Raw genomic sequence first — 144,179 nt, forward strand, 5'->3', positions numbered from 1 at the left:
TAATTGTAGAACAAAATTACTTTTGTCAAAGAGAAAACAAAGACAAAGAGAGTCACAGAGTGAGAGAGACAGATATTAAGGAAAGAGAGGCAAAGAGAAGGCAAAAGAGAGGACATACTGCGGTAATGCTTCAATAGTGGATCGACGGTGGTGCTCGATGGCAGTGATTGCAAAATTATTTTAGTCGCCAAAACTATATATACAGCGACCTAAATATTTTTTAGTTGCTGAAATTATATTTTTGCCGACCAAACTTTTGGTCGCCAAAGAAAAAAAAAATTTATTTTTCAGTCAGCGACTAAATTATTTTAGTTGCCAAAACTATCTATACAGCGACCAAAATATTTTTTAGTCCCTGAAATTATATTTTTGCCGACCAAACTTTTGGTCGCCAAAGATAAAAAATAAATTTTTATTTTTCATTCAGCGACTAAATTATTTTAGTTGCCAAAACTATCTATACAGCGACAAAAATATTTTTTAGTCGCTGAAATTATATTTTTGCCGACCAAACTTTTGGTCGCCAAAGATAAAAAATAAATTTTGATTTTTCATTCAGCGACTAAATTATTTTAGTTGTCAAAACTATCTATACAACGACAAAAATATTTTTTAGTCGCTGAAATTGAATTTTTGCCGACCAAAAGTTTGGTCGCCAAAGATAAAAAGTGAATTTTGATTTTTCATTCAGGGACTAAATTATTTTAGTTGCCAAAACTATATATAGCGACCAAAATATTTTTTAGTCGCTAAAATTATATTTTTGCCGACCAAAATTTTGGTCGCCAAAGATAAAAAGTAAATTTTTATTTTTCATTCAGCAACTAAATTATTTTTGTCGCCAAAACTATATATACAGAGACCAAAATATTTTTTCGTCGTTGAAATTATATTTTTGCCGACCAAACTTTTGGTCGCCAAAAGATAAAAAATAAATTTTTATTTTTCATTCAGCGACTAAATTATTTTAGTTGCCAAAACTATCTATACAACGACCAAAATATTTTTTAGTCCCTGAAATTATATTTTTGCTGACCAAACTTTTGGTCGCCAAAGATAAAAAATAAATTTTTATTTTTCATTCAGCGACTAAATTATTTTAGTTGCCAAAACTATCTATACAGCGACAAAAATATTTTTTAGTCGCTGAAATTATATTTTTGCTGACCAAACTTTTGGTCACCAAAGATAAAAAATAAAATTTGATTTTTCATTCAGTGACTAAATTATTTTAGTTGCCAAAACTATCTATACAACGACAAAAATATTTTTTACTCGCTGAAATTGAATTTTTGCCGACCAAAAGTTTGGTCGCCAAAGATAAAAAGTGAATTTTGATTTTTCATTCAACGACTAAATTATTTTAGTTTCCAAAACTATATATAGCGACCAAAATATTTTTTAGTCGCTGAAATTATATTTTTGCCAACCAAAATTTTGGTCGCCAAAGATAAAAAATAATTTTTTATTTTTTATTCAGCGACTAAATGATTTTAGTCGCCAAAACTATATATACAACAACCAAAATATTTTTTAGTCGCTGAAATTATATTTTTGCCGACCAAACTTTTGGTTGCCAAAGATAAAATATAAATTTTTATTTTTCATTCAGCGACTAAATTATTTTAGTTGCCAAAACTATCTATACCGCGACTAAAATATTTTTTAGTCGCTGAAATTAAATTTTTGCCGACCAAACTTTTGGTCGCCAAAGATAAAAAATGAATTTTTCTTTTTCTTTCAGCGACTAAATTATTTTAGTTGCCAAAACTATATATACAGCGACCAAAATATTTTTTAGTCGTTGAAATTAAATTTTTGCCGACCAAAATTTTGGTCACCAAAGATAAAAAATAAAATTTTCTTTTTCTTTTAGCGGCTAAATTATTTTAGTTGCCAAAAGTGTCTATACAACGACTAAAATATTTTTTTAGTCGCCAATTGTGGCTAATTTAGCGACTAATTTTTTTTTAGTCGCCAATTGTGAGATTTTTAGCAACTAAATTTTTTTTTAGTCGCCAAAAATTAATATACCCCGACTAAAAAAATTTAGTAGCTAAATATTGTACTTTTACCGACTAACATAATTTTTGGTCGCCAATTCCACAGCTTTTGGCAACCAAAATATTTTTAGTCGGCAAAAGTGGTCGCCAAAACTGTATTTTCTTGTAGTGAGGTCAGATGCTTGGCTTTGGATAAATACTGTGCTTTGGCTATTGAAATAAAAATCCAAGAGATACAGGAGGAGGATGCCTTGTGGACAGACTTTGTCTATGAGGAGGAGGGTAAGGATGTCGAACTAAAAAATTTGGGAGCAGAACAAAGCAAGGAGATTACTTCGAAGTCAAAAGAAATCAAAGAAAAAGTATTAGTGAGTTCTCAGGTACAAGACCTCTTGGAAGAAGTGGACTTAGGAGAAGGTTCCATACAGCAGCCCACCTATATAAGTGCTTGTTTGAATGCTCCTGACAGGGACCAGTTGTTGGTGGTTTTAAAGAGATACAAAGATTGTTTTGCATGATCTTATAATGAACTACCAGGATTGGATAGATCATTAGTGGAACATAGGCTTCCTATGAGGCCTAATTTCAAGCCATACAAGCAAAAACCAAGAAGAATGAGTCCAGAAGTGATTCAGAAAGTCAATGAGGAAATTCTTAGACTCCTCAAGGCAGGCTTTATTAGGAAAGCCAGGTACGTTGAATGGCTATCCAATATTGTGCCTATAGTTAAGAAGAATGGTAAAATGAGGGTATGCATCGATTTCAGAAATTTGAACCTAGCAACTCCTAAAGATGAATATCCAATGCCTATAGTAGATTTGTTGGTAGATAGTTCAGCAGGGTATCAAATTTTATCAATGATGGATGGGCACTCTGGTTATAACCAAATCTGCATTGCAGAGGAAGATGTCCATAAGACAGTATTCAGATGTCCTAGGAATATTGGCACCTTCAAATAGGTTAAAATGCCATTTGGCCTGAAGAATGCTGGGACTACATATCAGAGGGTTATGAGCACTATCTTTCATGACCTCATTGGAGGGTGTTTAGAGTGTTATATTGATGACATTGTAGTGAAATCCTAATCCATGGAGGAACATTTGTTTCACTTAGAAGCAGCTTTTGAAAGAATGAGAAAGTTTAAGTTGAAACTCAATCCTCTTAAGTGTGCTTTTGACGTATCATCTGGAAATTTCTTGGGCTATGTAGTACACAAGAAAGGAATACATATTGACCAGAATAAAGCCAAAGCCATCATTGAAGCCAGACCTCCATCAAGTAAGAAAGAATTACAAAAGTTCCTTAGATAGATTAATTTCCTTCGAAGATTCATTTCTAATACTGTAGGGAAAACTAAAGTATTTTCTTCCTTGTTAAGGCTAAAAGATGAAGAGTTTGTGTGGATAGCAGAGCATCAAACTGCTTTCGAAGGAATCAAAGCCTACTTGGCCAACCCTCCAGTGCTAATGCCACCAAAGGGTGATAAGCTCTTGAAATTGTACATAGCTGCAGCAGAGGATTCATTGGGAGCTTTCTTAGCCTAAGACAATGACGAAGGCAAGAAGCAAGCTGTTTATTACCTTAGTAGGTTTCTAAATTCTTGTGAATGTAAATACTCAGCTATAGAAAAGCTGTGCCTTGCATTGTATTTTGCTGCAATAAAATTAAGATACTATCTTTTGCCTACAACTGTCTTGGTAATTGCAACCACAGATTTGGTTAAATATATGTCTTCTAGACCCATGTTGAGGGGAAGAATTGGCAAATGGATACTACCTTTATCAGAATTTCATCTAGAATATGTCCTCCAAAAGGCAGTAAAATGACAAGTTTTAGCTAATTTTTTGGCAGACCATGTCAAATAGAAAGCCAAAAGATAATGGAACTTGGTATGACTAGTGTTGAACCATGTCAAATGTGGTTCGATGGATCAAAAGCCAATGGTCTAATTGGAATTGGTGTAGTAATTAAGTCATCACAAGGAGTAGAAACCACACATGGTTTCAAAGTGGATGAAATTACTTGTTCCAATAATCAAGCTGAATATGAAGCCTTAATAATGAGACTGGAAATACTTATTAGATTACAAGCTCATGCAGTTGACATATTTGGAGATTCTCAATTGGTAGTTAACCAAGTGAAAGGGATTTTCAAATGTCAAAGTATAAGCATGTTGCCATACTATGTTGTTGCATTACATCTGCTGTCTCAATTTCATATAACAAATGTAACTCATGTCCCAAGATTCTTGAATAATAAAGCTAATGATATGGCTAAAAAAGTTTCGAATTTCAAGAGAAGGGATAATATCCAAAGGGACATAAGCCAAACAACATATTAGAAATTAATACCACCCTTAAATAAAAGAAATGTGATCTTGAAAGTCAATCATAATGACTTACAAGAACAAGATTGAAGGCATCCAATAATGCAGTGTCTGGCTGGCCTATCTTCGAAGGCCAACAGAAAAATTAAATTGTAGTCTATGCAATACATAATGTATGGTAATGCTCTCTACAAAAAGGGGGGAGATGGGTTATTGTTGGAATGTTTAGGCCCAAAGGAAGCATTGACAACTATGGCTGAGGTTCATGAAGGCATTTGTGGTGCTCATCAGCCCGGTGTGAAGATGAGATGGCTGCTTCGAAGGCATTCCTACTATTGGCTTACTATCCTTAAAGACTGCATAGAATATGCAAGAGGTTGCCAGGCATGTCAAAGCATGGCACAATAAGGCACATGCCCATAACTGACCTGCATGCAGTTGTGAAGCCTTGGCCATTTAGAGGATGGGCTATGGATATGATAGGAAAAATACACCCACCCTCTTCGAAGCATCATTGTTTCATCTTAGTGGCCACTGATAACTTCACTAAATGGGTCGAAGCTAAGCCATACAAAGCTATAGACCAGACTGAAGTCATTGGATTCATTAAGGATTTAATCCATAGATTTGGCATCCCACAGACTATAACTATTGATAACGGGACTGTATTTGATGGGAAAATGGTAAAATCTTTTGTGGCAGAGTTTGGAATTAGCTTTATTAATTCCACTCCCTATTATGCACAAGCCAATGGTCAAGCTGAATCATCCAATAAAGCTTTAAAAAAAGGAATACAAAAAGTTGTGGAAGACAATCCTAGGGATTGACATAACTTATTGTTGGGTGTATTGCGGGCTTATAGGACTTCTCCAAGGTCAAGCGCATGAATCACTTCTTATGCCTTAGTATATGGGCATGATACAGTGCTACCTGTGGAAATTAATATTAAGTCCTTGAGGGTGAGATGCCAAGACCAGTTACATCTTGAGCAATAACATCTGAGTATGTGCTTGGAATTAGAAAGTATAGATGAAGCTAGAATTCTGGCATTAAATAACATTCTTTTTCAAAAGAAGAAAGCAACCAAAAACTATAATAAGAAAGTCAAACACATTGGTTTTGATGAAGGTGATTTGGTATGGAAGACAATACTCCAATAGAGATTAAAAGCCATAAGTTTGGCAAATGGTCACCTAACTGGGAAGGACCATATCAAATTCATAGAGTCCTATCTTTTGGAGCATACCATTTGAGAAATTTGAATGGATATGTACATCCCAAAAAGATTAATGGCAGATACTTGAAGGCTTATTTTCCAACCATATGGGAAACACAAGGAATATAATAAATGTTAAGTAAAAGAACATAAGATTATTCAAATAATGAATAAGAATTTGCTTTTCATAAAGAGTTGAATACATTCTATCATAAATTGGCCCAAAAGTCAGTACAATGTCTCAGTTGTTCTTTTACAATGGATGTTCTATTCTTAAATGATGAAAACAACTGGATAGCTGTGGTCATTTCCTGCTTTCGGTCGGCCAGTCCTTGATTGGTAATCTGCAATTTTGTGACAGTTCAATCTAAGGCCTGGTTAACCGCGGATAGCTCATCTTCAAGTTGAGCTTTCTTTTCCAATAGTTGAGTTCGAAATTGGGAGACAGAGGAATGTTGTTCTTTTAACTCTGATACTTCAGTACGTATTTTGGAAACAAAGCTCTGGTCTTTCACCAATTTCTCCTCTGTAGCCTTGGCAGCATGGCAAATGTTGATGTAAAAATCAATGGTGGCTGCTGCCTAAGACAAATGACCTGAGACAGTCATGCCGAATTGTTCAACAATCTTGCAGCACTGGAGGAAACCATTTCTCATTATAGGCCTCTATAAGGCTTCGCAAGGGATCCTCGAAAAGGATGTCAGCAGCTCCAGACAACTGTCCAAGTCTATTGGAGGTAAGGAAGTCTTACTATTGGTGGAAGAGCTCTCAAAAATTTCTAGTAGAGAATCAGCCAGAACTAATGGCTCATTCTCATCGCTAGCCATTGGAGATGTGGAAGGTATGTCGAAGAGACTAGCTAGTCTGGCTTCGAAGATGTCTACCTCATCTGTGGACATGAAAGGTGCAAAAAGAGCTTTGGTGGAAGGAAGAAAGAACTGCATAGGAATAGGAGAAGTGGATGGAGCATCTTCAGCATTCTCTATAGTTCTAGCCACCAATAGGTCGAGGGAAGAGGGGCTGGAACTAGGCAGAGATAATAGAACATGAGTTGGAGAACTGCCAGTACCCTCTATAGAGGAATCAGCTACCATCAAAGATGGAGTAGCAGTTGGAATTTCCTTAGGAGGAGGAGGAGAAACAGAGCTCAAAAGAGAACCAAATTGAGTAGAATCAAAAGACAAATAAGGGAGGTATGGAGTTAAGCCAAAAGAAAGAGATATAGGGATACTTGGCCGCAAGGAGGGTATGGAGAATATAGGCCTAGAAAGTGGGAGTATTATCTGAATAGATTTCTCATTTTGCGATTGATCAACTTCAACCGAAACTGAGAGAGTCCTTATTGGAAGAATAGGCTCAGTAGTTGTTGCTGCAAAAGAAGAAGTACAAAGTAATGTCAAGTCTCAATACCAAGAATTTGACAAGAAAAAAGAATAGAGGCATGAAAGAAGTTACTTGTTTCAGAAGTGGTAGCAATAATGGAAGAGCTACGAAGGGAATAATGCTCAGCAATTGTAGACACCGCATTTTTGACCGTCCTCAAGATTTGGACGTCACCGTTTGAACACTCGATGATCATCCATGTTCGTGATTCGTCTTGAGTTCTCGGAGGTCTCGGTCGCGCGCCTTGCCTCGAGGTCTCTTGACTTATTTATTTTGTGCTTGGTTGGACCAAGGACTTGTGGTCTTTGCACCCGAGGGCGGGAAATGGCTTGTTGGCTATCCCCACACCTCACCAGCCTTGGCTTGAGGCCACCGGCCCTGTTTTGTTGCTACCGGCTATTGGTGAGGGCTGGTCGGCATTGTTTTTGGTCGGCCGACTGTTTGTTTGGTCAATCGGCCATATTTTCTGGCCGGGACTTCTTTTTTTCCTTTTTCAGGCATTGTGCATGCCAGCTGTGCTAGCTGGAGCACACATACCTGTCTTCCATACACGTGTATGGAGGATTTGCACCTTTTGCACCCTTTTGCTCTAGCTTCTTGAGGAAGCTCGAACCCTTTGCTCTAGCTTCCTCAAGAAGCTTGAACCTTTGACTTAGCTTCCCCAAGAAGCTTGAACCTTTGTTCTAGCTTCCTGAGGAAGTTTGACCCCTTTGTCTTAGCTTCTCCAAGAAGCGTAGGCCCTTTTTGTTCTATAAAAGAGGGCCTCCCTTCTCCTTTAGAGGGGTTGAGCAAATCAAAGGCATATATCAGAGATATATATCACATATATATCACTCCCTCTCTATATCTTTCTCTCTCTCTCTCCATTTGTGTGTGGAATAGTGTTTAAAAGGTGCTTTTGTTCTTAGTTTTGCACTAAAACACCTAGTGTTGCACTATACTTCGGTTACTAAGGTGTTGAGGGACTGGTTTCAGAGCTTTTAGGTTGGTTTTGATCAGAGGAAGGGGCTGGGGTTGGTGTTCTTGAAGTGTTCTTCAAGGGTGAGCACTATTTGCTTTATATTTTCCATTTTTGTACAAGCTTTTAACCTATCTTGCATGCTATTTTAAGCTTAGTGTATAACTAATAAAATTTCTGTATTTTCATGCTTAAGATGTTTGTTTAAGGTTGCTTTTGGGTTGGGGGTTGTCTACCCCCTCTTAGGCCTTGTTTGGCCTCTTTTTGTACCTTTCTTGTTGAGCTTTGGTACCTTCGTGTATTGGCCTTCTCACCACTAAAATCCAGAGGATTTTCAGTGGTGAAGAAGTAGTTTTGAGGTCTTGTATAGGGGAGGGACACCCCTCTCCCTTTGAGTCTCCTCTGCTTACATTTAGGGCTCACCATAGTAGCATGTTGGCATAGCTTTGTTTGGCTTTATTTCAGAGGGCTTTTGTTGTTATTTGATCATATTATACCTTTGTTTTTGGTTGGATTGTTAGTCCATTGTATGCATAATACACTTGCCTTGCATTCCTCTATTTTGCCTAGAAATTCATCATGCATTTAGATCACCATGCTTGCATGTTTTGACTTAGTTTTGTGAAGTTTTTAGTCATGTTTTACCATGTTTAAGCTCTGATTGATGTCGATTTGGTCATGCATGCCATGCTTTGTATAGCCACCTTGCATTTTGGCTTGGTAGCCTTGGGTGTGCGAGTCTTGAGCATGCTTCATTTGGGTTATTTTAGTGATTTGGAATAACTTCTCATGCCATTTCAGTCTATGTTCCATGCTCGTATGCTTGCATTTAACACCCTTTCAATGCTTTGAAGAGTTGTTGTCTTATACTCCATGCTGAGGCCATTATGCATGCCTCTTTGTTTAAGTCTTCGGGTTGCCATATCAGTGGGTTTTGGGGCTTATTTTGACTTGTTTTAACTCTGAATTCATTAGTCTAAGTCATGCCATGTTCAGTTATAAGAGGTGTAGTGCATTTTCCCTTTTAGGCCTTGTATGCGTTTTGTTTTGTGCTTTTCTTCATAGCATGTTTTGGCTTTGTTCCATATGAGTTTTAGCTTCATTTTGGTCTGCCTCGGGACTGTTTTGGGTCGCCTCGACCATTTGGGGCTTGGTTGACATAGTCATGGTTTAAGTCCCGTAGCTAGCTTTGAGCTTTAACTCCATTAACATGCCATATTTGTATTGTGTAGTCGATTTGGCCTCATTCTTCATGTGATTTCAGAGTTTATTTGCAATGATATATCCTCATATTTATCACATCTTGCTCATGTTTGAAGGTTGTGCATCGTGGCCTAAATTGATGGACCAACATGTGTGCATGTCTATCTTGCTTTTTGGTGCCTTAATTTTGGTATTTTGGCCACTGTTTTGGAATTGGCTGAGGTCTTCCCATTTTGGTTTAAGCCCATCTTTGCATATAGTTGCATGTTTGACATGTTGGATTTGTGTGTTGTTGCATGCTTGCATTATACCATGTTTGCGTGTTTATTATATTGCATGTCATTTAGCTAGTTGCATCACATAACCTTGTTGCATACTTGGTGTGCTTGTGTTACATTAGCTTAGCTTGCATGTTAGGTCACATTGCATTGCATCTTGCATGCTTAGCACATTGTACATTTGCATGTTTAGGTTGCATTGCATTTGGCATGCTTTGCTAACTTAGCCTCATATTGCATACATGAGCCATTTTGCATATTTGAGCCATATTGCATACATGCATTGCATTGTGTTCGGTTTGGGGTGTCAAACCAAACATGAGGTATAAGGTGTGTTCGTACTTAAAGTGACGAAACACGTCTCAATCCTCGGTCGCCGACACTCTTGATCCCAACATGATAGAGTGTGTAGCATTCATTTGTTTTCGTTGCATTCATTTTACATTAATATGCACACTTGGCTCCTTTGGCCATCATGCGTTGAAATGCGTGATTGGTGGCCAGAGGGTCGAGAGCCATACTCCCTTAAGTTCATAGCATGATAGGGAGGGTGGTCGTGCATATATTTGGCTTGCAAATTCCACGCCATGCACTGTCTGTCCTCTGTTGCAGCAAAACCAGTATTCTGCAGGAAGAAATGGCCGGTCGGCAACTTTCAGTGCTAGCTAACCACAAAAGTCCAGCCGATGGACCAACTTCTGGTTGATAACTGTATTCCAGTGGCCGGTGGACTTGCATTATGGCCGGTGACATCCCAATGCTCAGGGATTAATTCAGAAGCATCTCAAGGATTTTCACAATTCTCAGAGATGCAGAACAGTACAAATAGAGGCAACATGTGGCATGGCAACGGGTTTTCGAGCGAGGCGAATCGAGCGTGCATGCATTTGACCCTCTTCCTGAGGCAGCTTTACTGCTTTAATAGCTTAATTAATTCGTTAATTAATTAAGGTTTTGTAATATTTAATTAGCTAGAGTAGTTAATTATTTATTTTGTTTGTATTATTTTTTTGGCCCCTCCGAGAGAGGGCGAATTTTGTAATAAGCGTGCATGTGTGTGATGCATGTCTTCCAACCCCACGTCTTTCTCCCTTTTACTTATCTGCTTTCAATGGTTAGTCTTAGGGCACGTTTCAATTAGCATACTTATGATAGCATGTTTGCATACATTCATTCGTATTGCACGCACCGGGCTCGGCGCATCATACTAATTGCATAGTATTTCAATTCCAACTTGAATACGTGTATCGAGTTGTCGCATTTCACATGCCATTCTTAGGGTAGCCGAGCCTATCTTAGTTGTATTTTGCATGCGTTGTATTAACCATTACTAGCATGAACTAGGATCATGCATGATTACTAACTAGTTTCTTGTTTTGGCTCGGAGTACACTGTGAGTGTTTATGCTTTAGCATCTTGCATGCATGTGAATGTTAACATGACAGCATGCTTGCTATGAGGCTAATTGCTTATGTGATATAACTGCCTGAATGCCTGTGGGTGAAGGTTGTATTGCTTGAATTGGAACAATTCATTGGAATCCGTGTTTTAGCCTACTTGCGAGTAGCACCTTCAAACCGTTTTTCAAAACGAACATGAGATGTTTTGTTCCAATTCAGGCGACCCAGTCTACACTTGTATGCTGTGCGCATTACATAGTAATTCTAGGCTAATAACCGGAATAAGAGCACATATGTTTTCAAAACTCGATATCATGCTTAGTAGTGGCTGATCTTTGATCCGGCGAGCGAGGGTGCTCATAGCTGACCTTCCCCAATCGTACCCAAGTTCCCGAGCCGAGGCAACTTTGGTGATGACGAACACGTGGCCTTAGGCATGAGTCAAGGTTTCCTAAATTCCCCCAAAATAAAATATTTAGGTGGCGACTCAGTATCTGGCAAAGTAGTCCATGTTTGGCACTTCTTTCTAAAAATCAATTTTCCAAAACGATTTGCCGGATTTGGACTCTTTGGTGATTTATCAACTCACATCGCACATTGTGAGATCAGATTAAGAACCGTGACATTTGAGTCCGAACTGTAGTGAGCCCAAATGAACAAAACGGGATTTCTCCCGGGGCGTTCGGGGACGTCTACAACTATATGTTGCCTTCTCGCAGTTTCTCTTTGGATTGCATCAGCAGCAGGAGCTTCATCTCTTAATAGTTGCTGCTGTCGCATTTTTTCAGCTCTTTGGAAAACAATTATGGCCTTAGAATGTTCTTGCTCTACTGCTTTGGCAGCTGCCTCATGAGTGGGGTCTTCGACCAAATCAGAAGGAGAGATAGTCATCTTATTTCTCTTTTTTCTCTGTATTGGTATTTCCTGCTCTTTCTCAACCTCTCTCTCTTCAATCTGGGATTCAGATTCCTCAGGAGTGAGTTCCTCTTCTACTACTTTGGCAGTTGCCTCACGAGTGGGATCTTCGACCAAATCAGAAAGAGAGACAGTCATCTTCTTTTTTCTTTTTAAAGGTGTCTCTTACTCTTGATTTGCTTCTTCTTCTTCTGCTTCCTGAACCTCAGGTGCTTTCTTTTCAGGATCAAGTAAAAGTTTCATTTTCTTTTGTTGCTGTTTGCTCCTGAGAAGATTTAAAGCTTGGATTTTCTGGGGAGAATCTCCCTGTGAGGCACCCGCACCACTTTCACAAAAAGAAGAACTAGAGATAAGGCTAAAAGCATTATAAAGAAGGAGAAAAGAGAAGAAACAAGGGTATATACCTTTCTTCGAGGCAGCTCGAGTAACTCTAGGAGGAGTTAAGGCAATATGAGTAGATTGTGTGGTGGCAGTCACAGGAACTGAAATGGTAGGAGTAGTAGAAGAAGTGACAACTCCAGTTCCTTTGGGTTTGGCTTGGGGCACATCCAACACCATTAATAGGTCTTGAGGAGGAATGGCCAAGTATACCTCCATATTAGTCACCCACAAGTTTTGGCACCTTTTCAATAGGTTACCTTGAGGAATGAAAGGGATATACTCAAACTCAATCAAGTCTTGTATAAATTTAGAAGCTGCTTCTTCTAGTCTGGATCTTCGAACCTTTAAATCTCTGCTGGTAAGACTTAAATTGGTGTTGCTGCAGAGAGGTATTGGACCCCTTGTGAGAGGCCAAATTGCCTAGCAAATTGAACAGGACAATAGGGCTCAGCAATGCATTTGTAAGCTTTGGGGTTCATAGTCCCAATGAATAACTCTCTGGGGATCAGAATAGAGGCCCATATGTTCTTGTGATGAGGTGAAGCACAGAACCTATCACTTAGAAAGTTTTTCAACCAAGATGGGCCAATGGTAGTAGGTTCAAAGGGACGAAAGTTGTAAGAAGGAAGGGAAGCTGGAAGTTGGCGGAAGAAAGAGAAGTAAAAAGCAAAGGTAGAAGGATAGAGTGAAGCGTTGGCTAGCCTTATGCCACGAGTAGTAGGGTTTGGCTCAAAAAATTTAAGGCATTTAGATTGTAGCTCAGTAATATAAGCAAAAAGCCAAAGTTGAAGTATCCAAAATGGACCCCCTCGATTGGCATCCAAGGGTTTCTCACAAAAAAGAGAATAGACTCTATATACGTGACTTAGAACGTATGGAGCTAAGGCCACATTTTTCTGTAAAACAAGGGCTTTGGCAAGAGGGGCGAATTCAGGCATGATTCTTTGAGAAGAGGTGCAGAAAAGGATTCCCTATCAATCACAGGGCCCTTCCTTCTATTCTCAGCCTTGACGAAGTCACTATTGGATGAGTTAAGAGAGGGGAGGGAAAAAAAGGGTTGGTAGGTCAGGATAATCTAGTCCAATGGGGGTTCCAATGGGGGACAATCCTAATAGATGGCAGATATCAAGAATAGTAGGGGCCATCATCCCACATCTGAATTGAAAGAAATTAAAGGCAGAATTCCAAAAGCAAAGGGCAGTAGGTATTAAGAAAGGGTCCTCTGAGATAGTGAACCTGGATAGTTGGAGGGCGTTGAAAAGGCAGAGCTCTTAAAGGTCCAGATTCCTATCAGGGACAACCTGATCATACCATTTTTGCCACTCTGGTCTCATCGTAGGCTAGCAGCGGTGGGGGCTGTTCATCCTCCAGTTTCCCCAGTCAAGACCACCTTCGTAAAGGAGACAATGGTCATCTAGACGTGGATATAAAGCTGGAAGCTCAGTAAGAATCTCCTTGAAGATGGGCCCAAACACATAGTCTTGCTGCTCATGACGACGAGGAATGAAGATGCGTCCGTCAATGGCGTTTTTCTCACCAGCCTTGTACTTCTCACATTCTACGTCAATGATCCTTTTCAGGGTTATAGACGGGCTCGCACGCTCTACGACTGGTATTTTCAACGAAGAAGAAGCCATTGATAGAAAACTTTTTCAGAGGACGAAGTTGGGAAAGAGAGTAAAGAGAAGTGGAAGGCCGGTAGAGATAAAGGGTTTGTGCGATAGATAAATAGGTGAATTCCGAGCACAAAATAAAAGGGTTTTAAAACTTTTGTGTCTGAAAATATACTTGGTCATGTGACACGGACGGAATTCACAAAAAGTACTAAAAATACGGATGCGAAAGGTTTCCCTCAATATTGATAGTTTTGGCGGGAAACATGTCTCAAATATTGATATCAGCGTCGAAATACAGCATTTGGCTTTGAAGCCAAATTTTGGTGTCGAGATCCGATAACAAATAACTTCAAAGGCAAGGAGCCGACTTCGAAGCACATCCCACACCTAAGGATGCAAGGAAGTTCAAGTATTTGTATACCTCAACAGGATTGAAAGCCTGTTTTAAGGTTTCTTAGTGAGAACAAATCCTTCGAAGCAAAACTTGAGATCCCTTAAGGATGGAAATTGTTGTTCGAAGTATCAAAACCAATAGTTGGTTTGAAGATTGCTTTTCGGATTAAAACAGTGCAACCCTCGAGGGGGACTTCCATATTTTTGAAAGTATGAACTGTTGTTCGAAGCAAATATGGTCAATTTAAAACTGATTGATCGTACTAACCATAACCGCATGTTGGATATGATTAAGACAAGCTTTAAGGGGCAAGGTTGTTAAATTCGAAGTACTGATTCTAAATGGAAACCAGCAAAATTTGTCAATTGTATTCCATGAATTGGAAAAGGTCATGTTGGTTTTTTAGTGTTTCATGTGAGATGATTGAATCTAGATTCGAAGGATGAGATTGTTTAGTTCGAAGCCCTGAATTTGCTTGTAAAGGCAAACGGAGATAAAGTCAAACCATGCCAAACAAAGAGAAAAGTTTTAGCTGTACTGAAACAAAAGCAATTACATCAAAGGGCCCTCTTTGGGTACAAATTCGAGTTCATAAAAGTAAGGAATAGAATAAATAACAAGATCATGGAATTTAGTCTAGCTACGGTCAATAAATTTCTGTTCCTTTTTTATTCTATTCTCTATTTTCTCCAGGCTTGGTTGTTGAAGTTGATGTGCTCTTACTTGATAAAAGAGTTCTTCAGCCTCTATTTCGAACGCTGTTTCTTTTAACCCTTGTTCCAGCTCGTCCATATCCAAGTCATCCCAGTACGTAGAGTCTTTATTCTTGAAGTCATCATATTCTTCGATGAAGTTCTCTGCTTCGTACTGGGTATGAACTCGAAGGGATGAAAGTTGGTTCAAAGATTGAGTGGTGGCCACAGAAGTCCAGTGCCAATGGAAAAGCAACGGGAGTTGGTCCAAAAACATTTGGAGTTCTGCTTGGGCGATGGGGTTGAGGATGTGACCTCGAGTCATAATATCACAAGCCCATCGAAGGTTTTTGAGAGGAACATCGTCTTCAAGAACATTGAAAGACAAGTGAGAAAAAGCCGCAAGCAGTAGTTGGGCTTGCTTTCGCTGAGCTGGAGTAGGGGAAGGTGGAGGCTTATAAGGAAGAAAAACCTTGTCCGCAGAGAGGGTAAGCCCCAGTCTCTTTGTCCAGCAAGGATTTTGCGGAGGAGGAGGTATAGAGGCTTCCATTTGGAAAGGAGGAGGAAACTGAGGGGCATTTAACACAATCAAGCCAGTCAGAAGAGCAAAGCCTCGCCTTCTGGGCTAAGAATAATGGGTTATACCTTTGTACCTCTTCTGGGCGTCGGGTAGCTTGTACTATCTTTGTAAGCATAGAGGATGTGTACCATACTACAAACAGATTGTCCTCTAAACTGCGTCGGAGGTTGATGGGCATGTAAGGATAAACGACCGAACTTCGAGCATCAGAAGGGAATTCTAGAGGATCAGTGAACTCAACGAAGTGGTGATTAACTCGCTCTTTTAACTCATATGCCTCAGGTTCCGACTAGCTTCTCCAACCAGAAGCCCCAGAGAAAGAAGAAGCCACAGCCTCGTCCCATGCAGAAGATTGTGGATTAGAAGAAGAACTTCCCATATCCATATTTACAAATTTCTGAATCAAAGGATTGTGGACGGTGTGTTCGTAGTCCAAGGGTTGATAATTTGTAAAAGCTTCCATGACTTGAATATAAAAAGGTGGGTAAAGGTGGTTAATTAATGCATGAAGGTTCTTTCGAGGAAGAACAACATCATCAGATGACTCCTCGTATACTCGATCAATAAAAGAGAGAATTGGTTTGGCTATAAAAGATGTACTAGTCTGTTCGAATACTAAGGTGGTGGGGATGTTCAAAAGATTAAAAGAGAATTTAATGCAAATGATGAATGATGGTTGCATTTCTAGAAGAATGCAAAGCCCATGCACGTTCTAAGACGTGGATAAAAGACCTTGATCCACTAATATCACCAAGTATTGGGTGTATTAGTTCGGAGGGTAATGTTGGCTACATATTTTGTATAAGTCAATTATAATTCAACGCGCGGTAGAATAAGGGTAATATGGGAAGACTATCCAAGTCTTCGATCGTGATCGTACACGTGGCAGTTAGTATTGGTTCTTACAAGATCTGCGTAGCACTGGATCAGCAAAGAGATGCAAAGTGATGTGGCTTCAACGGTTACTCACATTTAAATTCAAATTCGGGAGGGAAGCCTAACTGCAAGTAATGGCATAGTGAAGCTAACTATAAGGCAACATGATTAGCGATCATGGAGGAGCGATTCGACGGTTAGAGGTGCAGTTCGATGGTCATCCTTGAGAAGTATAAATAGCATAGAAAGCCCCAGAAAAAGCCCCAGACTCAGATCCAAAAAATCAGTTTTATCTAATTTATTTCATTTCCAGTTTTACATTTCCTATTCTTTGTATTTCTGTACTTTAAAATTCCTGCACTGCACTTCGTTCGTAGGAGTAGTTTCAAGTAAATTGTTGCTGTAAACCTCTGTGAGACTGAATTGGATCATTGTAAGTCTTTCGTTTTACTTAATGAAACACTGCAATTGTTCTTCATATTAATCATTGTCAGTTTATTCTTCCTAAGTAAAGTCACCAGTAAAAGTCCTCTTTGTTGAGACTGAAAGAACTAAAACACAATCGTCTGATAATTGGTTGACAATTAAATTTCTGTAAGGATTGATTGATCCTTGCTGGCACGCTCACAATTACAAAAATAACTTTCGAAAGCTAAAAAAGCCAACAGTAATTTAACATTTTAATATACTATGTGGATTGATTGATCTGTCTTCGATTTTTTTCATTCTAAAATTTTGAATATTTTGTTTTCCAATGCGTTATCTTTTTTAAATTTTTATTAAATTTAAATTTAATAAAAAAAATTATTCATCCTTGACTTAATGGATATTGATGAAAGAATTGAAAATAATTTATGAATAATTTTTTTTATCAAATTTAAATTTGAGAGAAACAAAAAAGAGGAATTAAGAATGCTCTAATAAAAACAAAATATAAAATGTATTTAATGCAAGGGGAATCACATGCAGTTAAGGGAAGCAGAAGAAAATTATGAATACATGGGATGTATGTATATTTGTGGAATCACATGCTCTAATAAAAAAGAGGAATTAAGGAGTTGTTTTAGATGACCTAAATAAGTGTATTTTTTATCTTTTTACGAAAAGATGTATAGAAAAGTAGAGAGGTGATCTGATAAAAAAAAATAAAAAGATAAAAAGATAAATTATTTTTGAATTGTCAAATTTGATCTAAGAATGCTCTAATAAAAAAAAAAATATAAAATGTATTTAATGAAAGGGGAATCACATGCAGTTAAGAGAAGCAGAAGAAAATTATGAATACATGGGATGTATGTATATTTGTGGAATCACATGATCTAATAAAAAAGAGGAATTAAGAATGCTCTAATAAAAACAAAATATAAAATGTATTTAATGAAAGGGGAATCACATGCAGTTAAGGGAAGCAGAAGAAAATTATGAATACATGGGATGTATTTATATTTGTGGAATCACATGCTCTATTAAAAAAAAGGAATTAAGAATGCTCTAATAAAAAAAAAATATAAAATGTATTTAATGGAAGGGGAATCACATACAATTAAGAGAAGCAGAAGAAAATTTTGAATACATGGGATGTATGTATATTTGTGGTGGGATACAAATTTACACCCTTTTTTATTTGATAACTCAGAATGTTCGGGTCAGGTTTTGCGCACTTCGATTAATTTTTAGGAGATTAATTTCATCGTTTACTAGCGGGGGCCCATTTAAAGTCAGAATAAAACTCCGTATAGACTGACCTAATACAAGAGTTGATAACACCTAAGAGGTTTTGAACTTGAGACTTAGAAATGAGCAAATTCCTAAGTCCCAAGCCTCCACCACTAGGCCAACCTTTGGGGGTTAAATTTACACCCTCTTATATATCGATAAGGGTGAATTATACTAATTGTTTCTATAGTTTAGAACTTATGTTACTTTAATCTTTGACTTTTTAATTGTGATACATTTGATATTAAATTTTAAATTTTGTTTCAAATAAGGACAATTGAAGATATTATTGCTCAATTTTAAGGGCAAAATTATCAATTTGATAAAGACATAAACGAATTTGACAAAAATAAATATTAAAAAAATATTTTTAAATTTTTAAAAATTATTTCTACCAACCAAAGATAAAATTATGTAAAATGATAAATCTTTTACACATTTATTTATTTATTTTATCAAATTAATTTTTGTTATGTGTTTGGATGATGGTCATGTAATGGGTGGATGTTAGACTTTTAATGTGTAATCAATATATTTAATATACGAAATGTTTTTAGTTTTGAATTTTTTGATTTAATAGATTGATTTAATAATGATATTAAAATTGTCGCCATATTTGACTTTTAGAAAAATAAAAACTAATTTAATGAAAATAAAAATAACCACCCATTATATAATCATAATCCAAACACATAATAACAATAAATTTAGTCAAATAAATAAATAAATAAATGTGTAAAAGATTTATCAATTTTACGTAATTTTATCTTTGATGAGTAGAAATAATTTTTAAAAAATTCAAAATATAATTTTGACATTTATTATTGTCAAATTAATTTTTATTTTATTAAATTAACAACTTTATTTTTAAAATTCATCAATGGCATTTTCAATTATTCATATTTAAAATAAAATTTAAAATTTAGGATAATGTCACATTTGAAAAGGCTCCAAAATTATAGAAACGACTAATGTAATTCGCCTTATTAATAATTTTTTTTTTTTCATTCTCCCAACTTAATATAAATCCTCGCGAAAGAGGAGCGGGAACAAAGGGTGTTCGGTCTCTGTCCCATCTGTTTTCACATCATTCATTCTTCCGCAAATCTTTGTTCTCAATTGACTTTATGCCATAAAAGATGCACAGGACTCTTGCTAAACTGTGCCACAAATCAATCAGATACTCTTGCGTTTACCACAATCGTCTGTTCTCTCTGTGCCAACGTCTTAGTACCATCTCCACCTTAACCAACACTATTGACAGAAACCCATTTGAATCACCAGGTCTTAGCTACTCCACTCCTGTAGAATTGCACCATTTGAGCCGTGTCTTGCAAGAATGCGCTGATTCGAGAGATTTCCAGACTGGTTTATCTGTCCATACCCTACTCCTAAAGCTTGATTTTGATCAGTTTATCTCCTTATGGAACAAGCTTCTAAGTATGTACTGTAAATGTGATCAGTTTTTTATTGCTCGTCGTGTGTTTGATAAAATGTCTAAAAGAGATGTTGTTTCTTTTAATACGATGATTTCGAATTGTGTTCGTTGTAATTATTGTCTCGAAGCTGTCTCTTTCTATCACAAGATGATAGAAGAGGATGCCAAGCCCAATCATATCACTTTAGCTGGGTTGATTGGAGCTTGTGATGGTTTAGGAGCTGAACGACTGAGAGGCGTCTTTCACGCACAAGCAATTCGGTATGCGTTGAGTTCCAATGAATATGTGGGCTGTTCCTTGGTTGATGGGTATGCAAAGCAAATGAGATTAGAAGATGCTATTAGAGCATTTGGTGAGATTACAGAACTGGATTTGGTTTCGTGGAACATTATGATTGATGCGTGCGTGCGAAACTATAATAAAGAACATGCTTTAAGAATTTTCACTCAGATGCAACAAAAGAATGTGGAATATGATGGATTTAGCTTGACTAGTATCACAAAGACATGTTTGGAACCCAGAGATGTCTATCTTGGGAAGCTGCTCCATTGTTGCGCTATAAAAAATGGTTTGACTTGTGAAACACCTATAAGCAATGCCCTTATTACAATGTACTCAAGATGTGAAGGAGGAATGGAGTCTGCCGTGAAAATTTTTGGGGGAACTTTAGCTCCTAACATTATCTCTTGGACTGCAATGGTTACAGGGTTCATGCAAAATAAACAAAATGAGCAAGCAATTGGGTTGTATCAGAATATGCTTAGATTGGGTGTGAGAGATAATGATTTCAGCTTTGCTAGTATCCTTTCAGTGTATAGTAATTTGGCAAACCTCGAGCATGGGAGGCAAATTCATGCTAGGATTGTCAAGTCATGCTTTGGATTGGATCTTTCTGTTAACAATGCTCTAATAGATATGTATTCCAAGTGTGGCAACTTAGAAGAAGCTCACTTGGTGTTTAGGACAATGGGAAAACATGACAAGATTTCTTGTACGACAATGATTACAGCTTTTGGCCACCATGGCAAGGGAAGAGCGGCTCTTTCTATTCTCGATGAAATGACTAGGGAAGGATTAAATCCTGACGATGTTACGTTTCTTGGGTGTCTTTCTGCATGTAGCCATGGCGGTCATGTGGATGAAGGGGTTTGGGTTTTCAGGATGATGGTTGATATTTATAATCTTAAGCCTAGAAGGGAACATTTTTCTTGTGTTGTTGACATGTTGGGTCGTGCTGGTAGGTTAATTGAAGCAGAGAGTTTTATTGAAGAGATGGGGATTGGATCAGATTTTTTTGTATGGGAAACATTGCTCGGGGCTTGTAGGCTTCATGGAGAAATGGGTTTAGGAGAAAAGTCGGTGAAAAAGATTATTGGGTTACAACCAAATAAGCATGGGTCTTATGTGTTGTTAGCCAATATGTATGCTGACCGGGGATTGTGGGATGACAAGGGACTTGTGTTGGAGAATTTGGCTACAAATGGATTGAAAAAAGGGGCTGGATGTAGCTGGGTTGCATGAGTTCTTAGTTATGACAGCAACAGTTTCAGGGAAGGCTGAATAATTTGAAAATCATCATGTTTTCATAGTTGCAGCTCAGCACATCATAGAACAATGAAATATCAGTTGAAATTGCTCTTGGATTGAAAGAAATCTCAGCCTTGAGTATTTAAGTCTCTTGTGAAGTATAGTTTTAGGGCAACTCGTAAAATTTAGCTTGGTGGTGTTGGAAGACATCATTAGTGTGATTGCAAAGAAGATGAAATTTTTCTGTACATTATTTATTAAATGGAAATGAGGTAGCCAATCTGTCGGCTCAAAAGCTCCATACAAGAGGTCATACGCAGATAACTCTTTCATCAATTTGTAAGTTTTGATTCTCCTAGTTATTTGGGAGCATCTCATTTTTAAGGCATAATGACATTCCTCTTTCTGCAGGTAAAAATTCCATCTATGTTCTCAATGAGACATCTAACATGCATAAATCTTCTGTTATTTGTTGCCAACCTCAGCTTTGTCACACATTTGCCACTCTTCGGAATGAAAGGTAATCTTCTTTCCTGCTCAGGTTCAGAATCTCATTTGTTTAAGTGTTGATTCCTCCTTTCATTTAAATTATTTAGCATCATTATCTGAAGATATTCATTTAACTTGTTTGATTTAGAGGGTGCAACGAAAATTGGTTACTTACTCACAGAACCCCATAATTTCACAAAACATATACAGAATGAATAATTGGCCCACTTCATTTTTTTTATTGTCATTAATAAATTCAAGATCTAAACGTTAACACTACAATATTATGCACATGATAAGTTTCTTTGTATTTTCTTCCTCTTGCACATCAGAGGAGGAATAGAAAAACAAGATAAAATTGTTAAGTTGTGAACCACTAATTCATTAAAAATCTTAACGGTTAGAGAAATTATAACTTAAAATCTTTTTGCTAGATTATTGTTTTGATCGGCAAAGGAAAAAAATTATTGATGTAAAAAGAGTAAGAATAATAGAAGTTCTCGAATAATACAATCAATAAAAAAAGACTGAGTAATTTATCAAAAAAAAAAAAAAAAAAAAAAAAAAGACTGAGTAAATTGTATCATTGTTAAAGAACACATTCCAACTAAGTTGGTACATGTTCTAAACCAATCATCTAAAACACCATAGCTTCAAGAGACAACTGAAAGGCTTGGCAAAGACACCAAACCAACTAAAAACACCAAAAACAAAAGATTAATAACAAGAAACACACTAAAATACACAACAATTAATTGCATTATCACATTACATTCACCAAAACAGTAATGACTTCCCTTCCAAGAGACCCTTGTTCTGCAATAGATCCTTGCACCTTATCATCAAACAGCAAGAGAAAGGAACATGAGTAACAAACACCATGTGTGGCTAGGCTCTACATTCCAAGCGGGCCAAAGACGTGAAAATATTTTATGTATAGACTTCGAGGCTCGAACATAGAACGTTGTCTGCTATGATATCATATTATAAACCACCAACTTATTTTATCAACAAAATCAGATACACAACCAAAGACGTGTAAGTTTTTTTTTCTTTCTCTTCTACTCTCTCCCCCCTTTTCTTTTCTTTATTATTTTCTCTTCTCTCTCTCTCTCTCTCTCTCTCTCTCTCTCTCTCTCTCTTCCCCTAATAGGGCTTAATTCAGTTACCTCTCCATGGCCAATAACATGGCTAAAGATTTATTTGCTTGGAAAGAATTCTCTACACTGAATTTGAAGGAAAACATTCAGATCACTGCTTGTTAATCATCTAAAAGATTCCAAAGGTCCACATTATTGATAAAAATGTCACTCCAATTCCTCTGGTTTTCTTGAATTGAAGTGTCATCAGTTGTCTTCAACCCTGGCTGCTCAGTATAGCCACCTATCGACCAAGTGATTTCCACGTCAACCATCATGTTATCCAACCACCATGCTCCTCCTCCATCTCCTGGTTGTGCTGATGTTGGAAATGGCTTGGTGAGGTTGTCTCTTGTTTGAGTATTATCTATAATGGTGGTTTTGCTCCTCATCTGAGGTTGTTTTTTTTGACAAGGTCCGAGGTTTAGGCTGTATAATTCTGGATTCCATGGCCTTCTGAACGTTGGCTTTCACTTTTTCTCTTTCGGATATCAACTTCTTTTGCATTTGGGTGTTCCAATAGTTCTTAATATCTTTCACTGTTCTTCCCGGTAGTCTACCTGCAATTAGCAACCATCTGCTTGAAGAGAAAAACTTGTAAAGTTAAAAAATGTTGAAGGAGACCAAATCGAAAATCGACAAAGCATGAAAGGGCATCAAATGCTAACTAAAATAGAGACATATATACATTAAAACAAACTTTAACATTGTATGGCGAAGAGACTGCCTGGCCTGTGTTTCGGACTAAGATTAGGAAGAAAATGGTGATATCTAATCCCTCTCCACAATCAAGTGCTGAGATAACTGACAATAATGTAGAATATTGTACCAGCAAAGTTATATGTTACAATAATTTTACACTTGCCTGTTGCCTAACAACTTATGAAGCTTGATCATCAGATCACATCAGAAAATTATTAGTCTACATGCTACTCTTGGCCAATAAGTAATGGGTTATTCTTCATTTTCAAATTACCTAACAAAGATGAGTTGGCAAATAAAAAATGTCACATGGTGCTCTGAACTACTGAATAATTACCCAAACACATAACAAGAATTTAACACTTGAAATGGATAATTACCCCGCTCTCATACCTGCTCTATGAGGAACTTGGTGCCACTTTGATTCACCATAGAATGCATGCATAAGGGAGTGTGTGTGATGTGTATATCTATCTACCTATGAGACTTCAATAAACTAACCCATGTGCATTGTTAGAGCACCTCTTCCTCTGCCCAATTCTATTACTTGCAATCTCTCAGTTTTAAATGCAATTTTTATACCTCCTCTAACTTTGAAGCCTCTGACGTGGATTTTTTTCTACCACAAGACCATATCCTCATATTTTAAAATTTATGAACCAAATTTATACTGTTGATTCAGATGCAGACTATATAATATTTTTGCTACGTCTAACTTTGAAACTCCTAAGATATGAATATGAATTTATTAACAAAACACAACATTCGATTGGTTAAGGAGTGACCTAACACTTTTTAGGTCCTTAGGCAAAATTTAAACTAGGCATTTTATTTCTAAATATTAACTTTTTACATTGAAAATGTTATTATATAATATTCATGTTTCTTGCATATCTATTACAGTAATTAAAACGGGTTTTACTGCATTTATTCATGGGAGGTAATTAAACTGTTCCAGTCTTTGGGTTCTAACATTTGAACCTAATAGTTAATTTAATTATGTAGTCCAAAACTAAACTAACTCCAAAAAATATAAAGCCCAAACTAATCTAGATAAATTTTTTAAATGATATTAATACAATGCATGAGTTTTGTATTTCCTTGAAGTCAAGTCCATTGGAAAGGTGAAAGCTTGTAGTTGAAGTCTCCATGATAAATCTTCATCACGGAACATGTTCAAGATTCAACTCAGCAAAAAATTTAAAGGGCAAAAAAAAAATCATGAACACATATTAGAAATGAAATTGCCAACCAAAAAATCACTAAAGAACAACTACACAGTCAACATTTTTCCTACTGGTCTCACTTTGACACACAAAAAAAAAAAAAAAAAAAAAAATTAAGCGAAAAAATAAGCTGACTTATAATATGTAGAGCTGTAAATAGAAGGAGCTGCTCATGGGCTCATTTCGTTACATATATATCAATAGTGAGCCAAATTTTTAGGCTTGTTTAATAAACAAGCTGAGTTTGAGCTTGAAACTTGACTCGTTTGTTGTTTAATATTTAAATAATAAGATAAATATGTTATATAATATAGAATAAAATTTTATGAGTTGACCAAGTTTGATTATTGAGTTTTGAGCCAAGCAGTGCTCTTCTTACTTTTCAATCCGAGCTGAAGCTTGATTTTCTAGTTCAATAAATAAACAAGTCAAGCTCAAGCATTCTAAAAATTTGGCTCGGTTCTACTCGTTTGCAATTCTAATAATATGTGCCAAAAGAGGTAGGTGGAGTAGCCAAATCAACTTAAATTTGTATAGAATTGTGTTGAGGACCCAAACGCATGAAGACACACATGGGGGCATTGGCTACCACAAACACCAAAACTGGTTAGGATCTACAAAACTTTACACACAGACTTGAATGAGAAATAAGACTAAAAGTGTATGAGAGTGAATATAGAAGTCCACATCTGAATGGTGAAACATGGAGGAGGAGATTTGTAGGCCACCACATTCACATAACTTGCTCACTACTTTCCTAAACCCACCATTCAATTAAAACTTTTCAATGAGAGTTGAAGATGGCCTAACAAACCATTTAAACTAAAAACAAACTGTGTGAGTTTAATGGATTCTTAACCATGGTAGCTTTTCCGACCTGTTCTTGGTGACACAGAGCTTGAGAAAAGAAAATGGCGACGAAATAGAAAACAGAGATATAGGTATGAATGGAATAGAATAGAGAGACCAAAGTCATTAAGGATTCAAGTTCTCTATGAATGGAACAGACAGAGATAGCTGTTTCATTATCAATGATGGTGAAAGGTTCTCCTTGAGTTTATTTTAAATTTAAAAATAATTAAGAAAAGTATTAAAAACATAGCTCATTTACATTAAAAAAATTGACTATTTTTTTGGGAAAATTACAAATAAATGGGAAGACCAGAAACTAAACAAGTACAGGTAGAATGATGCAAAACGTGTACAAAATGACAGATACACTTTGTGAAATTATAAAGATGCCTTTTTATTTCTCTCTTTGCCCTTTACCATAACAGCAAAAGATGAAATTAAATATGAATATATTCGTGAATTAATAGTAACAACATCAATTGAAAATAAATTGGGAGAAAACATACTAATATAATTTAATCATGTGTCATGAAAACCTATATATGCAACCATAAAAAAAAATATCATCATAAATAAAAATATTGAAGTACAAAAAAAAAAAAAAAAAAAAAAAAAAATTTTGTCAAAAAAGTGACAAACCGTATTATCTATAACATTCTATAAAAGAATGAAAGCAAGCAGGTGTTGTGAATCTAACGCAACAAATTCTCCAATTTGCCCTGCTGACTATCTATAACCTATATTAAAAGCATAGAAACGCGTTATAATGCTCCTGCCTGCTTGCTTCCTTCCTAACGCTCTACAAGTGACAAATCGAACGCTTGGTTTTTCCAATTTCCCTTGAAGCTGCGTGTCCATCAGTCGAAATCCGAAGCTACTTGTCCAAGCGGTGCTCCATGTGCTCAAAAGAAAGCCTGCAATTGCAGCCGTCGAATTCTATGTTTTCTCAACTTCCTACACTACATATTTTCCATGATGACGTCCTTCGCGTTGATGGGTGAAGACGAGTGTTTCGGTGGGTATCAAATGGACAACCAACCCAAATGATCCAAGTCTTGCTTCCGATTGATGGGTCTTTCTGTGGTCTCTCCTAGAACCTTCTTTGTTCGGTGCACCACTTGTCGACAAATAATTGGAAGCTTTCAATGAGAAGAGAAACAAACACAAGTTTCTTCTCAATTATCTTCACCTGAGGTTTGGGTTTCATGGTCCCCCTTCTTGGAACATGTTTTCTTTGTAGTGTTTGAGTTGTGATTTATACATTGATTATAGGTTTGTAGCCATTGAATATGCCTACGATGTGTTTGTGAATATGTTCATAAGAGAACCTACATGCTTACTTCTTTGGAAATTAGCCATCTATGTTGGGCATACAAAAACAAAATTGGTGGATTTGTAGATTTGAAGACACTACAATAAATTCAAAAACGAAGCATTGAAAAATTAAACCTTAAACCCAAAACCACCATCGACGGCCCCATATGTCTCTTTTGGGCGATTACTAGATTTTACATATCCAAAAGTTCATAGTATGTTGCCCATGACAGAACTTCCTTGAAAATTTATGTAGAATGATATTGTTTGTACTTTAGCTTTTGTCCTCATTGTGAGGTATACAACTTTCCATTTTTCCTCACATGTTTTATGTTTTGGTTTAGTGGACTTTTCATCCTTCCATTTTCAAGAACAAAAAAAATCCACACAGCTCTAATTTGGTGTAGGGTTCTGGCATTTTTATTTGTAAGTGCTTTTTATATTTCATATATTTTTTAAATTTCATTTTCTATATTAAAAATATTCTTTTGTGACCCATAAATTAATTGGTGATTGAAATGTTTGGGGATTAGGACTTATAGTTCAAAGTATATGAACATAGCAGTGGCAAGAATTCTTAGGACTAACTCAAGAATGCATCACAAGTTAGGAATGTTGTTTCTTCATTACATATCTTTTTAACTCAAGTACAAATTCTTCTTCATGTATTGCTGGTGCTACTATGATATTTGAATTCTTATAGATGTCCTATAAATGTCGACTGTGTCCATTTGTCTTCAGAACATCATTGATCACTTGAATGAATATGCTAACTTGAACGTAGCACTATAATCGGCGAAAATAATATTGAGGTCATTGATTAATTGCTAGAACACCTTTGTGTCAAATATGGCTTTGATGGATTGGATGGGGTTTCAGTTAGACTATAGTTTTTGACACAAGGTTTCAAGTTTTTTTTCCTTCTCTTTGGGAAAATAAATAAATGTTCATATGGGATTCTGAGATTCAAATTCTTCTTCTTCTTTTTTATTTTTATTTTTAATTTTTGAGTTTCATTTTTTGTGTCTTGGTGGTAGAGTAAGTTTTCTCATGTTTCACATAGTGTTTAAAAGTAAGACTTTCAGCTAGGCATGGAGACTCAAACAGAATTGCTTTAAGAGTGGCATGGAGACTCAAAGGTGTAATATTTAGAATGACGTCAAGCCTCTGAAATTTCTGTCATAATCTTAAACAAAGTTAACAACGATTATACAAATATTCAAATGCTTTCAAAGGACACAGTGGACTCATCTCATCTAAAGAGGGAATAGGAGAGCTGGGAAGATTCACAAAAGCCCATAATTTTAACACCTAAAAGTTACAAACAACAAACCAATCAAAAGGAGAAAAAAAAAAAAAAACCTCTGTTGTCTTCACTAAAAGTTCCACTAACGTTAAAATGAATTTGCCGAATTAGGCAAAATAGTTGGGATTGTTTGACTGCTGGGGTGGCATGAATAGCACTGTACAACCTTTTCTCCTTAGCCTAGTTTCTAGATGTTTTTGTACGGCTGTAAAACACATCGTTCTTAATTCACTGAACTGGTTTTGGATTAGGAATAATGTATGATATTTTAGACAACACAAATGATGGGTGTGCTATTCTGAACTGCTTGCAACTTGTAGAGAATGTAATTTAGATGCTTGTGTATGATTGTCAAACACATTGTTCAATTATTCACTGAATTGGTCTCGGAGTAGGAATGACAGATATAATTATATCAGAACTCCATGAAATGAAATCGAATAATATTGACAACACAAGTGACGCTTGCCGACAATAATACTAAAGTTGTGGAACTTAAGGGGAATCTAATCTAATTTAAATATTTACGTGTCTTACTTGAAATCTTAAAATCAAATTCAAATTAAAATTTGAAAATTTTCAACTGCTCAAACCAATCTTAAAAAATTCAACTATTCAAATCAAATTCATATCAATCTTAAAATCACATGTAAACTAAATCTAAATTTTAACTATTCTGATTTCTGAAGTTCACTATGGTTTGGCTCGAAGGTTCAACGACAAATGAATTGAAAAATGATACGAAGGGGATGATGTACACAATTTTTGTTCTTTTTTTTTTTCTTCTTTTCCTGGAAACATAAAAACTTCATCTAGGTAAACTAAGGGCTCGTTTGGGAACAGGCTAATTTAGTAACTTTTTGGCTATTTGGCTAAAAAGGTAGGTAAAAAAAACTTGTATGTTTGGGATGACTTTTTGGCTAATTACGAAAAGATGTGCAAAAAGGAGAGAGAAAAGAGAATCTTTGACTTTTTAGTATGGGTTGTTGGCTTTTTGGCTAATTTAGTAACTTTTTGGCTAATTGGCTAAAATAGCCTATTGCCAAACGAGGCCTAAATCAGGTTTTTAAAATGTATTTGTTTGCTAAATGCAGATTATGAAACTTTAAGAGCACTTGATTTTGATAATGCTCCCACAGTTCCTTCAATGAGTGAGGAAGAGATAAATGTTCTTCCTGTTTACAAAGTTGCTAGCTGCCAAAGGTTAGTTATCAAGTACCAAAAGTTTGGGTTTCTGTCTAAGCAAAATAAGTGGAAAATTTTAGTTGGTGGATCTCAATTGATATTGTTTACAATAAGGTTATGTCTTGGATGGAAAACAAATACTGTGGAGTGTAGAGCAATGTAGGTGAAGGCAATATGTGCAACCACATCGTTTCAAAATTTGTACATATTTTGTCATAATTCAATGGGAAAACAGTGGCAGTAGGATACCCGTGGCTGCTGCAATAGAAATATGACTCGGGTTTGTTGTCTTGTGTTAAAAGGCTATTCTTTGTGCCTGCATCTCTTAGGTTGTGAGATGCTTTCCTATCTTGGTTAAGTTCTAAGGACGTCAGCTTGTTCTGTTTCTATATTCCCTACCTTGTTTTGTGTGAGTTTTCTATTCCATTCATATGTTATTGACAAATTAGTAAGTTAATTTCATTTACATTCATTAAGCCCTACATCATGATATGGTTTTATGCTCAATTTTCTATGCTTAAATATTTATTTGCCACTTAGAAATTGGGATAAGTTGTTTTGATTGTAAAGTTGGGTTGATGAATTAAGGAAGTTTATGAAAGTTAAAGTGTATGTGTGAGAAATCAATTTTAACCATTAAACATGAGATGCTCTAGTGGACAATGTTCCATGTAGATTACATTTTTTTATCTCTTCTTTTCACTTCAAGACAGAAGTGAGCCTGTTTTACATACGTTTATGAATGTGAATCTCATTGCTTTGTGTTTAGGAGTGAAAAATAAGATAAAAATAAAATTATATATAGAATTATTTTTAAATTACATAACACTGTCATACAAGAATGTGCTAAAATGACACAATCAACAATGCCACGTGTGACAATCAATGATGCTGCGACCCCCAAGCGCGAAGCGCGTGGGGGGCCAACTAGTAAAGTTGAAGAATGGCCAACATATGTACCACAACATAAAACTCAATGGTTTTCCATTAAGAAAATGTAGAGTTATTACCTTGAACACAAATACAACGTTTGAGTCATCAATCCAACATGCATTTGGGTTTGAATCTGTTGAGAATCTAATTCAAACATGTCCAGATTTATTTTAGTGAGTCCATTTCATGTTTGAGTTCAAGTTAGTGGTCTTTGACTTATTCAAAGTAGTGGTATGTAGTTTCAGCTTATGTAGGGATTGTGTCAAGTGGTGTCATAGTTTTTAGGATAGTTGGTTTAGTGGATAGTGTTAATTATTGTTCATAGGTCTGTTGCTATTTTTCAGGTAGTGGAGTTAGTCGATAGTTCTCTATTTAAAGAGCATTGTAGAGTCCAAGTTTGTGTGGACAAAGAATTAAAAAAATTGTTTTCTTCTTCAATCTCTGTGTCTAGCATATATTATTTTTGTTTAAGAAATCTACAGTGTGGTATCAGAGCCAGGTGGAGGGCTGGAAGAAAGCAACAAGAGTTTACAGCAGTGACATTGACTGCAATGTGTTTTTAGAAAAGTGTGAGTATTTTGGAACTCATGGCAGGTAATACAAATACAACTTCAATTTCTCTACAAAGTGTTCCCATATTTAATGGAAACAATTATCATTTTCTAGTCTATTAAAATGAAGACATTATTTGCATCCAATGATTTGTGGGACTTAGTAAAGAATGGGTATGAAGATTTTGCTGAACAAGAAAGGGTGTCAGCAGCACAGAGGAATGAATTGAAGGAGAAACAGAAGAATGATGCAAAAGCCTTATTTATGATCCAGCAGGGCTTGGAGGACACCATATTTCCAAGAATCATGGCTGCCACTACATCAAAAGAAGCATGGGACTTGCTCCAAGAAGAATACCAAGATACGTTGAAGATAATCACAGTTAAGCTCCAAACTCTTCGTCGTGAATTTGAGAACTTGTATATGAAAAATTCTGAGAGTATTCAGGATCTTTTCATAAGATTCACTTCTATTGTGAATCAAATTCGATCATATGGAGAAGAGTTGTCCGATCAGAAAATTATTGAAAAGGTGTTAAGGAGTCTTACTCCTAAATATGATCACATAGTTGCTGCTATAGAAGAATCTAGGATCTAACCACTTATTCTGTGAATGAACCAATGGGTTCACTTCAAGCTCATGAACAAAGGCTGCAGAGGACAGCAGAGAACACAATGGAGCAAGCATTTCAGTCAAAGGTAGATTTAAATAAGTGCTCAGAAGATCTTGGAAGAGGACACAGTGGTATAGGTAGGGGACGTGAAAATGCATCTCGTTGAAGAGGAAGAGGCAAATTTAATGCCCAACAGAGATACTTTATTGGAGGTGACAATGCTTACTCTACTCCATGTTCACATTGTGGAAAAACAAATCATGAAGACAAGGATTGTTGGTTTAAAACCAAAACAGCTCAAAATAAAAATGTTCCACAGTGGTATAATTGCAAGGAGTTTGGCCATGTTAAGAGAAATTGTTTTAAAAAGGCTAGGGAGCAAGCCGATTTTCATGAAGAAAAAAAAAAAAAAAAAACTAATGAAGAACATGAAAACCTGTTTGTAGCATGTCATTGCTCATGTTGAAATGAATGAAGAAATTTGGTATTTAGATAGTGGGTGTAGTAATCACATGACTGGAAACAAAAGTTATTTTGAGGAAATTGATGAATCTGTGAAACCATTAGTGAAAATGGGTAGTAATAGTGAAGTTCAGGTACAAGGAGTTGGAACTATCAGAGTAGCAACCATGATTGGAAGAAATTTTATTAATGATGTCATGTATGTGCTTGGTTTGGTCCAGAATTTATTGGGCTTGTTTGGTTTGTTTTTGGGAGAGTTGTTTTTGAAAAAATTTTGGGGAGAGAGTTTAAATTTTTTTTTGGTTTGTTTGGTTGTATATTTTGGGAGAGTTATTTTTTTGGGAGTTTGGGATGATTTGATATTTTGGGAGAATTTGAGTAGATGTGTGTGAGAGAAAAAGTGATTGAGAAGGAGAGAGGAGAGAGGAGAGAGAAAAAGTGATTGATTGATGTGTAAGAGAGAGAAAGTGATTTTGGAAATTTTTTGAAAAAAACTCAAACCAAACAATTTTTTAGAAATTTTTTTCTAAAACTCATCTCCCAAATGCAAACCAAACATACCCATTGAGTTTGGGTCAACTATTAGAGAAGGGTTACTATGCTGTTTTTGACGATGAGGAATGCGTGCTTTATGATAAGAAAAGCAAGAATTTGGTTGTGAGTATCAAAATGACAGCAAATAAGATGTTTCTTGTTGTGTTCTCAAACCTTTCATACAATGCATTCTGTGCATCTCGTGAAGAGTCCATATTGTGGCATAGGCGGTATGGTCATTTGCATTTTGGTGCGTTGCATTTGTTGCATAAATTGGATATGGCAACTGGTTTTTCATCAGTGAAAAATGATGCCTATGTGTGTGAAGCTTGTGTTCTCGGCAAACACCATAGGGAAAAATTCCCGAAGGAAAAATCTTGGCGAGCAGATAAGCCGTTGTTGCTTGTGCATGCTATATGTGGTCCTATGCAAACATTGTCCTCGAGTGAAAACATATACTTTATTTTGTTTGTTGATGATTGCACTAGAATGACTTGGCTTTACCCCGTGAAAGAAAAGTCAGAGGCTCTCTCAATTTTCGAACAATTTAAATTAATTGTTGAAAATCAATCTAGTTGCACTATTGTCACATTACGTACTGGCTGTGGTGGTGAGTTTACTTCCTATGAGTTCAGGATGTTTTGCAATAGCATGGGCATTCATAGACAACTGATAGCAAGTTACACCCCACAACAAAATGGCGTTGCGGAGTGTAAGTGTTAAAACCTATCACCTACTTCACCCACTTAAACCTACTCCACTAAACCTAACCCACTTCATCACTACCACCTCACCTACTCCACTAAACCTAACCCACTACACCACTACCACCTCCACTTCACCTACTCCTTACCTACTACACACTCACCCTCTTCTATATATAGGAATCATGAATCATTGTAATAAATACAACACAATACATCAATCAATAATACATCAATTTTAACATGGTATCAGAGCAAGGTTGAGAACCTAGTATTTTCGCTTCACTGGCGGGCGACAGTCTCGCCTTGGCCGCCCGCCGGACCTCTCATCACCCTCAGTATTTCACTCCAATCCAGCATCAATTTCTCAAAGCTCCGAACTCACCAGATCTTAATCTTGCTTCCACAGTCGCCTGTTGCAGCAGCCCCCGGTACCGTGACAGTCGCCACGACCTGCACTATTGACCTTCAACGCGCTTTTGTTCGCTGGTTACATTTGCTCCGGACACGCCAGCACCGCGGCCCGAGCTGTTGTTGGCTCGTGCCGTCGCCCATACAGCTTGCCAACTTCACCATTTTGCTCTCTCCAACGCTGCTTCTTGACGATTTCGAACTGGTGGGAAGGTGACTTCCAATGCTTTAACTAGAAGCATGGATCTCACTGATAAGACAGCTCAATTTCCAACAGTACCGAAAGTGGGAATATGGACCTTGAGTTCCCACATGGATGGTTTTTCAGCTCCTGTTATCTGCAGATCCAGTTCCTTGCTGAGGTCTTCCGGCATCTTCTTGTCCATCGGTTTTTGACCCTTCTTCTTGTTTGTCATCCCTCCACTGTGTTCAAGTTCCAGTGCAAACACATAATCATCATGCTGCCCATCCACCATCCTCTAAAATAATAATTCTCCACACTCACAAGTTGTCCCATTTTTTTTTTTTATTATTATTATTATTATTATATTTTTTTTTGAGAGAGAGCATTACACCACACCAGCTTTTCTCTCCACCAGACCCAACTTCTTCATATCATATCACCCACTCACTTCTTTTTCTTATGAGGCAAAACATTTTTAATATTTTTCCTCCACCCACTCTCTCTCTCTCATCCTTTTTTGGAAAACACACTTTATTCCTCTCCATGTGCTGTTGCCTCAGACATTTCGATATATAATATATATATATATACTAGCTATATAATATAGTATTAGATATATATACTAGATATATAATATATCTACCAGCTACTCTTTCGGGTTTTGCGAAACCAATTCAAAAAAAAAAAAAAAAAAAAAGCGCAAAAGAAGCAGACGAACTGCACACCAACCTCATTTTATTCATATCAGGGGCTCAACCCTGATCACAATTTTACACAAAAAAAAAAAAAACCACAACAACCACAAAACAACCACATCCACAGGCAGGATTTTCTTCTCTACTCTGCCGCCGGTCTTTTCTTCTTGTCTCCGTCCTGGGCGGCCCTTGCCGGTGTTGCCTCCGTGTTTCCCACTCCACTGGGCATGATCACTACTCCCTGTTCCTCCACTGCAGCATATGGCGGCCCTCCAAATCGGAACAAAACGGTGGCCTTCCGCTTCAGCTCCTTGTTTTCCGCCTTTAGCACACTTATCTCTGCTCGCGCATCCTTATACATGCGTTGGAGCAGAGCCAGTTGGGCGTTTAACTGCTGCACCTCATTTGTCCTACTCTGCAGCCGGTTCGACAAATTTGTGACCGCCGTCATGGTCTCCACACATGACTTCAAAGTATACTGATTGGCCTCAATATCAGTTTGCACCGCCATTTTTTGCTCCACAGACCGCATCGGAAAGTTCAACGGAGCAAAACCAGAGGTGTTTGGTTGAGGTTCACTGGCCACCGCACCAGTTATTTCTCTTGTGGACTCGTTCAGGTCTGGAAAGAGCGTGAGCAGACCACGGGAAGAGGAGGCCATGTTCTGGGTAGCTGGACGGGAAGAAGAGGCCATGTTTTTTGGGTTGCTGAGTGTTTCAGCGAAGCAGCGATTTCCGACTGGTACTTTCAGAGAAGGATTGGTTACAGAGTGTTTACAGAGTATTTCAGAATGCAAATGTTCGGCGGTTTCAGACTGGTTTGCACAGCCTCCGCCTCAACCTTGGTTAAATAGCCAAGGCAGACACGCGCATCGCGCGCCACTTGACGCCAGACGACCAAACGGGCGCGCAAGCCAATGTGGTCACGCGTCTCGCCATCTTGTCCGGCACACCTTTTTATGGAATGGGCACGCCTTTTGATGGCACGCCTTTTGATGGATTGGGCACGCCTTTTGATGGCACGCCTTTTTATGGATTGGGCACACCTTTTGAGGGTGCGACTTTTTAAGGGTCCGACAAGACTCTGTAAACTGTCCCGACATTGATTCTGGTTAGCTCCTTCATGGGTCCGACAAGACTCTGTAAACTGTCCCGACATTGATTCCGGTTAGCTCCTTTATGGGTCCGACAAGACTCTGTAAACTGTCCCGACATTGATTCCGGTTAGTTTCTACAAGGGTCCGACAAGACTCTGTAAACTGTCCCGACATTGATTCCGGTTAGTTTCTACAAGGGTCCAGCAAGACTCTATAAACTGTCACAACAACTGTCACAACATTGTCTGCTACAACGGTCCGACATGATCCCATAAACTGTCTTCTACATCGGTCCAACACGAGCCAGTGTCTTCTACATCGGTCTGCCATAACCATACAGTCTTCTACAACGGTCTGACACGACCATACAGTGTCTCCTATCCTCTTTTCTTTTATGTATTCGTCTATTTTCTTGTTTTGTTACTCTCTCCAAACTCAAGTTGGCTAGTTCCTATCCCCCTTGAGTTTGCGGGGGGCTGTTAAAACCTATCACCTACTTCACCCACTTAAACCTACTCCACTAAACCTAACCCATTTCATCACTACCACCTCACCTACTCCACTAAACCTAACCCACTACACCACTACCACCTCCACTTCACCTACTCCTTACCTACTACACACTCACCCTCTTCTATATATAGGAATCATGAATCATTGTAATAAATACAACACAATACATCAATCAATAATATATCAATTTTAACAGTAAGAATCGGACTAAGCAGCAAGGAGCATGTTGAAGGATAAAGGGATGCCAAATTGCTATTGGGCTGAAGCAGTTTTGACAGCTGTATATTTGATTAATCACTTTCCAACAATAGCTGTTAGAGGCAAGGCTCCGTATGAAGCTTAGAGCGGGAGAAAACCCAATGTAAGTCATTTGAAGATTGGGTGTATAGCACATGCATTTGTACCATCTGAACAAAGACAAAAGTTAGATGATAAAAGTACAAAATGCATTTTCTTAGGCTATAGTGAGGAGACAAAAGTATATAGACTTTATGATCTTATTGCCAAAAAATTGATCATAAGTTGAGATGTAATATTTAATGAGAATGAAGCTTGGAGATGGGATGAAGATGAAGTTATCCCACTTGAACAACCTGCCCCTGTGAGGAGGAAGTATATGTTGAACAACCCAAAGGCTTCATGATTGAAAGGATGGAACATAAAGTATACAAACTAAAGAAGGCAGTTTATGGGCTCAAGCAAGCACCAAGAGCATGGTATAGTAAGATTGACAGGTATTTTTTGGAAAATGGTTTTCATAGAAGTGTTAGTGAACCTACTCTTTATGTGAAAACTCAAGGGAATGATGATATCTTGATTGTATGCATATATGTTGATGATATGATATGTACTGGGAATTCTTTTGACTTGATGAAATGGTTTAAGGAGAGCATGATGCAGAACTTTGAAATGTCTGACTTGGGTCTTTTGCACTATTTTCTCGGCATTGAAGTAATTCAAAACTCAAGTGGCATTTTCATATGTCAAAAGAAATATGCCATGGACTTGTCGAAAAAGTTTGCCATAGCAAATTGTACTCCCACAAGGACACCTATGAATGTAAATGAGAAGTTGCTTTTGGCGGATGAAGATGAGTTGGCAAATGGGAGGACTTTCAAAAGCATGGTTGGAGCTTTGATATATCTTACTTATTCAAGACCTGATATTATGTTTGTTGTGAGTATTGTTTCCAGGTTCATGCATCATCCAAGCAAGCATCATTTTGGAGCAGCAAAGAGGATTTTAAGATACATTCAAGGCACTCTCAATTTTGGAATAAAATATTCCAAAGTCACTAACTTTAAACTGATTTAATTCACTGACGGTGATTGGGCAGGCTGTATAGATGACAGGAAAAGCACTACAGGCTACGTCTTTAGCCTTTGCTCTGGAGTTATATCATGGGCATCAAAGAAGCAGACTACTACGGTTCTTTCCAGCACTAAAGCAGAGTATATTGCTGCCACTGCTACAGCTTGCCATGCAATTTGGCTGTGAAGGATCTTCTGTGATTTCAAGGAGAAACAAAGTAGTCCAACATGTTTGTTTTTGACTACAAGTCTACTATCGCTATGGCAAAGAATCTTGCGCATTAAGGAAGGACTAAGCATATTGAAATATGCCATCGCTTCATTAGAGAAAATGTGGCCAAAGAAGAAGTGGAGATAGAACATTGCAACACCGAAGATCAAATGACAGATGTATTCACAAAAGCTTTGTCAGAGGAAAAATTCAAGAAGTTTCATAGCATGATGGGTGTACAACCATGTTTGAATTAAGGGGGGCATGTTGAGAATCTAATTCAAATATGTCCAGATTTATTTTTGTGAGTCTGTTTCATGTTTGTGTTAAAGTTAGTGGTCTTTGACTTATTCAAAGTAGTGGTATGTAGTTTCAGCTTATGTAGGAATTGTGTTAAGTGGTCTCATAGTTTTTAGGATAGTTGGTGTAGTAGATAGTGTTAGTTATTGTTCATGGGTCTGTTGCTATTTTTCAGGTAGTGGAGTTAGTGGCTAGTTCTTTATTTAAAGCGCATTGTAGAGTCCAAGTTTGTGTGGAAAAAGAATTAAAAAAATTCACTATTTTCTTCTTTAATCTTTGTGTCTAGCATGTATTATTTTTGTTTAAGAAACCTACATAATCAAAATGCGTTCACTGTAGGTCCCTAAAACAATATGGGTCGAAATTGAATTAGATTGAAAACACAAACCCATCGGACACCTATGGGATTGGGCACCACCATTTATTGGAAAACATACACAACCTTAAAAAGAGTAAGGGTTAATTACACTAACACTCCTAACTATTAGTAAATATCACTTTGATCTCCTTATTTATGAACCTATACATTTTAACTCTCTCAATTATAAAAATATATCACTTTCATCCCTTCCAGACCACCTTCACCTTCAAAAGGGATGTATTTATACGATTTTCATAATTAAGAGAGTTAATACGTATGAGTTCATAAATGAAGGAGTCAAACTGGTATTTGTTAATAGTTAGGAGTTTTGGTGCAATTAACTCAAGAGTAATGATGACAAAATGTGTACTGTGTTTCCTTATTGGTGAAACTACCTTGATGAGGCATTTGAAAAATATCATTAATTATCACGAGACTCATTGGATAATAAATCTACTTATTATGATCTACACATAAGTCTTTTTTTTTAATTGGGTGTCCAGATCAGTTTGTGCGCAATTCGACTAATTTTAAAGTTATGAAATTAACGATTGTACAAATTTTCAATGATCTTTTAAAATGACTCAAACTCAAGATATTAAATTTTATTTTTTAAGTTTTTACTGTTTGGCTAACCCTTTAAGATTATGGACGAGGAGATATTTAAGCTATCCAATCCTCTTGATTATCATCTAATTTCCCAACACCCACCATTCAATATCAAACAACAACCCACACACCATTCAATATCAAACAACAACTAAATCAAGCCCATCTTTAGTGTTGTTGATCCTAGTGTGCTTTACTCAGTTTTGCTGGGTATGCCTATTGATGTCAGGCCGGTAGATATTCGGACCCAAGTGAAAATTTAAAATTGGGATCTTTCATATATAATATAAAAAAATTATTTATTTAAAATTTTACCTTGAAGGTTTATAATGTAAATTCAAAGTTATGAGCCATACTTATAATGAGTGAGGCATATAGATATGTTTTTTGAGTTAATTTTTAAGAGTATATAAGGTTAATGTATACATTGAAAAATCCAAATAATCTCCGAGATATTAATTTGTGATTATATTTCAATTTTAAGTAATGAATAACTCTCCTAATCAAACAAGTAAAGACAAATCAATACAACGATTTAACGTGAAAAAATAACAATTGGAGCGCCTTTAATTGTGATAAAAAAAAATCACAGACCAAAGTCACAAAACAATCTACTAAGAAGACAAAAAAGAATTACACGTGTACTCTCAATTACCTAGTGAATCCACGTCTGAATTGAGCCGACCCTGATGTACTTCTTCCACCATCGTCTTTGTCTCGGAATTGTCTTGTCCAACGTTGAATCCACAACGCCGATGTCGAATCCACGACGATGAGCCACTTCGGAATCTATTAAAGCTTCAGACCCAAATTTTTCAAAATTTACCGCAGAACACCACTCTCTTTTGTGAATAAAAAAAAACAAACAAACAAACCCCTTAATGATGTTAATATGAAGTTCATAGATCTATTGATAACTCTCAAATCATCAAGGAAATACTCAGAAAAATACCCTTCAATATAGAAAACCTTGGTAGCTTTGCTCTTTCAAAATTTGGACGGCCTAGACCCTAAAAACAGTGAACGGTGCATTTTATAGAAAACAGAACCCGTGAAGACCGCTCGAGTGACCACTTTATCGCTTGAGCTAATTCACTAAAACGTGTGCCCATTACTCGAGCCAAGACTCCACTCGAGCGCATAAAGGTTTCTTTTAGAAGTTCAGTTTGCTCTGCAAAAATATTGGATGATGCCATTCACCGCTTAAGCGCACAAATGACCGCTTGAACGATCAAACAACTTTGGCTTCGGGCTTGTTGCCCCTCGACCCTGCGTAGGTGTTGCCTTCGACCTATCACAGGGCGCTGCCCACTAGATCTCGTACATAGTTAGCGAAGTGGCAAACATGAAAGGATCAAGATCACAAACTCCCCTACATGAGCACAATTTGAGTTGGATTCGCATCTAAACACTCATATCTTTACTGAAACAAAAGAGTGAATAAAATTACAATTGAAAGGAGTTTTGTCAAATAAGATTGCCAATTACAAAAATCTAACAATAATCATTAAAAAAAATGTAGATAGAATGGTAATTAAGTACTTATAATTTTTTTTTACTAATACCCATACCCTTTCATAAATGTTGATTAAATCAACAGAAATATATATATATATATATATATCAAATTGAGAATTATCAAATTTGAATTTGACGCAAATTTAAAAAGGTAAAGTATTGAAGATATTTTTTTAACCAAATTTGATGAAAACTGAAATTTATGGTAATGGAAGAATTTTTAAAAAGATTTTGAATTTTTTTTTAATGAAATGGTTAGAGTAGTTATATCAAATCAAGTTTTTTATTCAAATTCAGAATCAAATTAGATGAAAAAAAAGTAATGAAGAGTTGGAGATGCTCTAATTTAGATTGTAAAATTAAATTAGTTAATTTGGACCTTTATTTTTAAATCTACTAACGTTGTAAAAGTAAAAACTATTGACACCTTTAAATTTTGATGAAAATTGGAAGCTCATGGTGGCTGCCTTACTTATCTTAGGTCAAGGTCGCACTGATTAAGTGGATGCAATCAAATCAAGTGGATGCAATTATGAGAAATGCTAAATGAAACATGATGTTCTAAACTACGCATTATAAGCAAGTAAATAAAAGGGAGAAAGACGTAGAGTTGAAAGACATACACATTATTACATGTTTGACCCTCGCACAAGAGGGTCCGAATGAATGTCCTAGCTAATTACTACGAATTAACTAACTATTACAAACCAAATGAAATAAATTAACTACACTAGCTAATTAACTAATTATTACAACAACAAATGAATTAAATTAACTATTTTAGCTAATTAAATAAGTACAACACAAAACTAATTAGCTATTATAACTAATTAGTTACAAATCCGCTACTTTAATTACAACTTACTACTATTACAACGTCATTTCACGGATCTCGAGAATCGAGGAATCGCTCATGCATGGATGCAGATTTCCACCCGAAAAAGCCCCCGTTTTGCTACCAAAACGCCTCTGTTGCACAGTTAGAAAATTGCACTGTTTTTTCACTTCAGCCTTTGTCGGAAAAAATCCACTGCCTGGCTGGAAAAAGTGGCCGGCAACCCAGAAGTAGTGGCCGGCCGGCCGATAAAAGTGGGTTGCCGTCTAGTAAAAGCGGCCTACTAGTGTTGGTTCTTTCTTGCAACAACAGAGGATAAACAGAGCACCAACCAGAGTATTCTCAGGGGATATTTGTCCACCCTGCCTCTCCTTATCAGCAAACAGGTCAAAGGAGGGGTGGGCTTGATTCGCAAACCATCAATTGACGCAATTTCATTGCGTGATGACTTATGAACCAAGGGACACAATTCATTAAATGCATAATAAAAGACTCTAAAAAACCTCTTCCCTATCATGATTTGATAAAGGGAAGTGGTTGACCTTGGAAATTTGAACCGTTTCATCACTAACAAGTATGAAATGACTCAAGGCTCCATGTGTTCAATTAACTTCCGATTGAACACCAAATCTTTTTATTATCTTATTCTATTTTAGTCCAAGTTTTATTATTCCATTTTAATTACCTTTCCATTTCTTAGTTCAATTGAGTCCAATAATGAGCTTTAAGTCCTTTAATAGAGAGAAGTACCAAACCAAATATTGTTTTAGGCATGAGAGAGATGTCATGCCATTGGTAATGAACCTCCGAAGAGATTAAACCATTAAGCACAACGATCTCACTCTCAAGCTTAAACAATCAATCGGTTGAAATAACTCTCAAAACAAATAAAATGCCAAGAAAAGAGGGAGATTGCAGAGATGATTAGAGATAATCACAAGTATGGAAAGCTTAAAATAAATGCTATCAACTCAAATAGGTTAGTGTCTAATCCCTAAAGCACCAAACCTACAAGGACCATTACACTACAATTATGCAATAAAAAACATAAATGAAATTAACACATAAAACAGTTCTAAATTAGCTCAAAACAGTACTATAATTAAAGTAAAAACAGCTAAAAAGTAAGTTAAAATAATGGAGCAATTAAGCTAGCAAACAAGCATAAGGAGGGGTGGCTAACCCCTCCATTTTTGAGATTTCAAAATAACATTTTTAGCCTATGAAAATTTTGAAATTTAGTGGTAAAAGCTCAAAAAAAGTTGAGAAAAAAAATAGGAAACACAAGGGCAAAAGCTTAAGAAGCAAGGTTCAAAGAAAGATAGTTAACCCCTCCACTTTTGGTAGCTTTAAACCACAAGTTTCAGCCCATAAAAACAGTGTAAAAACAGTTCAAAATCAACAAGAAAAGATAGAAAACAAGTAGTGTAAAATTATACCTCTTAAAGTAAGGCAACTCTTTTGTGATAAGGAATTTGTGAGAAAACAGTTAGAGAGAGAGCAAGGAGTAGAAGAACAGAGGCTTGAGAGAGGAACGAAGTTGGGAATTAAACTTACTGCCTTTATTCAATAGTTACCAGGCTATTTATAAGCCAAGTCAGAACACTAACTACAAAAGATAATGCAAAAAGATGTGGTAGATCGTGGAAGAAGTGGTTACAATCATGTGCTGAAAATAATGAAAACAAACTACCATTAATGAAACCTGTGCTGACAGTAATGAAAACAAACTATTACTAAGCCTATTTCTAAGGCAGTATATTCTCTAAGTCCACTTCCACCTATGCATGAGATCATGGGTGTAAGCATGGGATAATGGGTGATGTTTGTGGATAATGGGTGTGCACGTATCATTCCCCGCCGCTAGAATTATCCTTGGCCGCAAGGATGAAATTGGGCCACGGCTTGGTAGTATGCATGTGGGTCGTCCTCTGTAGTAAGGGCGGTTATAGGTGGCTCGGTTTAATCTTCGGTGGCCAAGACATCTTCGATCATGAAGAGTTGGGGTGTGGTACAACGGTGGCCGGGCTCATATTTCTCATCACAATAGTAGCATAGGCCCTTTTCTCTACGGATTCGAGCCTCGGGGGCTGTAATTTTCTTGAACGTGTGGGTTTGAGGAAGGGATGGATGTGGGTTCGATTTTTGGGTAGGGGTGGACCAAGGAGGCTAGCTGTTGTGGCGTTGGCGGGGTTATGGTTTGGAGGAGTGTTGGTGGCGACAATTGGTCGGGGGAAGATGTTGGTTTTCTTTTATAAGGTATTGCGTTCCTCGACAAGTCGGGCCACGCCAATGGTTTCGGATAGGGTTTGGGGCTTCTTGAGCTTAACTTCCAAGCGAACGTCATCTTTGAGTCCGGTGATAAAACATCCAATCAAATGACTGTCTGGTAGAGCATCAATGCGTTGGGAGAGTCTTTCGAACTCTTCTTGGTACGCAGCCACAGTGGTGGTATGTTTCAACCGAGTGAGAGCTTCGGAAGGGTCATTGAAGTCGGTGGGTCCGAAACGGCGAAGCAAAGCTGTAGTGAGTTTGCCCTAATCTACGGGCCCTTTAAACTTGGTGAACCATCAGTGCCATTGTAAGGCAATTCCTTCGAGATGAAAAGAGGCAAGTTGGACTTGTTGGCCCGGCGCAATACTTTGAAATTCAAAGTATTGTTCAGTTCGATATATCCACCCGGTGGGATCATCCCCTGTGAACTTTGGGAAACTGAGCTTCAGGTTGGTAGCTAGTTTGCTTGGTCCCGGGTTAAGGCGGGGGTTTGAGCTGGAGCCGAATGGGTTGATATTGGTAATATCGGAGTTGGGCTCGGGTGGCGGGGAAAGTTGCGAGGTTTGTAACTTGGCAAGGATTAATTGAAGGGTGTTATGAATTTGATCGAAATTTGACTCATGACGGGCCAAAATTTCACTTACCTCATTGCGGAATTCGGTGTTGGTCTTGCCACGGGTATCCATGGAACGTGGCTTTGATACCACTGATAAGGAATTTGTGAGAAAATAGCTAGAGAGAGAGCAAGAAGTAGAAGAACAGAAGCTTGAGAGAGGAACGAAGTTGGGAATTAAACTTACTGCCTTTATTCAATAGTTACCAGGCTATTTATAAGCCAAGTCAGAACACTAACTACAAAAGATAATGCAAAAAGATGTGGTAGATCGTGGAAGAAGTGGTTATAATCATGTGCTGAAAATAATGAAAACAAACTACCACTAATGAAACCTGTGCTGATAGTAATGAAAACAAACTATTACTAAGCTTATTTCTAAGGCAGTATATTCTCTAAGTCCATTTCCACCTATGCATGAGATCATGGGTGTAATCATGGGATAATGGGTGATGTTTGTGGATAATGGGTGTGCACGTATCATTTTGTTGACAAACCCACAAGTTCTCAGTCTTAATGGTTGAAATTTGGACTCAATAATCTCAGTAAAAAGAACTCCAATATTGGTTTAGGAAGTGTTTGGGTAAGGTGTGTGTGTGTTGCAAGATAGAGATAAAGAGAGAATTTCAAGTTTTGGTCCTTAAGGAATTTTTTGTAACCTAAAAACATGAGGGTTGGCCTTGTATACATAGAAAAACAGCCTCTCAGGTCGAAAATATCTATATAGGAATAGCTGGATCTTTTGGGGGACAGCTGGCAACAAATATCTGCATTTTACATAAGTGGGTGGCCAGCCACAAAAATCTGCTTCCAGGTTCGACTTCAAACGGGCATATCTCTCTCATCTGGACTCTATTTTAGGTTATTCTTGAGTCTAAATTGAAGCTTCAGAAGTCTACTTTCCAATGGAGGTAGCCTCACATCTAAATTCTAAGTGTGCAAAGAGATATGCCTATTTTAGTGAAGGCTGCTCATTTCTATCTCAACCAGATTGATGCCTAACTTCAAACGGCCATATCTCCCTCATCTGGACTCGGTTTTAGAAGATTCTTCAGTCTAAATTGAAGTCCCGGAAGTACACTTTCCAATGGTGGTGGCTTCACAACTAAAGTCTAAGTGTACAAAGATATAGGCTTGATTTAGTAAAAGCTGCTTAGTTCTATCTTAACGGTTTCATGTTCAACCATTTCCCTAACTAATTTTCTTTCATCCCCTCCTATTTGCTTCAACTCCAAACCTCTAAATAAGATGTTTTAAATTTTTTCAAAGAGTTCACATCCCTTCCATTTATTTCCACTTTGTCCTTACTCGGTTTACCAAAAAGTGCAATATTTTAAATGAAATGCGAGTTTCGAAACATCGTAGAAATATTTAAAAAAATATTTTGGAAAAGAGGGTTTTAAGGTTTAAAATAGTTTTGGTCCAAAATGAGATGTAAGGTTGTGACTTAGAATCTATTCTTGCTGAAGAAATCGAACGTTCGTACAACGTATCTTTGATCATCGAGTGATCAACTTGAGACGCCCAAGTCTTACGAGTGGTAAAAAATGGGGTGTCTACAGTATTCAAGTCACAAAATTTTAAAACATCAACTATAAAATTTTAGACATTTTGTTACGCTAATTTGTAGAGAGATTACGAATTTTATGGTTGATATTACAAAATTTTATGATAAAAGTTATACCAATTTATGGTAAGATGCATATAATGTACACGCCTCTGGCTTTCCCAAAATTCTATTTATATATTATTAATTCGTAAACAATAACAAAAAATCCAATCTGCCCATTCTCTAATTATAACACACATGGCAAGCTACACACAGCATTCTCATTCCTGTGCAGTTACATGCTTCACAGCTTGTCTTCATTCCCAATTATGTCTTAATCTCTTCTTCAATTATTTATTATCAAGCTCTCCATTATTTACTAGTAAATCATCATTAAATGGCACTCTTATTCTTTCCTTTTTAAGTCAATGTTCATAATAAAGTTAATTAATGAGATACAACAAGTTTTTAAGGGAAAGGATAAGTCTAGTTTGGAATTCGACTTAATTTTCTTTAATTGATATTTTATGTTAAATATTAAAATAAAATCTTATTTTATGGTGTATCTAAAATATTAGGGGCCTCTGTTTGGTTTTGAATTTTTAAAAATAGTTTTTGACCTTGTTACTTTTTGTGTTTCGTTGTCTTTAATGAACGTTTTTAATATTTTAGTTTATTTTTTATTTTTTATTTTTTAGTAATCTAAATATATTTAAAAATTAAAATATTTATGAAGAAATTTAAAAATAATTCACTAAATATAAAAAAATACAAAAATGTACTAAATTTTTGTATATTTTTTGTATTTAGTGAATTTTTTGAAAGATTTTTTCACAAATTTTGTACTTTTTAAATGTTTCTAGGTAAGGTGAATTTAAAATTTTATAAGAAATGATTAAAATATTAAAAAAATACTAAATATAAAAAAATACGTATTGAAAATTATTTTTAAAAACTCCAAAACTAAACAGATGTTAACATCATGTTTGAAAATCAGATAATTAAGATTGTGAAAGGAGAGAAAAATGATTTAAAAATAAAAATAAAATCAAAGCATTGTAATCACTAGATGTACTCTCATTTAATTCAAATGAATGTATACACATTTGAATCTGGACTAGCTTTTGGTATAGACATCGAGCTCTAGACTTAAAAATTAAAAGATAAAATCATTAAAAAAATTAAATTAATATATTACAATTTGCAAAATTTTCAATAAAATTTGGAATTTTAAGGGAAATTCTATTTCCATCCACCTGATAAATTCAGGGCACACACTTAATGAAAAATTAACTTAATGACAATTATATCCTAATTAAAAATTACTATAACAGACATCTATCAACACTCCTAATATTATATGCATAAATTCTCTATACACATCTTTTAGGAACAAAAATATCTCAATATACACATTTTGTATGAAAACAATTAAATCCTAATTTTTCTATTGTGGTCACTTTGTTTATTACACACTTTGTACTCCTTTGTTACTTGCAAAGAGCAATTCGCTCAAAACATCTCTCATATTGCTTTAATCTCTAGGTTTATACTCAATTATTTACATCGTTTAATTATTAGTTCAAGAATTTTTACTTGATTTTGATATGGAAGAGTTGCAAACCTATGGAAGTTAGCAAAATCAGTGGTGAAAAGGTAAAATCGTGTAGTAATTTTTTTTTTTTTTTTTTGCGTTTTTTAGTCAGAGACACAATGCCGAATTTTATCAATTAATTCGGAAATCAACTGCCGAACTAACATTAATATTTCGATATAAAAGTTTCGAATTTTTTTAGATATTTCGATACTTTAATTCTAATTTTTAAATTTATTTCGATTATTAAGTGCCGAATATAATTAATTTTTTCGGTTATATAGTGCCAAATTTTTTTATTATTTTCGTTTTTTTAGTGCCGAATTTTTTAATTATTTCAGCCCTGTAAAACCGAATAAAATTTTTTCGCTCTCCTTTTTAGATGGCATGAACTGAAGAACCTGAGGTTCGATCGGATATTATGGTGGATTGTATTAGTCATTTTACAGCTAAACAGGTAACTTTTAACATAAAATTCGTAAGTTCATAATTTGTATTACTTTGTTTAGTTTGTTCTTATGAAAGTTGTGTGACATTATATACAGGTTTTTGACAATAAAGATGAATTGTTCACTTGGGTACGTGACATTAGAAGGATAAATGGTTTTGTTATTATTATAAGGACGTCGGACTATGGTGGCGGTTGTAAGAGACCAAGAATTTATCTTGCTTGTGAGCGGAGTGGGAAGTATAGATTGTGTAAAAAGTTGAAAGATGGCTCAAAAGACTTATTGAGACAAATTGGTACGAAGAAGTGCGAATGTCCATTTGGTTTGAGGGCATTCAAGTTGAAAACAAATGATGAATGGACATTGAATGTAGTTTACGGGCTGCATAATTATCTAGCTGCAAAGCATCTCCAAGGACATTCATATGCAAGGAGATTGTCAACTAATGAAAAGTTGTTGTTAGTAGATATGTCAAAGAGCCTAGTAAGACCAAAAGAGATACTCATTATACTCAAACAGAGGGATATCCATAATATGAGCACAATGAAGACAGTTTACAATGTACGACATCATTGTAGGGTTCTACAGAAAGTTGGTAGATCCCAGATGCAACAACTACTAGGTGAATTAGCGAAACATAAGTACATTGAGTGTCATCGATGTGAGGAAGGCTCTATGACTGTCATAGACTTGTTTTGGGCACATCCAGTGAGTTTGGATTTGCTTCGTACATTTCCTTGTGTGTTGATTATGGATTGCATATATAAGACGAATAGATATCGGCTTCATCTTCTTGAAATTGTGGGAGTGACATCAACTTATATGACATTCTCCGTGGCTATTGCATACTTGCAAACTGAGCGGGTTGATAATTATGCATGGGCGTTACAAACATTGTGTGATCTTATGGACGACAGTGTTTTACCTGAAGTCATTGTCACAGACAAAGAGCTTGCTTTGATGAATGCCATTGACAATACCTTTCTGAATGCTCAACATTTGTTATGTCGTTGGCATATTAATAAGAACGTATTGACAAAATACAAGAAAATGTTTGAGACAAAAGAAAAATGGGACAAGTTTAACACTGCATGGAACTATTTGATATTGTCATCGACTGAAAAGGAATGCAATGATCACCTTGCAACACTACATAAGGATTTCAGTAACTATTCAGAGACAATCAAGTATGTTACTGTAAGTTGGTTGAATCCGTATCAAGAAAAATTCATTGCAGTACATACAGACATGTGTATGCATTTTGGCAATGTTACAACTAATCGGTGAGATTTGTTTTTTTTTATTTTAATTTATTATAAATCATATTGTTATTTTTAATTATAATGCTTGACTATAGCGATCCCGGGTTTACCCTTGTTGTACAGTGATCCGGACATGTGTCCGTGGATGTTGGTAGTTGTTTATTATCTTGTTTGCATCCTTTTTACTTCGTATTTGAGTTATAGGATGTGTTGGGCAGGTTTGTTATAGGTTGGTTGTGTTTGGGAGCCTAGTGCTGCTGCCCAGATTTTTGGACCTTCGCTCGAGCGAGGAGTTGGTCGCTCGAGCGAGAGTTGAGTTCGTGCCTCGTGGATCGAGCCAGAGTGGCTTCGCTCGAGCGAGCGATTGCATTTGGTTATGGACCTGAGAACTGCATTTCTTGGCTCGAGCGAGCTTTCTTCGCTCGAGCGGTCTGGTTTGTTCTTCGCTCGAGCGAGAAGTCTATCGCTCGAGCGTGCTTCTGGTTGCAGACCTGAGGGTTTGAGTTGTTAGCTCGAGCGAGCATTCTTTCGCTCGAGCGCACTTCTGAGTTTTTGGCTCGAGCGAGAACTTCTTGGCTCGAGCGAGAGTTTTCTGTGTCTGGTCGCTCGAGCGACAAAGGATTCGCTCGAGCGAGCGTGTTTTATATCAGCGGACAGTAGCGTTTTTGAACATCAGTTTTTCACTTCCTTTTCTTTCAAACCCTAGATCCGAGACACTCTCTCTCTACACTTACACTCTCTCTAAGATTTGATCTCCCTAGAGTGTGAATCTAGCCTAGGGCCTTTGTTAAAAAGATAGAGGGCGTTAAGAGCTTCGACTTAATCTGAAAAAGTTTGGATTTGGAGCACGTTGATCTTCGAGTCTTCATCTCCTTTTTGGCTCAAACTTCGAGGTAGGGATATCCTACTCCTCTCTATGGATTTTGTCTTTAAATTTTAGTATTTTGAGATGTTGGGGTTGGTTTGGTAATTTGGTGAAAGTTTGGGGCTTTTGTGTTATTTTACAAAAGTTGGGGTTTTATTCATAATAAACCTAGATGTATGTTTGGCATAGAGAAATGGAATAAATGTTGAATCATTGATGAAAATGGGACCTAAGGGTTGAAATGTTAATTATGGAAAATGACCTAATTACATTGTTTGATTAATTGGGATAATTAATTGTGAGAAATGAGGAAATGAAATGTTGATTGAATATCCATTTGTGCATTTATTTTCTGTTTAGAAATAATTGCTTTGGGCTATCGGTGGAGGATAGTCGTGATTGTTGTAGACAATGCATGATGATTAGGCAAACGGAAACTAATCAATGGAATGTGTCATGGAATTTGACGGTTGATAGAATACATTAACTGTATGTATTGAGTGATTGTATATAAAACCAATGTGTTTGTATACGTTATGTGTAGAGGAGGAGATGGGGGATGTACTCCGCGGTTTAGGGAAAGATGGGGGATGTACCTCTAAACCGGATAGCGTTGGGAGGAGATAGGGGATGAACTTCGTAGATACAGCTCATATGCTTGTCTAGAGAAGTGAAGATAGAGCTCATATGCTTATCTTTGTGAAATGTGGATACAGCTTATATGCTTATCTGTGAATGTGGGATATAGTTTTTATACATATCTGTTGAGGTGATGATAGAGCCAATATGCTTATCTGTTGAAAAAGGGAAAATGAAAAGTAACTTGGACTCATAAGTCGTATGACATAAAATGTGATTTATGTGGATGTATCAGTGTTGGCCATCTATCAATTGCTAATCTTTTAGTCATTGTTCATGGTTGGTTTAGTGTATTTCTACTGGGCTGTGGCTCACCCTATATGGGAATATCATTTTCAGGTACAGGTAGCATGCCACCTCCAAGGACCTAGCTTGGGAGGCTAGTGGCGGACATACTTTTGTCGTTTTATTTTTGATGTATTACATGTAAATTCAAGCCAAGGGCTTAACGTGTAAATGAGTTAGTACTCTTTTGTTGTAACCAAGTGTTAACTTGGAAAGCTATAAGCCCATAGGGCATTTGCTTTTGTTGTTAACATGTAATACTTTTTGTAATGAAACTCTGATAAATGGAAGAATGTGGAACTTTTACATATCAATGCATATCTTTATTGATGGGTTTAATGTTGTTTTTTTTGAGGGCGTTACATTGACTATTTTGGTTTACATCCATGTGAACAGGTTGAGAGTGCTCATGCTAGATTGAAGAGGTAGTTAGGTTCAAGTCAAACGACATTTGAGATTTCATTTGAAAAAATACATTTTCTACTTGAGTTGCAGTACATTCAAGTTAAAGCATCATTCGAGAAGAGTTTGACAACTGTGCAATATCAATTCAAACCTTCTCAATTCAAAGAGCTTCGGGGTAATGTGTCTATTTGTGCATTGGAGTATGTGTTGGCAGAGAGTAAGAGAGTAAATTCAGTTGGAATTGATGTTGCAGCATGCGGGTGTGTCCTTAGGCGCACAAATGGTTTACCTTGTGCTCACGAGATTGTAGATTACATAAGATAAGGCTATCCTATTCCACTCAGTAGCATACATGTACATTGGACGCGACTTACTATATGTGTGCATAATCTGAAGGTTGAGAAGTTGGAATTGACTGGTATCCCAGAACTTGAGACGATTTTGAAGCGGTTCAAAGAGTTTGATATTGCCATGCAATTGGATATGTTGAAGAAGTTGAGGGAAATTGCAAATCCAGCGAGCACTTTTCTTATTGAGCCTGATGTGAAACCTAATCCACATCGAGGACATAAGAAAATTGATATATCTTGTCGTTGTGACCTGTGTGCATCTGAGTTGGTTGAGAATGGCCATGATAGCCAGAGCACATTAGCTTCCAGTCAGTCAAAGAAAAAGAGAGCTTTAAACGTTCATGAGAAGAAGCGGAATGTGAAAACAAAGACATATCGCACAAGAACAAGTTTACTACGTACATATGCTGGTGACTTCCCGCCTATGTTAATACCATCCATAAAGTTGATGAAGGATGTAGATGATGATGGAAATTGTGGTTTTAGAGCTATTACGGGTTTACTTGGTCTTGGAGAGAATGCCTGGGTGCAAGTTAGGTGTGATCTGCTACTTGACTTGAATAATCACACAGATGAATACGTCGTACTATACGGGTCACATGAGAGGGTTGAGGAGCTGACACACATCCTTTCAAGGTATTAATTACTAATGCAATGACACTCCTTTCGAACAACTTACGCACACTAATAGATTTGCCTACAATAAGAAGCCCCAGGATAGTGGCGACATCATCCAATGTGATAGTTATCTCTCCAACAGTGAAATGGAAGGTGTTTGTCTCAGGTTGCCATCTCTCAACAAAACTAGACGCTACAATTTTGTTAACAAAGCGGTACGTGCAACGAGCTAAGTGTGCAAGTCCTGACATCTCCACAATGTTTACAAATGTAGCGTTGTTTCCTTGTTCCCACCACGACCACGAACGAATCTTAGACGAGTGATTATGACACTTTAACGGCCCCCTTTCATCAGCACCATTCCAAATAGCTGCAGCAATATGACTTTTAAAAATTTTAAGGATTGATGGATCAGTTGGCCTTTCTGGAAATGGCTGAGTAAGGATATCTTCATCAACAATGTCAGCATCATCAGGGTCATCATCCATAGCAATATCATCCATAATTGGTGCATCATGTACAGGATCATCATCCATAACAATGTGTGTGTCATCATCATGCACTCGAGCACGTCCACGTCCACGTTCAACATTCTCTAATTCACGAATTCTTCTATTCGAAGTTGTTACTGACCGATGTTGACTGGGACTGGCATCCATCTGCATATGGAAAATTGTTCACATCAATTCAATATAGCATTTATAGTGCAAACACTAACAAATATACAATCAAATAGTTGAATTGTAGCCATTAACCAAAATAAATTCAAACAAAGAAGAAGATTTCCTTGTAATCGAGGATAAGTGACATGACAATAGCAAAAGGAAGAAGAAGAAGAAGAAAAGAACTATATATTACTTAGTACCAGAGTTCATGAATTTAATATGCAGCCAAACTAAGCCTAGTTGAAGTTCAGTTAACAATTTTTTTTATCTTGTTTTTTTATCTTACCAACTTGGTTTAAAGCAATTTGACTCTGAGCAATCTATGCTCTAGTCTGACTACTTCATTGATATATATATATATATATAAATTATCTCACATCTATAATTGTTAATCAGAATTGGGATTACTAGAAAAAGTAAGAAAAATTTAGAAGCTAGCATGAAGAAAGTTCATTGTCACAAAGGCTGCTTCTAGAGAAAATAAAATTGTATTAAAAACATAAATTTCAAATTCAAAACTATTTCTGATTCCTCTTATGAGAGCAGAAAAACATAATAGTAACATTTGCGACAATACAATGAGTAGACGACATATAATAAAACCCATTTTCAAAATTAAAAGATTTCACTACAATACATGAGACAATTAGCTCAAAAATTCATAGGCTACATGTATTTCCTTGCCCTACTCCAGACGGTTTCACAATTACAAGCTTTGTAAATTAAATGGTAACAATATTCTGTTCTGTTAAAGTCATTGAAAACTCTACCTATAGAAATCTCTGAGCACATAAATAGACTCATTAGGATAGAAAAGATAAATGTTTAGTTAGTCATGCTAGAGGGTCACAAGTTACATTGACACTCGTGTAAAAACAAATAGTTAGCAGCAACTTATTGTAACAAACCTCTTGATCGATGCTGATAGGCATAACATAACTATTCCATGAGATTAGTATTTCTATTCTAACATGTCTAATTAGAATAGATAATATAAAGAAGACGAGGAAAATTTGAAGTCATTAGATTGAGTAATGCATGCATGTTTATCATCTTTGGAGTATGGGTTCCAAAACGAAGATCTTTAAAGAATTAAACATTATCTGGTAACTTTATATCACAGTGAAAATTAATTCATGCTAATTCTTAGGGTAAAGCTGTCCAATAACTGAAACCAGGTACTAGTTCTCACTAAGGTCCTTCACTAAGAACTACTAGTAACTCCATAGTTATGTTATGCCTATAAGCTGTCCAATAGCCCTGAGTCTGCACCTGTTATGAGTAGAGCACAGATTGAATTATGTACAAAAATTTTACAAGTATATCTTGGTGGCCTAACTGTGGTCTAACAAAAAAAGGAAAAGGAAAAAAAAAGAAAAGCATTCGAAACTTCAGTGCCGAAAGAACTGAAAAATTTCGAAACTAGAAAACCGAAAATTTCTATTAAATTCAGAAGATAATTGTCGAACACATTCAAAATCTTCGAAACTATATAACCGAAATTTATTTCTAAATTCGGAATATAAAAGTCGAATAGGTTATCTATTTTCGGCTGTATTTAGTTGAAATATAAAATTTTATTCGATTTTTGAGTTCTGAATTTTGTGCACTAATTCGACAAACCAGTGCTGACATCGCCAAACCGTAGCCAACATGGAAAAATTCGACGATTTCAGGGCAATGGAGTGTAAAAAAATTTGAAAATGGTAAAATGCAATAACAAAATGATAAATGTAAAAACAAAATGGGAAGATTCTTTACTTTTAACACTGTTTTGGAGGTCTTCAATATAGGTTCAACGCGGTTTTCCTTCCATGGATGTCTTTAATGGAGGTTTTCACTTGAGCAAAGTCTGGTCTGTTCACGGGGATGGGTCAAAAATATGAAAATTTTCAGACTCCGTTCTTTAAGGCTTCACTTGTGGGTGGAAGTTCAGAATTTGGCCTTCAAGTGTTCAAACAGTGTGTGGAAAGGAAAGGAAGGGTATTTGGTGTGTGTATAATAATATTGAGTGAAGGTTGTAATTGTAATTTTTAGTGTGTACATTGAGAAAATTAATCAATATATAAATTAATAGGAATGTGTGTTGAGAAAAGATGTACTCTGAGTTATTCAAGTGGGTGGAAGTAGAATTTTTCCTTTTGTTGTCAAGTAAGAAAAAATACAAATTAATCATATTACCCAAATTGTCCTTAAAAAATGCATTATTTTTGTCTGTGATATTTTAAATGTGCGGGTGTAACAAGCCCGCGGGGGACCTCGCTACAGCTCGGACTCGACTTTTGTAGTCACGGTTCTAAGTCTGAACCAAAGAGTCCAAATCCGGCAAATTGTTTTGAGAAACAGATTTTTTGAAAAAGTAGTGCCAAACATGGACTGCTTTGCCAGATACAGAGTCGCCACCTAAATATTTTATTTTGGGAAATTTAGGAAACCTTGACTCGGTGCCGAAAGGCCACGTGTCCGTCATCACCAAAGTTGCCTCGGCTCGGGAACTTGGGTACAATTGGGGAAGGTCACTTCGTGAGCACCCCCGCTCGCCCGGTCATAGACCGGCCTCTACTAACCATGATATCAATTTTTGAAAACATTGTGAGTTCTTATTCCGGTTATTAGCCTAGGTTACTATGTGATGCTCACAGCATACAAGTATAGACTGGATCGCCTGAATTGGAACAAAACATTTCATGCTTGTTTTTGAAAATAGTTTGCTACCCGCAGGTAGGCTTGAAACATTTGATGATTTATTCCAATTTAAGTAACCCAACCTTCACCCACAGGCATTCAGGCAGTTATATCAGATAAGCATATAGCCTCATGGTAAACATGTTATTCATGGCAGCACTCACACGCATGCAAGGATGCTAAAGCATAAAGCTTACCGAGTACTCCAAGCCAAAACAGAAACTCATTAGGAATCATGCATGATCCTAAGTATACAGAAATGCCTAATGCAGCACACGCAGAATGCAACTATAGTAGGCTCGGCTATTCTAAACATGGCATGTGAAATGCTACAACTATCATGTATTCAATTTGGAATTGAAAGTACAAATGCAGTTAGTATGATGCGCCAAGCCCGGTGCATGCAATACAGATGAATGATGCAAACATGCTGTCATACTGTATGCTAATTTAAACATGCCCTAATCTAACCATCAAAAGCAGATAAATAAAAGGGAGAAAGACGTGGGGTTGGAAGACATACAACACACTCACGAACACTTATTACAGTTGTGCCCACACTTATTACAGTTGTGCCATCACTCGGAGGGTCCGAATAAATAATACAGTCCCAATATTACAGTCCAAATGAAAGAATATTACAGTCCAAAATATTACAAAATTCTAATTAATTAATGAATTAACTAAGAAAGCAAATAAAACTGGCATGCAAGCCAGGGACTGCCTTACTTCTGGTGGATGATGCATGTCCGGATTGTCTTGCGCGGAAATCCACCGGAATGCCCCGATTAGCCTCTATTTACACCTGTTCTTGAAAGGCGTGCCAGGCCCCGAAAAAGTTGCTGATTCCTGATTTTGCTGCAACAGAGAGCAGGAAAGGGGCATAGCAATGTATTTGCACAGATATATGCATGTCTCGATCCTCGTGCCACCAATCACGCATACCGAGGCATGATGGCAGAGGAGTCGAAATGCACAACTCAATATAGGATGAATGCACATGAAACTACAGCTAAAACCTAACTCCATCATGGATAATCCGGAGTGTCGGCGACTGGGGAATTGAGACACATTCCGTCACTCGGAGTACGAAATGTACCTCGTTTCCCGTGCCCGGGCTAACTCTTATTCCGGACACGATGCAATATGCATGGTATGCATGAAATGCAACTGAGATATAATCTTAACATATTCGATGCTATGAAAAAAGAGATGCCTCGAAATGCGTGCACACGGGCACGTAAACTAAGAAAATAACATGTCTCGAAATGCGTGCACGCGGGCACGCAAACCGAGGCGATGATATGAGTCTCGAAACGCATGCACGCAAACCGAGAAAATGATATGAGTCTCGAAATGCGTGCACGCGGGCACGCAAACCAAGAAAATGATATGAGTCTCGAAATGCGTGCACTCAGGCACGCAAACCGAGGCGATGATATGTGTCTCGAAATGCGTGCACGCGGGCACGCATACCGAGGCGATGATATGTGTCTCGAAATGCGTGCACGCGGGCACGCAAACCGAGGCGATGATATATGTCTCGAAATGCGTGCACGCGGGCACGCAAACCAAGAAAATGATAAAATGTGATGAAATGACATGGAAAAATGACAAATGGGCTTATACCAACATAAGTGAGCCTCAGCCACACTCACATAGGATGCCGATGGCAGAAAATGAAGTGCTTTGAAATGCATGCACACGGGCACGCAAACCGAGGCGATGCAAAAACGATGCGAATGACATGGAAAATGACAAATGGACTTATACTAACATGAGTGAGCCTCAGCCGCACTCACATAAGATGCCGATGGCAGAAAATGAAGTGCCTCGAAATGCGTGCACACTGGCACGCAAACCGAGGCAATGCATACGCAATGCGAATGACATGGAAAATGAAGTATGGACTTATACTAACATGAGTGAGCCTCAGCCGCACTCACATAAGATGCCGATGGCAGAAAATGAAGTGCCTCAAAATGCGTGCACACTGGCACGCAAACTGAGGCAATGCATACGCAATGCAAATGACATGGAAAATGAAGTATGGACTTATACTAACATGAGAGAGCCTCAGCCGCACTCACATAAGATGCCGATGGCAGAAAATGAAGTGCCTCGAAATGCGCGCACACTGGCACGCAAACCGAGGCGATGCTAAAATGTGATGAAATATGGCAAAAATGATATGCAAGCATACTAATGGAATTTCAGCACTAAAATATGGGGGAAAACAGTCCCGAAATGAAGCGAAATGACATGAAATGCAAGGAAATGTCCCGAAATGCAACATTAGGCACCCGAAATGGCCTATAGCTATGCCAAACATGCACAATATGGACATGCAATGCAAAGACAGAAGCTAGACAGTCCCAAAAGATGTACTTTCACAGTTATAAACATGGCCAAACAGCAAGTATAAGTAGGGGAAAAATAGCATGCAAGGATAGGGGCCAAAAGAGGGGTAATGAAGCAAGTGGTATAAGCAAAACTCAAACTGAAAAATTTCCTTCTACAACACTGAAGATGGACCAAAAATATGAACATTTACAGTATATGGCAGACCTCAAATCAGTATACAAATATGCCAAAAATGTGATGCAAGACAAGGCTCAAAAGGTGCTAAAACATGAAGTATATAAAATAATCACCAAACAGAAAAAAATTGTGAATGAAACATGAATTATAGGCCAAAATAAGGCCACTTTTAGTTCGGACCAAGGGCCAAAAACCGAAGAAAAGAGGGCTATCAATTTATGCAAAAATGGGGCCAAATAGGGGATATAACTACAAGTGACACATGGAAACACCAAACAATGTTGAGCCCTTCTCCAATGTTGAAGAGGGACTCAAAATAAGCCTTATATCAGTTTATAACATGCTCAAAAACAGATTGCTCATGGGCCAAAGATAGCATGCAAAATCATGACATACAAGATGATCAATGAAGCAAGTATATTATGGAGGGCTCAAACAGGGTTGAGCCCTTAATGAGAAGTGAAGATGAGCTCAAAAGATGGCCCTTTTCAGTTAGGGCCGGAGCTTGAAACCAAAAATAAGTGGGGTTTAGAAATAGATCAAGAAAAAGGGTCAAAAGGGTAAAAGTGTTACTTACCCTTGAAGATTCAAACTTTTGTAGCTTCTTGGATGGATTTGCAGCTTCTTTAGCCTTCAAGAATCCTTCCTTGTTGCTGGAAATGAGATGGTGGTGGTAGAGCTTGGTGGTGTAGAAGGAATGATGATTAGGGAGTTAGGGTTTTTTGAAGAGTTGAGAAGGAAGAAGATGGAGTTGGCTATGGAAGCTTGAAGAGTAAATTTTCTAACCCTTGAAGAGAAGGCCACCAGCTGGTTATAAGGATCAAAAAGGGGGTGTAAAGGTGGGGGAGAAGGAGAGCAAAACTCCCCCACAAAATATCCCCCGGACACAGAAAATATCTGGGGGATATTGCCCCACAGTTGTAAAGTGCACAGTGGGAGGAACACGGCCGGCCTCTCACTTTTGCTGGAGGTGGCCGGCTGGCCACACCCCCTAGCCGGCCGGCTAGGGGTCAAAAGGGTCAATGTGATTTTCTGGCCGGCCAGCTATTGGAGAGGTACCCCTATATGTGTACAACACAACCATGTGGTTGAAATTCCAAGAAAGTGGGCCCAAGGGGTTCAACAATGGCTCGGAAAGAGGGGGTCAAAAGGGTCAAGTTGACTTACTGGCCGGCCATGAACTTTTAGGGGCCTCTCATGTGTGTACATCACAGATATGTGGTTCAAAGTTGAAGAAAAAGGGTCCAAGGGGTTCAACATTAGCCCGGAAGAAAGGGGTCAAAAGGGTCAGGTGACCTTAATGGCCGGCCACCAACTTTTAGTGGCCTCCCAAGTGTGTAGATCACAGATATGTGGTTGAAAGTTGGCAACACTAGCTCCAAGGTATTCAACATTAGCCCGGAAGTGCGAAAAACGGGCGCCGGGAGGCTCCGGAAGAGAGATAACTGGTTGTTGCAACAATTGCTAGCCTCCCACCCTTAAGTGACCTTCCCTGTGATAAAACAGAGGTACCTGCCAAAAATGAACGAAAACCGTTGTAAAACGAACGTTCCGGGGCCAAAACACGCAGTTCGGGGTCCCGAAAATGGGCTGTTAAGCACCGAAAATGGTATTCGACCTCGAAGTGGGTTTCTTAGCCCCCAGTGTCCCTCAAAAGGGATGAAATAAGATGTATGCCAAAAGTCAGAGCAATAGGAGATGGTTAAGCGGTCCCGAACCGAGGCACACGGCCTGACGGCTCCGAAAACCGGAAACCGGACTCCGAAATGAGAAAAATGGCCTACGGCCACCAAATGTAGCCTACGGACATTGAGAGATGGTCTACGGGACCTCTCCCTTCCCTCAGGAAAAGAAACAGAGAAAACCGAGTCTGGTTCGCAAACCGAGATAAGGCACAGAAGAGGGTTCGGAAGTCCGGAGGCAGGGCTCACGGCCGTGACTCTGAAACTTCTGAACAAGCACATTATGCAATATCACCAAGTGCTCAACTGGTGATGTCTGAGTCTCAAGGTCGGTCAAAAATGGGGTGTCTACAGTTGCCCCTTTTTGACAGAACTCGGAAGTCACAAGTGACGGGAGTGAATGTCAAAGCCCAGAGACGACCCATTTTTGACAAGGCCGAAGACTTAGACAAACATACAGGATAAACAGAGATGCGCCCGCAGGCATGCCCGCAGGCAGGGGGCGAAATGCAAATGATATGCAAGAAGCCTAAGGTAACCCAATGATCGTGCAAATGCAGCATGCTGTAATGAAGCAAGTATTCGCAAATAGATGCAACAGTTTTAAGCAAGAATGCAAATCAACAACTACATTTCATGCAGTTAAGAATGCGGAGGATTATTCAAACCCCGCCACGTCTCACACGGAGAAGATACGATACCTGCGCGATTCGTCTGGTCGCACCAGCTTCAATTGAACCGTACATACAATATCGTGCCTGCAAAAGAGAGAAACTCAACAAGCATAATATGCTAACAATATGTATTTAATGTGATTTCGAAAGTTCGACACACGCAGTGCCGGTGAGTGAATGCATCGCAATGCAAAAGTAGAACATGCGTGACAACGCATGCTTAAACACAGAAGTATGATTAACATCAAGAAACGTGCATGTTAATGCAGGTATGTTCATGAAAATGTAAGATAATGTAACACGAGCAGGAATCAGGGCGCTTGTTTGTCATGAAACAACGAGTATGGAAATGCGCGTTTCGGCGAGGACGACTCGACCACGGCCTCCGATCTGCTTCCTTGAAAGGTTATAACTCATTCAAAAAGGATACACTTTGATTTTGATGAGTGACGATGAGCTACATGTCAGAACTTGAAACCGAAGTCCCGACGGAGCAATTTCGCGACCGAAAGTGTACTTTTCTTGAACTTTTTCAGGTCCCGGGAACTCCGATCTTCCTCAAAATTTGCAGAGAGCTAGGTGAGCATGTGGGGAGCATGGCCGGCCGTTCATCTTCCCAAGGGGGGGTTTCCGACCGTTTTCCATTAAAGCTAATGGCTGGCCGGCCATTTCTGCAAAAAGCAGATGGCTGGCCAGCTAGAAAAAGGGGCCGGCCGGCCATGCCCTTTTTCCGGGGGCATTTCGGTCTTTTCCCCTCCTTTTTGATGCTCTTGCAATCCAAGGCCTTGAGGCTTATAAAAGGCAGCCGAACCCTCTTCATTTCTTGCCTCTTTCAACACTTTTCTCTCCAGATCTAAGTTTCACGCGCATTTTCCAACGCCCCGCGCAAATTGTTTTCGTAAAAACACTCAGTTTTAAGCATTTTGGAGCGATTAAATTCCGACTTCGAAGCTTCTTTTTGCATTTTCACCACTTGAGGTAAATTTGTCTCAATATTTGGAATATTTTCTCGGGGGTTGACTTTTGTTGACTTTTCATTTCCCCAGAGTTGACTTTTTGTTGACTTTTTCCAATTTTGGCCCATTTTGCTCATTTTTGCTCCCCTTTTGCAGATTCTTGAAAATGGCGGGTACTTCTTCCCATGGCGGAGGTTTTCCAGGTGCCGGAGATGATTTCGATCCCATGACTCTACCTCCGAGGACCCGACCTTTCATTCCCGGGAGGTACCGTCCGCCAGCACACGTCCTTCCGCGCGCTGTCTTCCGTCATTTTACCAGTTTTGACGAGCGAGCACCCGTGGATCTGCTTCTCAGAGAGCCGGAGCAGCATCTCTCTCACGAGGCCCGAGAGGTATTTATCTCGTCTTCTGTATTTTACATTTCGCACCCTTGCCATGCTTGAACATGCAGTTTAGCTTATGACATAGTACTTTGCTTACATCTTGAACATGTAATTTCAACATTGGATTTCTGAACACTCGGCTCACTAATTAATTGCGAACACACAGCCCACATTAGAACACACGGCTCAAACACTAATTTGTCGAACTCACAGCCCGAATTCGAAAGTGAACACACAGCCCACACTTTAAATTTTCTGAACACGCAGCCCAGGTAGATAGTGAACACGCAGCCCACAATTTAACTGAAAGTTGAACACGCAGCCCAAATTTCAAATTTTCTGAACACGCAGCCCAGGTAGATAGTGAACACGCAGCCCACAATTTTACTGAAAGTTGAACACGCAGCCCAAATTTCAAATTTTCTGAACACGCAGCCCAGGTAGATAGTGAACACGCAGCCCACAATTTTACTGAAAGTTGAACACGCAACCCAAATTTCAAATTTTCTGAACACGCAGCCCAGGTAGATAGTGAACACGCAGCCCACAATTTTAACTGAAAGTTGAACACGCAGCCCAAATTTCAAATTTTCTGAACACGCAGCCCAGGTAGATAGTGAACACGCAGCCCACAAATTAACTGAAAGTTGAACACGCAGCCCAAATCTCAAATTTTCTGAACACGCAGCCCAGGTAGATAGTGAACACGCAGCCCACAATTAACTGAAAGTTGAACACGCAGCCCAAATCTCAAATTTTCTGAACACGCAGCCCAGGTAGATAGTGAACACGCAGCCCACAAATTAACTGAAAGTTGAACACGCAGCCCAAATCTCAAATTTTCTGAACACGCAGCCCAGGTAGATAGTGAACACGCAGCCCACAAATTAACTGAAAGTTGAACACGCAGCCCAAATTTCAAATTTTCTGAACACGCAGCCCAGGTAGATAGTGAACACGCAGCCCACAATTAACTGAAAGTTGAACACGCAGCCCAAATTTCAAATTTTCTGAACACGCAGCCCAAATAGATTTTGCAAGTAGCTTATTTCACTTCATCGGTATACAGCCCACTTCATTCCATTGGCACACAGCCCTTTTTCATTTCATTATTGATACATGTATTCATTCTGAATGCAGGGTGGTTCCCGCAGTGTGCGGGGGTATGGTTCCACTGCCGCGAGGGATTGGTACGCTGAGCTCCCGGAGGGCGTCAGAGACTTGGTAGATTTGGCGGGGTTCGGCCCCTTCTGTGTCGGGTTGTCACGTTGTCCTGCCAGGAGGACGCTGATGGCAGCCTTGGTAGAGAGATGGTGGGACACCACCAATTCCTTTCATTTCTCTGCTACCGGGGACATGACCATGACCCCTTTTGACTTTGCTGTATTGACCGGTCTTGACGTCGGAGGTTGGTCCATCCCTTACGACGAGGACATGGGCGAGTGGGAGGCCGCCTGGACGTACCTGTTGGGGGCTCGCCCACCTGTTGATAGGGTTTCAGGGAGAGTCGGATACACTTGGTTCTCCTCCCATTTCCGACGGGCGGAGATGGTGCCTGAGACTCCCGAGGAGACAGAGCAGTATGCTCGTGGCTTCCTGATGTTCCTCTTCGGGACTACCCTGTTCGCCGACAGAGGGAACACCATTGGGCTATACCTGCTGAGCGCTCTGGTTGACCTATCACAGGTCAGTAGATATGATTGGGGTGGCGCCGGCCTGGCTACCCTTTACTTTTATATGAGCGCGACCTCCCACGGGCGGGGTGACTTACTTGGCGGCTACTGGAGAGCCTGGGAGGTACTTTTCTGTCCCCCTGATTTACATTTCTGCTTCTCATTACTTGTACATTGCACCCACAGCGCACTTTTACAGTCTGTATTTTGCTCTCAGCATTTCGTACTTACATTCTGCACTGCTTTTCTCAGCTATGGGTTTATGTATACTTCCCATCATTAGCCCCAGAGCTGGAGGTGGTAGGGATTCCCGTGACCCCATATTCATTGATATTCGAGGGCCCGCACCGGCCGAGGCCTCGAGAGACCCTCCTTCGTCTGCGACAGTATTTCGACACGGTGCGACATTCAGAGGTACTTCAGAACTTTCAGTTCTTTTCATTTTCATCTTTGATTTGCTCTGTATATTCTCGATTTCTGATTGGTTTATGCACTCATCATCCGCAGATTACATGGCAGCCCTGGGTGTCCCTGGGTGACGGCCTCCGACTTCAGTACCCCGGGGCATCGGACATCTCCCAGTACAGGGTCCTGCTCGAAGGGCCAGTTGGCAGGGTATGGTTCTTGGGGGAGCGCTTTCTGCGCCAGGTATGGGGGTATCTTTCTCAGGATATTCCCGCAGTACCCCCAGCCAGTATGCGGACTGCTGACAGGCTCTCTTACTCAGAGGTAGTCGGCGCCATGCTGGGCACTGATGCTTTACTATACATTGAGGAGGGGGACTACGCCACTTACCGTCATATATATTTGATGCCTCCATTGACGGAAGCTAGTATCCCGATGATGAGACCTGCCGGTACGTCATCCTCGGACCAAGCTCGGGCTCGAGCTACAGACGTCCATTCTTCTAGCAGGGCCGGTACATCTGGAGGTGGGAGTAGACCGGTTCCTCCGACTCCGTCGATTCATCCTCATGTCGGATGGCCAGATATGCCTACTGAGTTGATGGCGTGGAAGTACGGGGCTAGCTCTCCGACTCTGATTCCACTAGAGCCTCCGATGCCCAGTGATCGATACGCCATTGATCCGGACTCACCGCCGGTATGCTCCACTTCTTTTCATTCATCATTCAGATGTTTAGACACTCTTCTGTTCACTGATGATTATGAGCTCATTTTTGCAGCCATCGCGAGGATACATGGAGGAGGTGGTTGGGCTGGTGGCCACACTCGAGGGCATGGTCCTGCGTAGGGAGGCACAGTTGTCTGTCGCGGGCATCCAGGTACCCTTCAGTTTTCTGGCATTTATCATACTTCTGATGACATGCTGATTTCTATTGCATCGATAGACTATTTGTGTAGAGCACATCTGACACACACCCCTCTTGTACACTGCATTTACATGCACTCACTTCATGTAGCCTCTGCTTGTATCTGCATCTGATGTATATATTTGGACTGATGTATTTGAATTGAACTCTTTGTTTTCAGATGCCTTCATGGTCAGGTCAGCCGCAGGCTAGGCCATCCGGGCCTCATTGGGGAGCTGGGCCATCTGGGCCTTTTCAGGGGGCGGGGTCATCTCGGCCTTCCCGAGGAGCTGGGCCATCTAGGCCTTTTCGAGGAGCTCGAGGAGGGCCCGTCCGCAGACGCAGGGCTCACGTTGTGGAGGTGGAGCCTGATGAGGAGGAGGAGGATGTTGAGGAGGAGGAGGAGGAGGCTACCGACCGTCAGTCAGAGACATTTGCTGAGGAGGGAGGCTCCGACTCAGATGATGATGACGGTGCGGAGATTATCCCGCAGAAGAGGACAAGGCGTGCTTCCCGTTCCTGCTCCCGAGGACTTTGATGTTATTATTTCCTGCTTTATTTTTCTTTTTGCTAGTAGTTTGTAGCACTTTGCACATTGTTAGGCAGTTTTATTTTTTGTAAAACTTGTACCTTTGTTTGTTGTAAAACATGATGAAATGAAATAGCTTTTGAAAAGATGTTTGTATTTTTAGCATCGTATCGCATCAATTTATTTTGCACAAAAATGAAATTGAATGGTAATGCGCATTGTGTAATCACCAAGTCAGGTAGTGAACCGACGCAACAAACTAAGCAACTCAACTTACTAAGATATAACAGAATCTTTAGCAAGTTTACAACTCGATAAACAAAATGCAACGACGCAAATAAACAAGACTTTAACAAAGATTGCTTAAACAGAGAGCAATGACTCAAAAACACAAAACACGTCCGCTCGACAAAAAACTCGATAAGCAAAACAACAACTCGATAATCAAAACATAACAATAACAAAATGTACTTCTGACGATCTGGGCATCGGAACGCATCCGAAACGGAGGGAGATGAAGGCCTCTGACTTTCCCGTTGCATGGAAATACTTGGAACTTTCCCTCGAAGAGTAAAACAGGGCCAAGGAGATACACTGCAGCATTGCCAACCATCCTTGGGAGCTGGCCGGCCATTTTTGGTGGAGAGAGACAGCTGGCCGGCCATTTCTGAAAAAGTAAATGGCTGGCCAGCCAGAAAAAGTAGCTGGCCGGCCATTCAGTCCTGCAGCCACCAGATTTTTGACACGTGTCCCCGTGAATAGTGTTTTTCCTTCTATAAAAGCCTCAACTTCGGGAACATTCATTTCATCTTAGTTTTAGGCAAAGATGGAGGCATTTCTCGCGGAAAATATCATATCTTGGATCTCTTCTCTAGATGGCTCGGAAAAGCTGAATTTCCGGGGTTTCGGCTTGAATGCACTATTCACGCTGAGCCGTACTCCGTTACATCTCCCTTTTCTACATGCCGCGGCAAGGTTCTGGAATCCAGTGACGCATGTTTTTAGCTTTGGTGGTCAAGAGATGTGCCCCACTTTCGAAGATTTTCAAGTTTTGATGGAGTCTGAGTGTTCTGAAGTGATCTTGCCCCAGTTCCGTTTTGGTCACGCCCAGGCTTTAGGGCGGATGTGTGGGCTCACAGCGCATGACACTCGATCTCTGATCTGCAGTGGAGAGCTGGACATCCTCGGCTTGATCCATCGTTTTTCCGACGCTGGTGACCGCAGCAACCATTATTGGCAGGGTTTCCGGCAACACGCCCTCTGCTTATGTTTGTTGTCTCACTTTCTGCTTTCCTCGGGCTTTGGCGGGGCTAGCATTCGCCTGATTGAAGTCGCCCAAGGTTTGAGAGAAGGGAAGAGCTGTATTGCCATGACCTTGGCCGAGACATTGATGGGTTTAGATTCTGTCTATCGCCGGGAGGCGACTAGGTTCGCCGGGAGTCCACTGCTGCTGCAGGTAATGTTTCCCACCCGACCTTACATATATATCTGCTCACATCACTCGACCCTCAGGCTCGATTTTTCTCACAAAACCCTTGTCTTACTTTTCTCTCATCGTACATCTCTCTATTCTTTATTCTCTCATTTTTCATCCCTCCCCTAGGTATGGTTAATGGATAAGTTGCAGGTTGTGGACTCTTGCCCCGTTTATTCAGCTCGAGGTTACTTCTTTCGGCAGCGCCTAGTCAATGCTCTTGACGAAAGGTGGTGGTTCGATTGGATGTGCAATTTGTCTGCAGACGGCATTGCTTGGCGTTGTCCTTGGCTCAACCTCCCGGTAATGAGCTACAGTATGTCTCGGCTGATTGGGATCCAACTGATTGGTCTAACCCATTGCGTATTCTATTTTCCGTTCCGATTCTTGCGTCAGTTTGGTCATGATCAGACCTGTCCACCGGAGGGGATTGAGTACCCAGCCGCTTTCCCGATCCGGGGTGCACAGCTTGCCCGATATGCCATGGCATGGAGGACGAGAGAGCTCCTGGCTCTTGTTTCCACTTTCAGTTGTACTTTGTCCGATGAGTGCGTGGATTGGCTCAATGAGGAGGCACAGGTTGGGCCTAGTTTGGCATCAGACGCTCCGTCCAGCTCTGGGAGGGGACGCAGAGATACTTGATTCAACTATGCCTCAAATTTATTGCTTATTTAGCATTTTCAAGTTTTCTTTATGAATGTACTAAAAAGCAACCCCGATTGTATGCAAGAGCAGAAGAACTCAGTTTTGAAATCAATGAAATTGAAAGTTATGGTACTGAAAATTTTCCGTTTTTGGTCCAAAAATGGTCTTAGTCGTAAAAAGATTAATTTGAACAAAGTCAACTTTTATTAAAACTTTTCAAAACTATTTTCGATGTGGATCAGAATTGGACACGTCGGAGATCTGTCACTGAAATGCACAACCCCAGATCCCTGTAACTGGAAAGTTGCCCCTAGTCTGAAGAACAATGCGGCACTTCATAGCAACGGAAAGTTGCCCCTTGTCTGAGTAACTTTGTATCGTCGCGGCAACGGAAAGTTGCCCCTAGTCTGAACAGCACTGTACCGGAGATCGCGATAAATGCTGATGGATAGAGATGACTGAGATGATCAAGATGGACAGAGTTGATCGGGGAAAAGTTTATGGCTGAACTTCAAGGTGAAGCTGCCTACGTATCCCAAAGATGGGAATCAAGCCTTACGTAGTTCAGGCTAAGGTTCACTCGAGTATTTTCACTCTCCTTTTGCGCTCTAACTTTTGCCAAGGCCACCCTTTGCGGGTTTTCAACCTTGCGAGCTCAGTTTTTATATTTTCTATTTTTTTGTGCCCTGAATTTTGCCTAGGTCGCCCTTTTGGGTTTTCGGCCTAGCGAGCCTCTCAAGGATAGTATTTCTTCAACTTGTCCATATTGATCGGTTGTGAGAACTCCAAGCCATCTAGATCCATCAGAACCACAGCCCCACCTGACCAGATAGCTTTGATGATGTAAGGACCACTCCAATTGGGTTTGAACTTGCCCCTTGGGTCGTGGATGGGAGCTCGGTTGTCTTTGAGCACCAAATCTCCTTCTTTCAGATTCCTGGACTTAACTTTCTTGTTGAAAGCCCGGGCAATTCTGCGTTGATAGCCTTGGATGTGGTACAGTGCTTTCAGTCTTCTTTCATCAAAGAGCATGAGTTCTTCGAATCTGCTTTGCTGCCAATCTGCTTCGGCTATCTGGCATTCAGCCAATACTCGTAACGATGGGACCTCAATCTCAATGGGTAGAACAGCCTCCATTCCATAGACCAATGAATATGGAGTTGCTCCAGTAGAAGTTCTGATTGAAGTCCTGTAGCCCCACAGAGCAAATGGCAGCTTGTCTGGCCAATCTCGATAGGTTTCCACCATCTTCTGTAGTATATCCTTGATATTCTTGTTGGCGGCCTCAACCGCTCCGTTGGTCTGCGGCCTGTATGTAGATGACTTGTGAAAAGCCACATTGTATTTCTCCAACAAGTCTATCACTTCTTTCTTGAAGTGGGAACCATTATCTGAAATTATCTCGTTTGGCACCCCGTAGCGACAGATGATGTTGTTTCTGATGAATTTTGCGACATGCGATGCCTTCAACACTGCGTATGATTGGGCCTCGACCCACTTTGTGAAATAATCTATCGCTACCAGGATAAACTCATGCCCGTTTGACCCCTTCGGGGTAACAGCTCCGATCACATCAATTCCCCAGACTGAAAAAGGCCATGGTGAAGTCATGTTGTACAGTTTTGATGGCGGGATGTTCATGCGGTTTGCATGAATTTGACACTTGTGGCATCGCCGAACAAAGCTAATACAATCCTCCTCCATGGTTGACCAGTAGTAGCCCTGCCTGAGGATCTTTCTGGCCAGTATTACTCCATTCATGTGTGCACCGCACTCCCCCCCATGGATGGCTTCCATCAGGCGTTTTGACTCTTCAGCTTCTACACAGAGCTTATGCATTCCCAGATGGCCCCTTTTGTACAAATTTCCCCCGCAGATAACGAACTGAGCAGCCATTCTTCTGACAGCCCTCTTATCTTTGGCATTTGCCCCTAGTGGATATGTCTCCTTTTCCAAGAAGTTCCAGATGTCGTAATACCAGGGGTTGCCGTCTTGAACCTCATCTATGGTGGAAATTGACTCGTATGCTGGCACGAACTTCTGATCAATAATGAATGGACGCATCCGGACTCCGGACGGGATGTCTATCATAGAAGATAGAGTTGCTAATGAATCTGCAAACCTGTTGTTCTCTCTTACGAGGTGGGTGAATTTTAGCTTTTCAAAACGAGGAATTAGCAAATCTAAGGTTTGGTGGTAGATTATCATCCTTTCCTCCTTGACTTTCCAATCTCCTTTTGCTTGAGACACAACTAGGTTCGAGTCCCCAATGACGTCCAGCCGTTTTGCCCCTAGTTCTAGGGCTGCTTCCAGGCCAGCAATACATGCCTCATACTCTGCTTCATTATTGGAAACTTTGAACCGGAGCTTGAATGCTAAAGGAATACGGGAATCGTCAGGCGCTATCAGCAACACCCCTATCCCATACCCATACTGGTTTGACGCTCCATCAAAGTACATCGTCCAAGTTTCATCTTCGACGTGCAGAATGGCTTCATCTGGGAATAGATACTCAACGGCTTCATCCCCATCAACTGGGTGGTCGGCAAGGAACTCCGCTACCGCTCTGCCTTTTACTGACTTGCGCGTTACATACTTCAAATCAAATTCGGAGAGCAACAGCAACCATCGAGCTAGCCTACCCGTAAGTGCTGGTTTCTCGAAGAGATATTTGATGGGATCCAAACGCGAAACCAACATTACAGAGTGGGCTAACAGGTAGTGCCGCAGCTTCCTGGTTGCCCATACCAAGGCCAAACAAGCCTTCTCCAGCGGCGTATAGCGGGTCTCGTAATCCAGCATCTTTTTGCTCAGATAGTAGATGGCTCTTTCCACTTTGTCTTCTGACTCCTGCGCGAGCATGCAGCCCATGGTAGTCTCAGTTACCGAAAGGTACAATATCAACGGTCTCCCCGGCTCTGGCGGCGACAACACGGGTGGGTTCTGTAGATATTCTTTGATCTGCTCAAAAGCTGCTTGACATCGGCCGTCCCACTGGAATTTCTTTCCTTTCTTCAGGAGACCAAAAAGTGGTTCACAAGTCAAGGTTAATTTAGAAATAAACCGTCTTATGAATTGCACTTTACCCAGAAAGCCTCGCACCTCCTTTTCAGTCCTTGGTGGTGGCATTTCTAAGATGGCCTTGATTTTGGAAGGGTCGACCTCGATGCCCCTTTGTGTGATCAGAAACCCTAGCATCTTCCCTGCTGTAACACCAAACGTGCATTTCTGGGGATTCAGCCGCAGCCGAAACTCTTTGATCCTTTGAAAGAATTTTTGTAAGGCGGTGTAGTGGCCCTCTCTATCTTTGGACTTGACAATCATGTCGTCCACATACACCTCGACCTCTTTATGGATCATATCATGCAATATTGTAGTCCCTGCCCGTTGATACGTAGCTCCAGCATTTTTCAACCCAAATGGCATCACTCTATAACAATATGTACCCCACGGGGTAGTGAACGCAGTCTTCTCCCGGTCTTCGGGTGCCATCACTATCTGATTATAGCCTGAGAAACCATCCATAAACGAAAGCAGGGTGTGTCCTGCCGTGAAATCCACCAATTCATCGATGTGCGGCAAGGGAAAGTCGTCCTTCGGACTGGCCCTGTTCAAATCTCTGAAGTCTACACAGACCCGAATTCTGCCATCCTTCTTTGGCACCGGAACAATGTTGGCCAACCAAGTTGGATATTCAGATACCAGCAGGAACCCTGCGTCAATTTGCTTGGTGATCTCTTCCTTAATTTTGAGAGCCCAGTCCGGGCGAATCCTTCTGAGTTTCTGTTTGATAGGGCGGGCCTCGGGATCAAGAGGGATCCGGTGCTGTACAATCTCAGGATCGATTCCAGGCATGTCTTCATAGGACCACGCGAAAACATCTTTGAAATCTTTTAATAAAGCGACTAAGCGCTCGCGTTCCTCTGAAGACAACGTGGACCCGATCTGGACCAGCCGCGGGTCCTTCTCAGTACCAACATTCACAGTAGTGATTTCATCCATTAAAGGTTTAACAAATCTCTCCTGCTCTTGATCAATTAATCGTTGCAAAACTGGGGGAATTTCTCCCTCGCTGTTTTCATCAAAATTTTGAAAATCCTGATTTAAGCAATAAATCAAAGGCACAGAAAAATACTCGGAAACCACATCCACATCATTCTCATTAAATACTTCCAAGCCGTCAGATTCCTCTGTTACAACAGACTCAAAAGAAAATGAAAAATACGACCTAGACAGGACTGTGGCATCCGGGTTATCACTCCCAGGAATACCGGACTCAGACTCAGTCGAGCTGGAATCTGATTCTGACGCACAAGATTCGGTAGAATCAGATTCCGGCTCACTACCTGACTCGGAACTGCTAGATAAAAAGCCTTCTTCATACTGCCAGATGAGAGAAGGTGCGATAGATGCATCCAAGATCGGCGCTGGAAAGCTCGCAGCTATTTCATCTCCAATCACAGAAACCGAAGAGTTATCCCCCAAGCACTCTTGGCCGATCGGAGGATCTGATAGTAGACTCGCCAGTGCTACCCCCATTTCAAGCTCTGTGCTCTCAGGATCCACTGCATCACATTGCTCAACCTCAGTTGGTGGGTCTGTCTGCGCTTCGGCAACGTCATCCCCAGATAATTGTATGTCGAAGAATATTTCAAAACCAGGCACGCGCGTCCCCTCCACGTTTAGCCATGGCTCCGGGAAGCCGCAGAATGGAAAATCTTCCCCCTCCCGGACGAAACGTCCGTTTAGGGTACCCCAGATGGGCCTGTGCATTAAGTCAAATGGCTTCCTGGCCTTCTTTGCCCTGGCCCTTCCGGCCATTTCTTTTTCTTTCCTCACCCAATCTTCCTTGGTGGGCAGATAACCCAGTCCAAAAGCGTGAGGGTTGTGTGGCACTTCGGCCAACACTGAGACGCCCTTCCGGCCGCTTCTCCCTAATCCCATCCCAGGGGTATGTTTTAGCTTGTTCATGAGGTAGATGGATTGTGCACTGACATACATGCCCTCATTCACAGCCATGACATTCTGAACCACTTGAGCCTCGGCCAAAGTGAACCCCGATAAAAATACATCCTCCGTGCCGTGCTCAATCTCCAAGACAGGTGTGGACACCTCCGGCGGCGGATGGATTGATGAATTCCCAAAAACAATCGCTACCCCTTTCCCGTGGGGGTACTTTAGCATTTGGTGTAGAGTGGAAGAGACTGCTTTGACCTGGTGCAACCACGGTCGCCCCAAAAGTAGGTTAAAGGTTGCGGGAACGTCCAAGATATGAAATTCGATGCTGTGTTGTCCTGGACCAACCTTGGTTTGAATTTTAACAGTCCCCATCACTTCTCTGCTGGTATTATCGTATGCTCTGATCACTTGGGTAGTTGGGACGAAGTCCACGGGTTTCAACCCGATTGCATATGCCGTTCTGGTTGGGCAGACATTAATCGCAGACCCGGTATCAACAAGTACCACCGGTATCCACTTATCTCAACATTCCACAGAAATATAGAGAGGTTTGTTATGGTTTGTGCCCTCAGGCGGTAGCTCCTTGTCCGAAAAGGTTAACGCCGGGGAACCTCCTCCCGGAAAAACCAGCCCAACCAGCTGTTCAGGCATGGTATCTATGGAGAGTTTGGACTTGTCCATAGCAGATAGGACAACTTCTCTGTGTACTCGTGATGCCATTAGCAGTCCCCAGATGGAGATGTCCGCTTGTATTTTCTTTAATTGTTTCAGCACAGCTTCATCCTCAATCTGCTTCTCCTTCTGTCTCTCCGCTTCTCTGTCCTTCCCGGATGCCTCGGGTTGGTCCAGGTGTGGGGGCTTGAAATACTGCCCACTTCTTGTCATATGGTCAACCTCATCGAGGTACCAAGTATCATCCGGCTGGTTATTCCCCCAGTCTTCATCCGTGTGGGCAAGACACAAGTCGTCATCTTCCCACCACATTCCACTGGCAGCCAACAGACACCTGTCTGGCTCCGGTCCACTCGCACTCTCAGCGCTCTCTGTCCATATGCTCGCAGCGTTGTCTGTTTTCGTGCACGCGGCACTTTCAGTCCCCTCAGGGCCTTTTGCTTTTCTAATTCTCTCAGCCTCCTCAAATTTTCCTTGTTCCAACTGCGTCAGTACAATCGTTTGCTCAACAGTTCCCATATCCATAATGCCCATGTCCCGAGCGGAATTCTCAACACCGGCGCTCTCCGGCGGTACAACTTGATTTTCGGCCGTTCCGGCCACAACTGATATTTCTGCCCCTGCCGGGCTCTGTTCTGATTGGGCTTCCCCCACTGCATCCGGTTGATCTTCGAGCCATCCCGTGGCCTCCTCTGATTCCTCATAATCATACCAATTAATTGACGCCTCCCCCAGTTCCTGGTCATCAAGAAGTTGCAGGTTGGCAAAGTCCTCCCCTGCAGCTGTCAGCTCATCTGCCCATAGCCCAGATCTATCCCCCCGGATCATGCATAGCTCTCCTGTCTCTGGAAATTCTACACTTAGCCCAATTCGGCTCGTCGATAGGATGTGCTTGCTTGGATCATAGGCTCCCCCGACAAAATTCTGTCCAGTTTGAGATTCAACAATCTCATTTCCTCCCAAAATCTGCCCTGCCCCGTCTTCGACGGTCACCACCATCGGTTCTGGTTGGGTTTTGGAGATGTCCACCATGCACAAGAAATCAGTGCAATCGGGGAGGAGCACCTCCGGCTTGGGTAGGTGGGTGGGCGTAATAAAGATGCTAGGATCGTAAGATGCGACCCCAGTCTGGATAAAGTTGATTCTTTTGGGAGGAGGAGCTTGGTTATGTGATGGGAGAGGGTTGGTTGTGACATTGGGTTGATCAGGAGGCGCGATCACTTGTTTGTCAATAAGATCTTGGATCTCATGACGCAATCTGTAACAGCGGTCGGTGTCATGACCGTGTTGTTGGTGGTATGCACAGTATTTTGATGGGTCGTAAGAGGGGGGAGTGGATTCGGTAATGGCTTTGGTTCTAGGGGTTTCAAATGATTCTTTCTGATCAGTATTCCTAGAACTTTGGTCAGAGGCATATATAGTGGGGTAAAGGTTCTTTGGCCTCGTGGTTGGAATCGGTTGTTGGCTTGTGTGTTGCTTCCGGACGCGCCGGAGAAAGGTGTGGCAGTCATAGGTCTTGGAGGGGGAGGGGGAGTGGTGGTGACCATACCAACTTCCGAGGCTCTCGTATTCGCAGCGCCGCTCGGGCCTGCATTGTTATTGCGATTGAAGGTTCTCCTCGGTTGTTCTCTGTCCTGGTCAAACAGACCTTGCCTCATAGCATCTTCTATTTGCACCCCCATATCATGTAAATCTGCGAAAGTAGGGAAGGGGACTACAATCATTCTCTGCATTAATTTCGGGTGGAGATTGCGCACAATCATCCGAATTTGATCTTTGTCAGTAGGCCTTAAAGTCATCGTTGACGCCTTTGCCCTCCATCGGATCACAAAGTCCGAGAAAGATTCCTTGGGCTCTTGTCTCGTCGTTTCAAGATCACGGGTTGTGATCTCGATCTGAGTGTTGTATGAATATTGTGTGACAAAGGCCTCAACCATCTCATCCCAATTCTTTTTCACTTCATCTGGTAATCTTGCGTACCAATGGGAGGCCACACCCGACAGGGTTCGGCCGAATAGTGAGAGTTTCTGTGGTCGCGTAAGGCCCATTGGCCGTAAGACATCCGCAAACAGTCGGATATGGACCATGGGGTCGCCGGTCCCATCAAAACGGTCGATTTGTGGCATTTTGAACCTATCGGGGAGTGTTACGGCGTCCTCGGTATACCCATCTCCGATATCCGGCATAGCCTTGGCCCCTTGGGATTTTTTGAAGAGCTTCTCCAGTTTGCTCAATTTCAGAGCCATATGATCAACCTCGACCTCGGATGGAGAGTCCGGGTGATTGGATGTATGAACCTTGGACAGTTGTGGTGGAAGCGGGGGCGGAGCCGGCCCCGTTGGAAGACTCGTGTCCTCTTGTAAAATTTGGACAGTTGGTACGGTATTCTGGGTATTCGGAGGAATATTCTGAACAACAGGTGCCTGCTCAGGTATTGGGGCTCCTGCCGGAGGAGGGATTTGTTGTGAAGGAGACGCTGTATTCTGTTGTTGCAGTCTGGCAATCAACTCAGCCTGCTGGGCCATGACTGTGGCCTGCTGTTTGGAGAATTCCGCTTGACGGGCGGCATCATCGTGCATTTTCTTCATACTCTCCTGCATCTGGCGCATCAAAGCCTCCATCCCTGATGTATTCGGTTGATCCATCTGTCTAACCGGTATGTCTATCTCTGCAGCAGTAATTGAGACCTCAGTCCTATAGTCCTTTGATGAAGTAACCCACTGCTCTGACAATCTCTGTTCTGACGTACTGCGCCTTTTTGGCTTCCTTCTGGTAACAGGGGGTAGAGAACGGAACACTGGCTGTCCGTCGATTAGATCCTCAGATCGGTGGAGTCGACGACCTCGTGTCCAAGGTGCTTGGGGAATGCCTGCTGGGTTGGAAGCAATCGTGCTAAAACTGACCTAGCAAAAGATAAATAAAGCGAAAAGGAAATAAATAAACAGATAAACGGACAGCATAACAGCTTAAAATAAAATGCAAGACACACAGTCGGGCATAATCAACACACAGTCAATAAGCTTGAAATATACACTGTCCTTAAACACTGATTATTATCCCTGTATCACTGTTCCCTGAAGCAGAATCTGATATCCGCAGATAACTAATCCTCAAATACTGGCTGATGCCCGCAGGCTTGATACCCGTAATACAAAACTGATGCCCGCAGGCCTGATGTCGACAATACTGAACTGATGCCCGCAAGCCTGATACTGTCAATACTGAACCGTAGCCCGCAGGCTTGATACTCAAACTCATATACTGATCTGATGCCCGCAGGCCTGATACTGACAATTCTGAACTGAAGCCCGCAGGCTTGATGCCCAAACTCATATACTGATACATGCATTCCTGTAGAGACGCACTCTAAAGCACATAACAGATAAGTGAGAGCCAAAACACCCCTATGTTGGGGTAGGGTTTCCCTGTCCTATTGTGTCAGGAGCTAGGGTTTCATTACGCACACAGCGGTTTCAAACAACCTATAAACGGGTAAGCAACCTGTCCTAATTTGGAATGGTCACTATGGATCCGAATATGCACTAGGTCGAATGGTCAAAGAGGGTGCCCCGGTAAAACCGGGGTTTGTGTTCCCATACTGGCAGAGCCCACAACCGGTCAGCCTTATGGTCATGCCTTGACAAGACAAGCCTCCGGCAAACCGTTCAGGAATAGCAGACGGCAAACACGGTGTCCTAGGCGCACCAATGCAAATGCAATGCAAAGAAACACACAAGTGTAGTCAAAAATAGATATCATGAGTTCGAGTCAAGCTCTCTAAATCCCCAGCAGAGTCGCCAGAAACTGTAACAAGCCCGCGGGGGACCTCGCTACAGCTCGGACTCGACTTTTTGTAGTCACGGTTCTAAGTCTGAACCAAAGAGTCCAAATCCGGAAAATTGTTTTGAGAAACAGATTTTTTGAAAAAGTAGTGCCAAACATGGACTGCTTTGCCAGATACAGAGTCGCCACCTAAATATTTTATTTTGGGAAATTTAGGAAACCCTGACTCGGTGCCGAAAGGCCACGTGTCCGTCATCACCAAAGTTGCCTCGGCTCGGGAACTTGGGTACGATTGGGGAAGGTCACTTCGTGAGCACCCCCGCTCGCCCGGTCATAGACCGGCCTCTACTAACCATGATATTAATTTTTGAAAACATTGTGAGTTCTTATTCCGGTTATTAGCCTAGGTTACTATGTGATGCTCACAGCATACAAGTATAGACTGGATCGCCTGAATTGGAACAAAACATTTCATGCTTGTTTTTGAAAATAGTTTGCTACCCGCAGGTAGGCTTGAAACATTTGATGATTTATTCCAATTTAAGTAACCCAACCTTCACCCACAGGCATTCAGGCAGTTATATCAGATAAGCATATAGCCTCATGGTAAACATGTTATTCATGGCAGCACTCACACGCATGCAAGGATGCTAAAGCATAAAGCTTACCGAGTACTCCAAGCCAAAACAGAAACTCATTAGGAATCATGCATGATCCTAAGTATACAGAAATGCCTAATGCAGCACACGCAGAATGCAACTATAGTAGGCTCGGCTATTCTAAACATGGCATGTGAAATGCTACAACTATCATGTATTCAATTTGGAATTGAAAGTACAAATGCAGTTAGTATGATGCGCCAAGCCCGGTGCATGCAATACAGATGAATGATGCAAACATGCTGTCATACTGTATGCTAATTTAAACATGCCCTAATCTAACCATCAAAAGCAGATAAATAAAAGGGAGAAAGACGTGGGGTTGGAAGACATACAACACACTCACGAACACTTATTACAGTTGTGCCCACACTTATTACAGTTGTGCCCTCACTCGGAGGGTCCGAATAAATAATACAGTCCCAATATTACAGTCCAAATGAAAGAATATTACAGTCCAAAATATTACAAAATTCTAATTAATTAATGAATTAACTAAGAAAGCAAATAAAACTGGCATGCAAGCCAGGGACTGCCTTACTTCTGGTGGATGATGCATGTCCGGATTGTCTTGCGCGGAAATCCACCGGAATGCCCCGATTAGCCTCTATTTACACCTGTTCTTGAAAGGCGTGCCAGGCCCCGAAAAAGTTGCTGATTCCTGATTTTGCTGCAACAGAGAGCAGGAAAGGGGCATAGCAATGTATTTGCACAGATATATGCATGTCTCGATCCTCGTGCCACCAATCACGCATACCGAGGCATGATGGCAGAGGAGTCGAAATGCACAACTCAATATAGGATGAATGCACATGAAACTACAGCTAAAACCTAACTCCATCATGGATAATCCGGAGTGTCGGCGACTGGGGAATTGAGACACATTCCGTCACTCGGAGTACGAAATGTACCTCGTTTCCCGTGCCCGGGCTAACTCTTATTCCGGACACGATGCAATATGCATGGTATGCATGAAATGCAACTGAGATATAATCTTAACATATTCGATGCTATGAAAAAAGAGATGCCTCGAAATGCGTGCACACGGGCACGTAAACCGAGAAAATAACATGTCTCGAAATGCGTACACGCGGGCACGCAAACCGAGGCGATGATATGAGTCTCGAAACGCGTGCACGCGGGCACGCAAACCGAGAAAATGATATGAGTCTCGAAATGCGTGCACGCGGGCACGCAAACCAAGAAAATGATATGAGTCTCAAAATGCGTGCACTCAGGCACGCAAACCGAGGCGATGATATGTGTCTCGAAATGCGTGCACGCGGGCACACATACCGAGGCGATGATATGTGTCTCGAAATGCGTGCACGCGGGCACGCAAACCAAGAAAATGATAAAATGTGATGAAATGACATGGAAAAATGACAAATGGGCTTATACCAACATAAGTGAGCCTCAGCCACACTCACATAGGATGCCGATGGCAGAAAATGAAGTGCCTTGAAATGCGTGCACACGGGCACGCAAACCGAGGCGATGCAAAAACGATGCGAATGACATGGAAAATGAAAAATGGACTTATACTAACATGAGTGAGCCTCAGCCGCACTCACATAAGATGCCGATGGCAGAAATGAAGTGCCTCGAAATGCGTGCACACTGGCACGCAAACCGAGGCAATGCATACACAATGCAAATGACATGGAAAATGAAGTATGGACTTATACTAACATGAGAGAGCCTCAGCCGCACTCACATAAGATGCCGATGGCAGAAAATGAAGTGCCTCGAAATGCGTGCACACTGGCACGCAAACCGAGGCAATGCATACGCAATGCAAATGACATGGAAAATGAAGTATGGACTTATACTAACATGAGAGAGCCTCAGCCGCACTCACATAAGATGCCGATGGCAGAAAATGAAGTGCCTCGAAATGCGCGCACACTGGCACGCAAACCGAGGCGATGCTAAAATGTGATGAAATATGGCAAAAATGATATGCAATCATACTAATGGAATTTCAGCACTAAAATATGGGGGAAAACAGTCCCGAAATGAAGCGAAATGACATGAAATGCAAGGAAATGTCCCGAAATGCAACATTAGGCACCCGAAATGGCCTATAGCTATGCCAAACATGCACAATATGGACATGCAATGCAAAGACAGAAGCTAGACAGTCCCAAAAGATGTACTTTCACAGTTATAAACATGGCCAAACAGCAAGTATAAGTAGGGGAAAAATAGCATGCAAGGATAGGGGCCAAAAGAGGGGTAATGAAGCAAGTGGTATAAGAAAAACTCAAACTGAAAAATTTCCTTCTACAACACTGAAGATGGACCAAAAATATGAACATTTACAGTATATGGAAGACCTCAAATCAGTATACAAATATGCCAAAAATGTGATGCAAGACAAGGCTCAAAAGGTGCTAAAACATGAAGTATATAAAATAATCACCAAACAGAAAAAAAGTGTGAATGAAACATGAAGTATAGGCCAAAATAAGGCCACGTTTAGTTCGGACCAAGGGCCAAAAACAGAAGAAAAGAGGGCTATCAATTTATGCAAAAATGGGGCCAAATAGGGGATATAACTACAAGTGACACATGGAAACACCAAACAATGTTGAGCCCTTCTCCAATGTTGAAGAGGGGATCAAAATAAGCCTTATATCAGTTTATAACATGCTCAAAAACAGATTTCTCATGGGCCAAAGATAGCATGCAAAATCATGACATACAAGATGATCAATGAAGCAAGTATATTATGGAGGGCTCAAACAGGGTTGAGCCCTTAATGAGAAGTGAAGATGGGCTCAAAAGATGGCCCTTTTCAGTTAGGGCCGGAGCTTGAAACCAAAAAGAAGTGGGGTTTAGAAATAGATCAAGAAAAAGGGTCAAAAGGGTAAAAGTGTTACTTACCCTTGAAGATTCAAACTTTTGTAGCTTCTTGGATGGATTTGCAGCTTCTTTAGCCTTCAAGAATCCTTCCTTGTTGCTGGAAATGAGATGGTGGTGGTAGATCTTGGTGGTGTAGAAGGAATGATGATTAGGGAGTTAGGGTTTTTTGAAGAGTTGAGAAGGAAGAAGATGGAGTTGGCTATGGAAGCTTGAAGAGTAAATTTTCTAACCCTTGAAGAGAAGGCCACCAGCTGGTTATAAGGATCAAAAAGGGGGTGTAAAGGTGGGGGAGAAGGAGAGCAAAACTCCCCCACAAAATATCCCCCGGACACAGAAAATATCTGGGGGATATTGCCCCACAGCTGTAAAGTGCACAGTGGGAGGAACACGGCCGGCCTCTCACTTTTGCTGGAGGTGGCCGGCCGGCCACACCCCCTAGCCGGCCGGCTAGGGGTCAAAAGGGTCAATGTGATTTTCTGGCCGGCCAGCTATTGGAGAGGTACCCCTATATGTGTACAACACAACCATGTGGTTGAAATTCCAAGAAAGTGGGCCCAAGGGGTTCAACAATGGCTCGGAAAGAGGGGGTCAAAAGGGTCAAGTTGACTTACTGGCCGGCCATGAACTTTTAGGGGCCTCTCATGTGTGTACATCACAGATATGTGGTTCAAAGTTGAAGAAAAAGGGTCCAAGGGGTTCAACATTAGCCCGGAAGAAAGGGGTCAAAAGGGTCAGGTGACCTTAATGGCCGGCCACCAACTTTTAGTGGCCTCCCAAGTGTGTAGATCACAGATATGTGGTTGAAAGTTGGCAACACTAGCTCCAAGGTATTCAACATTAGCCCGGAAGTGCGAAAAACGGGCGCCGGGAGGCTCCGGAAGAGAGATAACTGGTTGTTGCAACAATTGCTGGCCTCCCACCCTTTAGTGACCTTCCCTGTGATAAAACAGAGGTACCTGCCAAAAATGAACGAAAACCGTTGTAAAACGAACGTTCCGGGGCCAAAACACGCAGTTCGGGGTCCCGAAAATGGGCTGTTAAGCACCGAAAATGGTATTCGACCTCGAAGTGGGTTTCTTAGCCCCCAGTGTCCCTCAAAAGGGATGAAATAAGATGTATGCCAAAAGTCAGAGCAATAGGAGATGGTTAAGAGGTCCCGAACCGAGGCACACGGCCTGACGGCTCCGAAAACCGGAAACCGGACTCCGAAATGGGAAAAATGGCCTACGGCCACCAAATGTAGCCTACGGACATTGAGAGATGGTCTACGGGACCTCTCCCTTCCCTCAGGAAAAGAAACAGAGAAAACCGAGTCTGGTTCGCAAACCGAGATAAGGCACAGAAGAGGGTTCGGAAGTCCGGAGGCAGGGCTCACGGCCGTGACTCTGAAACTTCTGAACAAGCACATTATGCAATATCACCAAGTGCTCAACTGGTGATGTCTGAGTCTCAAGGTCGGTCAAAAATGGGGTGTCTACAGCGGGTAATATAAATTAAATTTTTCTGTATATTTTTTTTTAATTTATACCCAAAAACATTAAAATATAATTGGTAAATATTACCAACCTCAACATCCGGATATTTTTGGCTCTTAGGGTTGTTTTTGGAGTAAACTATTTTAGTAATTTTTTTATTAAAATATGAAATCCAAAAATTTAATATGTTTAAAATAATTTTTTAGAAACGTGCAAAAAGTAAAAAAGAAAAATAAAATTTTAACTTTTTTATATTATTCTTTGACTTTTTATTTTTATTTTACTATTATTGCAACTTTTCAAACTTGCTCTTGACTATTACAAAAATTGGAGAAAGTTTTGTATGAAATTTAGGCATATAGTAATAATGAAGACTTCTCTAGGAAAAATTATTTGGTATTCCTGGGACGTCACGTGACAGTATTACTTACCAATCACAATATATCATGTCTCATGTTGTTTTCCAATCATCCAATACAAAATTGTGAGTTTTATTTAGGGGTGTAAAACTGGCCCATGAGCCTGCGGTCCACCCGAAGTTCGCTCGCAGCCCGGGTGGGCCTGACCCAATTATGCTTGGGCCCGAGCCTAGCTCAAGACCTTAGGCTTGGGTTGTGTGTTTTGCAGCTTGTCCCCCTAGCCCAGCCCGAAATTTTTTCCTCTCACCAGCCTGACCCGCCCCAACGGTGAAATTTTGAAATTTGAAACAAAAAATGGTCATATGACCGTTAAATCTCAAACACTCCTTCTTTGTTTTTTTTTTTTTAAATTTTATAATTTGACCCCTCCTCTACCAACTCCTATAAATACCACCCTCTTCCATTTTATTTCTCACAAATAAATCTCTCTCTTAAACTCTCATTCTCTCTCAATTCTTAACTTTCAAGTCTCATTTGTAAGTGGCAATTACAATTGTGTAAGAAGAAATTTTTATGAGAAGAAACTAATTTTTGTATTGCATTTGCCAGTCGATAACATTAATTATTTGAATTAATATTTATTAGCTACTTATTTTTTTACGTTAGTTATTTTTTAACATATATTACTTGTTATTGTTTATTCTTTATTTTAATTAATTGTTAGTTAATATATATTATTTTACTTAAATTACTATACAGATCCTAATTTTCCTAATATTTATATCAATGCTGATCAATATACACAATATGAATGGGTTGATTCTCCTTCTATTGTACCTAATATCCCTATTCCAACAATAGCATCATCATCTAGGTGCACGTCTAGTACAGTTTGGGAGCATTTTGAAAGAGTATCTGTAACTAATCTTAATGATACAATTGTAGTTAAAGCAAAATATAAATATTATGCACATTACTTAGTGCTGCATTGGCGGGAGTATTAATCATCTAAAAAGGCATGCTCAAAGACACTTACAAAGTCAACAACTTGATATTAGAATTCAAATGCAATTAGAGGTTAATCAACTGGTAATTTGCAAACATTTTCATTTGATCTTATACATGCACAGAATTTTGTAATTGATTATATTATTAAAAAAGAACAACATTTTACTACTAGTGAATGCCCCCATTTTTTAGAAATGATTCACGGAAGTTTTGCACCACAATATCAAGGTTTTTCAAAAATTACTTGTCACGATCTGCTCCCCGTACCCAAGGGTTAAGCATCGTGATGGCCAGTAACTGAAGTTATCTCTGACCAATTCTTAAACAAAAAAATAAACGCGAGTGTAAATAATATTTAAGGGAGGGTACCATATAATCATTGGAGCTTCTATTTAGGGGGATTTGGTGATAGCCCCCTCACTATCTAATTTGTCTTTCAAAAGGACAAGAATTATATAAGTACTTTCAAAACCCCCTGATATTTTAAAACTTGTTTCTTTTACTATATTACCCTCATATCTATCAGCTCTCCTATTAAGCCATATTCGCTATGTATTTCAGAGTAAAATTTTACTCTGAATAAGAGTAAAATGTTACACTCTGAAACTAAAGTAAAATTTTACTCTGTATAAAAGTAAAATTTTACTCTGAATAAGAGTAAAATTTTACACTCTGAAACTAAAAGTAAAATTTTACTCTGTATAAAAGTAAAATTTTACTCTGAAAAACAAGTAAACTGTGAGACTCTGAAGCTAAAAGTAAAATTTTACTTTTTTACTCTGTATAAAAGTAAAATTTTACTCTGAATAAGAGTAAAATTTTACACTCTGAAACTAAAAGTAAAATTTTACTCTGAATAAGAGTAAAATTTTACACTCTGAAACTAAAAGTAAAATTTTACTCTGTATAAAAGTAAAATTTTACTCTGAAAAACAAGTAAACTGTGAGACTCTGAAGCTAAAAGTAAAATTTTACTCTGCATAAAAGTAAAATTTTACTCTGGTTCTATCAAATGAAAAAAACAAAGCAATAGAACCAGAGTAAAATTTTACTCTGGTTCTATCAAATGAAATTAGATCATTCACAACCATTGTTCTTCTGTTTCTTCACAGTTACTTGCCTCTTTCGTATCACCTCTTTGTCTTCTCTGTTTTTTATTACATATACACAATCCATATTGTTCACTCACGACACAAAAATTTGTCAAAATCAAAAACAATTTTACAACAAAAAGTTGAGAGAACATAGTAACAACTCATCAATAGATCAATTTAAGAACTTAACAACACTATCCAAATGAAAAATCTCTCCCTTACACACACACACACACACACACACACAAACACACACACACACATATATATATATATATATATGAAAAATCTGAAGAACTGTGTTCAAATATGAAAATTTTGAACAGTCGCGCGATTCGTCTCTATACTCTTTCATAATTCGAATTTTTGATCGACGAGGCTATCATCACCGGCAAGAACATGAACTTCATGAGAATTGGAAGGCGATACGTCGACATTGTCGAAGCTTTCTCCGATCATCTCCGACGATCTCTTCCACTGCGAAACCTATGCGCCATTCAAAGAAAATTCTCTGCAACTGAGTGTGATTTAGGTATATTCACAGTTTTGGTTGAAATCACGAGAGCTTCGAACGAATCCAATCCAAACCCTAGGAATGGAAGCGAGAAGGAAAAGAGAGAATTTGTTTGTGCGTTTGCTTGGTTGAGGCTTCGATCATGTTCCACCGCCTTGAGGAAGACACCGGCGGCGGCGTATGAACCGCCGGAGAGTGATCGGAAAACTGAATCGGCGTAGGAGAAGATCGAAGAATGTTGAGAATCATAACAGAGAGCTCGTAAAAGAGCAGAGAAGGTGAGGAGAGAGTGGGTGGAGAAGGTGAGGAAATTTAGTTGAGGGTATAATAGTCTAATAAAATATTTAAATAATAAATTTTGTCTTTTATGCAAAATTTTATAATTATGAGGAGGTTTAGAAAATATAATTTTTTTCTTAGTCCTTTTAACAATGAAAGGAAGGTAAAGGGGGTTTATAGCTAAATTTCCCTTCTATTTAACTAAATTGTCAGAGCTGAGCTATGTCTACAAAGTGCTTTGCGTCTACCCTACGTGTTGGCCTTGACCTGTCACCTGAAAGTGGTAAACAACTATAAGCACATGGTAGAGTGAGAAATATTATACTAAGAGCATAAGGGCATAAAATTCACCATGGATAATTATGGGGCTAAACAGAGCTTCATATTAAAATAAAAAATATATAATACGGAAATCATTTGATATATAATACAGAAATCATATAAACCAAACAATGATAACCACGGTACAGAACGGAGCAAAACAGATGTATGGTGTACGAACTCTAGAGGTGGCTCCCACCATAGTATAATTCTTAGCTCCGTATAACACTTTGCTCCACACCAGAAATCACAACCACGGTACAGAACAGAACAGATGTATGCACTCAAGAGGTGGCTCGTATGAACTCTAGAGGTGACTCTCATAATAGTGTAGTACTTAGTTTCGTACAACATTTTGCTCCACACCAGAAATCAGAGTGTCAGTGGATCCATGACAGACAGAGGGTCACAAAGAGACTAATCAGAGGGCCAATGGTTATTTAAGTCCTCTAAGGCATAGGACTCCTGTGGTGGTACTTATAAAAAATAAATATTTATATAATCATAGTCAAATAATTATTAAAAGTTAAACGAACATATCTATGGGTTTCATTTTAAACAAATAGAGTTTAGAAAATAATCCTCGTAATTGAAACATTAATATAATTTATAAAATATGATTGCATAATATTAATTATGGTAATTCAAAACATATATAAAATATATTATGGTGACTCAAGGTATAATATAACTCACCTTAATGTTAATTTCAACTTTTAGTTTTCGTTTACTGCGACCTACTAGATACTCCAAACTAAACTCAAAGTTTTATATATATGAAAAACACGCCAGAGAGCAGAGAGATAGAGAGAATAAGAGAGTTTGGGAACTTGGTGATGAGGATGCCTTTGATTTGATGATGGATGGCTATATATATATATATATCAACAATGATTCATCCCACTAAAAATATCACCACTAATAGCACTAATGCATTAAAAAAGTAAAAAAAAAAAAAAAAAAACACAACTCCAAGACCAAAACATCACATCATTAATGACGGGACCCATTGCCACCTAATTAGTGGGAGCACTAATTAGTGCTCCCAAACATTTTTCTATATATATATAGGCGAGTGGCGTGGGCGGCAAGATAGTTTGTGGGACACGTATGTTGTTGTACAGAAAATGTTATATTTCAGTGTATTTTAGTCTAGGGAAAATAAAGAGAAAAATACTATAATATTCAGAAAATAATTTTGAATAATAATATAAAGTTAAAATTATTGTTGTTTTGAAATCATTTATAATTAAATAATATGAATATAAAATTTAAGGGATAACTTAAATTTTCGGGTTGTTACATTACTACTATAAACAAAATTTTAAAGAAATTTGAGGATATTAAAAGTAAATTATTTGACATTTTTAAAAATTTAGATGAAAGAGTTTGTTTAACATTTGATCTATGGTCAAATAATGGTTTAAAATATCAATATATCATTACACATTTTATTAATAATGATTGAAGATTAAATAAAAGAATTATTTTAGTTATATTTGTTGAACTTCCATACACTGATCATTCACTTGGGGATAGAAATAAGAAATGTATTATATGAGTGGGTTTTGCAAAATAAAATATTTACCATTAATTTAGATAATGCAACATATTACAATCAGACCGTAGCGTATTTGAAATCAACTTTATAATTACTTATTGATAGTGATTTATTTCATATTTGTTGTTGTGCTCTTGTTTTAAACTTGATTGTTAAAAAAGTTATACATGTATATGAGACTTCTGTATTGGTAATAAAAAATACGGTTGTTACTATTATGTCTCTAGATAATCGAATTTCAGAATATAACAAAATTTGTCAACGAAAATGTATGCTATTTAAAAATTAATTTTAAATATAAACAGTAGCTGAAGTTCAATGTATAATATGTTAAAGAGAGCTTATAAACAAAGAAAAGTAATATATTTATTTTTTGCAGAAACATCAATAGGAGGAGTATTAACTCCCTCATAACTTAATTGGCGTCAAGTAGTCTTATATAAAGATTTTCTAAAAGTTTTTGATACTGTAACAAAATTATTTTCTTATACATATATTCTTGCTTTACCATTTATTTTACATATGTTAGCAAAAACAATGAAAAATTTCAAAAAAAAAAAAGGGGTAATAACTATTATATGACCATTATTATTGCAATGAAAGAAAAATTTGATAAATATTTTGATCTATTGCCTCATCTTTTAGATTTAGCCATCGTAATTGATTCTAAGTGTAAAGAAATTGGTTTACAAAAATTTTTAGATTGTATTTTTGCTGATCAAGAACAATTTGCCCCTATTATGAAAACATACAAAAACCTATTTGAAGAATATAAGAAAGCTATATCTGCAAATACACCTACACACACGACACCAGTCTCTTCTCGAGGTGGAAAGACTAGGTGTTTTTTCAACAATAAAAAGTAAAAGAATATCTCAACATACAAGTGTAAGTAGTTTTGAATTATAACGTTATTTGGATAGCCCACCAATGGATGATTGTGATGATTTTGAAATTTTGGATTGGTGGAAACAAAATTAATCTATGTAGCTTGTGCTTTTACTGATGACCCATGATATACTAACCGTTTTTATTCCTACAGTTGCTTTTAAAACAATTTTTAGTGTAAGCGGACAGGTGTTGAGCGATTACCGCAACAGACTTTCACCCCAAATGGTTGAGACACTTATGATATCGAGAGATCATATGCATGCGCTTACGAGAAAACAAAATTATAGTGAAAATGAAATAATTTAAAGTGATTTGGATGATATATTCTCGGGCAACGTGAGTGAATTGTCTGTCTCCTCCGATAATTGATCAACAATTTTTTTCACTATTTCATTTCGCAATGTTTTTGTTAAATTATTGAGGTGTAGTATAATGCAAATGATTAGTAGGCTAGCATGTGCTAACCTAGTTGGAATATATTTGACCTATAGTGATTCAATTTCTACCATTATCAATAATCTATATTTATTTTATTTAATGATATAAATTTTTGTAAGATTTTATTTCATTTTGAAATAAAAATTATTCATTGAATGTTATCTATTTAATATAATGATTGTAATATTTTGTTTAATTTTGCTATATATAAAATTATTCATTCAAAGAAAAAAAAAATTACATAACTTCATACCTTTTTTAGTCCTAACGAAAAAAAACATAAGTCATATATAATTAAATATCACCACATAAAACATAACCAATTCTCATTAATCTTAACTAAAAAACTCTAATACAATTTTTTTTCCCCCTCATAAATAATCTATATGTATAATATATTTATCATTTATTTCTTGAAAAAAAAAAGGCCTGCTAGCTTAGCTCATGGCCCTATTTTGAGTGGGCCTGGGCCTAACTTTTTAGCTAGTGGGCTACCTAGCCGGGCCCAAAATTTGTTGGGAGCCGGCAAAACCCGACATTGGGCTAGCCCAGTCAAGGTCCTGGTGGGCCGGATCGGTCCAAAATTACAACCCTAGTCTCACTTCCTCCACCAATTATAATATCCGCAAGGCATCAATTGGCGGTAGGGGACCTGTTGGTCTGCTCTGCCCAACTCTATTTTTTAAGGGTTTGGGATGATTGTTTTAACCCATAGGATAGGGTTGTGCCAATATTTTCAATTTGATATATTAATGGGTTTGGTTTGGGACTTATATTTTCAACCTAGCTTGGCTTGGCCCGACCTACTATTAAATAAATAAATTATAATATATTAAAAAAATATTTGTTTTGGGATCTAAATTTTATCTTTGTTGATTTTATTAAAACTCACATTTATAGTGATGTTTGATTGGATTTATTTCAGAAATCTTTCAATTTATAATCATGTCAGTATATTTATTTGAGAAATATGATGTGTGATTGAATTTAATTATAGAATGTTTTAATTTTTTTTTTAACATATGACTCGATGGTTGGGCTTGAAATTTATAATTATTTTTTGGATAGGACTTGAGAAAATATAGAGGTTGAATATTAGAACTAAGCCAGGTCAAGATTGGATAAATACAAAATTATTTATTATGTAGTGTCGATCCTACTTGAATTTGGTTTGGCCGTTGAATGTCCACCCTGGCGAAGTCCGGCCCAACTAGTAACTTCTCATTTTCTAGTGGTTGGGGTACTGTAAATGCCAGTGAATGTGTGGAGAATTTATAGCCACAAGAAGACCTCGTTTGTCAACTATACATTTTAGCCAAAAGGTCAAAAAACTACAATAAAAGTTATCACATTACTCTCTTTGCTTTTTTGTATATCTTTTCATAAAAAGCCAAAAAGTTACTAAAATAAACTATTCCCAAACGAGGTAGAAGCAAATGGTACAAATTTGTATGGGACATGTGATACGCCAAAATATATTTACTAATCTTTGGGGGAAAAAATGTAATTACAGCATTTTGATAGGTCATAGTCAAATTTGGAGAAACTTCTTCAAAAGTTTCTAGAAATGCCTCGTGGGAGGCGTGGATGCCATGTGGTATCACATGGTATGTTGCACAGTGCTGCATCGTGCAACATAGTGCTGCATAGTAAGGATCTTCTCATTTATAAATAGATGAGTTGCATGGTAATGAAATCATAGAAATAACAAATAAGGGGTGTATGGGAGAGTGATTTGAAGTCAGAAGTGAGAGTAAATGATCCACTTTGAGGAGAGTTTTATTATATTTTGAGCTACCATAAACTGTTTTATGCAAATTATGTTTTGCAAATCATATTAGTTTTTAAAAGTATATTATTTGTTAAATGAACCCTATTTGCTTAAAAAGGGAAACCCATGGATATAACTGTTTATTAAATGTGCTTTGCATAGTTATTTTTGTAAGTACTACCACGGAGGTCCCATGCCTTGGGGGACTTAAATAACCATTGGCTCTTTGTATTGTCACTTTCCAGTGACTCTTTGTTTGTCATAGATCCATTGACCTTCTGATTTCTGGTGTGGAGCAAAGTGCTGTGCAGAGCTAAGTGTTACACTTTTGTGTGAGCCACCTCTAGAATTTGTACGAGCCACCTCTTGAGTCCATACATCTGTTCTGTTCTGTTCTATACTGTGATTATGTTTATTTGCTTATATGATTTCTGCGTTATGCTTCTATTATTCAAAATGATTTATGTATTTCTGTTATCGAACAAATCTCTGTTTAGCCCAAATAATTATTCATGGTGATTTTTCTACCCATATACTCCTAGTATAATATTTTTCACTATGCTATGTGGTTATAGTTGTTAACCACTTTCAGGTGATGGAGTTTAAGGAAGGACTTGTTCCCTTGTTCGTATGTTAGTGTAGCTTGACCAGGGCTTGGGTAAACATAGAGCACATTATAATATAGTCTAGCTCTGTTATTGTATACAATAAAAAGCTCCAGTGTATGTTAAAATGAAATAAATAGTTTGGTACCCTTTAATTTTAATTCGCTGCGTTTTTAATCTAATACATTTTGGTATTGACTTATGTTTTGCCCATCGCAATGCCTAGCCTCTGGGTATAGGGTTTAGATCGTGACAGAAAATGTGAAGAATATTTAGCCTTCGAAACGTAGACATGTAGTGTAATATTTATGTATAAAATTATGGATAATTGTAGAATAGTTAAGTCTGCGTTTGTAGTAATATTGTTTATGGCCACATGTAATATTATAAACTTACACTTAATTATCTAAAAATTACTCAAAATTATTTATCTTGTGATTGAGATTTATTTTACATATGAACTCTATACTATACAAATTTAATATATACCACACAACCACTCACCTAGAAAAATCTGATAGATAAGTCTGGTTCTCAGACTCACTGAAATAAAAATCAAAAAAAATTCTCCTCTATATTTTTTCATGTTTTTTATTTTTATAAAAACATTAAAAAATTATTTTCAAACACTTCAATTTCTTATTTCATATTTTAATTGAAAAAAAAAAGCACTTTTCAAACCAATTCTAAAGTGTTTAGGAGTATCACTAAAAAATTCAATTTTTCGCTAAAAATTTTTGGAAGTAAAAGGTCGCTAAGTTTCTTTATTATCAATTAAAAAAAGTCAAATGTCACATTAATTTTTTTACCTATAAAACGTAATTTTTTAAGTAATTTTTTGAACACATTATTATTATTATTATTATTATTATTATTATTATTATTATTATTATTATTAACTTCTAAAAAAACTCACCTCGTGTCAATTTTTTATGTGCAATTATCTTAAAGTTGAAATAACAAAAAAGAAAAGAAAAGAAAAGAGTATAAGGTAGGTTTGAAGTGTAACTGAAAAGATGATACTTTTATTGCTATTTTACAATAATTTTAAATTTAAATTCTTGAATTATATCATTTACTTGCGTATCTCAATGTGGGAGACACATAGCAAGGTTATTTTTAGGGCAAATAACAGGACAAAGGTGTCATGAAAAAATAATTATAAATAAATTATAAATATTAATAATTAAAATTATAAAAAATTTCATAAATTTATAATAATTTTTAGAAACTATCACTGAGTGATAAAGATAAAAAAATAAATTATACTGACACTTCTTGAGGTTTTTATTTAATACAAATTCTCCCCTCACATTTAAAAAATTACACTTACCCTCCTGTCAGATTAAAATGACATATTTACCCCTTAGCCTTTATACATATAAAATAATAAAATAATATAGATATTTTGTGCATGTCATTTCAAGAAAAATAACAATCATTTTCTTTTGTTTAACTCACACAAAAAATTAAGTTTTTATTTTTCATGTTTTTTTATTTTTATTTTTACTGATTTTTTTAATATTTTAAGAAATTTTATTTATTTATTTTTTAGATATACGTAATTTAGATGTACTTAAAAAGTATAATATTTTGTGATTTTTTTTTAATTCATCAAATACAAAAAAAAATTATATAAAAATTCAATATATTATCTTATTTTGTTGTATTCAATGGATTTTTCTTAAAGTTTTTTGTACAAATTTTATACTTTTTAAATATATTTAGATTAAATTGATCTAATCTAGATATAATGGTCGAAATAAAAATGAAAAATTATGGTCACATATAAAAATTTATACAAAAAATGTCATAAATAATGTTGTGATCACTACAACATTTTCTTAGTTTAGTGACATTTAAAAGTGCCACAAAACTATTCTTCTAATGACATTTTTTGGTCTTGTGGCATTTTGAACAAGTGCCACTTATATTGGTGCCACGGTAGATACTTGCAAGTGCCACTGCACTATCATGGCTGAAAACTTTCAATGACATTTTAATGTCATGGTAGATATTATTTGTGGCACTATCAAGCGCCATTAAAAAAAGAGTTAGTGACACTTGTAAGTGTCATTACACCATCAAGACTAAAACTTTTTAGTGACACTTTAATGTCATGGTAGGCACTATTCGTGACGCTATCAAGTGCCATTCATGACAATAGTTGTAGAACAATTTGATCCGCTCTTGCGGAGACTCGAACCGTCAACCTTCCGCACCATAAACCTTATACACCACACTCTTCCCACTACACCTCTATAGAACCACATGATTATATATGCAACATATATTATTTATATAGTGCATACATCCATATTAATATAAAAGTATATGTATAAACATAATTATTTTATTGAACATAATTTATGTAAAATAAACTATTTACTACCAAAATAAAAAAAAGACCACTTTTAGTCGCCAATTCTATACTTTTGGCTACTAATTATTTTTTAGTTGCTAAAAAACTTAACTTTTGTCGACCAAAATCGGATTTGGTCGCCGAAGATGCACTTTTATCGATATTGATATTGTTGTAAATATAAATTATATTTATGTGTGTTTTGTTTTAAAGTGAAAAGTCACTATTAAGCTATATAATTGTGCTTGAAAATTCTATATAAAATTTATGTTTCTATATCATCACTCAATAAGAATATGTTATAATTTAATGATGAAAAATTGTAGAATGTAATCATGATGATAGGAAGAAGAAATAGTAAGAAAAATGGCAAAATGATCATTTAGAAAATTTGAAGATATAATATCAGCTATCCAATGGATAATTTGTAATGAGATTACAAACATTAGGGAGAGAAATGTAATTTTTAAAATGTGAGAAAGAAATCTATATTAAACAAAAATCTTAACGTGCAGTGTAATTTACCCAAGATAAAATAACAGAGAATATTCATCCACCGCACCAAAATTTTTCTCATTCTTTAGCAGAGCAGAGGTGTTTTAACCTGTGGCTTGTCTTTCTCTGTAGCTTCTGCTTTTAGTCTCTAATGATTGCATGTATTTTTTTTCATCATATTATTATTCAGGGTATGTTAGATGTTTGCAACTTTGCCAAGGGATGGCTTTGTCCTAACAGCTTTTTGCCTTTTTGCTAATTTAATAAATATCACCTTTTTCTTAGGGAAGCTAGATCATCCATTTTTTTTAAAATATAAACATAAATCGATCATATGCCTACATATGTTTAATTAATTTGATTTTGATAATGCCTATTGATGTTCAATCAATTTGATTTTTCTTTAGAATGATCTCTCAACATGTATTACAAATTGAACAGATCGAATCATAAAAATAGATTCACTATGAGCCCACATCCATACAAACTAAACCTTACAATGGAAAAGGTGGAGTAGAGTGAAGTTTGGTTCTTAAATTATTTAGTTCCTACCAACTCATTTAGTCAAGGAATGAAACAAAAAATATTATCATCATTTTGATGATAAATTCTTCGGGAATGAATTTTGCGAAGTAGTAATAGTGTAAAATGGCTACTCTGTAACTTAAACTCATAATCTCATAATTATTATGCCAAAACTATATATATATATATATATGTAGTGTTTTGGGAAATTGATAAAAAACTGATTTTTTGATTTTTTTGGTGACTTTTTGGCTGTTTTTGTGCTAAAAAAGTTAGTTTTTTTGTGACTTTTTTTGACTAAAAAACTAAAAAACTAACTTTTTACAATGTACCCAAAACATCTCTATATAAAGAACCTTTTAAATGACTCTGCCTGGTTAATCACCTAAAAGGTCCCAAACATCCACATTATTATTCATAAAAATGTCACTGCAATCACTTTGGCTTTCTTGAATAGAAGAACTGTCACCACCAACCGTTGTCTGTATTCCTGGGGTTATTTTCTCATCCCAAACATGCTCTATGGACCACGATGTATGGTCGTTAATTTCCACGTCGGCAATCATGTTATCCCTAAAAGGTCCCAAACATCCACAGTATTATTAATAAAAATGTCACTCCAATCACTTTGGCTTTCTTGAATAGAAGAACTGTCACCATCAACAGTTGTTGTATTCCTGGCGTTATTTTCTCATCCCAAGCATGCCCTATGGACCACGATGTATGGTCGTTAATTTCCACATCAGCAATCATGTTATCCCACACACTGTTTCATTTTCATCACCCCCTTGTGGGGGTGCTTGTATTGATGTTGAAACCATCTTGTTGAGGTTGTCTCTTGCATGAATGTAATTATCTGATTGCATTTTTACATATAATATACGTAGGTTTTAATAATTAAATCAGATTAGGATTTCTGAGATTTGATTGCAAATAGAAATTTAGCTGCTGTTTGGCAAATGGTTTGGAGTGGGTTGAAATTAAAAAAAAGTACAAAAAGACAAAAAACTTTAATAAGTCAATAAGACAAAATGTTACGTGAAAACCATAATTATTTTATTTTTTTCTCTAAAAAAAAAGTCAAAAAAGTCAAAAAATTTTCTCACTAATTTATTCAAGTTAAATTAGTTAAAAAGTCAAAAAGTCAGACCAAAAAAGTTATTTCCAAATGAATCTTAGGCCTCGTTTCGAAACATGTCACTACAACATTTTCTTAGTTTTGTGACATTTGAAAGTGCTACAAAATTATTCTTCTAATGACATTTTTTGGTCTTGTGGCATTTTGAACAAGTGCCACTTCTATCGGTGCCACGGTAGAGACGAGTGCCACGGTAGATACATGCAAGTGCCACTGCACCATCATGACTGAAAACTTTCAATGACATTTTAATGTCATGGTAGATATTATTTGTGGCATTATCAAGCGCCATTAAAAAAAGAGTTAGTGACACTTGTAAGTGTCATTACACTATCAAGACTAAAACCTTTCAGTGACACTTTAATGTCATGGTAGACACTATTCGTGACGCTATCAAGTGTTATTCATGACGATAATTTGTTGTAGAACAATTTGATCCGCTCTTGCGGAGACTCGAACCGCCAACCTTCTGCACCATAAACCTTATACACCACACTCTTCCCACTACACCTCTATACCACCACATGATTATATATGCAACATATATTATTTATGTACATACATCCATATTAATATAAAAGTATATGTATAAACATATTTATTTTATTGAACATAATTTATGTAAAATAAACTATTTACTACAAAAATAAAAAAAGACCACTTTTGGCTACTAATTGTTTTTTAGTTGCTAAAAAACTTAACTTTTGTCGACCAAAATTGGATTTGGTCGCCAAATATGCACTTTCAGCTACCAAAATTTTGGTCACCAAAAATTTTATTCCCGCCTTAGGATTTTAGTTCTCCCGTGCTAAAAATGACCACTTATGGCGACTAAACTTATTTTTTAGTTGCCAATTGTAGACTTTTGGCTACTAAAATTTTTTTGGGCACCAAAAAGCTTTATTTTTGGCTACTGAAATTTTTTTAGTCGGTAAAACCTATATAATCAGTGACCAAACTTATTTTTAGTTGCCAATTGTAGACTTTTGGCTACTAAATTTTTTTAGTTGCCAAAAAGCTTTACTTTGGGCTACTAAAAATTTTTTAGTCACTAAAACCCATATAATCAACGACCAAACTTAGTTTTAGTCGCCAATTGTAGACTTTTGGCTACTAAAATTGTTTAGTCGCCAAAAAACTTTACTTTTGGCAACTAATGCTGAATATTCTTTTTCTTGTAGTGTATATTGAGTTTAATTCATTTATTTTAATCATTTACTGCATTTTAAAAATTTAGAAAATATATTGACATTTTTGTTTTTTCAAAAATGTCATTATAAGCTTGGAAAGTTTTTGGCTTAGTGGCATTTCTCAAAATGCAATAAAATATTTGTTTATGACACTTTTCACCTAAGTGCCATAAAAAATAATTTGCACCTACCTAGTGTCCTGACATTTTTTAAATAATGCCATTGCAACTAAAGTTTAGTGGCATCTGTTGGTAAATGTCACGAACATAATTTTTTGTCTCATTATTTTATAAAATGTCATAAAATTGATGTGACATTTCTTTATTGAAATACCACTAGAGCCTTATATGTTTTGTGGTTCTATGGCATTTTTCTAAAACATTTAATGCCAATTTTTATTTTTGTGGCATTTTCTAAAAACATGCTACTAGTGTAGTGTCACTAAAGTGTAAATTTGTTGTAGTGAAGTGACATTTTTTTAATTGAAATGCCACTAGAGCCTTGTATGTTTGTGGTACTATGACATTTTTCTAAAAAATGCCACCAAATATTCTTTTTGTGACATTTTTTAAGAACATGCCACTAGTATGGTGTCACTAAAATATGTTTTTGTTGTAGTGTTGTGACACTTGTTCATTGAAATGTCACTAGAGCCTTTTATGTTTGTCGTTTTGTGGCATTTTTCAAGAACGTGCCACTAAATATCATTTTTGTGACATTTTCAAACAATATGCCACTAGTGTAGTGCCACTAAAGTATGTTTTTGTTGTAGTTTTGTGACACTTGTTCATTGAAATGTCACTAGAGCCTTTTATGTTTGTCGTTTTGTGGCATTTTTCAAAAACATGCCACTAAATATCATTTTTTGTGGCATTTTCTAAAAATAAGCCACTAGTGTAGTGCCACTAAAGTATGTTTTTGTTGTAGTGTGTTTTTTTAGTAACTTTTTGGTTTTTTTGGCTAAAATGTGATGTAAAAAAAACTAATATGTTTGAGATGACTTTTTGGCTTTTTATGAAAAGATGTGCAAAAAGTAAAGATAAAATGAAATTTTTGATTTTTTGGTATGAGTTGTTGGCTTTTTGATTTTTTTAATTACTTTTTAGCTTTTTAGCTAAAGGAGCACTTGCCAAATGAGGCCTTAAGAGAATTTTAAGATTGTGAGAGAGAATTTGTAATGATATGTGTAAAGAAGTGGGTTTGATTGGCTCAGTGACTTTAAACAGGAATTGTTTGTGGATTTCTTTCAAATCAGTTACCCTTAAGTACGGAAACATAGATTCTTTCAAGACTCATATATTTATGTTGAGTTTTTAGACATTGTTTGCTTCATTATTTGTTACTCTACAATATATATATATATATATATATATATGGTAAATTTCTCTCTTTCTTACTAAAAAAAGTATTTCTTGCGACTGTTATAAATCGTCGCAAATAATAAAAAAATAGCCGCAAAAGACCTTTTGCGACGGCCCATGCGACGACAAATGGGGGTCACGAATGTGGGGGTAGCAAATACTTTTTGCGACGGCAAAACAACGGTCACAAATTATTCGCGACCGCTTAAACTACTTATGGCGACAACTATTTTGCCGTTGCAAAAAACAAAGAAAAACACTAACGTGATTTTTGGCGACCATATTGTTACCGTCGCAAAAAACCAAAAAAAATAAAATAAATAAAGGTGCAACGTTAAGCACTCTAAGAATAGCAATGACAAGAATTCAGACAGTATAACATTATAGTTTAATTAGGCATTCCATTTGGGTCTCAAAATTGGAGCCATATGTGAAAGTTATTACAACTAAAAACTTGGGAAAAGTTCTTTTATGAAAAAAAATACAATCCAGATAGAATGCTAGTAAAGCCAAAATAACATTTTAAAAATTTAATAATAATAAAAAAAAACACAGAAGCAGAAATGCATAAGAGTGGACAACATTGATGAAACTCCAAAGTACCTTGAGATACTCATCAACATCTGACTTCATCTGTTTGGCTTTCAGAGCAGCATCAACTTCTGAGAAAATATGTAGTGACTGGTTGATTTCTGCAAGCAAATCAATCTGCAAAGAGAATTTAAAAGAGGAAGTACTAATTAATCATGGCCCTGATGCTGATAACTAGGGTAAATACAAATTTAACTAGCAAACCCAAGCACCTTTAAGTTAGGGGTAGAAGGATCAGAGAGCCTCATGTTGTCTGGAAATGCACTAAGGATGACATGTCGCATTTGAATGCAGCTGGAAGGGATCACATCACAGAAGCTGAAATGATAATAGCAGAGGAATTCTGGAAAATCATGAAGCAGCACAAGCAACACCCTCAGAGTGCCTTTGTACAAAAAATGAATCCGAATTATAAAAAAAGAAAAGAAAAAAAAAGAAAAAAGAAAAAAAGAAGAGGTCAGCAAGTAACAATTTTCCTCAAGGATCTGTCCCAAAAAAAAAAAAAGAAAAAGAAAGAGAGAGAGAGAGAGAAGAAGCAAACTGTTTCTCCCAGTTCAGCATTGCACATGTAGGGCTCCATGAATTTGAACAGGTTTATACCAGCAAGCGTTGAACATGAGGCCAGCCTTTTGGAGGGTTGACGGTAAACAACTTAGGCATAAAACTCCTGTGACTCATGAGTTCAAGCCATGCGAAGCTGCAATCACCATCACCAAGTCATCACTGACAAAATCGAAATTTCTATAGAATAGCTCATTATCCAAGATGCCTCAGATGTAGAGCTCAGGTGCTAACAATAAATATTCAATGCAAACATATTGGTGAATTGGTGACAATTTCTATCCAGTTAAAATCAGTCACCATAAGGTCGTCAGGATCCATATTAAAGATTTGTAGGGAAAAATCAGAGAGCAGGGCAATTCAATAACATAAAAGGGACCAAGAAACATGATGCGAATAATTACCACATTATTTGATTCAGAAAAGTAAATTATGTTCCAGATAACTCCAACTAACATGTAAATAAAGAAAAAGTATGAGCACATTTAAGATTGAATTTATTGGACTAGAAAAGTTTTCAAGTGGGATCATGCCATTAAGTCAAGTTTCTTAACTTTCAATTATTAAAGGCTTTAATGTCTTATTCACCTAAAAAAAAAAAAATATTAAAGCAAAATATAGAGACCGCGGGCATAATTTGCCCAACAATATAAGTGCATTGAGCATTTGAAGCTCCCAAAGTACTCCAAATAGTCTTTCAGATTTATCAGGCCAAGGAATGTGTTAGAATCCCTATGTCAAATGTTGGACCATGGAAATAGACTTTCCCTTATAAGTAGATGTTATAGTGACTTCGCTTCTTGGCTATGGTATTTATGTACCATAGGTTATCCTCTCATATAATTTATCTTTGCAAAAAAAAACAAGTTCTTAGTCCATTTTGGTTTCATTGTGAGTTAGTCACTACTAGTTGGGCTCTGGTTTTTATATAATTAATCAATCAGCATGTTGGAATATTCTGTGAATGCATCACAATCTCATGGAAAGGAAACAGGAAAATAATAATGCAAGCAGCTACAATTGAAAGTTATGTAGAATTATACGATCAATTCCAATGTACTTGTTTGGTTCCATTTTTTCAAAAATACTTTCCAGAAAATTGTACTTTCTTATTTTCCGTGTTTTTTTTCTATTTTTACTGAATGTTTTTAATATTTTAAGCAATTTTTTTACTTTTTAGACACACCTAACATAAATACACCTAAAAAGTAAAAAAATTGTAAAAAAAATCTTTTAAAAATTCACTAAATATCAAAAATACAAGAATTCAGTACATTTTTTGTATTTTTATGTATTTATTAATTTTTAAAAATATTTTTTCACAAATTTTTTACTTTTTAGATACATCTAAGTAAGGTGCATCTAAAAAAGTAAAAAAAAAAAGTTTAAAATTTTAAAAATATTCACTAAAAATAAAAAAACACGAAAACCAAAAAACTCAGTTTTCAAAAAACTTAATCCAAAAAACTCAAACCAAACACATTGAATAGTACTAAATTTAAATTTCTTCTCTAAGCATTGCCACATCATTCTTGTAAAGTTTTTTGTATGAATTTTAACAAATCAAGGCTCAAGTAACATAAATCCCTTATTATCAATCATCTATCCAAAGCACCAAACAACTAATATTTCATCATCTATACACGATTGTAAACATAAATTGAACTTTAGCAGTAAAGTTTACATTGCAAAAGAAATGGTGGCAACACTAGTTTGGCCTATTGAGTGTGCAAAAGATGCTAGGGTTTCAACTTGAATTTCAATTGAAAGTTTACTGCAAAACTTAGAACTTGAACTCAAAGTCTGCTAACCTAAGGATGCACAGAGAGATCATAAATAATCCAAAATCATAGATAGAATATGAGAAAGCCAGATAAGTAAATTGCTATTCATATTTTGGAAGTGTCGCACATGGTAAAATGGGAAGGCAGACAATATTAACAACACAATAGCACCATCCCTTTTTAACAGAACACAAATATTGCACAATATATTCACTAATGTCTTATCATACCTGCAAAGCCAAAGCAAAAGGAATTAACAATATATTCACTAACGTCTGAGCATGATTTTTATAAGTTGGCAGTATCAATGAAAATAAGAATTAATACTAAAATATCTAATTCATGATCTCAATACACACCATTTGGAGGAAAAGAAAAAGAAACACTACAAGCAACAAGCAACAAGCAACAAGCAATTATTAACATAATCATAATTCTTAGCCTCTTTCCGCACAACATCAAGATCAGAATCAATAAGCTCACTGTCCAAAAAAAAAGCATCAATAAGCTCACTATTCAGATTATGGACTGCTCAATGTTTGTTTGAATAATGGCATACCTGTTCATCTTCTCTTGAAGCTTGTTGCCCACTAGATGCATCCAACACCTATAATCTTTTCATTCTTCTCTTTCTCACCTAGGTTACCAAATTATGTGAGCTACCAAATTATGAACTAGTAACTAGGTTCGATTCACTCTTGTGATTTGTGGAGTCTTGAATTTTTTGAAAATTTGAAAGATGAGACTTAAATAGTGTAACTGTGTGAATTAATTAGTCAAACTTAAAGTTAGCTTTAAAAGAGCTGAAAATACTTTTAACACAAAATTGAAAGATGAGACTTAAAATGCTTGCTTCACATCCTCATTCGATGGACCAATTGTTCACCCATTTCAATTATAGGATCAGTGAACTTCCACATCCCCATCATCATATAGTACCTTTAATACAAAATTGATTAGAGAAAACTTTTTTTTTTCGGTAAGTAAAGAAATTTTGTGTTAAAATATATATATATATATATTACAGAAAGGTTTAAGATTTCAGTCATGAAGCAGAGTATACAGACTACTAGTAAAAATGCAGGAGAAATTAGAGAACAAGAAACTCCAAATGATTGTTTATCAACATTATCAGATTCAATGTATTGCAGTGTTGTACTTAATTTGAAGTGTTTTATGTTATGCCTTATTTTAAGTCATTAGAGCAAGCCAAGAATTGCCATGGTCCAAGGATAGGCCAATATGCAACACTACTTTGGCATGGTTCCAAAATCTGTAACAAGTATGAGATGGTTAAATATCATAAAGAGAGCTAAGAGCAAGGTAATTGAGTTGCCAAGGTGGAAGGACATTAGGGGAAATAGGGGCAATTGCCCTTGTTGAGATTGAAAGGGGGAAAAAAAAAATGTAGCCACTTATACTGTCATTCAACAATAGCTTGTAGAAAATTTACCCCCACTCACCTCCGAATTTTGCCCCATTTTGATGAGTTATATGAATTTAGATGTATTGTAAGGTTTGAGTTTTTGGTATAAATTTGTTTAAAAATCTTGTGAGTCATGTAAACTTTTTATATAATTTTAGAGCTCTAAAAGCCTTTACCACAGACAGTAATAGATAGTATTATATATCATAAAATTTTAATAAAATGTGCAAAGTTTAGAAATAGAATTGCATTCAAATCAATTGAGCCTAATTCATTTTCTCCCCCTTGTTTTATGTTCTTTAATGAACACTAAAGTCACAACATATATTAGAGTTCTCATAATGTCAACAAATACTCTTAGCAAGTGAGGGTTCTGTAATATAAAATGTAGTATCATTTATTGAATTGATTTTGCAATCCACAATATGTCCTTGAACAAGGATTTATTTGGATTATGTATTAGAGATTTTATTCTGTGTAAACTCAACTTCTATTTATTAAGCAATCCACAATATGTATTAAGGATTTATTTGAAAATTGCAAAAAAAAAAGAAAAAGAAAACCAGAAATGCATTACAAACTTAAGATTTCAAGCTGAACTCAACTTCAAGGAGCAAAAACAGTTAGAGGAAACATACATCATTTCGAACAAGTCCTACCAAATGCTGGTTCAAATCAAAAAATTTTTACTCTTTGAAATCGACGAATTTCAAATTCCAGGGCTGAAAATCAAATTCATCGCCTTGAATAGTAGATCATTTTCCATCATTTTCAAAATAATAACAATCTCAGCATAGTTGGAAAAATTGAATACCAATCCAAAAATGCATGCATGCTATGAAGTTACTGATATTGCTTGATTTCCAGTTCAATATTCAACTCGAAGGAACAACAAATGAATCAAAAATCAAACTCGTAATCTTTTTTTTTGGAAGATAAAATTGAAATGAAAAAAAAAGAACCTGAGTGAGTTGGGAGACGAAATAGTCAACATCATGAACATCAGAAGCGAATGAGCAACGCTCGATGCTACTAGAAGCAGAAAAGAAGAGGCTGAAGTTCGATTCGATGTTGAAGATGACGAAATTGGATGATCTCTACTGGTTATGATCATCAAACCTTAGTAGCTCCGGCATTGTTGCCTGCTGCTTCTCATCACAATCTTAGAGAGAGAGATGCGTTTGTGAATTGTCGTGAAAGTGAAAGTGAAAGTGAAAAGGGGGTTAGGGCATCGGTATAAGAAAGGGGCAAAATAAATAAAAGAAAGACTCCAGGGTTGTAAATATTATTTTTTGCGACCGTTAAATAATCAGTCGCAATAAGTCACTTTTCTAGTAGTGTATGGATGTAAGCAAGTAAATTCTTTGTGTTTTTTTTTAGTGTGTGCGTGAGTATGTTTCAATTTACATTTCTCAGATGTGTAATAAACCCAACAAAATAAACAGCTACATCAACGGTGATAGTTGATCCTTATCATATGTTACTATGTTGCACTTGCCTTTTTCCTAACAACTTATGAAGTCTGATAATCAAATAAACTTCTTCTATAGTAAAGTTTCCTCTCCTAATATTTAGGTTCAAATAGTCTATCCACCTTAGTCTACAACTTTTTCTGCATCTGTTCAAACCTCAAAATAACAAGAAAGTACATCACAAATATTTACACTTCCAATAAAAACAAAACAAAACAAAAACGTACTGTGTCATGAGCTTGGAAATTTCTGGGTAAGGGGTTTATGTGGTGGAGATTGAATTAGTGTAATATGGATTTAAGTGTGATATGAATCTAGGCCATAGATTAATGTTTCTGGGTAAATTCGGAATAATTTTTTTTGGAATTGTAGTATTACAAACAAAAACAAAACAAAACTTCTCTATGTAGTATTTACTTTCTCTGGAAGGAATCTGGTGCCACTTTCCTTCACCATACTTTTCAATACATTTCCTGAGAAGGAGGTCTTCTTCTTCAGTCCATGCACCTTTTCTTAGTTCTATACGAGTGGTACCACTGTCTTCCATAGTCTTCTGCGTGCTACTACTACTACTACTACTACTACTACTACTACTACTACTACTACTACTACTACTACTACTACTACTACTACTAAGGAGTCTCTTTGTGATATGTATTATTTATTATTTAACCTACAAGACTTCTACTTTGCCCATGAAATTGTTAGACCATCTCTTCCTAAATCTCACACTCCCAATCTCACTTATAAATGCAATTTTTCATATCAATCGAAATTCGATTCCATTATCAACCTAAGAGTTTCCAAATGATTACAAACGAGACATGAATGGTCTCACAAAACTACCCTTAGGTAAATTCCAAATAGTCACAAATAAATAAGAGAAAGACCTTACCAAATAGATGAACAAACATCTTCGAAACAAACTGTAGAAGACCCAAAAATAACGAACCAAATCAACTTCAAAGTAGAGCCAAAACAAGGGCACAAAGTACTAGATTTTGATCACGTGGACGTACCTCACATTGAGGGAATCACGTAAAAATTCTTGTGTCACTGTTGATTTAATTTTTCTGCATTAGTTATTATTCTCATTGATTGATTTACTTGTGAGAAATCATATATTTTTCCTAACAACTGGTATCAGAGCTTACGGTTTATTTGGGTTTATTTATTTGTGTAAATCAATGCAGGGAAATGTAGGTCGTATGTCTAGCTTCAATGGAAGCAATTGGGTAACTTGAAAAACTAAAATGGAGGACCTATTATTTTGTAAAGATTTGTATGGGCCTATTGGGGGTGATAGTGGCAAACCTGATGATATGAAAGATGATGAATGGAAGAGGCTTAATCGAAAAGCCGTTGGTGTTATCCGTCAATGGATTGATGACAGTGTGTTTCATTATGTTGCTACTGAAACTTCGACATATGATTTATGAAAAAAATTAGAAGGTCTTTATGACAGAAAATTAGTCACAAATAAGGTTTTTTTGTTTCGTAAGTTAGTTAATTTAAAATATAAAGATGACAACCCCATTTTGGAATATTTGAATGAAATAAAGAGTATTGTTAACCAACTTGCTTCTATGAAAATTATTTTTGATGATGAGTTGTAGGCTTTGATACTACTTAGTTCTTTACTCGAAAGTTGGGAGAATTTGGTTGTAACGGTTAGTAATTCGGTGCCCGATGGAGTTGTCACAAAGCCAAGTCACTAATGGCTTGTTAAATGAAGAAACTAGAAGGAAATCAGCGGGTTCCTCTCATCCGGAAGTATTTGTTGTGAGAGGCCGAAGCAAAACAAGGGGGAGGAGTAAGACTCCTCATGGTCATGATCAAAGGTGTGACAAATCAAGAGATGGTTCTTTTTCAAAGAAAGACATTAAGTGCTATTATTGCCATAAGAAAGGGCACACGAAGCGGGAATGCTGAAAGCTCAAGAACAAGGAGAAAAGGCATGACAAAAGTGTAGATAAGAAGTAAGAGGACACAACGGCGGTTGCTACCGATGATCTCATGGTCGTTTGTGAAGATGATTGTATCAATTTTGTGGGCTAAGATAGCAATTGGGTGATTGATTCTGGTGTTTCTTTTCACGTGACTTTTCGAGTTGACTTCTTCATTACCTACACCAAAGGAGATTATGGTTTTGTTCGAATAGGTAATGAAGGATTGTCCAAGATTATTAGCATGGGTGATGTTTGCTTGGAAACAAATTTGGGCTGTAAGTTGTTGCTCAAAGATGTGAGGCATGTTCCCGACATTCGCCTCAATTTGATCTCTACCGGGAAGCTAGATACTGAAGGCTTCAACAACAAATTTGATGATGAAATATAGAAGCTCACAAATGGTTCTTTGGTGGTGGCTAAGTGCAAGAAGATTCATACACTCACTACAACAAAAAAAAAAAGCCTTTGGTGACGAACTGATTTTGTCTCCAAATATCAAATTTTCGTCACCAAAGTGATCTGTGATGAAATTTTTTTTGTCACCACGTTCATCATCTATTTGTTGTCGCAGAAAGTACCTGGTGATGAAAAATCGTTTCGTTGCCTATTCTTCATTTTTGGCGATGAAAATTTTCATCTCTAAATGTTGAATTTTTTGTCCTCTATAACATCGATTTTGTCACTATAATTAAATAATATTTTATTTTTAATTGTTTTGGCGATGAAATGTTTCGTCACAAAATATTAAAATAGAGGTTTTAGTGACAAAATTTATCCTTACCAATGATATAAATTAAGGTGACAAAACAATTCATCACTAAAATGAGCACAAAACAAAATTCTTCAATGACAAAAAACAATTTTGTCGCCAAATATTTCAAGTTAGTGACGAAATATTCAGCAAATGTGACGAAATTATTTGTTGGAACTATATCATTAATGACAAAATTATTCGTCAAGAAAAGTTCTTTGAAAACTAATAGCGATAGTTTTTTATTTCGTCGCTAATAATAATTAACATTTTTAAAAATGGAGACAACATTTTAAATTTTTTATTTTTTTCACTAAAAATTCCCTGCACATTTTAATAACATGTTTAATAAAATATCTATTACAGATCAATACAAAAACTTGTTCATTTTCTTAAACACCACTCTACACCACAGTCGAAATATGTCTCATAATATCCAAAAAAAAAAAACTGCATATAACAAAACACATCTCCTAATATCCAGAAAAATACGTCTCCTAATATCCACAAAAATATAATATCAAATATAGATTACCAAACATGTCTCCTAACATGTACAAAAATATAAAACTTTACAATGCAACCAAAATACATGTAAGGTAATATTAACAAAAACACAAAATGAGCAAGCTCCTGCTCTCCAGATTACCAAACTCGTCCATCTCAAATCTCCAATCTGCAACAAAACAAAACCACCAAAAAAAAAAAAGAGAAGACAATTACTATCTTATTAATAAAATATACAATTTAACATTTTTCGAAAAGTGCATTTTTTGACTTACTTTTCAAACCGGGAGTTTCGTGCTAGTTCAATAAGTTTTCACAACTTACATTGGTCTTTCCCGAGATGTTCAAAGTGTTTCCCGGGCCTTCACATGGCTGTTTTACGATTTTGGCCCCCAATGGCCTATTTTCAAGCCTAAGTATTGGAAAAAGTGTATTTTTTGACTTACTTTTCAAATCGGGAGTCCCGTGCTAGTTCCATAAGTTTTCAAAACTTACATTGGTTCCTCTCTAGGTGTTTGTGGTGTTCCCCGAGCCTTCTCGTGGCTGTTTCACAATTTTGGCCTCGGATAGCCTATTCTCAAACCTAAGTGTTGGAAAAGTGCATTTCTCTACTTAGTTTTCAAACAGGGAGTACCATGCTAGTTTCGTAAGTTTTCACAACTTACATCGGTCCCTCCCGAGGTGTTCAGGGGGTTCCCCGAGCCTTTTCATGGCTGTTTCACGATTTTGAAGCCCGAAGGCATATTTTCAAACCTAAGTGTCAGAAAAGTGCATTTTTCTACTTAGTTTGCAAATTAGGAGTCTTGTGCTAGTTCCGTAAGTTATCACAAATTACGTTGGTCCTTCTCGAGGTGTTTGAGGTGTTCCTCGGGCCTTCTCATGGTTGTTTTACAATTTTGGCCCCCCCGATGTTTTATTTTCAAGCCTAAGTGTTGGCAATGTGCATTTTTCTACTTAGTTTTCAAATCGGGAATCTAGTGCTAGTTCCTTAAGTTTTCACATGTTACATTGGTTCCTCCCGAGGTGTTTGGGGTGTTCCTGTGGCCTTCTTGTGTCTTACACAAGTACTTTTAGAAGAGTCCATTCAACATAGGATGCAAGTATGTCCATGTAACACCTCAGTATGGAAAATCGTGAAATCTTTCCATTGAGCTAGTTTAGAGTTTAGTTTTAGTAACCACACGTACCTTATGACACTCTTGCACCCTTCGACAATGAGTGAAAAACAGACCAAACATGTATAATAACACAAGGATGAGCAGAAATTGCCAGATGCATTATATATACTTCATAGTAGCTTTCATACATTTAATTTAAACAGCTGACATTATAATCAGAATAATAATGATGAGCACACATACTTGCATGGAAAATTTCCAAAAACAGGCATACATACCTTTGCATATTGGTACTTAATTATGGTTTCGATTCCTCTCTGAACCACTCCACAAATTCGACAAACATAACCAAGATCATTTTTCAACACAAAAGTACGGTCACACTAAAAGACGGAATAAAGTAGAAATTAACATAGCAAGTTTGAAAATAGGAGAAAACTTTATCAGTCAATGAAAATATGAATCTAATAATACAAGGTTCCACAATAAGGGTTTCATAATTCATTAGCTAGTTTAACAACCATGGAATAAATGTAAAAGTGCCAGTGTCAAACACAAAGTACCTTGGAACATTCAGAAGTGAATTTGAATGAATATATGACGCTGGAACTTTTCCAGTGTCAAAAGGCAATGACAAGTAGTGTGCCTTGGTGCTAAATTATCATATATAGAACGATGAAAAAAAAAAGGCATGAGAAAAAAGAACAAGGAAACCTAACCTTCTCATCAAAAGAAGTATCTTCACCAAAATTAATAAAGTTTTTATGTTTGTCATTACCAAAATAATACAAAAGGGGTAATTACAGCTTCACATCACAAAAAAAAATTAAATAAGAAAAAGAAAAGCATACAACATATTATGATCTGCTGCATTCAAAGCTTAAATCCTATGATAGCTTCTGTTGAAACCACGAAATTGGTAAGCTTGCATATCTGGCCATACTATCAATGATTTAGGCCTCAAATAGATGAGTTCGGATTTGTGAATCCCAAAGAATCCTTGTTTCATGCTGTGGCGACTCCAGTTTGAGACGGCTGTTGAACTAAGAGTAGTCACTTGTGCAAGTGTTTAATCAAATAAGCATATGTATGGTGCATACATTGCAAAACAAAAGATTCTATTTTAAATATCATGGACCCAATATCTACCACTTCTTGTGATATTTATACAAAATTTTGATATGGTGCCATTTTCCATATATGTAATTAGTCTAAGGCATTGTTTGACCCAATGCAAATTGAGAATCAAGGGCATTTACGACATCTCCCATCTTATATATATATATATATATATAATAAATAAATAAACAAAAAATAACCAGCTTAATTTTGTTTTTATTTCCTCCAAATAGGCACCATCTGGTAGTCAAAGTTGTGTGCAGTGGAATACTAGGGTGGTCTTGTTTTGCAGAATGCATTCCTCAAGACCAAAGCCTTAATTGGAAACTGGCTGGAGAAATTCACTAGAGACTATAGTGAAACAGTTCCCCTTGCCACTTTCCATAGTAAGAAAAGTCCACTCCCCCCCCCCAAAAAAAAGAAAAAAGAAGCTCCCTACCAAATGACTCAAATCTCCCATAGAACTTACAAAGGAATATTAGGACTTCCTCAACCTCCAAAACCAAAATGTATATATATACACAAATAAATAAAAGTAATATGCAATTATTCTTTCCACTAAGTTCAACAAGTAATCCTCAAAACAACTAAAGGGCACCGTTATCGAAGTCTGTCTATATCTGTTGCTCACAGAACCCATATGCCAATATCCCATCATATCAAGAGATACAATCAAAGGCTAAAATCACATTACCAATAGTTTCCTAATGAGAGTCACAGTATTTTTTTTTTGTCTTAATGACTTAATTGATCAAAGTATTTTTTTCTTTTTGAAACAACAAAATATTTATTGATGATAATCATGAAGGGTACAAGATACATGCATTAATAAATGAATTGGGTGCGAAAAACATCACAATTAATCTAGAGAGACAGAGAGTGTCTCTGCCAAAATAACCAAAACAAAAAATAAAGAAGAGGAAATAAAGAAAAGAGAGTAAGGGAAGAGGGATGGGGCTAACCCATGTGGGTTGCTTCTTTTATTGTTTCAATTATTATATATATATATATATATATATATATTGGAATAAGTAGAACTTTCTAGATATTTGATAACAAACAACATAACAAAACAAACACACGGAAATATAAAAGCTAAAATAATCATACCCAATGTAGTAATTCTTAGGTAGATAAACATCCTTTATCGGACCAAATCGTTCAAATGGGATTCTAAGATCTTCTGGCCTGTAAGGAATCATATAATGTAAGAGAATAATAACATTTAAACAATCATATAATGGCGAGCTCGAGGTTTAAACTGATACTTGTTACATATTTAGAAGAAAAACTCACATACCCTAAAAGACAAAAGTAAATAACAATTTGGGTATATGGGTCTAGGGCTCCACTTGCCATGTGGCTCGACCACATCACCACTACATCACCTTCTCCATGTTCTCTAACCACGTGTGAGCCTTGAGAGATGAAACATAGATCAATAGGCATAAGGCTCTTTGACCCTGCCCCGTTGCCAATTCCTACATAAGGTTCCTATGTCAACCTACCCATCTCCTACACCCACAACTGCAAATCCCATTAAGTTCATAAAGATTGTGAAGATTGAAAAAATGAACTCCAGTGCCGTGGATCATATTGACATTAGATTGAACTCATATAAATTGGGACAAAAAAGTTTTTGCTAAACCTACTATAAATTCATGAGAAACCGTAACAATGAAATGCTAAACAAAAAGAATCAAATACTTGAGGTAGCCCTTGTAATTGTTGGTGAATCTATACAATTCCTATTTGGTTGTTCACATCCAGCCAACATTTTTCTCATTCATCAAAATGCCCAAAACTGCTAAACGACTTTACTCATCAAACCAGCCCAAAATTTAAATGCAAACTTACAAACCACAAATCAACACACTAAAGTAATAATTATATGAACATGGATATAAATAAATATATATATATATATATATATATATACATAGATCAAGGGATTGAAGGATGATAAAAAAAATAGAGAGAGAGAGAGAGAGAGAGAGAGAGAGATGAGAGACCTGGCGTCGAGGGAGATGTTGCGAACGAGGAGACCAGAAAGGATAGGGGAGCATCGGTCTCTACAAGACTTGGATTTGCGAGGGTTGTCGTATCGCTTGCTACGCCTTGGGCTGTAGCTTCAGCGTCGGCTTTTGTACCTCCCAATTTCTGTGTTAATCTTCTCTTCTCTTCTTCTTCTTTTTTTTTCTCTCTCTCTGAATTGAAAACCCTAGTTGGATCGTGAAAAACCCTAACCTTAGAAATTACTGGTGTGTGGATAAAGAGAGTTCCACCTAGAAGGGTCTAGAAACAATGATCCTTGAAAATAATTATTATATATACATCTATCTATCTATACATTTATACCAATTAAAATTTTATTTTAACATCATCTTAATATTTTATAATATAAAATGATATAATTTTTCTCATCACAAATATACATTTCGTTTGGTGGTACACATCATAAGTATTCGCAACCTTCTTATAATAACAATAACAAGTAATTACGGATGAAACATAATTTAATCAATTGGATCCAAAATGAATGAAGTTTAATAATCTAAAATAAATTTTCGATTGAGACTAGATTACAAAATATTTTAGATGGACTCAAGATGGTCCCTACCATTTATATAATTAAAAAGCACTAAACAGTTAAGTAAGATTTACATATATAAATCCAAATTACAATGTCATAGGTCTTAAAACCCAAAACTTCAACACCAAAATTCTACTATAAACTAAAATAAACGTCATTCCTTCCATCAATTTTGGAAAATAAATACTCATCATTTAAATTTTGAATTTTTTTTTGGTCTTTACAAGAGTAGAGAGAGAACAATATGCTTGCTCAAAGATGCAATGTCGGAGGCGGTATTGAATGATGAAAAGGGGAGACGATAGTGGGAAGTAGCAAGGGCAGATAGGAGGAAGGAGTTAGGGTGTGTGTGCTTTTTGAGAAAGAGAGAGAGAGAGAGAGAGAGAGAGAGAGAGAGAGAGGAACACAACTAGATAAAAGGTGGAAAAAAATTAGTGAAAACAGTTAGATAAAAAGGTGGGGAAAAATTAGTAGTCTATTTTATTTTTCATTGCCGCTTAATTTTCCCTTCGAAATTGGTGACAAAATTATTTCCTCACCAAAAAACAAAATTATTGACCACAAAAATACTTTTCTCACTAAATGATATCAAAATATTAAAAATTATTGGTGACGAAAATATATTTGTCACTAAATAATTTTATAATTGGTGGCCAATTTTTTCCTCACCAAAAGTCACAAAATTTTGGCGCCACCCAAAAAAATTAGCAGGAAAATCTTTGGTGACAAAAAAATAAAAATAATGACGAAAAATAATTTCGTCACTTAATTTTTTTATTATGTATGTAGATTGGTGACAAATTTTTATTTTTCTCTCTAAAAGTGGTACATTTGGAGACGAAATATTATTTTCTTCATTAAAAGGTACGTCTTTAGTGACAAAATTTATTTTCGTTATTAGTTTTCGTCTCTAAAGACTCTTTTTGTTATAGTGACTTCATTCGATGCAAGGAAAAATTTGTAAAGGTGTTGTCAATGCACTTGATGATGATACTTCTATCGAATTGTGGCACAAGCGGCTTGGCCATATGAGTAAAAAGGGGTTACAAGTTTTGTTCAAGAAAGAGCTTCTACCCGGTTTGAAAGGTACACATCTTAAAACTTGTGTTCATTGTTTGGCGGGTAAACAACATAGAGTTTCTTTTCTTGAAAATGTTGCTTCTAGAAGAGAAAATGTTTTGGAGTTAATTCATTCGGATGTTTGTGGTCCTTTGAAAGTTATAACACATAGTGGTACATTTTATTTTGTTACTTCCATTAATAATTATTCAAGGAAAGTTTGGACTTTTATACTAAAAACTAAAGATCAAGTTCTAGATGTATTTAAGCATTTTTAGGCCATGGTTGAAAGAGAAACAAGACATAAATTAAAGTGCATCTGAACAGACAATGTTGGTGAATACATTGGGCCATTTGATGAGTATTGTCGTAGCCAAGGTAATCGGCACCAAAAGATAGTTAAGAAACTCCTCAACAAAATGGCATTACCGAGAGGATGAACCACATAATTGTGGAAAGAACAAGGTGTTTGCTTTCATATGCTAAATTGCCAAGATCCTTTTGGGGTGAGGTAATGAGGACAGCAGTTGACATGATCAATTTGTCTCCTTCTAATCCTTTGAATGGTGATGTTTCCGAAAGAGTTTGGACCAGCAAAGATGTGTCTTATGAGCACTTGAGAGTGTTTGGTTACTAAGCCTTCGTTCATATTCCAAAAGATGAGAGGTCCAAGCTTGATTGCAAGTCAAGACAATACATTTTTCTTGGCTATAGGCATGATGAATTTGGTTATAGATTGTGGGATCCGATCGACAAGAAAGTCATCCGAAGCCGTCATGTTGTGTTTTTTGAAGACCAAACAATTGAAGACTTTAGCAAAGGTTATCAATTGGAGCCAAAAACTAGTGATCTCATTGACATGGATCCATCTCCTTCATCTTCGATGGATGATGAAAATGGGGGAGATGTGCAGCCACCTACTGAAGATGCAGACGATGATACTAATCCTAAATAACTCGAGCTAGAAATTGAGGAAGAGCATCCAACTCAAGAACCGCCACACAACTTGAGTTGAGGAAATCTACAAGGGATCAACAACCTTCAAAAAAGTATCCTCCCAATGAATTTGTATTGATTTCCGATCAAGGGGAGCTCAAGAGCTACCAAGAAGCAATTGAGCATGCAAAAAAAGATTATTAAAAAAAGGCCATGGAAGAGGAGATGGATTCTTTACTTGAAAATCACACTTATGATTTAGTGAAGTTGTCTAAGGGGAGAAAAATTCTAAAAAATAAGTGGGTTTTCAAATTGAAGAATAATGGCAAGAATCTGAGGTACAAAGCACATCTTGTTATGAAAGGCTTTGGAAAAAAGAAAGCGTAGACACCTCATTTTTTACTGTCCTCAAGACTTGGACGTCATCGTTTTAACACTCGATGATCATCCATGCTCATGTTCGTTTTGAGTTTTCGAAGGTCTCGGTTGCGCGCCTTGCCTTAGGATCTCTCAACTTATCTGTTTTGTACTTGGTTGTGGACCAAGGACTTGTGGTTTTGCTTCTGAGGGAAGAGGGTAGCTTGTTGGCCATCCCCTCAACCCATCGGCTAAGTCATTGTGCCATCGGCCTTGTTTTCTTGCCATCGACCAAAAGTGTTGGCCGATCGGCACTTTGTTTGGTTGATCGGCACTTTGTTTGGTTGATCGGCCATATTTTTGAGCTGAGACCTTTCCATCTGCTTTTTGCAGATATTTTCTGCCAGCTATGACAGTTGGTGGGCACAATTCCCATCCTTCATACATGTGTATGGAGGGATTTCACCTTGTTCTAGCTTCTCCAAGAAGCTTTCGAATTGAATTCCTATAAGAAGGGAGTTCCTCCCCCCCTTCTCAGAGGTTCAGAAAATTGATATAGAAAATATATATCTCTCTCTCTACATTTCTTCCTCTCTCTCTCTATATATATTTGTGTGTGTTTGTGCCTAAAAGGGTGTTTTGTCTTCACTTTTGCACTACAACACCTAGTAATACACTATCCTTTGGTAGCTGAGATCCTTAGGAGTTGGTTTTGGTGTTCTTGGGTTAGTTTGAACTCAGAAAACCTGCTGGAGGTGTGTTCTTGAAGAGGTTCTACAAGGGTGAGCTCTTAACCTTTTAAACCCCCATTTTTGCTTAAGCTTTTTAGACCCATTTGCATGCTAATTTAAGCTTAACTCTTAACCGATAAAAGTTCTGATTTTGCATGCTTATGATGTTTGTTTAAGGTTATTTTTTGGTTGGAGGTGGTCTACCCCCTCTTAGGCCTTGTTTGGCCTTGTTTTGAGCCATCCTTTTTGGCCTTTGTTCTTGCTCTTGCATGACCTTTCTACCACTGAAACCCAGAGGATTTTTAGTGGTGGAAAGGTGGGTTTAGAGTCTTGTATAGGAGAGGGACACCCCTCTCTCATTGTCTCTTATTTGCTTGTATTTATGGCTCATATTGGTAGCATGTTTGCGTAGCATGTTTTGGATTCATTTCAGCAAGTATTTGGTGTTATTTGGCCATGCTATACCTCTGTTTTAAGTTGGTTTGATAGCCTCTTACATGCATCATACACTTGTCTTGCAATCCTCTCATTTGCCTTAACTTGAATCATGCATTTGGACCATCATGCTTGCATATTTTGGCTTAATTCAAAGGAACTTTTAACCATGTTTTACCATGTTTAAGCTCTGTTTGGTGTTGTTTTAGTCATGCATGCATTGTTTTGTATAGCCTTGGTTCAATCTAGCTTGTTGGCTTTGAGTGTCCAAGTCATTAGCATGCATAGCTTGGACCATTTTCATGATTTGGCATCGTTCCCTATGTGATTTCAGTTCATGTAGTGTAGCCATACACTTGCCTTTGTCACTCCTTTAAAGCTTTGAAGAGTTGGTGTTTTATGCCTCATGAATAGATCATTGTGCATGCCATCATACTTTGGTCATTGGGATGCCATCTTAGTGGGTTTTGGGGCTTATTTTGACATGCCATAACTCTATTTTTTATTGGTTAAGACATGCCATGTTTGGTTGTAATAGGTGTAGTGTAACACCCTTTGTAGCTTTGCATGCCTCATGCCTTTTGGACTTTTGTTCTAGCTTGTGTTGGTTAGGTTCGAGCATGACTTTGGCCTTGTTTTGACTTGCCTTGGGATTGTTTTGGTTGCCCTTGGCCCTTTGGGGCTTGCCTTCCATGGCCTTGGTGTGATCCCCTTTGCTAGTTTCGAGTTTTGAGCTTTCTTGCATGTTATGCTTGACTTGTGTGCATGATTTGGCATCATTCCTCACATGATTTCAGAGCTCATTGCATTGCCACATTATCATGTTTGTCACTTCTTGCTCATGTTTGAGAGTTGTGTCCTTATGCCTAAGTGATAGGCCAGTTGGCATGCATGCTTGTGTCGCATTTTATTCCATCATTCCTTAGCATTTTGGCCACTATTTTTGGTATGGATGAGGCCTATCCATTCTCAGTATAAGTCCATGGATCATGCGGTTTGTGTGTTGTTGCATGCTTATCACATTGCATGTTGTCACATGCTTGTTGTTGGTATTGTTGTTGCATGCCTATTACATTGTGTGTTTGCATGTTTAGGTTGCATTGCATTTGGCATGCCTGTTACCTTAGCCTTGTGTTCATGTTTGAGTCATATGGCATTTGGCATGCTTTTGTTGCATTGCATAGCTTTTCCATGTTGCATACATTGCATTGTGTTTGGTTTGGGGTGTCAAACCAAACACGAGGACCGAGGGACGTTTCGTACTTGAAGTGACGAAACGTGCCTCAATCCCCGGTCGCCGATACTCTTGATCCAACATGATAGAGTGTGAGGCATTCATGTGTTTTGTGCATTCATTCCATATTGATTCGTGCAAATTCGGCCTCTTTGGCCAGCATGCATCGAAATGCGTGATTGATGGCTTGAGAGTCGAACACTACACTCCTTTGAGTCCCAAACATGATAAGGGGTGTAGGTGCACAACATTTTCTTGGAAATGTATTGCCATGCCCTTGTTTGCCCTCTGCTGCAGCAACAGGAGCGGTCTGCAAGAAGAGATGGCCGATTGGCTATCTTCAGTGCCGATCGGCTAACATTGCTTGGCCGATAGCCCCATAAGTGGTCGATGGCCCTTATACTTTGGTCGATGGTCTCTCACAGTGTTCATGAAGTGGTCCAGAAGCATCATAGAGATTTTCACAGTTTTCAGAGGTGCAAAACAGTGTAGATAGAGGCAACATGAGGCATGGCAACGGATTTCCGAGCGAAGCTGACCGAGCATGCATATGTCCCTCTTCTCGAGGAAAATTTAACTGTTTTTGTAACTTAATTAATTTGGTTAATTAGTTAAGAGTTATGTAATAATTAATTAGCTTGTTAGTTAGTTAATTAGTTGATTTGTATTATTTATTCGGACCCCCCGTCGAGAGGGCCAACAGTTGTAATAAGTGTGCGTGAGTGTGTGAATGTCTTCCAACCCCACGTCTTTCTCCCTTTTACTTACCTGCTTTCAATGGTTAGTTTTAGGTCATGTTTCAATTAGCATCCTTATGATAGCATGTGTGCATCCATTCATTTGTCTTGCATGCACCGGGCTTGGCGCATCATACTAACTGCATTGTATTTCAATTCCTACTTGAATACCTGATTATCAAGTTGCATCTCATATTCCATTTTAGAATAGCTGAGCCTATTTCTAGTTGCATTTTGCATGTGTTGCATTAGCCATCTTAACATGAACTAGGATCATGTATGATTTCTAACTAGTTTTTTGTTTTGGCCCAGAGTACTAGGTAAGATTTTATGCTTTAGCATCTTGCATGAGTGTGAGTGTCAACATGACATCATGCTTGCCATGAGGTTAACTGCTTATGTGTTAAACTGCCTGAATGCCTGTGGATGAAAGTTGGATTGCTTGAATTAGAACAATTCATTGAAATACGAGTTTTAAGCCCACTTGAGAGTGGTAAAATCATATTTTCTAAGCCCACTTGAGAGTGGCAAAATCCGCGTCTTAGCCTACTTGCGAGTAGCACCTTCAAACCATTTTCAAACAAACATGAGATGTTTTGTTCCAACTTAGGCGATCTAGTCTATATTTGTGTGTTGTGTGCATCACATGGTAATTCTAGGCTAATAATCGGAATAAGAACACAGACGTTTTCAAAACAAAATATCATGCTTAGTACAGGCCGATCCTTGATCGGGCGAGCGGGGGTGCTCATTGCATGACCTTCCCCTCTCGTACCTAAGTTCCCGAGCCGAGACAACTTTGGTGATGACAGACACGTGGCCTTAGGCACGAGTCAGGGTTTCCTAAATTTTTCAAAATAAAATATTTAGGTGGCGACTCTATATCTGGCAAAGTAGTCCATGTTTGACGCTTCTTTATTAAAAATCAGTTTTCCAAAACGATTTGCCGGATATGGACTCTTTGGTGATTTATCAATCTTGCATTGCACTTTGCGAGATTAGATTCAGAACCGTGACATTGAGTCCGAACTGTAGTATGCTAATAAACAAACCAGATTTCACGCCGATCTTGCGCGCGCGGAGCTCGGGACGTTCGGGCACGTCTATAGAAATGTATTGACTTTGATGAGATTTTCTCGCCAGTTGTGAAGATGTCTTTTATTCGGGTTGTACTTGGCATGGCTACAAGTATGAACCTTGAAGTTGAGTAACTTGATGTGAAGACCGTATTTCTTCATGGTGACCTTGAAGAAGAAATTTACATGGAGCAATCGAAAGGTTTTGTAGAGAAAGAGAAAGAGAAATTTATTTGCAAATTGAAAAAAAGTTTGTATGGCCTCAAGCAAGCTCCACAGCAATGGTACAAAAAATTTGACTCTTTCATGATGAATAATGGTTTTTCTAAAACCATTTCGGACCATTGTGTGTTTGTGAAAAAAATTTCGAATAGCAAATTTATTATTCTTTTGCTTTATGTTGATGACATGTTAATTGTGGGTCAAGATTCTACTATAATTAACAAGTTGAAGTTAGAGTTCAGCAAGTCTTTTGCTATGAAAGATTTGGGGCCAGCAAAGCAAATACTTGGTATGAAAATTGTTCGTAATCGCAAAATGGGGCTAATTTGGTTGTCTCAAGAAAGCTACATTGAAAAAGTTCTTGAGAGGTTCAATATAAATAAAGCAAAGTCAGTTGGTTGTTCACTTGCGGGCCACTTCAAGCTTCGTTCGAATCAATGTCCTACTAGTGACAAAGACAAGGAAGAGACGCTGAAAATTCCTTATGCTTCAGCGGTTGGTTCTTTGATGTACGCCATGGTTTGTACAAGGCCGGATATTGCTCACGCTGTTGGTGTGGTGAGTCGGTTTCTCTCTAATCCCGGTAAAGAACATTGGGTGGTGGTAAAATGGATTCTAAGGTATCTTCGAGGGACTTCGAAGGTGTGTTTGTGTTTGGGGGATGGTAAGCCGATGCTTGATGGGTTCACGGATTCTGACCTGGCCGAAGACATTGATTCTAGAGTATCTACTTCGGGTTATTTGATGACATTTGCAGGGGGAGCTGTGGCATGACAATCTAAATTACAAAAATGTGTTGCTCTCTCAACTACCGAAGCTGAATTTATTGCCATTATGGAAGCTTGCAAAGAAGAGTTATTTTTGAAGAAATTTTTGTAAGAGTTGAGTTTGAAGCAAGAAGGGTATGTGCTTTATTGTGATAGTCAAAGTGCTATTCACTTGAGTAAAAATTCTACTTTTCATTCGAGATCGAAACACATTGATGTGAGATTGTTTATTTTTTCAAAAGTGTGTGGCAGCCAAATTCATGGATGGATCCTCGGTTAGTGTGCTGTGGGAATTTTTCAATTGGTGTTTGGTCAATGCTATGTGCTTGATTGGTTGGTGCTATTGTTGCCTTTGATTTGAGATTGATTTGGGTTATTATTTTGGATCTTCTACAATTCTGTTTCACAGGCTTTTGTTCATCTATTTGGTGAGGTCTTTCCTCTTGTTTCTTTGTGATTATTTGGAATTCACCTAAGGGTGGTTTGTGAGACCATTAGTGTCTTGTTTGTAATCGTTTAAAAACTTCTTGGTTGATAGTGGAATCAGATTTTGATCCCGTGAACGTACCTCACATTGAGGAAACCACGTAAAAATTCTTGTGTCGCTGTTAATTTAATTTTTCCGCATTAGTTTTTATTCCTATTAATTGATTTACTTGTAGGAAATCATATATTTTCCCTAACACTGACAACATAGTATACATGCATTCAATCCCAACGGGTTGCTTAGTGGGTACAACTTAGGACATAGGAGTATGCTCCCTTTACGTCTCAAGTTCAACTCCAGCTGTTTAACTCCTACTATGAGCAATTCACATCTTGGGGTAACGTCTGCGAGTTCTGCCTGAGATTTGTCCGATCTACGTGCAAGGGGATATTTTGCGTGAGTCTCAGGAATAATCAAGGTGCATGTAAATTGACTTACATACCCGGTCATAAAAAAAAATAAAAAAAATAAAAATAGTATACGTGCATTTTTTCCAACCTCAAAACCACAACTTTCTCGGAAAATTCAAACCCATATGTGAAGTAGCATTATCCTTCCCTCTATTATCAATCAACTAACAGTCCAACAATTGTGAACCGCAGAAAGTACACTTGATCCCTCATATATCAAAATGTCATTGATCAGACACATAAATTTGTGATGTTTCAGACTAATCATGTTTCAGGCTAGTACGATAATTTATGGCATATGCATTTTCATTCGGTTTCACTGGCAAACCATCATATATTTTCAATTTTCGACAGTAGAAAAATGGGCACGCTACAATTGTTTCCAAACATGCATGGACCCGAGCTACCCCTTTGGCCACCAAATTTTTCTTAAGAGGGGGTCTTGGTTTCACTCTTAGGAGTGAAATGAGAGGGTGAGATTTTTTTACAAGGTGTATGAGTGTAACTTTTAACCCCTTTAAAGTACTAATTTAATAACTAACTGTGTGTGTCGATTTCTGACCACACCACCAAACAAGTATTCAACTGGAGAGCACTGGCAGAATAGATGGTGCCTGAATAACCTGTAACAGAAAGATGAGATTCCAGCGGTGGTTCGTCCACCCGGGGGCACTCCGACGATCAAGTCAGTTATCTCTCAAAGATAGAAAAAGTGCTTAACTCACTATTCTGAATATCAAAAGCGTACCTTAGACCCATGAGGGTGCCTCTCTTTTATAGCCAACACTTACCTAATCCCAATAGAAGCCTAGCTTTAATGGACTTAGGATTACTGCTAATCTTGGACTCCCAGTAGGATTGGGATAAACTCTCTAAGAGTCTTATCTTTATCCAAACTGAAGTCCTCTCCCATTCTAGGACTCTTGTCCCTTATCCGCTTATTTCGGTATCTTCGCAGATAACCTCAGCCTAGCCGAGATCATCTCGGCGTCATGACCAAGACACGTGACACCTCAGCTGGCACTTCGGTGACACCTCGGCCACGTGTTGTCATTCAAAAATTATGTCCCCATAACTGCCCCTTAGGTTCTATTACCTCAGCATCCTGAGGTAATGGAACCTATATCATTCCTTCCATCTAGCACGTCGGCTAAGCTCGTTTCATCATTCATTGCCGAAGTCAGAAATCATCGGCTCAATATGACCAAGTCCTATAGTCTACTTTCATCAATGCTTTGGAACCAACAACCAAGTTCGTTCAAGTTCATTAACCCGAGATCGTCTCCGTAGCTGAGGTCTTTGCCTTATTTAAACCAAGAACTCCAAGGGTTTTATCACGCGTATGAGCTGTCACGCACAGTGTTTCAACCGTTTCTGCCACGCGTCTTTCCCTTACTGGATCGTACCTGACACGCACCATCAAGTCGCATTGTTTTTGCGTGCGCCGTCTGACAAGCACGTTGTCCTAGGCACATTGATGGTGTTTTGCCGTCATTTCTTCGCGTTTGATCAAAATCAACCCTCTCTCTCCGTCCTTTCACTTTTGCATCCTCAACTTTGTGCTAATTCTCTTTCTTTACTCTCCCAAATCCGCCATTGTTCTCAAGCTCTTCGAGCTCTGCAATTACTTCCACTCTCTCCTTCTAGCGATGCCTTTGCTGATCTTTTTCGGTCGCTGCTATCATCAGATTTCAGTGTACTCTACATCGGTTTCATTTTCTTCGGTGAGTTACTGTTTCTTTTTGTTTTAATTTCTTGTTTTGTCTTCAAGGAACTCTACTGCTTTACTTGCTGCCTTTGTGAACTTGCTCGTGTCTTTGATCGTTTAATTTGTATCTCAATTTTCACCATGTATTGGGCATGTTTGTTTCGTGATTCTCTTTTTGCCCAATCCATTCTTGAATATACTGCTTGCATATTAGTTGATCCTTGCCACTGTTCTTAGCCTTACATACCTGGACAAACTTTATCACTGTGTTCTTGATGATTCATCACTATTTTTGATTCTGAATCACATTCCTGTTTCTGTTTGCTGTGTTTTTTCCAGATCCTTGCCTTCAATCCTTTGCTTACATAGACTTAGGTTTGAGATTTGTCGCAGAACGCACAAACTTTAGGAAAAACTGAAACAAACTTCACTTTAGATCTTAAAAAATCTTCACCCCAACATTTGTTTAGGTTTTGCCGAGGTCATCTACACCTTCATAGAACACTTTTTTTCGAAATCATACACCTTCTTCTTAAGTCGACATCATGGGTATATGGAGGCATAAGGTAGACACCCCAACTAAGTTAGAGTACTTCAGGCAGGAGTTTGACATTCCGGTCGATGTTCATCCGAGGTTAGGCGGGGAGGACGACTCCATCGTGCCTAATGGAAACCTCATGCCTTTTCCTGTCATTGCCTTTACAGAATGTGGACTTAGGTTTCCACTAGATATCCTTTTTCGAGAAGTCCTTCATTACTACAAATTGAACCCGATGCAGCTTGCCATTAACTCTTACCGAGTTATCAATGGTATAATTGCCTTAGCCAAAAAAGAGAAAGCTAGTGTTACCCTTGCCGACATCCAGTATTGTTATACCATGTGTGACTTTAAATTAGGAAAAGGCTACATCTACTATCATAAATCGAGGTCCACAGAATATAAACTTGTTGCCGACCTCCCAGACTCTAACAAGGGAGTCGGGGACGATTACTTCATTGTCTCGGGCAACTGGGAGTTCGCTCTAGATGAAGACCTTCGCCTCTACCCTCTTAGCCAAACAGTATTCGTAGAGGGTAATGGTAAGAACCAAGTATTACACAAACTTATTTTTCAAGTCGTTAAAACTTTATTCTTTCTGTATGATCTAACGTTTGTGTTCTTTCGTGCAACTCTTCCACAGCCACCAAAGGACATTCGCAAGTCTTTCTTTCCCAGTAAGGACCTCAGAAAGCTGTTGGACCTGCCAGTTCAGAGACGGAGAGCTCCTTTGCTGCTTAACTTCATTCTGACTTACAAGTCAGTGCTTTCCGACGTCCCGAAGAAGAAGAAGAGCAAGTCTCCTCCGTCCACCACCACACCTCCAATAACTTCATCATCTTGGCCAGATTAGGGGTCAACCTCTGATCTAGTAGAGTAGCCATCTACCTCGGCTCCACAGCTAATCCCACCATCTCAACGTCGACGCCGACGCCGAACTGCAATTGCCGCCGAGATAGGTCACAAGAAAGTAGTCACAGAAGACCTTCTAATCGATATCCCCGACACCGTCAACGCTCAACCAGCACAATCCCAGCCTTAACCAAAGCCAAAGCCCAAAAGACTGAAGAAGGCTCAGCCCAAGGCAATGGTGACTCAGATTGACACTGAGGACACCTTGCCTATTTCAAAATTGGCTGAGAGTGAGAAGACCCCCTCCGCCGCCGAGAAGAGGCCCGCCGAGGCTGAACCATCCCAATCAACTCGGTCAAAGAGGCCAGGGTCAGAGTCGGCCATAACCTCTGGGTCCATGAAATCAGATGCGCCCTGGGCTCCTCCCATCACTATAGAGGACAAGCCAGTCAGTGTTGGTGATAGCGCGACTGATCTTGAGGTCGACGTTGCCCTCTCTACGGCTTTGCTCCTTCCAAATGATCTCAATCGTAACACCGAGATGAGTGAGTATGAAAACTTCGCTTTGATGCTGCAGCATTCTGTTCAAGTAAGTTCCTTACACTTGGTATTTTTCTTTCTCTATTTTTCCATACTTAGAGAATTTTTACTAACTTTTGTTCTGTCCATTTTCTTTTAGGCGATCCAGCACGCTTACTCCTTCTCCATGCAAGCTTTTAAAATGAGGAAGGAGTTGGCTGACAAGATCAGGGAGGTTGCTGGTTTACAGAAGACCATCAAAAAGGCCGAGGCAAAAATGAAGACTTTAACAGACCAGGCCAAGGAAGCCAAAAAAGCTAAAGATGCAACCGAGGAAAAAACAGATGCTACTGAGGCTATTGCCAAGGTCTCCGAGGCCAAGAAGAAAGAAGCAGAGGCAAAGATAGCCGAGGCCCAAAAGGAACTCCAGGATGCCTTGGCCATAAAAGAGGCCGAGATCAAGGCCGTCAATGAAAAGACGTATGCCGAGGGGGTGACCGATGTTAAGGAGGACTACAAAAAACAAGTGAAGCAGGCATGCAATAAGGGTTTCACCCTTGGTTGGATGGCTGCCCTCAAAAAGCTAGATGTCCATGAGGACTCCCCCCTCAAGAATGCTGGTGACCTCCCTCTGCTATTCCCCTTTACTCCAAGCCAATCCGAAAACAATTCTGAGTCCGAGGAAGAAGCTTTGGTCAGGAAGAAGAAGGAAGCTGCTAGGGCCAAGTCCCCTACTCTGAATGAGCAAGTCGTGGACTTGTCTCAGGATGAGGATGGTGAGGTCTCCAAAGATGCCACTCCTGAGAAGGCAACATCGGACGCGCTTATTGCCGACAAGAGCCTCGACCAAACTCTTCAAGAAATCAATGCCGAGCTCGTGGCTGAGAGGGCCGCCGAGATGTCTTCCTAGCTGTCTTCTGAACTCCAGACCCAACCAGCTAGAGACGCCGAAGAGTCTTAGTTTGATGTTTTTCTCATTTTTTCTGTACCATGTACTTTTTTCCTTTTTTTTATTTTAAAAAAAATAGTGTAAGCTTTAATTTGGCCGACATGCCACCTTTGCAATCTGAACAATTACTTTTTAATGTCAAGCCGAAGTGCCTTTTTGTATTTGAACTTCCTTATCTGAATGCAAGTATCAACATACACCTTAACTGTGCAATCTCCTCGGGGTATAACACCTCAGTTACACCTACTAACGTTTCATCTCGACTTTGGCCTAACACTTTAAACCAACTTCCTCGGTTTTAACTTCTTGTAAATTTTTCTTAAAATTTCAACAAGTGTTTAAATCAATTTTCCTTTAACATAATCTCGACTCAACTTCAACTTGTAATTTTTTCTTAAAATTTCAACAAGTGTTAAACATGACCTCGGTTTAACTTCAACTTGTAAATTTTTCTTAAACTTCAACAAGTGTTAAACATAACCTCAGTTTAACTTCAACTTGTAAATTTTTCTTAAATTTCAACAAGTGTTAAACATGACCTCGGCTTAATTTCAACTTGTAAATTTTTCTTAAATTTCAACAAGTGTTAAACCAATTAAGCATCATTTTCCAGCCCTCTGCCCCCTAATGTGAACCTAAGTTCCACTTGGGTTCTCATTAAGTCTGGGGCTTTGACCTTGTTGCAGAGGTCAGATTTAAACAAAGATTGGCCGAGGTAAACAACCTTGGTCTCTTTGTTAATCTGACTGACATGTACTTAGTTCCAATCTGAGTCTGATTCTGCTAATATGACAAGTCCAGGTTATCCTAACTTAGCTCAACTCTATTATATGCAAGTAAAGTTCTACTCTGCCATATAATAAGTCTAAGTTATTTGTCATGTTTCGCTTAGAAACATCGCCAACTTAGTTCTACTCTGCCATATAACAAGTCTAAGTTATTTGTCATGTTTCGCTTAGAAACATCGCCAACTTAGTTCAACTCTATTATATACAAGTAAAGGTTCTACTCTGCCATATAATAAGCCTAAGTTATTCGTCATGTTTCGCTTAGAAATATCGCCAACTTAGTTCAACTCTATTATATGCAAGTAAAGGTTCTACTCTGCCATTTAATAAGTCTAAGTTATTCATCATGTATCTGGTCAATCACATTACACAAGTTTAAAGATCAAGCTAAAACTTTATTACTTCTGCTAATAACAAGACAAAAAGAAAACTTAGAAAATAAGAAAATCTAGTGATAGAATAACTTCAGATTGCAAGTATTCTAGGGTCTTGGCAATTCTTTGCCTTCACAGTCCTCAAGCTGATATGCCCCATTGCCTAAGACCGAGATGATTCTATAGGGTCCCTCCCAATTCGGGCCAAGCTTTCCCTCTCTGGGATCCTTTTTGTTGTCGACGACCTTTCTCAAGACGAGGTCACCAACTTGGAACTCTCACGGGTTCACCTTCTTATTATAAGCCCTGGCAAGCTGCTGCTGATATGCGCCCAGCTGAATTGCTGCTTTTTCCATTCTTTCTTCTAGCAGATCCAGATCTCGGGCTATAAATACATCATTAGTTCCATTTTTCACTCCTTGGGTTCTGATCCCTGGGATGTCGATCTTTAGAGGAATGACTATTTCTGTGCCATAAGCCATGGTAAATGGGGATTCCCCAGTTAATCTTCTCAGCGTAGTCCGATATGCCCAGAGTACACTGGGCAATTCATCCATCCACTTTCCCTTTGCTACTTTCAGCCTCTTCTTAATCCCATCCAAGATAACTTTGTTGGATGCTTCTGCTTGTCCATTGCTTTGAGGAAAACTTGGAGTGGAAAAATAATTCTTGATTTTGAACTTTGCACAGAAGCTCTTGATTAGCTTACTATCAAACTGTGTGCCATTTTCAGCTATTATTGCTCTTGGGATTCCAAACCTGGTGATGATGTTCTTCCATATGAAGTTCTTCACATCAACGTCCCGAATCTTGGCAAGAGGTTCAACTTCTACCCACTTGGTGAAGTAATCTGTTGCTACCAGCAGGTACTTCCTTTGTCCCGTTGCTTAAAGTAGTTTTCCAACAAGATCCATGCCCCATTGGGCAAATGGCTAAGGGCTGGACACCGGGTTCAAGTCTGCTGCTGGTTGATGTATTAAAGGTGCAAACCTCTAGCACTTCTCACACTTCTTGACATAGGCTTCAGCATCTTTCTGCATGTAGGGTCCCCAGTACCCCTAAGTAATGGCCCTATGAGCAAGTGACCTGCCCCCAGCGTGGCTTTCACATACTCCTTCATGTATCTCGTACAGAAAGTCTTCAACCTGTGCAGGATGCACACACCTCAAAAGGGGTCCAGTAAAAGATCTTCTGTAGAGATGTTCTTCTGCGGTCAAACTGAATCTTGCCGACTTCAATCTGATCTTGTGCGCTTCTTTTCGGTCATCTGGCAGCTTCCCATCTCTAAGGAATACTATTATTGCATCTACCCAACCTGGTCCCATCTTCACACACATTGCTTTACGCTCTGTGCTCAGCGGTTCTATGCTTGGACCTGACAAGTAGTCAACCATTATCGTTCTTGCCTCTCCAGGCTTCATTGCACTAGCCAGGTTGGCCAGAGCATCGGCATGGCTACTGTCATCTTGGCTTACATGCTGTAGTCAGCAATTTTGAAATAAGGCTACCAGCCTGCCCACTTCCTTTGCATAGGCCGACATCCTTTCATCTCGGGCTACATATTCGCCTGTTGCCTGGTTGACTATGAGTTGGGAGTCACAGAAGACTATTACCTCGTCGGCTTCCATGGCTGCGGCCAGCTTTAACCCTGCGATTAGTGCTTCATATTCTGCTTCATTGTTTGAGGCCTTAAACCTCAAACGAATGGATTGTTCTAGTATCTGCCCATCTGGTGATACTAGTACTACTCCTGCCCCCGCTCCTTGTCGGTTTGAACTCCCCCATTAACAAACAACCGGAAGGAGTCGCCAATGTAAATACTGCAGGGCCTGAGTTTCTCGTTGTTCCTTTGTTTTGTTGTCCCTCACTAGGTTTTTTCTTGCTCATTTGGACGTTGTATACCTCGGCTTAACGGAGCCCGATGTATGACGGCATCGGGTGTGAACTCGACCACGAAGTCGGCTAAGACTTGGCCTTTGATTGCTGTCCTGGGTCTGAATTCCAGGTCATATTAGCCCAAGGCCACTGCCCATTTGGGTATTCTGCCTGTCAAATCTCCTTGTTGCAATAGGGACCTAAAGGATGTTCAGTTAACACCACAATTTTGTGAGCTTGAAAATAATGATTCATCTTCTTGGAAGCCATTACTAAAGCCAGTGTTAACTTCTCCAAGGGTAAGTATCTGGTCTCTGTGTCTGCCAGGGTTTTACTCACGTAGTAAACTGCTCTTTGCTCTCCTTTTTCTTTTCTGACTACTACTGCACTTACTGCGTGCTCTGAAACTGCCAAGTATAAGAACAGCACCTCTCCAGGTACTAGATTTGAGAGAACTAGAGCTGTGGTCAAATACTTCTTTAAGTCGGCCAAGGCGGCTTCGCATTCTTCAGTCCATAAGAAGTTTGTGGCTTTTTTTACTAAGTTGAAGAAAGGCTTACACTTATCAGAACTTCTGCTTATGAATCTGTTCAAGGCTGCAGCCCTTCTAGTCAACATCTGCACTTGTTTTGCCGATATCGGGCTCTTCAGTTCGAAGATAGCCTTGATCTGATCTGGGCTTGCTTCAATGCCCCTTCTGGTTACCAAATATCCTAAGAACTTACCAGACCCAACTCCAAATACACACTTCGATGCATTGAGTCGGAGCCGATATGTTTTAAGGATGTCAAAGACTGCCTTTAAGTCTTCCAGATGATCCTTAGGCTCCTTGGTCTTCATGACCATGTCATCTATGTATACCTCTACTGTTCTGCCAATTAGATGTCTGAACATCTTGGTTACCAATCTCTAGTAAGTTGCTCCTGCATTTTTCAATCCAAAAGACATTACCTTGTAGCAGTATAGCCCTTTTGGGGTGATGAATGTAGTCTTTTTCTCATCTGGGGGGTACATAGCTATCTGATGGTACCCCTTGTAGGCATCCAGAAAGCTCATCCTTCCATGCCTTGAAGTGGCATCCACCAATTGTTCAATCTTGGGTAATGGGAAACTGTCTTCGGGACAAGCCTTGTTCAGGCTGGTGAAGTCCACGCAAACCCTCCACTTACCGTTCTTTTTCTTCACAACCATTGTGTTTGATAGCCATATCGGGTAATTTACCTCTCGAATGGCTCTGGCCTCCAAAAGTCTATCCACTTCCTCTTCTACTGCCTTAACATGCATTAGTGTCGGCCTCTTGCTCATTGGATGACAGGTTTGGCCGACCTGTCTACATTCAGTCTATGGCAAGTGACCTCGGGGTTAAAGCCTGGCATCTCGTATGGTGTCCATGCAAATACCTCAAGGTTTGCTCTTAAGAATGCCTCTAGCTCATTTTCCTCTTTTTCGGCTATGCCCGAGCCAAGAAAAAAAAAGTGTTCTTCATCCCCTTGTTGGACGAGGATTTTCTTCAGGGCTTCTTCACTCTTATCGGCTGGCTCTTTGCCGACGTCATCCAAGATTTCCATATTATCGTCCTCGATCTTTGCTGTTTCTGCTTCTCGTATGTTGTAGGTAGACTTCATTGTTGCCATGGAGCAATTCTTTGCCTGCAACTGATCCCCTCTGATCTCCTCTATTCCATGCTCTGTTGGGAACCATAATAGCTGATGCAATGTTGAGGGAACAGCCTCCATTGCATGTAGCCATGGCCTTCCCATGATAGCATTGTAAGGGAAAGGGGTGTCGATCATGGTGAACTCCATTTTTAGCTTCTTGGTGCCAGCCTGCACCTCGAAACTTGTTGCTCCCAGGGGCCACATCGGCGTCCCATTGAACCCAACCATTGGGCCATTAGACTGCTCTAAATTGTCTTGGTGAAGGCCAAGCTCCTTGTAACACCTGACATATATGATGTCACAAGAGCTGCCTTGGTCAACTAAGATGCGCTTCACTTGACACTCTCCAATCTGGAGGGATATTACCAAGGCATCATTGTGTAGATGCTGCACCATCTCCAGGTCTTCCTTAGTAAAGGACACCGCTGGTCCCTAGCTTTTGTCTACCCTAGGTCTCTTATTCCCGAGCTGATACACATGTTGTAGGTGTTTTACTTTCTGGGTTTCCTCCCTTATCTCATTCTCATTCACCTTCGAGTGAATCACATTGATCACTCGAGGTCCGCCTGCCTGTGGTTATGGTGCTGGTGGGGGTGGTGCTGTTGGTGCCTGGGGCAGTCTTGCTTGCTTTTCCCTTGTCCTAGCCTGGTCCACCAGGTCCCTTAAATGGCCTTGTCTTACCAGGGTTTCCAGATGTGTCTTCAAGGCTTTACATCCCTGAGTCAGATGTCCAGCTTCACATCATGAAGTTGACGACCGTTTGTAGATCCGCCAATTTGTTTGCCATTCCCTTCATCTTGTCGTCCCTCCGTAGGCATCTTTCTTTCCATACTTGGAGGTCGTCCTCGTTATAATACCCACTTCGGTCTGACTTCTTTGATGTGTCGCCCTCCTGGCCGGCGTCTTTTTCTCTACGATTCTTATCTTGAGTCTCTTTGTTGCAGTTAACTTCTTCGACGTCAAGATCAATAGGTTTCCCACTCCCAGTAGGAGTGTCGTCCCCAACCTTCTCTTTATGTCCGTTATTGGCCATCTATTCTCCTTTCTTTCCCACAGACGGCGCCAAATTGTGTGTGTCGATTTCTGACCACAATACCAAACAAGTATTCAATTGGAGAGCACTGGTAGAATAGATGGCGCCTGAATGACCTGTAACAGAAAGATAAGATTCCGGTGGTGGTTCGTCTACCCGGGGGCACTCCGACGATCAAATCAGTTATCTCTTAAAGATAGCAAAAGTGCTTAACTCATTATTTTGAATATCAAAAGCGTACCTTAAACCCATGGGGGTGCCTCTCTTTTATAGCCAACACTTACCTAATCCCAATAGAAGCCTAGCTTTAATAGACTTAGGATTACTGCTAATCTTGGACTCCCAGTAGGATTGGGATAAACTCTCTAAGTGTCTTATCTTTATCCAAACTGAAATCCTCTCCCATTCTAGGACTCTTGTCTCTTATCCGCTTATTCTGGATTCCGGTATTTTCGCAGATAACTTTGGCCTAGCCAAGATTATCTCGGCGTCATGACCAAGACACGTGGCACCTCGGCTGGCACTTTGGTGACACCTTGGCCGGCACTTCAGTGACACCTCGGCCACATGTTGTCATTCAAAAATTATGTCTCCACACTAACCACTGACTTTCACTTGTAAAAAAATAAAATAAAATTGCATGGACCCATTTTTTGGTTTTTATAAAATTGACCTCTTTTGTTTTCTTTTTCTTTTTTTGTGCAGGAGACTTTTGCAAAAGCCGGATCATGTGAATTGCAGTTTGGTCTAGTGCATGGACCAAATTTATTCAGTCGAAAACAAAATCAGCCAAGTAGAATCTGATGTTATTGAATCACATACAGCATGAGTATTGTTTATAAGTGAAATATAAACTCAAATTTTTTAGAATTTTATCCAGAAATTAATCATGTTTCAGACTAGTACTATAATTTGTGGCATGTGCATTTTCATTCGGTTTCACTGGCTTCCAAAACCATCCCATATTTTCAACGTTCGACAGTAGAAAAATGGGCACTCTACAATTGTTTCCAAACATGCATGGACCCAACTAGCTAGCCCTTGCTCACCAAATCTCTCTAAAAAGGAAGTCTTGGTTTCATTTCTAGAAGTGGAATGAGAGGGCGAGATATTCTTGCAAAGTGTATGCGTGTAAGTTTCAACTCTTTCAATGTGCTAATTTAATAATTAATCATTGACTTTCGCTCATAGAAAAAGAAAAAAATGCATGGACCCATTTTTTGTTTTTTGTTTTTTTTATAAAAGTGACTTCTTTTTCTTTTTTTTTTTTTGTTTTTGTTTTTTGTTTTTTTGTGCAGGAGACTTTTGCAAAAGCCGGATCATGTGAATTGCAATTTGGTCTAGTGCATGGATCAAATTTATTCAGTCGAAAACAAAATCAGACAAGTTGAATCTGATGTTATTGAATCACATACGTATTTGTATACCACGAGTATTGCTTATAAGTGAAATATAAACTCAAATTTTTTAGAATTTTATGGAGAAATTTTATCGAGTCATTATTAGGATTAATAGTAAACTTAGAAATTTTGTTTTCGACTCCGGTTAACGATGTGGTGACATACTTGATTCTTGTTTGTGAATATTCTTATGCACATGTCACCTTTTAAGGATAAATAATAAATTGGCTCTAATAGTTTAACTTAATTCTCATCAAATTCTATTAAAAATAAGTTTTGATAAAATCATCATAAAAATAATTTTTGTGACGATTTTTTGCATATGTCGTTAAAAATTGATAATTAGTGATTTTTTTGTCATGATTTTTATAAATTGTTGCTAAAATTTACAATTAGTAACATTTTGTTGTGATAAAATTTTTAAACTATCACAGAAAGTTAAAAATTAATGAAATTTTTTTGTGACGATTTTTTTAAATTGTCGCTAAAACTTATAATTATTGACATTTTTTGTGACAATTTTTAAACTGTAACTGAAAATTAACAATTAGTAATGTTCTTTAATAGTGTTTGATGAAAAATGTCATTAATTATCATACGATTTATTGAATAATAAGTCTACCTATTAAGACCTACACATAAATTCTCTTTTTTTAATATTAAATGACATTTGTATTAAAACTCCATGCATCAAATGTAATTAAAACTCCATGCATCAACTCTTGTCCACTGTATGTGTTTACAGGCTGAGTTTGTTGAATTATGTAAATTTTGATATATATTTTTTTCCCCATCATTTATTTATTATTATTACATCAACAATTTTTTGTTTTTTGGGTTGATATATCGTACATAAATTTTTTGAATGGGTTTAAACTTTAAAAAGAAAAGAAAAGAAATTTAAGGAATAAAAGAAGCTTTCAGTTGGACTGTTTTGCTAAAATAATTGAAATCGAATCTTGCCATCGATTTCTGAAAGATACACGAAGGGTGTTTCATTGCATACATGTTCATATGCGCATGATATCAATTTTTCCTACGGTAGAAAATCAATCATAAAAACAAAACAAACACAGACTTTAGATAATATTCTCTACTGTACTGTTCACCACCGGCCCCACTGTGGGCCTAACTCAGACTGATCTTAGCGAATCTGGATATTCTGTAGTATATTATGGGTAACGCTCCCTGCCCAAAATGATGTCATTTTTGAGGCACTCAGATTTCATGTTAGTTTCAGGGAGATGACAAATCATGCAAAAAAAAATAAAATTTATCTATTAAAATAAATGGAAGGTCTATTTTTAAAGTCAACCATTTTTTAAGACAAATGTGATTTGGTTTATCGATATTAGATCCATTTAATTTTTTATCAACAAAACTTGTAGAATGAATAATTTGAGCTTTGTGATTTGGTTTAACAAAACTTGTAGAATGAATAATGTGATTTGGTTTAATTTTTTTTTATCAAATGAGCTTTGTGAAATAGTAAAGGTTAGAGTTGGGATGTGGGTGAAATCTAATCTGAATGGTGTTCCCTACTCAGTGCATGATATTGTGGAAAATTTGACTCCGGTTAGATTATGTTTATAAGGTGGACGACTGGTTGAGACTTTATGTTTACATGGTGGATGGCTGGATGAGACTGGGGATGAGAAGATGACTTGGGTAGAAGGAACTTGGGGCCTAGAGGTGCAGTAGCAGTAGCAGCTTAGTGGCAGATTTTCTGGTGTGTGCTTATGTTCTGAGGCTGTTTTTATGAGGCTGCTCCTGGTGGTGAAGATGTGGAGTTCTGTATTAGAAATGGAGGTTGAATGAAGTCTGATGGCATATTTATTCTGCTGATATTAAGTGTTGTTTTGAATGGATGGATGTTGGTATGTATGGTGTTCATGGTAGCAGTGGTCTGGCCAGGTCTCATATTGTTTGCTGATTGGCTTATTGTTTGGTCTCTGATGTTTGTGTTTGCTGCTGATATTTATGAATGCAATGCTGTTGTCTGCTCTGGTCTCATGACTCACTGGTCTGCTGTTGCTACTGATTGAAGTATTTGGTGGTTGGTTTGTGTGTTGGTTTTGAACTGGTTGTTGGTTTGTATGGAGGTCTTGGCTCCAGAGACATGCACAGGCCTCCTACTATTACTGTTTGTTGTTGTGTTTGTTTGGTTGTCCTTAGCTGTTAGCTGTTGTGTTAGCTTTTGGTTGTCCTTCTCTTTGGTGTCTTTGTTTGATTGGTTCCTCACTAATCCTGAGTTGAGTGCTAGCATATGATTGCGCTTTCTTTGTGGTACTAACCTAGTTGGAATCGTTAAGTTTAGTTATGATGCTTTTTGCACTCCCCTACATTGTTAATGTATTTTTGTATGTATTATACTTTTTTTATTAATAAAATTTTGTTTTATTGATAAAAAAAAAAATTAGGCTTGAACGGCCCACAGTGGGGCACTGAATGATTCAATTGATTTTATCAATGGGAGAGAAGCCACATTAATAAGTAAATGAGGTTCTTTTGTATTTGTCACTGGAGCCCACATTTGGAAGTATTGGGGCACTGAATGATTCAATTGATTTTATCTATGGGAGAGAAGGCACATTAATAAGTAAATGAGGTTCTTTTTTGTTTGTCTCTGGAGCCCATATTTAGAAGTATCTTGTTAGTTAAAATATATTTTGGCAGTGTTTTGGGAAGTCAAGTCAGAGGTTATTTTAGCCTTCGTTTGAGAAGTGGGTTAGTTTTTTAGTTTTTTTTGGCTTTTTTAGCTATTTGAGTCTGGACTCAAAAGTTTGGTTTGAGAAGGACTTTTTGATTTTTTGACTTTTTAAACTTTTTTTGTGAGAGAATAGTGTAATGATTATGGGTTGGATGTGATGTTTTGTCTGTTGTGGCTCAAATAGCCTATTCTGTCTTTTGTGGCTCAAAGAGCCAAAAGAGCCCAAATGAGCTCTTCCCAAACGACACCTAGCCTCATTCAATAAAAAAAAAAATTAGGCTCTGTTTCGAAGAATTTTAGAATTGTAATTCTAGCTCTTAGTTTGCATATGGTGTTTGGTTGTGGTTTTCAAAAATTAATTTCACACTCACTTTTGAAAACTCAGTCGAAGGATGGAAAATTTGGGCTACCCGGTCGTTCCACCGGACGTCCCACTGGTCGTCCGACCAGTTGACCGGAACAATGTATTTTTTTTTATTGCAATTGACACATGTTAATTTTAATATATTTAATAAAAAATATTTTTCAAAATTTTTAAAAAAAATTTATGAGCTTTAATAGAATTTTGAGTTGTGTGTTTAGTTATGAGTTGTAAATTTTTATATCAAATATTATATGCCACATCAAAAATTTCCCACTCAATTCAAAACTCTTTTCAAAACTTATTCACCAAACAAATTTTCCACACTCAAATCATACTTCCAAAACTTATAAATTCAAAATACAACTCTATTCGCAAATCATATTTAGAAAACTATACTAAACGCAACCTTAGCCTTTACTATAGTTGAGATGAGGCACGTGGATTGAGAGTTGTGCAGTAGAGGATAAAATGACAATTTAACCCTTTGAAATTTTGACTAACAAACAACTCAGTGGTCCATCACAAATTTGTCATCTCTCTCTCATCTCCCTCAAACAATGTTCGTGTATTGGTGTTGCTAATGTATTGTTCCACTTGCACTGTTGCAATGTTGCAGTATGGTTGTTTTGTTTTGTTTTGTTTTGTTTTGTTTTGTTTTGTCTTCTTTTTTTTTTTTTTTTTTCTTTCTTTTGTTGGCTGCTTTTGATTGGTTTCTCACAAATCTCGAATCAAGTACTAGCATATGGTTGTGCTTCTTTTGCGCTGTCAACTTAATTAGGATTTTTGAGATTAACTATGATACTCAGTGCATTTCTATGCTTTATTGATGTATTTTTGCATGTATATTATTTTTTTTTTTTAATCAATAAAACTTTATTTTTACCGATAAAAAAAAACAATGCTTCCCAAACAGTGCTTGACCTGTGCTACCCAAACGGTGCGCCCGTCAGCATTTGCTTTTTTGGTTGAGAAAAGGATGAGTTTATCTTATTAGGATCAGTAATAATGTCCTCACCACATCTGCGAGTACAATTTTCTATTTTTTTTTGTCTTTAGGGCCACTTTGGTCATTTGGTATCACACAATCATTTCAAATATATATTTCAATACAGTAATTTTACAAAAAATTTATCCTATCTTCCTAAACATAAAAATTAAAATAACTTACTAAAATATTTAAATAGTCAAAAAATTTAAAAAGTACTCACTTTCCAAACACCCACTTTGTGTCATATTTTATAATTTATTTGTGTTTTTAAATTTACCCACCTAATGTATAAAGAGGAAGGGAGGAAGGGAGGGAGAGAAATGATAAAAATATTAAAATATGACTCTTAAATTCATTTATAATAATGTGGTAGATATTCTATATAAAGGTCTCATTTGGTAACCTTCAGTTTTAATTAAAAAGTTAAAAACTCATTATAAGTTATCACATCACTCTCTATTTTTCTATATATCTTTTCGTAAAAGGTCAAAAAATTACTAAAATAATTTGTTCCCAAATGAAACCTGAGTGATTGATTTTTAAACTAATCAACAACTGTCATGAGATAACGTATATAATTATAAATAAATTTAGAAATTATATTTTAATAATCTCAAGTTTTACCTATATATAGAGAGTGAAATGTTATGGTTTGTACTCTTTAAAGGTACATATCGGAGGCACATTATTATTTATTTGTTTTTATGGTGAATTACACTAATAATTTCTATAGTTTGGGATTTGTCTCACTTTGGTCACTGACTTTTTAATTGTGACATATTAGACCATGAATTTTGAATCTTGTTCCAAATAAGGACAACTGAAGATAACATTAGATTTTTCAAGGGAAAAATCGTCAATTTGATAAAATATAAACTAATTTGACAAAAATAAATGTCAAACAAATATTTTTGAATTTTTAAAAATTATTTGTACTCACTAAAAATAAAATTATGTAAAATTGATAAATGTTTTAGACATTTATTTATATTTTTTACCAAACTAATTTTTGTTATGTGTTTGGATGATGATCATGTAAAATTAATTTTTAAAAATTAATCATGTAATTTTTATTAATTTTTATCAATTTTACATAATTTTATCATTGGTGGATAAAAATAATTTTTAAAAAATTAAAAATATTTTTTTAACATTTATTTTTGTCAAATTAGTTTGTATTTTATTAAATTGACGATTTTGCCCTTGAAATTAAACAATGGTATCTTTAATTGTCCTTATGTGGAGCAAGATTTAAAATTCAGGGTCATATGTATCACAATTAAAAAGTTAGGGATCAACGTGACACGAGTTCCAAATTATAGAGACTGTTAGTGTAATTTGCCCTTATTTTTATGATTGTTATGATTTTTTCTTTTATAATATAATTGTTACATAGGAAGATATTACATTTGTGTTTTTGAAGTGAAGATATTATATGTTACAATAACTTGTAATTACACTATTAGAAAAAAAAATTATATGTAAAAACAAACACAAAAAACCACAGTAAGCACACCTCCCTTAAGTATTACGTTTTGTTCTCATTGATCCTTATTGATTTTTTTCTTCTTCTATATTTTACACTGATAAAAAAATGCAAAAAATTCCCAGTAGTTGGGATCCAAGCAACTATTTGCATACCTGCCCGAATGTAAGATATAGTTTGGTTTGGTCACGTCAGTAAGTTTAGCTTCAAAAGTTTAATAAGTGTTAGAAGCATATAAATTGTATAGAGCAGCATATAAAAGTTGGAAAATGAGTGAGAATATTAATTAGTACTGTCACTAATGATGTGGCAGTGGGTCTCATCATGAATGATTTGATGTTTTAACCTTGGTGTTGCATTTTTTTTTTATTGAGTGCCATGTCATTAATGATCCTTTTAGAATTCCAAAATTAGTGATCTCTATCATTGTTGATAAAAGTTTAATAAGGGTGTTTCTGATGGGTCGGCAGGCTAACCACAAAAATTGAAATTAGCACAACTAGTGGATTTTTTTCGTAAAACTGGGGACCACCCAATTGATGGGAATTTTTTAGTTTATTTGGCGTAAATAGAGGAAAGAATAATGCTTGGGATCCCCTTTTGGGGGTCACCCCCTCACCCCCCTTTGTCACATGGCGGGTGATGATTGGAGGAGTAGGAAAAAAAAGAAAAAGAAAAAAAAAATGTAACCAATGAGAGAGAGAGGGGGTCCAAGGAGGTGGGAGAAAAAGGAGGGATGAATCATTGTTGATAGAGGAAAACATAAATCAATATTTAAAAGGGACGTTGACTATTGAAAGAAATTGGAGAAAAAAAAATGCAGGGCCAATCTATTTTATTATATTAAGGAAGGCCTGTAATGGTATTGACACTTTTATGTCACATATTTTAGATTTTTTTTAAATATTCTCACAGTTGATGTTTATGTAAAATAAATAAATAATAATAATTTAAAATTAAGATTATGAGTTTGACAAAATAAGTCCTTACTATTTGAATAATAAATATTATATATGTTTTTGTCTTTATTATTATTCTTATATTATTATATTTTTTAAATTGCACACATGTTACATGTACGGCACACTAGTATGGTAAAATGCTGAGACTTAAGAAGGGGGAAGGGGGACATGAGCAATATTAAGAAATTTCAAATAAATTGTCAAATATTAGATAATTCATTTAAAATCTCTAATTTTTGCTTGCATTCAGACTGCATCAAATCGATTGAGTTGGAGTCCAACCAAAACAACTCATAATGTTTGGCTACATAAATTGTTTTTCATCTTGGGTTAGTTGCGGTTTAGCAATTGACTTTTATAGTTGATTTTTTTATTTATTTTAGCTTAAGACTAAAAACTTGTTTGGTTTGACTTTTTTATTTTTATTTTTATAAAAGAAAAAGTAAAATGATTATGATTTAAATGTAATATTTTATCTTATTAACTTATTTAACTTATTTTATTTTTTGTGTCTTTTTAACCAAAAAGGCAATACCAAACAAATTAATCTATGTTGGTTGACCCAACCATCACAAGATTAATCAAGATGTGCGTTTTAATCTCTTTTTATTTTCTAGTTTGTTTATTGAAGATTGTGAAATCCATGACCTCTCAAGACTGAAAAATGATAGGAATTCCAAATATTTTATCAAATGTTCTATTAAAAGGCATGAGACCCATCCTATACCTATGTGAGACATTTAATAGAATATTTGGGACCTCTATCATTACTCCTTAAGACCCTTCTTGTATGGGCTTAATTAGATACAACAAGAGTTCACAAAAGCATGCCTAAATCAACTTTAATTGCCTGGAAATTTACTTGTACAAAATACTAAAAAGCATTTAAAATATGAAAATATAGCTAATATTCAAACCAATCATTTAAGAAAATCCCAAAGATCCAAGTTACAAGTAAAATTGTCAGTCAAATCACTTCGACCTCCTTCAACAGAATTGTCACCGGCCGCCAATATTGATGTTGCAACTTCCCCGGGCAGCCACGGCACTTGAAAGGGCTCTTGATAAGCTGAGCCATCTATGGACCATGAAATTTCACTATTCATTTCCATACTGTCGAGCACGCTGCCATCGCACCATGGTGGTGCTCCACAATCCCCTAGCAATGATGTTGGAGGTGCCTTTGGGAGATTCCCTTCAGTTTGAATGTTTTCTGTAATGAAACTTTTGCCCCTTGGGAAAAGTAGGTTTCCTGAGAAGGTCCGAGGTTGGGGTTTGATGATATTATTATATTTCGGGGGTTTTTTACGAGCCTGGGCTCTTTCCTCCTCTCTTTCAGCTATCATTTTCTTGTGCATGTGGGTGTTCCAAAAGTTTTTCACATCATTAGATGTTCTTCCTGAAAGTCTGCCTGCTATTAACGACCATCTGTTCATATATAAAAAATATAAGTTTTAAATATACACAAAATAAAAACGCAGGAACAAATATTATAATAGTTTAGGACTGATTACATCAATGGTCTCCTATACTTCATTTATTAATCTTTTAAATCTGTTAATTTAATATCTAAACTACAAAATATAAGTTTAAATGGTCTTTGAAGCTCACACCACCTAAATTAATTAATGAAACTTATAGTATTTTCGATATTTTACATAAAACCATCAAAAGGACCAAATACTTACATGGTCCATAAAATATGTAATTTATTGCATTTTAGTATTAATTTTTTTGATTTTATTGTATTTTTTAAAATAAAATTTTACAAAATATCTCACTTGTTAATCAAGACGGTGTGAGCTTTGAGGATCATTTGAACACATTTAATAGTTGGACAGACTAACACCACAAAAAAATTAAGGGTTTATAGATAAGAAATTAAGAATGAAATTATTTATTAGGAACTAAATATTTTAGGGATATTTACTAATAAATCCCATCTTACAAACACGTATTCTAATTAGTCCTAAGTTTTTTTTTTAATTGATCTGTTAAGTCTTATTAGTGGAGAGTTTCTTTCCGTGTAATCCTATTTTTTTATTTTGGTAGTGTTTTGGTGGACAACTATACCCTTCTATTAATGTGGCAAGTATGATGTGATACTCCAATGTGACTAGTATGATGTAATACTCCAATGTGACATGTATTAATGTGACACTCTAACGATGTGACATTCTAAAAAAATTAAAAACTTCTTAGTGTATTTTTTTTAGATGTGACATTATGACGGGTATGATGTGACATTTCAAAACTTTTACTCTAAAAAAAATAAAAATTTCTTAGTGTATTTTTTCCAAATGTGACAACGTGACAGGTATGATGTGACACTCTAAAAAAAAATTAAAAACTCCTTAGTGTATTTTTTTCCAATTGTGACAATGTGACGAGTATAATGTAACAGTTCAAAAAAAATAAAATAAAAACTCCTTAGTATATTTTTCTCAAACATGACAATGCGGCGGGTATGATGTGGCACTTTAAAAAAAATTAAGAACTCCATAGGGTATTTTTTCCAAACGTGACATATGACACTCCAACGTGGCTGGTATGATGTGACACTCTAAAAAAATAAAAAAAATATTTAATGTACTTTTTCTAAATGTGACACTCTAACGTGGCAGGTATAATGTAACCTAAAAAAATTTTTTGGTATATTTTTTTTCAAATGTGACACTCCAATGTAGCGGGCAAATGAGTCATTACACATCCAAAAGGACTAAATGGATTACAAGAAAAAAATATGGGACTATATGGATTACAAGTCCAAAATATGAGACTTATTAGTCAATCTCCCATATTTTTATTACCAAAAATGTCGTTATTATATTTTTAGTAATAAAAATTGGACATTAATGATGAATTATTATCCTTTTAGGATCAAAATTTTAGTCTCAAAACCCTTTTAGGACCATATTATTTTATCTCTAAAAGTGTATTTATTAGTTACAAAAAATGTTGTCACTAAAAGTCTTATTTTTGACTTTTCGGAATGATCTTTTATTGACTATTCTCACGACAATAGAAATTGACTAAATATTTTTTGTAACAAATTTTAATTTTTAGTAATCAAAAAATTTGGCATCTAAAACTTTTATATGTTGTAGTGTAAATTAAGAAAATTTAAAAAATTAGAGACTAAAAGATGGAATGGAATTGCCCTTGCCTGTTGCCTAACAATTTATGAAGCTTGATGATGAGATCAACTTCATCGAAGGTAAAGTTTCCTCTCTTTATATTTGGCCTCAAATAATTCAACCACCTCAATCTACAGCTTTTTCTACATCTGTTCAAGCCTGCAAAAATAACAAATAACAAACAACAAAAATTCTGTATTTGATTAGACGATTTGATGTGAAAAATAAAAAGAGAAAAGGAAATAGAATGAAAAAGAAAAGAATTAAAATGATTCAAGTTCCAAGTTATGTTTAGTTAAGTTGGAAAGTGGCTTGGGAGTTGGGAGTTGCAGCAGCTTGGGGGTGGCGTGTTGATACAGCAGAGGCGTGAGGGCTTTGGGAGGTGTAGCAGCAGAGGCGTGGGCCTGGGCAGAAGAGTGGGTTGTTGATTAGATAGGTTTTTAGTTCCGGCTGCTTTGGAAGTTGGTTTAGTTAATATAGTTTGGTTTGGGTGTTTTGGTGGATTGATTATGCGGAGATTCATGTATTTTAATTTTCTAGTTAAGTTTTTTTTTAAAAAAATCGAGAGGCTTAGGGATTGGTTGTATGGATGCAAGTAGCAGTAGTAGGGGTATTTTTATACTTTCGAATCTCTCTCGATGTATGTCATCTTCTTGTACCTTTAATTTCATGCTGTTAAATGAAATTTTTCTTTGCTAATCAAAAAAAAAGTTGGAAAGTGGAAAAAAAAAAGAGCCAAAAGTGAACCCGAAAGACAAAAAAAATAAGATTACATCTGCCTCTTGCTTTTTTTTTTTTCTAATGTGTTTTTCATCATAACCAAACAAAAAGAGATTACATTTCATTTTCCCTTTTCATTTCTTTCATCAAATTTTCTATCCAAATATAGCCTAACACAATTTAGATAGATACCCAAACACCCATTTCTCTCTCTCTCTCTCTCTCTCTCACACACACACACACACACACACACACACACACACACACATATTTACCTGCTCTGAGAGGAACTTGGTGCCAAAGTCCTTCTCCATACTTTTGCATGCAGCTCCTAAGAAGAAGATCTTCTTCCTGAGTCCAAGCACCCTTTCTCATTCCTAAACGAACCCCTTTGATAGCCTACGTAAGAAGTTTTGCGTGTTATGTGTGTGTGCCCACCTAACAAAAGTGTACTATTCACTTAATCACTCGACCTTATTAATCTATAGGGAGAACTACATGCATATATATATATATATATAGGTAGGAGAAGGAAAAAGTGAAGGAAAAGGAAAAAAAAAAAAATCAACATATGGGGTCTTTCATTTGCACCCCACTGTAAGTAATACTATTTGACGTGCATGTTTTCTAACCACAAAAGGGTTTGAACCTCCAATTCAAAGATTGGGTTCACTTTTGCTTCTTCACCAAGGAGGAGTTTTGTAAAAAATAAAAAATAAAAAATTAAGAAAGTTAATATGTAAAAAAGTCATTTTCAATAGTGTGTGTGTGTTTTTTTTTTCCTGTTGAAAGAATTAAATAATGAATTTTTTAGTAAAAAAACAAGCATGATTTTTATGTCATTGTTCATCATCATGACCAACCATTAATAAAGTATGTCACTGTTTATGTCACTCCAATTTATGTCATTATCATGAACAAACCTTTGTTTAATGTTTACAACAATGATAGAGGGTCCTAATTTTTGTGGCTCAAATGGCTCGAATTTGCCAAAACGACGTCGTTTTGAGTACAAAACAACATCAAAATTGTCAAAACGACGTCGTTTTGGCAAATTTGAGCCATTTGAGCCACAGAAATTAGGGCCCTCAAATATTTTCCTAATGCTTACCTACATGTATATGCATTATTCTTTTTTTTTTCTTTTTTTCTTTTTTTTAATTTGAGTGTGATATTAAGAAATTTAACTATAAAATCCTTTTAAAGTATTTTGAGCATAAAATTGTTTCATGTAAAGATAATAGGAAATAGTTATTATGCAGCCTCCTTATCATAACAAAAGTTTGTTTTGTGATAAAAATTTCAAATTTTTTGTGATGTCGGACACATTGTAATTTTTTATAATTATATTATGAATATTATGATTTTTTTTATAGTAAACAAAAAATTATATTTTTTATATAGAGAAAATTCATGTCATGAATTTATGTGGTGTAACTACGAACAAGCATGTAATATGTACTTTTCAAGAGCGTGCATAGTATAGTCCAAAAAAAAAAAAAAAATATGCATAGTAACCTTTCTCAGGATAATGACCAAAACAATTGAATAATAGGTTTTTTGATATTTAATTGACGTACAGTACCAACTTCTTTTAAATTAGCTGTTTATTTTGCAATAATTGTAAGTTGTACAACTTAAAAAAAAAAAAAAAATTCTGAAAAAGTAGGTTCACATCCTTACAAGAATTTTTTAAAAAAATTACAATTTGGTGATATTTTAAAAAATAATTATAAAATTATGAAAAAAAATTATAATTATAATTATTAATATTAATAAAATTAATCACTTATTTAATTTAATTCATTTTTATTATATTTAGATTTAATTATAATTATTCTTGTAGAATAACAATGTCGATTACCCAAAAATATGCTGCCGACTTTGACTAGACTACAACAGATCCGTGCCCCCTTAGACTATCCCTAGTGATTAACTTTTTAATTAAAAAGTAAAAGAAAAAATATTTACATCAGTTAAAAAAACCAAATTCACATTATTTTTTTTATAAAACAATTATTTGTTTGTACAAATTTTTAAACAATTAATTTTTTTAACTTAACAAAACTGATGGTATTTAAAATTGATTTATTTAGTATAAAAATAAAAAATATACTAAACGAATCAATCTCAAAAACCCTTAGTTTTGTCACAGGTGATACGTTTCTTTTCTCTCCAACGAAAGAGTCGCGTATTTTTTATTCGAAGGTTGGCTAGCTCTTGTCCCGTAGAGGATTGGACTGTCCAGCTTTAGACTAGAGAACTTTTCATAACTTTCACATCTAAGATTTAAATTATTTAACTTCTAGATAGTTTTTTTTCTTTTGATCATCCAAAAAATCATATTGATCCAGATAAGTTTAGTTTCATAATTTTACCATATTCATTTT

At 37.5% G+C, this 144,179-nt stretch overlaps 3 protein-coding genes and 1 pseudogene across 7 annotated transcripts; 2 read left to right on the forward strand and 2 right to left on the reverse strand.

Annotated features, from left to right (window-relative positions):
* Window positions 1–18,957: 18,957 nt before the first annotated feature.
* LOC114281624 (putative pentatricopeptide repeat-containing protein At3g15130) lies at window positions 18,958–37,907 on the forward strand. Of its 5 annotated transcripts, XM_082893639.1 has the most exons (4): window positions 18,958–21,242; window positions 21,315–21,423; window positions 26,158–26,505; window positions 29,026–37,907. In XM_082893639.1, exon 1 carries the CDS (start codon window positions 19,077–19,079, stop codon window positions 20,895–20,897), a length of 1,821 nt encoding a protein of 606 aa, XP_082749765.1. In that variant the 5' UTR covers window positions 18,958–19,076; the 3' UTR covers window positions 20,898–21,242; window positions 21,315–21,423; window positions 26,158–26,505; window positions 29,026–37,907. The 5 variants fall into 5 exon arrangements, with proteins under 5 accessions (XP_082749765.1, XP_028079973.2, XP_028079974.2 ...); XM_028224172.2 differs by lacking the exon at window positions 26,158–26,505; XM_028224173.2 differs by lacking the exon at window positions 26,158–26,505 and having other exon boundaries at window positions 18,958–21,212.
* Window positions 22,365–110,224, reverse strand: LOC114281625 (transcription factor MYB1-like; annotated as a pseudogene).
* On the forward strand, window positions 63,646–65,105 carry LOC145790546 (uncharacterized). The gene is made up of 3 exons (XM_082868612.1): window positions 63,646–64,222; window positions 64,305–64,403; window positions 64,612–65,105. Exons 1-3 carry the CDS (start codon window positions 63,818–63,820, stop codon window positions 64,966–64,968), a joined length of 861 nt encoding a protein of 286 aa, XP_082724738.1. The 5' UTR covers window positions 63,646–63,817; the 3' UTR covers window positions 64,969–65,105.
* A 28,524-nt stretch (window positions 110,225–138,748) lies between the features above and the next one.
* On the reverse strand, window positions 138,749–142,275 carry LOC114281626 (transcription factor MYB1). The gene is made up of 3 exons (XM_028224175.2): window positions 142,065–142,275; window positions 141,099–141,228; window positions 138,749–139,360 (listed from the first exon to the last, which is right to left on the reverse strand). Exons 1-3 carry the CDS (start codon window positions 142,162–142,164, stop codon window positions 138,853–138,855), a joined length of 738 nt encoding a protein of 245 aa, XP_028079976.1. The 5' UTR covers window positions 142,165–142,275; the 3' UTR covers window positions 138,749–138,852.
* Window positions 142,276–144,179: the final 1,904 nt, after the last annotated feature.

The sequence above is a fragment of the Camellia sinensis genome, chromosome 1 (assembly GCF_055761805.1).
Source record: "Camellia sinensis isolate YWXY chromosome 1, ASM5576180v1, whole genome shotgun sequence".
Taxonomy (NCBI): domain Eukaryota; kingdom Viridiplantae; phylum Streptophyta; class Magnoliopsida; order Ericales; family Theaceae; genus Camellia; species Camellia sinensis.

What these genes read in the sequence shown, in the direction of transcription:
- LOC114281624 (XM_082893639.1), top strand. Translation starts at nt 19,077, where the DNA reads ATGCACAGGACTCTTGCTAAACTGTGCCACAAATCAATCAGATACTCT.
- LOC145790546 (XM_082868612.1), top strand. Translation starts at nt 63,818, where the DNA reads ATGCGGACTGCTGACAGGCTCTCTTACTCAGAGGTAGTCGGCGCCATG. An exon ending in TTGATCCGGACTCACCGCCG is followed by an intron (nt 64,223 to 64,304) that starts GTATGCTCCACT and finishes TCATTTTTGCAG; the next exon opens with CCATCGCGAGGATACATGGA. An exon ending in TGTCTGTCGCGGGCATCCAG is followed by an intron (nt 64,404 to 64,611) that starts GTACCCTTCAGT and finishes CTTTGTTTTCAG; the next exon opens with ATGCCTTCATGGTCAGGTCA.
- LOC114281626 (XM_028224175.2), bottom strand. Translation starts at nt 142,164, where the DNA reads ATGAGAAAGGGTGCTTGGACTCAGGAAGAAGATCTTCTTCTTAGGAGC. An exon ending in CCAAGTTCCTCTCAGAGCAG is followed by an intron (nt 141,229 to 142,064) that starts GTAAATATGTGT and finishes TTATTTTTGCAG; the next exon opens with GCTTGAACAGATGTAGAAAA. An exon ending in CATAAATTGTTAGGCAACAG is followed by an intron (nt 139,361 to 141,098) that starts GCAAGGGCAATT and finishes ATATATGAACAG; the next exon opens with ATGGTCGTTAATAGCAGGCA.